Source organism: Bos javanicus, chromosome 4 (assembly GCF_032452875.1).
Source record: "Bos javanicus breed banteng chromosome 4, ARS-OSU_banteng_1.0, whole genome shotgun sequence".
Classification (NCBI taxonomy): Eukaryota; Metazoa; Chordata; class Mammalia; order Artiodactyla; family Bovidae; genus Bos; species Bos javanicus.
Window position 1 is genome coordinate 32,325,986 of NC_083871.1, and position 123,144 is coordinate 32,449,129.

Consider the following 123,144-nt stretch of genomic DNA (forward strand, 5'->3'; position numbering starts at 1 on the left):
TTGTACTGTGGTTAATATCCAGTATTTTAATCTCATGGATATAATAAGAGTGGTAGACTATGTTACTTGCTCACAAGTCTTCCTTTCCTCCCCCCCTTTGCTATGGTTCACTGAAGGCAGAGCATTCCTTGCCTTTTTGATGTTGGCCTTGGCCATGTGACTTGCTTTGGCAATGGAATGTGGGTAGACAAGAGAGCCTGTCAGTTTTGAGTCCAGGTAATTACCCATTTCTACTCTCTTCCCTTGTACTTCAGTCATCTGACTTGAAAAGATCCTTGAGTATTCACTGATCCCACAATAGAAACACATGGAACATACTTCATGCAGATTTGAAGGAGACTCACCAGTCCCCACCTACAGGCTGTGAACATGAAATAAGAGATCTGGGAGTTGTATTTTATACATCAGTATTATTATACCAGGAACCTGACTAATGCATTAAGCAATCAGCATTTCTTTAATTACTAAACAATAAACATTATCCAAAATATTCATACATTCAAATTCCCAATAAATCACAGATTTAACAAGTCAAAATTTCTCAGATACTCAAGCACTGATTACAAATTTATTTAAAATTATAGTGTCTAAATAATGGCTTAGGGACTTCACTGGAGGTCCAATGGTTAAGAAACCACGTTTCCAATGCAGGGGACCTGAGTTTGACTCCTGGTCAGGGAACTAAGCTCCCACAGGCCACATGGTCAAAAAATAAAAGTAAATAAATGATTTAAAATCATAAATTAACATATCAGATTCTTATAAATGCTTTAAAAACCTATAATGAGGACAAAACATACACATATATGCTGATTATTAGCACTGAAGGATTTGGATAGGCAAATTGTTGCTTCTCAATTGGATATGGAATTCAATTATACAGTTCTACTGCAAACCAGTGATCCTACCCCAAACCACAGGTTACTAAATTAAACCTCTATTATAGTCAAAACTCACTTTTACTTTTAATTAACTGCTTACTCCTTGGAAGAAAAGTTATGACGAACCTAGATAGCATATTGAAAAGCAGAGACATTACTTTGCCAACAAAGGTCCGTCTAGTCAAGGCTATGGTTTTTCCAGTAGTCATATATCAAGTGGTAACACAGGGCTGGTTCCTTCATTAATTACTGAGTCACATAGATTTTATATCTACATAAGAATGTCATATAGAAATAATGGCTGCTTTTAAAAATTATCCTTTAGCAAGACATAGAAATTGGAAAGGAAAAACTACCTGTTTTATTTACTATTTAATATCATTAATAAGTAAAAATTGAACAGATCTATTCATCTTCATCATTCTTTTGTCTTGTATCCATCTTTTTTCTTACATTTTATTTTAATCTTTTTCTTTTATCATTAGAAACTTAAAAAATAATAATTTGATTGTGAATTTTTCAAAATTTTGACAAGTTCTAGTTGCTCAATCATGTTTGATTTTTTGTGACCCCCCCTGGACTGTAGCCCACCAGTCTCCACTGTCCATGGAATTCTCTAGGCAAGAATACTGAAGTGGGTTGCCATGCTCTTCTCCAGGGGATCTTCCCGAACCAGGGATCTGATCCAGAAGAACACAAGAACACCTTTAATATGGTGCCTATGCCCTTTTAGCACTAACTCAAATGTATTTTTAAAGAATTCTTGTTTTCTGACAATAGAAGGATATTTTCTGACCCATTTCGATTTTTTTTCCTGTTTCTTATCTTGGAAACTGCTGCAGTCCAAGGAGTCCAGTCTCCTTTTTGGTGGAGAAAATATCAAAGACCCAAATACTGGCACTGTAAGTACACACGAGAGTTAGTGGTGAGTGAGTGCTACTGCTGCTGGGGCACTGGAGAAGTCAGTGTCAGAAAACACGTTTTTGAAGTCTTGAGTTCATACTCATTTCCCCATGTATTAAGTTGCTATGTCAGACTTTTCTTATAGGCTGGGGTTTTACTGACCCCTAAGACTCTCTACCATGTTTCTGCTAAAGAAAACATGCTAAACCCTAGAAAAACACATAAACTTAGCTTTCTAGATGCACAGAAGGTGGCTTGGTGGGAAGCTGCAAAACAAATATTTGTATGTTAATTCTAACTTATTTCCTTGTCCCAATCTTCTACATACAGTTATTCACATATGACCAGAGAATGGAAGAGAGTCGGAAATCACAAAAATTTGGGAAAATCACTCAGAGACAGAATAAGGACAAGATATGAATCAGGAACAAGAAATCAAAGATTCTGTCTTAAACAATCTCCATTCCTGAGTTCGAACTGGGTTCCAACATTGGATGAAGTGAAATATTCATTCTAACCTCTCCCTTGGTGGTGACAGAGAGTCAGTGTTCTCTGAGAACACTGTAACTGTGGCTTAGGCTCCCCTGGAGCTTTCTCTAAAGCAGGAAACACAGTTTTCTTTTTTACTGTAGGAGGTTTTTCGCTTTGGCTATGAGAACCAAGTACCGCTTGATTCTAAAGAGTTTTCCGCTTTTCAGCTCATTCCCCACTGAGCTTCCTTCCCTTAGTTGCACTTTCAGAACAAATTGCATCCTGCCTCACCCAGAGAACTGGAGCCATGACTAATGTCAGATCCTTGGATCTAAGCATTAAATACAGCTGCATCTGAGTTCAGAGTGAGGCATCCTCTTAGTCCCCATGTGAGGCAGCCCAGAGGGTGAAGGGAGCATAGCACCTTCCATGGATTGGTTGTGCCTTAACACAGAGCTCATGTGACTTGGAACCAATCTCTCTCTTAAAATCTAAATTATTTCTTGGACAATTGAATCAACATTTAAGTGCCCACCTCTTTCATACACATACACACGGACACAAACACGCACAAATACACGCACAAACACACCTCAAATAGTTAAATGCTTTTGTGCTATAATAAGATTCTTCCTAAAACTGTATCACAGATTACCAGGTAAAGAATGGACTTGAATGACTTCTATACACTTTGTGAGAATACTGTAGGGTCTATCAACCAATAATGATATTTCTGTCTTGAAAATGACTTCCTCTCTCCTTTTCTCTGTGAAGCAAGTCACAGTTAATGCCCAGTAGGTAGAAAGTACGAAGTGTTCTATTCATTTCCCATGGCTGAGAAATTAATATTACCCCCAAAGAGAAGTTGTCCTTTAAGAACCACAAATGAACCAAATCTGGGGACACATTTGATTACTATTTCTTTGAATGATTTGTGGAAGACAAAATTTAGAGGACTCAGCCTCACAAATGGAGGAAGATGAGGAAATGTATAGAAGATTTTCACTAATCAAAGACATGAAGGTGAGGATTACAGGATACCTTACTGCCTTCAGTTCAGTCACTCAGTCGTGTCCGACTCTTTGCGACCCCATGAATCGCAGCACGCCAGGCCTCCCTGTCCATCACCAACTCCCAGAGTTCACCCAGACTCATGTCCAGCGTGTCAGTGATGCCATCCAGCCATCTCATCCTCTATCATCCCCTTCTCCTCCTGCCCCCAATCCCTGCAAGCATCAGAGTCTTTTCCAATGAGTCAACTCTTCGCATGAGGTGGCCAAAGTATTGGAGTTTCAGCCTCAGCATCAGTCCTTCCAATGAACACCCAGGACTGATCTCATTTAGGATGGACTGGTTGGATCTCCTTGAAATTTGAACAGGCAATTCACACACTCTGTTTAGTGCTAGGTAAAGTTTATAGACAAGAAGCATTAATGTTTATAGTCTAGTTAAGCTTGTATATGCTCACTTCATTTTACTGAGTGTTTGCCATGTTAGGACTAAGGATACAAAGGTAAGAAGGAAAAACAAAGCCCTGCCACCAGAATTTCACTTGGTCCTGACTTTACAAGCAGTTCTTTGACTCATTTCTTTTAAAAATTTATTTATTTTTAATTGAAGAATAATTACAATATTGTTTTGGTTTCTGCCATACATCAACATGGATCAGCCATAGGTATACATATGTCCCCTCCCTCTTGGGCCCCTCCCACCTCCCTCCCCATCCCACCCCTCTAGGTTGTTACAGAGCTCGAGCTGGGTTTGAGTTCCTGGAGTCATACAGCAAATTCCCACTGGCTATTTATTTTATACGACTCTTGAATTTAAAAGCAGCAGCTTTGGTTGTGAAGGCAGCTAGAAGGGAATGATCATTTTGCCTAAAGAGCTCTCAATGGGGAATTACCTGGTGGATAATAGATGTTTCTGAGCAGCCAAAACCAATTTCACACGTTCCAAGTACTGAAAGTCACAGGATGAATCCCTAGGTGTGCCTCCTGGAGCCTTTACTCCTATTTTATATACAATTCTAGCCATGGTGGTATGTGAAAATACTGGCTCCCTTAAAAAGACACATTTTGAGAACTTTCAAAGTTAATACTGGAGGGAGATTCTTCAGTATAGAGATGGAGTGGAACCGTGCAGTCCTGGTTTACCCTCATCTGATTCTAGTAGCTTTGTTTTCAAGGTATATTTGACCAACACCCACAGCTGATAAAAGAGCAAATGGTGCCATAGCCCTAGAAAGTTGGAGGTTACCCTGAAGGATTTGATAAGGTGTTATGATTGTATAACCTTTAGAGACATTAACCCAGAAGATACTATGGTGTTATTACCCTGTAGAATGTTACCTGGGCTTGTATATCACTTAGCCACATTTCCTTTTGCTAACTGTATACACATTTGTGTGTGTGTGAAGCAAGGAAACCAACTCTGTTGTCTAATTGCTTAATTCCTGATTCCCTCACTAATAAAAATTAGATGCGTGAATGCTAAGTTGTTTTAGTCATGTCCAACTCTTTGCGACCCTATGGACTGTAGCCCTCCAAGATCCTCTGTCCATGGGATTCTCCAGGCAAGAATACTAGAGCAAGTTGCCATGCCCTGCTCCAGGGGATCTTCCCAACCCAGGGATCAAACCTGCATCCCTCATGTCTCCTGCATTGGCAGGCAGGTTCTTTACCACTAGCACCACCTGGGAAATCCAAAAATTAGATACATTCTAACAAATAACTTTGTTCAAGAATTTTGCTTTTAAAGTTCTGTATTCTTGTAGCTAAGTCGGTAAAGAATCTGCCTGCAGTGCAGGAGACCTGGGTTTGATCCCTGGGTCGGGAAGATCCTCTGGAGAAGGAAATGGCACCCCACTCCAGTATTCTTGTCTGGAGAATCTCATGGACAGAGGAGCCTGGCAAACTACCGTCCATGGAGTTGCAAGAGTCGGACATGACTTAGCAACTAAACCACTACCATTGGCTTTTAAAGCTCTGTCGCACGCATAATCTGAGATACTTAGCTGCTCTTCAAAGACTGAGAGAATTTCAAGGATATCTCATCTATGTTACGTCTTAGCTCCTACCCCATCTACAGAAGGAGGCAACCATCTCAACATTCATCCCAGAGTATGTTTTATTGGTAGTTTTGATGGCTTTGTGGTTGGGACCAGGAGAGATGCATTCTTAGCTCATGGCAGCTGCTCAGGCCTCTCCTTCCCAGCCTCTCATCAGTTGACTGGCTCTATGAAGGACCTGATCAGGACCTTTTAGATACTTCAGTGTAAGTATCTGAATGTAACAAAGTGCCAAAACTCTGTGCCAAGAGACGTGTATCCAGAAGCATTTCTTAAAGAACATTGTAATATTTGTAACTCCCATATATTTGCTGTTTCTATTAGGGCTTCCCTGGTAGCTCAGATGGTGAAGAATCTGCCTGCAACACAACAGACTGGGTTCAATCCTTATTTGTTTCCCTAAAACAAATGTTAAAACTTCAAATAAGAGCTTATGTTGAGGGATCATGAGAATAATTTTTCCTTTTTAATTTATGTTCTTCCTCTATAAATAAGCACTGTTAGCAGTTTGATTTATAGTTTGGTTTCCAGACAGTTTTTCTATGTATTTTCATTATGTTCTGCTATCTTTCCATATCATAGACTGTCTCTTTGAACCACTTCCTCACAGTGATGAAAGATTTTTGCAAAAGACTTTGAATGTTGGTACAACAGTGGGTGCTTGAAAATTGTGCTCAACCTATTTGGGGATTTAGAAAAGAATTGCTTGTAATTTTTCTGTTTTGTCTATTGTTGTAAAGATTTATGGAATATGGGGAAAGGCTGGTGAAAACATGGAGAAGACGATAGAAAAGAAACTTAGAGAAGCTGGCAAGAGTTACTTAGAAAGTCTGGTCTGTAAGTCTCCAGTGAGAAGGGGGTGTGGGAGCAGAATTCTCACTGACTTTTTAGGGTCGCTCCCATCTGTGTATTTGTCAGGGAGAGGAGAGGGCGGTGACAAATGGTGAGGACAGACAGAAGTGCAGGAGAACACAACTGTCCTTAAAAACATCAGAGTGAGTGCAGCTGAGAAACTGAGAAAAGAGTATCAGATGGCTATTCCAGGTGAGCTGGACGAAGATGCTTGTTACCAAACTCAGCTTTGGGTGTTCACTGCTCTAAAGCCAGTACTGGAGAGGAAAGCGTTGATTGGAAAAGGAAAGCTTGCCTTTATTTAGGAGGCCAGCAACCTGGGGAAAAGGCAGACTTGTATCCCAGTACCAACTCCAAAGATTCTGCTTGGCCATGAAAATTTTTCACTCAGAAGACCTGAGTGATGGTCTTTGATGGATTTCAGGCAAGTACCTGTGCGAATTATAAGCATTTGAAGGTGGTCAGGCCGAGTTATATTGGGTGCACATCCAGTTAGTGTTTATAGCAGAGAAAGTTTATTCATGAGGCAACCAAGCAAGGAGATGGGAGAACAAGTCTTAGATCTGCCCTCTGGAAGGCAAAGTATTTATGGGATATTAAAGCAGGGTGGGGCTTGCCTGGTGGCTCAGTGGTAAAGGATCCACCTGCCAATACAGGAGACATGGGTTCGAGCCCTGATTCCAGAAGATCCCACATGCTGCAGAGCAACTAAGCCCGTGAGCCACAACCACTGGCCTGTGTTCTAGAGCCCAGGAGCTGCAGCTATTGAAGCCTGAGCACCCCAGAGCCCATGCTCTGCAACAAGAGAAGCCACCACAATGAGAAGCCTGCAGGCAGAAACTCGGGAGTAGCCCCTGCTGGCCTCAACTAGAGAAAAGCCTGCTGAGTGAGCAAGGCCCAGCACAGCCAAAAATAAATAAATAAAATAATTTTTTTTAATAGCAGGGTGGTTTTAGGGGTGGGGAAAGGTGATTGGAGGTAGGGAATCATTCTGCAGAGGTGTTTCTGGGTTATGTGCTTCTTCATGGGATACATGTTCAAAAATGGTGCAGTTTTTAGCCTCCTGATGTCAAAAGGTCATTCACTGGACACCTGAGCAGGCCCAGTCTGGGGGCTGGTGGTCCGAACCACTCTTGACCAGTTTGAACTGGGTAAGAATCAACTCTAGGTTTCTAGAAAACAACTTAAATCCACTTGTCACCATAGTGACCCATACATTAGAGACATTATCTATAGGGGTGGTTAAGGAGCCCTATAATATATTATCTGGGTTACATGAAGCTTGGAGGGTAGACAATTAAGAAAAACAACAACAATAAAAAAGAAAAACAACTAAATTAGTTGTTTAAGAAAAACAACTCATTTACTAATTAGTGAAGGGAGGTTACAAACAGAGAGGGTTTTAATAAGCTATTCCCTTATCTACTGTTTTGTAAGACACACTTGGGGTTTAAGATGCCAGTTTTGGTTAACCCTATAGGGTACAGTTTCAATTTCACATGACAACAAATTGTGCATTTCTCCTTTGTACAAAGAGAACAGCCATCACCTGGGCTAGGGTCTGTGGCATAATTACAGCCACTCTGTTCGGTTGGCCTGGGTCAGTAGACAGCAATCCTGAGGTTCAGGGTCAGCAAGAGCAGTGACAGTGCTGATGGTCTCTGGGTAACAACAGCTTGGGCTGGTCAGGGCATGCCTTCGGTCTGCTCGGGTTTCAGAAGGCTGTGTACCAGGCATTTCAGTAAACAAAGCAACAACAGCACATTTTGGAGTGTTATAGTATCAGGGCCGTTCTGTGGAATCTCTGACCTCAAGGGGGCACACTGAGTTTTGGGTTTAAGAAGGAAGAATAATAGCTAGACAGACAAAATATTTGGACATGAATCAGAACGCCTGGGGCTTCTTGTATATACAGTTCTTGGGGAGTAAAACTCAAAAAAAACTGGACTTCCTGCAGTCATGCATGCCACACTAAATTGTATAATACAGGGAAGCATGACTGGCAAGGATCATATGAGGCCATGCTTATCCAGATCACTCTGAATACTTCATTTTTTGCTTCTGCTGAATTCTTTTCCTCCTCAGGGTCAAATCTGTATTTTCCCTAGTTGAGTATTCTTTTCTTGTTGGCCTTGTCCTGTGTCTTCAATGATTTACTGGATATTTTATGCATATATTATCTCACACTTAATTTGCCTAAAACTCACCTTAACAAACCATGCTGGTAGCTGAAATTCAGCTTCTGTAACCTAGTACCAAACTGAATCTCAGAGACAGAGCTTTGGGTGAAATAGAAAAGAATAGCTTTATTGCTTTGCAAGGCAAGGGAAAGCAGAGCAGACTAATGCCCTCAGAACTATGTGGTGGCTCCAGAGGAGGTAATGAGTTTTATAGTAACTGTTCAAAGAGGTGGGTGTGATCAGCTCATAGCCATTCTTCTGACTGGTTGGTGGTGAGGTAATTGGGAGTCAGCATTGTCAATCTTCTGGTCCAACCAATCTGGGATCTACATGCTTCTGGGATGCACACGGTTAACTTTTTCTGGTAGGGATTTCAGTATCTGCAAAATAGCTCAAAGATATTGCTGTGTATATTCATTGAGGGGGGAAACCAGGATCCTGCCACAAGGCTGTGCTATTGTTTCTTGATTGTTCTTTTCCTGTTTCTGCATTTCCTCCCTTCGTTGATTAGCAACTCTTTGAACCTGCCCCTAGATGATGCTGTGAAAGTGCTGCACTCAATATGCCAGCAAATTTGGAAAACTCAGCAGCGGCCACAGGACTGGAAAACGTCAGTTTTCATTCCGATCCCAAAGAAAGGCAATGCCAAAGAATGCTCAAACTACTGCACAATTTGCACTCATCTCACATGCTAGTAAAGTAATACTCAAAATTCTCCAAGCCAGGCTTCAGCAATATGTGAACCGTGAACTTCCTGATGTTCAAGCTGGTTTTAGAAAAGGCAGAGGAACCAGAGATCAAATTGCCAACATCTGCTGGATCATGGAAAAAGCAAGAGAGTTCCAGAAAAACATCTCTTTCTGCTTTATTGACTATGCCAAAACATCTCTTTCTGCTTTATTGACTATGCCAAAGCCTTTGACTGTGTGGATCACAATAAACTGTGGAAAATTCTGAAAGAGATGGGAATACCAGACCACCTGATCTGCCTCTTGAGAAACCTGTATGCAGGTCAGGAAGTAACAGTTAGAACTGGACATGGAATAACAGACTGGTCCCAAGAAAAGGAGTTCGCCAAGGCTGTATATTGTCACCCTGCTTATTTAACTTATATGCAGAGTACATTATGAGAAACGCTGGGCTGGAAGAAGCACAAGCTGGAATCAAGATTGCTGGAAGAAATATCAATAACCTCAGATATGCAGATGACACCACCCTTATGGCAGAAAGTGAAGAGGAACTCAAAAGCCTCTTGATGAAAGTGAAAGAGGAGAGTGAAAAAGTTGGCTTAAAGCTCAACATTCAGAAAACTAAGATCATGGCATCCAGTCCCATCACTTCATGGGAAATAGATGGGAAAACAGTGGAAACAGTGTCAGACTTTATTTTTTGGGCTCCAAAATCACTGCAGATGGTGACTGCAGCCATGAAATTAAAAGACGCTTACTCCTTGGAAGGAAAGTTATGACCAACCTAGATAGCATATTGAAAAGCAGAGACATTACTTTGCCAACAAAGGTCCGTCTAATCAAGGCTATGGTTTTTCCAGTGGTCATGTATGGATGCGAGAGTTGGACTGTGAAGAAAGCTGAGCACTGAAGAATTGAAGCTTTTGAACTGTGGTGTTGGAAAAGACTCTTGAGAGTCCCTTGGACTGCAAGGAGATCCAACCAGTCCATTCTGAAGGAGATCAGCCCTGGGTGTTCTTTGGAAGGAATGATGCTGAAGCTGAAACTCCAATACTTTGGCCACCTCATGCAAAGAGTTGACTCATTGGAAAAGACTCTGATGCTGGGAGGGATTGGGGGCAGGAGGAAAAGGGGATGACAGAGGATGAGATGACTGGATGGCATCACTGACTCAATAGACATGAGTTTGAGTGAATTCCGGGAGTTGGTGATGGACAGGGAGGCCTGGTGTGCTGCGATTCATGGGGTCGCAAAGAGTCGGACATGACTGAGCAACTGAACTGAACTGAACTGAACTGAACCTTCCCTTGGGAACTCAGGGAAGGTGATGGAAGCTGTATGAAAACTATTTCCTACAAACAAGAAATGCACAGAAAGACTTTTGTGCCCTGAAGACCCACAGGGTCCTGCTTGGTTTCATGCTTACAAATCAATAAGAAAAAAAATATCCAAAAGAAAAATGAACAGAGGACATAGACAATATAGAAAATGCATGAAAGAATAAATATAAATGACCAATAAACATGAAAAAATGTTCAATCTCATTAGGAATTTCTAAAACAACACACACACAAAAATCACTTTTTTGCCTGTCATACTGATAAAGGTTTCTAAAACCTAGAGTTCCACTGTCATAATGTTGCAGAGAAAAGGAAAAGAGGAATGAGGTTTTTTTTTTTTTCCCTTTCCTGAGAACAAAGAAGATAAAACAGTGAGCAGGCCTGAACATCCCTAGTTTTTTAACTTCTGCATGTCTTTAAGTTTGCTTTTCTGCCCCCTAAGTTTGCAGGAGTTACAACTCATATTTTCTTCTTTGATTCTATGCTAAATACACCCCCTATCCGGTGTTTACCCTTACAACCCTTCCGCTTGTAGTTACCACAGAGCCACTGAACTGCCAGACTCAGATACCCAGTTACTGACACCAGTTTATGACTATCTCTGAAACACTGCAAGAGGAAGAAATCAAGATCCTGGCACCTTTGTTCCTCATCACTGATCCTGAATGCGAGCCCTTGCCTTGTATAAGCCCCTAGACTCCTCGTGGAGGGGGAAGCACAGTTCTTGAGGCATGAGTCTACTGTGTTCCCTTCTCTGCAGGCTGAGAATAATAGCCATCTTTCTATTTATTCAAACTCTTGTCTCCGCATTTTTCATTTGGCCTCAGTGGGCAGAGAAGGCAAAGATTTTGGCTGGCAACAATGATCCAGATTTAAAGCTCTTTTTTGATTCCAACGTCTCCAAGCCTGAAGTCAGTTTTCTGGTTTGCCTGGGATTCTTCCCTCCAGGTGAATGATCCTTCCATTCTTTACAAAAGAAACTAAGGAGGTTTTCAGACATTTAGAAAAGCTAAGAAACTTCAAAATGACATCTACAATAGCAAATTATACCTAATCAAGTTTCAAGCAATAGGGATAAGTCTTCTCCAAACACTTAACATATAAGTATACTTGAGATTTTTCTCTGAGAAGGACACATTACTTATTTCCCAAAGTAGTATTGCCAGGGATCCTATTTCAGGAGAGAGCAGGGGGATGGTTTATAGAACTGGTTTCTGAGGAACACATTTTGGGAAATTCTGGATTAAATAACAATAGTTAATATTGTCAACTCAGTAAGTAATACTCTTTGCCTTGCTCTGGCACCAAGCTAAGTGTTACAAGAAGCACATTGACTAAAACCACCCACCCTGGCCAGGCACCATAGTAACTATTTGCATGAGTTATTTTACAACAGGAGGTCCTGGTAAGGAACATGGAAGTAATAAGCCACCACCAACCAGGAAAATGAAGTGAAAGCCACTCAGTCATGTCTAACTCTTTGTAACCCCATGGACTGTAGCCCGCCAGGCTTCTCTGTCCATAGAATTCTCCAGGCAAGAATACTGAAGTGGGTCTCCATTCCCTTCTCCAGGGGATCTTCCTGACCCAGGGGTCAAACCTGGGTCTCTTGCATTGCAGGCAGATTCTTTATCATCTGAGCCACCAGGGAAGCCATATGAGACACCAGGGAAGCCCCATCAACTGGAAAAGTTCGGGAAAGGTCAAAAGGATACGCCACTATGACCTCCCAGAATACTTCTCACTGACATCCATCTCGGCTGAGCAATGCACACACCATCAGGAAGGATTCTGAGTCAGAATGATTGGCCAAAGACAACCCGGAAACTAACCCCATCACCATAAAACCTGAGACTGCGAGCCACGTGGCACAGCAGTTCTCCTGGCTTCCCTTACCCTACTGCTCTCCCCCCGGGTACCCCAATAAAATCTCTTGCTTTGTCGGCACATGTGTCCCCTCAGACAATTCATTTCCAAGTGTTAGACAAGCGCCCCCTTTCGGGCCCAGGAAGGGGTTCCCCTTCTCACAAAGTAAGTATCTTTGCAAACCTTATAACAGTTCCATGGTAAGTTTTATTTTTACAGATAAGGAGACTTAAACACAAGAGAGGTTAAGCAACTTGTTCAAAGTTGGTAGTCTAGAGAGTGGCATACTTGACTTTGCATCCAGGCAAGCCTTCTGCCTAACCTCTGTGCTATGTAACTTTCATGGTCTCTTTAAGCTCTCAATCCTAAGGCTCTTCCATGACCTTTAGTGTTACGTATTCTGCAGAATATGAAAGGACTTTTTCCAACATCAAGTAGAGAGGATGCTATTCCTTGTTTCCTCTGCCTTATTACAGAACAGCATTCTACTTCATCGCCTACATTTCTGCCTTTGAATCCAGAATCCTTGGTGTCTTCCAAGGCCTTAGAGTAAGAAGACAGGTTTCCACTTACTTTCAATTACAAAAAATGTTTAAATATACTCATTCTTCACTATTCTAGGTCATTTAATAAAGTAAACAAAATTTTCCTCTAATTCCATTAGGGGATAAATGGTTTCTATTTTCAGGGTCCACTCTAAAGCCTCAAATTACAGTTGATTCTTTAACAACAGGGGTCTGAACTGAGTACTTACACAACAATTTTTATTTTAATAAGTATATGCAGTACTACGTGATCCACAATTGGTTGAATCACCTGTTGCAGAACCATGGATATGGAGGGTTCACTATGGGATTCTGAGCATTTGTGGATTTTGGTATCCCAACAGCTTCTGGAACCAACCCCCTGAAAATACTCAAGGATGACTGTCTTGACTAGTTAAAACAGAAGATCTGAGAACATTTAGATTTAAAAAAAATTACAAGGTACACAGAGGTATAAATGTCTTATTCTTTTCTAAGAATGCTTAGAATTTTTTTTTTTTTGGCTGCACCTTCATCCACCAGGGATCCAACCAGCACCCCAGGTGGAAGCAGTGGAAGCACAGTTATAACCATGGACCACTGGGAAAGTCCCTTTCTAAAGCATTTTTTTGCTTAGATTTTTGTTTGTTTTTGGAGGGCCTTATAAGCCACTTGCTCTTTCATTTGAGTTATACTATATTGCTTTCTCCTAATCAAGAGAAAGTATAATGCTTTGATAGAGTCAATTATTTTACTTAAAGCATGTTTCTATGTATTCCTATATGCATGCATGCATGCATGCTAAGTCGCTTCAGTAGTGTCTGACTCTGTGCGACCTTATGGACAGCAGCCCATCAGGCTCCTCCGTCCACGGGATTTTTCAGGGAAGAATACTGGAGTGGGTTGCCATTTCCTTCTTCCATATTCCTATATTGACCTAAGTAGAAAATTAAAGGGATATGTATAAGTTTTCAAAATGTAAATTTCAAATCTTATATTATAGATATTATATGCTAGAAATAATATGATTTATTGCTACAAAAAGCATCTCATGAGTTTTATGATTTCTTGAAGTGAAGTGAAGTGAACTCGCTCAGTCGTGTCCGACTCTTTGCGACCCCGTGGACTGTAGCCGGCCAGGCTCTTCTGTCCATGGGATTCTCCAGGCAAGAATTCGGGAGTGGGTTGCCATTTCCTTCTCCAGGGTATCTTCCCAACCCAGGGATCGAACCCTGGTCTCCCGCATGGCAGGCAGATGCTTTATCCTCTGAGCCACCAGGGAATTCCCTTATGATTACTTGGGGAAGCCTAATTGGAGATTTCTGGAGCTGACACCTGATCTTAGTTTCAAACACTGAGAAGTAAACCAGCCTAAGCAGGCAGGCATTCCACATCAAGGAAACACCGATGGGGACTCTGTATCCTTGCTTTATGACTCCCAAGCAAATAAACTTTATTCTCCATGCAATAAACCTTTAACTTGCAGTACGTGGTAGTCTCCTCCCATTTAATATTGAGCGCATACAGCATGTCATCTTCTGATACAGCAGTGAAGAGACACCAATGCTGGTCCTTACGGAGTTTACGCTAACGGGACGCTGTTTAATGCCTTCACACACTAGTAAAGTAATGCTCAAAATTCTCCAAGCCAGGCTTCAGCATATATGTGAACCGTGAACTTCCTGATGTTCAAGCTGGTTTTAGAAAAGGCAGAGGAACCAGAGATCAAATTGCCAACATCCGCTGGATCATGGAAAAAGCAAGAGAGTTCCAGAAAAACATCTCTTTCTGCTTTATTGACTATGCCAAAGCCTTTGTGTGGATCACAATAAACTGTGGAAAATTCTGAAAGAGATGGGAATACCAGACCACCTGATCTGCCTCTTGAGAAATCTGTATGCAGGTCAGGAAGCAACAGTTAGAACTGGACATGGAACAACAGACTGGTTCCAAATAGGAAAAGGAGTACATCAACGCTGTATATTGTCACCCTGCTTATTTAACTTATATGCAGAGTACATTATGAGAAACGCTGGACTGGAAGAAACACAAGCTGGAATCAAGATTGCCGGGAGAAATATCAATAACCTCAGATATGCAGATGACACCACCCTTATGGCAGAAAGTGAAGAGGAACTCAAAAGCCTCTTGATGAAAGTGAAAGTGGAGAGTGAAAAAGTTGGCTTAAAGCTCAACATTCAGAAAACTAAGATCATGGCATCCAGTCCCATCACTTCATGGGAAATAGATGAGGAAACAGTGGAAACAGTGTCAGACTTTATTTTTCTGGGCTCCAAAATCACTACAGATGGTGACTGCAGCCATGAAATTAAAAGACGCTTACTCCTTGGAAGGAAAGTTATGACCAACCTAGATAGCATATTGAAAAGCAGAGACATTACTTTGCCAACGAAGGTTCGTCTGGTCAAGGCTATGGTTTTTCCTGTGGTCATGTATTGAGAGTTGGACTATGAAGAAGGCTGAGCGCCAAAGAATTGATGCTTTTGAACTGTGGTGTTGGAGAAGACTCTTGAGAGTCCCCTGGACTGCAAGGAGATCCAACCAGTCCATTCTGAAGGAGATCAGCCCTGGGTGTTCTTTGGAAGGAATGATGCTAAAGCTGAAACTCCAGTACTTTTGCCACCTCATGCGAAGAGTTGACTCATTGGAAAAGACTCTGATGCTGGGAGGGATTGGGGGCAAGAGGAGAAGGGGACGACAGAGGATGAGATGGCTGGATGGCATCACTGACTAGATGGACGTGAGTCTGAGTGAACTCCGTGAGTTGGTCATGGACAGGGAGGCCTGGCGTGCTGCGATTCATGGGGTCGCAAAGAGTCGGACGCGACTGAGCGACTAATCTGATCTAATCACCCAGTTATCCCCAAAAGATAATCTCGCCACGTCAGCCAAATTTGTAAAACCTGTCTTGGGCAAAGGGAAAGGAACGCGCAACTGCGGACCAGCTAGAAACCGAACAGCCGGCGCACGGAAAGGACGTTCGGTACCGGCCTCCAGCGGCTCGGAGAGGCGCGCGGCTCTGACGCATAGACCCCGCCCCCAACTCCTTCATAGCGGCCCCGCCCCCTCGAGCTAAGTGCGCAGGCTCCTCCTCCGGGCTCCGGTTCTGCTGGAGACGCAGCCCAGCGTCTTACAGAGATCTTCTGAGCGGGTCGTCTGGCCTTGCCCTACTGCAAGGGCTGCGGTGTCCCCGCGCGTTCGCAGGCAAGGTGGAACAGCCAGCCACTCTCCCAGCCTCGGTGGTTTGGTGAACACAAGCCCCAGCGTGCCTGGAGAGTGCAACCCCTCTCCCGGCCCGGCGAGTCCCGGGCGTGAGCCGCGCTGACCGAAGGAGGATGGCAGCCTCTGGGGTAGAGAAGAGCAGCAAGAAGAAGACCGAGAAGAAACTTGCTGCTCGAGAGGAAGCCAAATTGTTGGCAGGTTTCATGGGCGTCATGAATAACATGCGGAAACAGGTACCGCCTCTGTGGGAGTGACCGTCGGCGTGGGGGAGGTGGTCCGGGGCTTGGGCCCCTGACGGACCCGGCTGAAACCCGCGCCCCGTGGATCGCGACCCTCTTCTTCCTCTGTCCTCGCCCTTCCTTGCATTTTCGCACGCCCGCGAAGCAGCTGCTGGTGGAGGGTCGCGTTAAACAGCTCTCCAGCAGAAGTGCCTCGTTGTCCGCCGATTCTGTGGCTCCCAGGTCAGACTCCTAGGGGACCTCTCGGGCTGGCGTCCGGCGTCGGGTATCGGTTGTATAACAGCTGTGCCCTAGTTATCTCTTTGTGAGCCGAGCATCCCTCCATTGGCCAGCCGTTTTTAGATGCCGTGAGATCTCGTGCGAAGAATCCCATTGGCACAGCCCAAACCGAAGCCCTCGAGGAAGGGAGAAGCATTGCTGGCCCTGACATCAGCTCCTCTTAAATAAGGATCCCCGCCTCCCTTCTGTGTTACCGGGGTGGAGCTAGGAGAAGACAGAGTCTCCTGTACGTGTTAATTTAGAGCAGAAACAGTCGTGGATAAATTCCGTGCCATCCATTAAGGGTCCCTTGCGCCTCTGTTATTTAAGAGGAGTCTTTGTTCTGTCTTTGATGTGTGGCGTTTTAGTGACAGTCGTCAGCACGTCGGCGAAAGGTGGGTTGTGAAAAGAACGGGTTTTAATGCCAAAGAATGTAGACCAGAGAATCTGTTTGTTTATAAATGCCTTTTAGACCAGAAAAGTCGCTTGGTCATTTTCTCATCCTGGAAGCTTTGTTTGTAGAAATGTGCGTCCAGGGAGATCTGTGGGAATGTTTCAGTTTTGTGTCTGTGGTCCTGTTTTTTTTCATGACAAAAGCAGGATGTGAGTGTAACTGCAAAACCTAGCTTGCTCATTTGGTGGTGCTGAAACTGCACAAACCAGATTGGGACTTGAACTTAATTGAGAGCATACAGCTGGTCTCCGGACTTTATTGAAGGTCGGTTTCTTTTTTCCTGCGGCTTTGTAGGACCTTAGTTCCTCAGGTAGGAATTGAACCAGCGCCCCCAGCAGTGAAAGCCAAGAGTCCCAACCTCTGGGCTTCCAGGGAATTCCCAGAGCTCAGTATCTTTGTCTTACGGTGGAAGGAATTCAGTGAAGTGATAGGTAAGAAGTGGATTTATTTAGAGATGCACAACCCATAGACAGAATGCAGTCTGTCTCAGTACCTGAGAATGCACCTTGAATATGGTTAGTTTTCCTGGGCTGGATAATTTCATAGGCTAATGAGTGGGAAGATTATCCCAACGGTTTCAGGGGAAGGGGCAGAGATTTCTGGGAACTGGGCCATCACCCACTTTTTAGCCTTTTATGGTTAACCTCAGAAGAGTCAGGGCACTGGTGGGTGTGCCATTTAGTTTGTGCTAATGCATTACCGTAAGTGTGTAATGAGGCTCAAGGTCCACTGGAAGTCGAATCTTCCACCATCTTGGACCAAGTTGGTTTTAACCAGTTTTTGTCATGTCGTGTGGCTGCACCACCCTTTTAAAGGTTGTGCTCTGCCTCCTTTCCTACCGTTTCTGTTCTGATGGGAATATGGACAATAATAGAGGAATTTGAAGATTCTTTTTTTAAGATAATAATTGCTGGTGTCTTTGAGCAGACTCTGCTGGCATCTTGTTTTTGTTCATTAGCTCCTGACATTGTGCACGAGTGCAATAGATGGTAGTGGGAGTGCATGTAAATCTTGCCTGGTCTTTGGGCTGAAGTAGCTGTGAATGCCTGAATTCAATATTTTATGTAACTTTCATGCATAAATTTACATGTATACATTCATGTTCCTTTCATGTGAACCTTTTTTATATTTACGACACCACTGACTTCACATTACTGGTGCATTTAACTAGTGTCTGCCTCTAAAAGGTAAATGAGCCCTAGTTGACTAGCTCCCAGATTTGTTTCCCACAATCCTCCCATTCCCCCAAGTGCGTGTTTTCATATGCAGACTATAGCATTGTGAAGCATTGCCTCATTCCATAGATATGGTGCAACTGGGGTGCAGCATCAAATGTCTGCTTGAGAGGGAGGGGATTGTCTGAGACTATGTTTAGCTTTGGGGGTTTAAAATTGATTCATAACCATTTCTTAGACTTAGCCTTAAGCAATATTAGTATCTGTTTATTTATTGTTACAATAGAAATACAGTTACTAAAGTACCAGGATTCTGTTACTGAGTGGGAAGGGGAAAATGGATGCTGGATGAGCCATCAGGAATTTCTTCCACAATGGCCTTAATCTGCCAGTTTCTGCTTTTTGTCGATGGCTTTGCTAACAGTTCTCCAGTAGCATTTTTACCAACTTCTTGGAATCCTGCATCTTTTGTAAGATGTGTAGTTTGACTTTTGCAGTTGATTTACATTGTACACGTATTGTTCTATTTGACATAACACAGAAGAGGCTCACCAAGAAGGACTGACAAGGGCAGTTGATGGGAAGTGGCAGAAGGAGAAGCTAGTGTAAGCTAGAGGAGGAATGTTGGAGTGAGGACCAGTTTTTAAATTGTCATTGTTCTCTGGTGAATACTTTTGTGTTATTACTATTTTTTGCTTTCCCTCATGTCATTACTTTGAAGATGGGATGACAAGGGTCCTTCTGTACACACCCAGAAACATCCCTACAAGAATTGAAGACTACTGTGAACTTAGAATTCCTGAATCCCAATTCCTGCTCTATCATTAAATAGTTCTGTGATCTTAGACAAGGATTAGGTCATTTCATCTCTCCGTGACACTGCAGTCAATCTATACGTAGTGGTGAAAGGGGATGCTGCTGAGCCAGCAGCCTCGGCTTCCTGTAAAGCCTTTTCTTCCATTATCCTTTCAGTCATTTCTGGCCTCCTGTTTTTAAGTAAACTTGACGATAAAGTGTAAGATTCACAAAAAGGGCCCAGATCATAAATGTGCAGCTCAAAGAATTATTGCAAAATGAACATACCCCCTCCAAGAAAAAGAACATGACTAATACACCAGAGGTCTCCCTCTTATGCCCTTCTCAGTTGCTGCCTCCTCAAAGGTAACCACTATTCTAATTTCTGCTGCCACAGACCTGTTTTTCCTGCTCTTGAACTTGCGTACGTGGAATCATAGAGTGTATATTTATGTGTCTTGGTTTCTTAAAGCTCACATCTTCTTTGTGAGATTTATATATATTGTCGTTTGCTGCTCTAGTCCATCTTCAATGTAGTTTGCATACATACAAACTTGCATGAACACACCACAATTTATCCCTTCTATCATGTTGGGTATTTGGGATTATTAAAACTAGTACTACTTTGAACATTTTTGTACATGTCTTTGGACTTCCCTGGTGGCTCAGATGGTAAAGCGTCTGCCTACAATGCGGGAGACCCGGGTTCAATCCCTGGCTCAGGCAGATCCCCTGGAGAAGGAAATGGCAATCCACTCCAGTATTCTTGCCTGGAAAATCCCATGGATGGAAGAGCCTGGTAGGCTGCAGTCCATGGGGTCGCAGAGAGTCAGACACGACTGAGCGACTTTCTTTCTTTCTTTTGATGTGTGTACGCGTGCCTTTGTTGGGAAATACCCAAAAATGGAGTTGCTGAGTCATAAGGCAGGCTACATTCAACTTTACTCCGTATAGGAGTACAATTTCTGAAGTTGTGCCAGTTCACACTTCAGCCAGTTCTGTATGACAGAGGCTTTTGCTCTGTCTTAGCCAACACTTGGTATTGTCAGTCTCTATGATGTTAGCCATTCTAGTGGCTGTATAGTAGCATCTTATTTTATTTGGTGGAGTGCCTTGTCATTTTTCCAACTTTTTTGTTTAGGTTCACATTACCTGTTACACTAGAAAGGGGTTCTTCAAAGCAGGGCAGGGTCATTAGTCACTATTGCACATATCCAGCGCTGATGCTGTTTGTTAATGCAGTCCAGAAGATCCTTATCAATTGAGAGATGTTTTGAGAACTTTGAGTACCACTAGAGTTCAGTTTCCTCAGGTTAAATGAATTAAAGAATAATTAGAATGTAAGAGCTTATGTTAAAGCCCCATTGAGAGTGAAGTGAGAGAACCGCAAAGCTAATTTTGAGGATTGGATGCTTGCTGAGCAGTCACCTCAGTGCTCTTACTATTACTAAAGTAACTCAGCCTCTGTAGGCTCACTTCTCCAAGACTGTCAGTTACTACACGTCGGTAATCCTTAGGGTCTCCTGCAGTGATCTAAGCCTTCTGCATCAAATCCTCAATAATAGAAACACTTCTCAAGCACTTACTTTGGATATAGCAGCCATTCTGCAAAGTGTTTTATAGGCTTTTCTCATTGAATTTTCTTAGCGCCCATTGACAACTCCCTATTATCCAGACCTCCCTATCCTTAACTCTTCTCAATTTTCTCTTTTTGTCTGTCCGGTTTAGGAGATATCTCTCTCTCTGCTCTCTTTTCAGTGTCCCAAGCTTTCTTGGCCCTCTGTCCTTTTTTTCACATCCTTTGGGCAAACAGCACTGATGACTGTTCACCTTTGTGCAAGGCTTCCAAGCACAGCTGAAGAATGTCCCATTACTGGGCAGCCCTCCACCGGGTGAGTCCTGACTTCACCTGGCCTGGCAGTGCTACTTACTGGTGAGCAATCCCACTTATCTATCTATTTTACTATTTTCCTCTAACCTGAATCCTGTATCCTCACTTTCAGTAGATCATCCCTCTTTTGACATCACAAATAAATATAAGTCATTAATCTGGAACTATCTAGCTTTCATCTTTCCACACCAAATCTGTAAACTTGTTTTGGCACTTTTTAAAAATTCTGCTACAGTGACTAAGGCCATTGAAAGCCAGTACTTCCATCTGGGCCTTGCCTTTCTCAGTACTAGTCTAATCAGAAAAGTTGCTGCACCATTGATTACTCTATCCTTGTTAGGCATCATTAACTTCTCCTCTGCTGGATTCTAGCTATCAGCATTTAGGCATGTTTTAACCTCTCTAGCTTGTAAACCAACTAAGAAACCAATCCCACTTATTCTTTGTCTCAGTAGTTCCCTGTAAATACCTCTCTCCCTCTTTGGCTCACTGGTTATCTATTCCCCTATTTCAGTTTGGCTTTTTAACTCATCCGTTCAGGTGAATATCTGTTGCGAATCCACTGTGTGAGACCTTCTTAACATAAAATGGCAGGTCCCAGAGACTGGTAAAAGGCCAGTGTGACTGGAGCACAGAACACAGTGGGAGGATGGTGAAAGATGAAAAGGGACAAGTTGTTAGAGATCTATCCAGGTATAGCCTCGTAAGCCAAGTTAGTGGGTTTTGCCTTTTTTCTGATACCCTTTCAAATATGTCTGTGAGAGGAGGAAAAGGTGTTATCAGCTTTTCTTTTGACAAAAATAATTGACTGCTCTGTGAATTAAGTGAATTAACTCAGTATTTGCTGACAGACCAAACAGAAGTTCCCAGTGAGATGGTCCTTTGGACAGAGGTGAGAGCAGCAACAGCAATATCAGTGAAGTTGTTCAGCCACTAAGTCTTGTCCAACTCTTTGCAACCCCATGGACTGCAGCACCAGGCTTCCTTGTCCTTCACTGTCTCCTAGAGTTTGCTCAAACTCATGTCCATTGATTGAGTCAGTGGTGCTGTCTAACCATCTCATCCTCTGCCGCCCCCTTCTCCTTTTGCTCTCAACCTTTCCCAGCATCAGGGTCTTTTCCAGTGAGTCGGCTCTTTGTATCAGGTGGCCAAAGTATTGGAGCTTCAGCAAAGGTGATACATTGAAGAGATTTAGGAGGTAAGATCAACAGGTTAGTGATAATAACCATCCTGTGTGGTTGTGATGACTAAATTAGATAATCAAGATAACTTAAAACAGGACCTGATAATGAGTGAGTTCTCAATAAAAGTTGGCTGCGTTTTTTGCTTTTGTGAAGGTGGTGATTGAATGCTGAGGATTTCTGTACAGGATGTCATTCATGATCCCCAGGGTTCTATCTAGAGTGCATAACTAAATGGATCATGACACTGTTTACTAAGAGAGGAGATACTAGAAATGGACCATGGCTTTTTTTTTTTTTTTTGGATTAAGGCTTTGAGGAAAAGGTAATTTGGATTTTAATTGATTCACAGTGCTGCTGAAACATTGAGGTATCTGAGTTGACAAGTCTGGAGAGTTGTGGGTTAAAAATATGAATTTATGAATTACCTGCAGATAGAAGATAACTTCACTGAAGCTGTGGAGAGTTAAGAGACTAGGATAAAGGCTGGATCGGGAATGAGCCTGTAAGGAAAACAAAAAAGGAATGGCCAGAAGAGTAGGAGGAAAGTGAGAGTTTTGAGACTCAGAGAAGAAATTGTTTCAGAAAGAAGATGGCAAATTTTGAAGCCTATGAGAAGTCAGTAAGATAAGATCTAAAAATGCTTGTAGGATGTAATAACAAAGAGGGGTTTATTGACTGTGAATGGAAGTCAGATTAGTGTGAGTAGGTTATCAGAAAACGGAGACAGTTCATTTGAGAAATTTGACCCTAACGGAGAGAGGGAGTCAAATGAAGGCTTTTGATGTTATTTGTTTAAATGGGAGATGTATGTGTGTTTGAAAACTAGTAGGAAGAATTCATTTGAGATGGAGAGGTTGAGTTCTTGTGAGACAGAATGGGTAGTTGATAGATAATTCCTGAGATGAAGTCCGAAGTAAAGGTGAGTAATCTCGTTTGGAAGGAGGATGGTCCCTCTTCCATAGGACTAGGAAGGAAAAGAGGGTTGGTAAGTGTGTAGGTGGGTATGTTTGGAATCAAGAGACTGAGGGAGTTTCTGTCTAGAGACTTCTGGGAGCTTTCTGCATTCACCGCAGGCTGGAAGCTGAGCAGGCCTGGCAAACGGGGAACAAGGGATTCTTTGGTAACTAGGCTGCAAAAACCCCAGAGCCAAGGTTACAATGCAGGGACAGTCTTGACGACTAGCTCGTGCCACTATAAAGACGTCTCCATCCCCAACACTCTGCCCTAGTGTTCCATCATTCACTCAGGTTTCAAAATCCTGAAAGTAGGTGTCTAATTGGCTGGCCTTTGATTGTTTGCCAGATTAGGTCTTTGCTACGGAGTGAATAGAAGAACTGTCTGACTTACGGGTTCCATAATGAGAGGCAGGCTCAGAGAATTGCCCTCTCTCCAGGATAGTTCATAATGAGGATTTTTTCCCCCAGAAATGAGAGTTTGGAGTTCTAATAGGAGGGGGAAATTGGAAGCTAGATTGCCAGAATCCACAAATACCCACCATGACCTCTGCCTTAGGCTGTCCAGTACAAACATGCATGCTCTTATTCTCATTCCTATAATTAAAAATATGTATCAGTTCAGTTATATATACCACCAAAATTTTTTTTCACTTATAGTGTCTAACTCCAGGATCACTTAGTGATATCCGTTCCTTCTAAGTCACTTGAAGATCCTAAGGGCTATATATGATAATTGATGGTTTATATGATCTTAGAGGGGAAGGGCAACTATTATGTAAATATTTTATAAAAAAGAAAAAAGTAGAAGCCACATTCATTGTTTGTCATGGTTTACTAATTGTTGTATTTGGGACTTCTCTCTTCACTGGCCATCCTATTCTTTGTCTTTAGCCAGCCCCTCAAGTTTCTTTATCTGATGGGGTGGTAACCTGATCTTTTCTTCCTAGGTATCTTGAACCTTCGGACTTCCCTGTATAGGATTACTTTAGTCTTATATTTACTGCTACATTTGGCAGCTTCAGTGTTACCTCTGGGATCTGATTTTATGTTACTTAAAAGCTGACTAAGTTAGCCTGTTACTGTTGGATGGATGCTGGCAGAAGACGTGAGACTCCTAGGCCAGGGGCCACAGACCTGGCTATTCGCCACACAGCGTCAGCAGCGTCAGTGTGTATGCACCAGTTCCCCTTGCCCCGGAAGTACTATGAGGGTGACGTGGTGGGGCCTGGATGGATATTACACACACAGTGGGTTTGTGCTGGAGCTAAGAAATGAGCACTGAGTTTAAGGAATCTGCCAACTTTATAGCAAACCATAGACAGGCTTGCTTTTTATCCTGGAAGGGAGACATTGTCTCACCGTCATGGTCACTTTCTGCCAGGAAAACCCTGAGAAATGGGGGCTTGGGTAAAAAGTGACAGAACCCTGCATTCTTAGCATGTCCAGGAACTCGAGAACCAAAGAGGATTGTTTCTCCCAACAACCAGAAGGAATCCAATGGGGGTCCCTTGAGTTCCAGTCATCTTTTGTCTCATGGAGAAGAGCAACAATTTTTTTTCTTGATGGCCAGGATCAGGCACCTACCCCACTGTAGTAACTTTTTACCCAGTGGCACGAGGAGGCCAAAATGGCCAGGTCACAGTTTTAACTTTGAATTCTATGGAAATGCTGTTTTATCACTTGATTAAATGATTCTTTTTCTGGGTCCCCAAATCTCTAAACTGCTACCGCAACCCACCTCCAGAAGGACTAATTGCTGAGATCAGAAACAAAAGTTTTGTAAATGAATCATTAAGCGTATTAGTGAGGGGAGCCTCTTCCATACCTTGGTTGCCAGGCTAGTTCTGGCCAGAAACCATTCTGTCTGTACAAATTAAATGAAATCAAATCACTTGAAAATGGATTCAGCTGCTTAAAGAAAAAGCTTTGAAAACCACTGATCAAAGGTTTTTCCCCGAAAAAAGAATAAACTGTGTGTGTCTGTCTCTCTGTGTCTACGTGGTATTGAGAACAGAATATTTCTGATCATCACTTCTCTCAAAGGAAAGGCACAAGGTATCTTGAGTTCACATCTGTCTTCCTAATTTTACCCAACAAGAGCGAAGTTGCTAGTAAAATTAAATTAGAACAAAAGACATTGCTGTTTTATTAATGATGAGATTCCTCACATACTTCTGCTTGAGTTCCCCATCTACTCAATAGGACAGGTAAGATGTGTCTTACGGTGGACTCTGTATGCTGGACTTGGGCCCAGCCGTCTTCCCCACTGCCCCTCTTGCAGGACACATGAGTATTCAGATTATAAAATTTAGATTATTGGAATTTACAAGGTGTTCTTCTCAAGCAAGGCCTCGTCTTCCAACTTTATTTCACTAGAGAAGCGCTGCCTATGGGGGATTACTAGGTAGCTGCTCGTCTGTCAGTAGGGTGTTGTATTATGTCTCATTTGGCTGTTGATCTTCAGATAAACTCTCTGAGTTGAGAATCTTAGAGAGCTGAACCAGGCACCAGCTCTCTAACAGACGTTAACTGGACACAGTACTGTGAGTTCGTATTCCCAGGTTTGCTTTGTCTTCTAGGTGTTCTGTTACTGGCACAGGGAGTGCTTTGTTCTCAGATGCTGACAGGGCATCCTCTACCAATTGACTGTTCCTTTGTGTAGCCTCTGAAGAACGGTGAATGGTGCAGGAAGTTATTTAATTTTTTACTCCAGAAAGCTGTGGAATGCAGAAAGGTGTGGAATGGGTAGATATCTGTTAACTCTAGACTTGGAAGGGCACTTCATTTCTCATCTCAAATTGTTCTCAGCCAAGATGTCATTCATAGCTCTCTAGATTGTCTGCAGTGAACAAATGACAGTACTCTAATTCCATACTAACAACAAAATCCCCCAAGTCTGTCTGTTATGAACCCCCTTATTGTTGAATTCCCACATCTGTAATCTCCCTGTCAGTTAAAGCAGTTGAAATGCAAAAGTCTGCTCTCCCTATTTTCTTATGCTGCTGAGTGTCAGCCATAAGGCATTCACTTAAGTGTTAAGGTCAAGTCAGGATAACTTCTCCAGCACCTTCAGTGTAGGCTGTCTTCCATCAGAATAGACTGTTAATTGAGCACTTCCAGAACTTCTCCAATTTCAAAGTAGTTTGTGTCACGTTTTCAGTATGGCAGAGGGTCTTCAGGACTCTTAAGATTAGCATAGTGTCACCCCCATCCCCACAAACTTGAAACTATACAAGCACATCTCCCATCTCTCAATAAATAGAAAAGATGTTGACACAATATAATACGGTCCTAACCCACTGTTATTGTTGCCAGCCAAAATCAGAGCAGAAACTTTGTTTCTGGTGAAACAGTTTTCAAAGAAAATCTTGGCTTTGATTTTGACAGACTGCTAGCCTTTGTCAGCTGTCTGTAATTGATAGACCCTAAGACTAAACTCAGCCTGGAGGAATCACTTTGATGAGGAGGCTAATGGGCACACTGTTTACTGGAGAAGGAATTTCATCTATGCATGATAATGCTTTGTTGGCATAGGATACATTGTTTTCCATGGAAATTTGCCAGCGGAGTTTCTCAGCTGCTGACTCTGCTAGAGTTTCTCTTTTCTCCTTGTGGTCCATCCTGCACGTTTAGGATTAATTTTCATTTATTTGAACCTTGTGTTCCTGGCAACTCGGTGCCAAAATAGTTGAGCTTTGTCTAGTGACAAAGTCTTCCCTCCTGTTTGGGAGGAGAGGGATTCGAATTCGTAATGGGCGGTTGTGCAGAGCAGTTTGTGGCCTTGAATCCTCGGCAGTTCTGATCCTCCTGGTTGTTCTGCACCTCTGTGTCATTACAATCCTCACCTGCTGTGAAATTCCTTATATATTCACATATATGTGTGTATAAAATACATTGAAGTATAGTTACTCTACGGTGTAGTTTCAAGCGTACAGCAGAGTGATCCAATCTCCTTCTATGTATTAATCTTAGTTCATGGAAGAGCCTTTTCTTTTTTTCCCCTCCATTTGTCTCAGCTGGATCGTGACCTTTAACAGACTCCTTTAAGGCCCGTGGCCCTTTACAACGTGCTCCTCGAAACCTTGCCTTTCTTCATCTTTTGTTTGCCAGGCCTGGAAAACTTGGTGGTAGCAGACGCATTCCTTTCTGTTTCCTATTTGTGTCGAAGTGGGCGGTGTCTTTGTGTCCATTTGTTCCTTCCAGACAACCCCAACTGAGTAGCTAACCTATTTAAGCTGAATATTTTCCTATCCTGTAGAGCTAACATTGCTGAGATCAAATGCCTCTTTTCCTTTTCATTTTGGCCCCAGATGTTTTGCTAACCTACTTCTAGTGCCTTTCAAAGTCTATAGACATCGCCATGGTAGAAAATATAAGAGGTCTGTGTTAGGTTTACTGCCAACCCTTAACCACCCTCAGTAAGGTAATTTTAATTACGGGGAAGCCCGGCATCTAACAGGTCTGAATTATTTGGCTCCCCTTAATGGGACCTAGTACTCTCCCATAGTCTTAATTTCCAGGATCTTCGCAGATATGTTTCACTAGAGCATTTACCATTCCTGTCTTCTGACCAGATCACCTTGCAGATTATTTAATAATGCATGCAGTATGTTATTGCTGATCTTCATTTCCCCTTTTCAAATCAATCTGAACTTACTGTAATCACCTACTACAACTGTCCCAGTCTTTCGAGGGCAGTCCTTTAATTATGTGTTTGATTTCTTACCTTTAGCTTTAAAAGAAATCTTATTAAAAATTCCTAGGTCAAACTTCTTTCTGAGAGAGATTGTTTAGTCTCCTGAATTCTTTCTTCCTTTGTTATATATCTCTTTGGTCCACATCACCTTCATTGAATAAATAACAACAAAAGTAACCTTTTTTCCCCTCTAATCTCCTCTTTTAAAGATCAGTTGCACCAAAATTTATCTGCTTTTCTTTTCAAAGCTGTTTGACTGAGCTTGTCATATATTTCCCTTAAGGAAGGAAATCTTCTCCTTTATTAATCTAGGTGTGTTCCTTTGTTTTTCTTTTGCTTTCCCACTTGCCTTATCCTGATTATACATGTATTTAAGCCCAGTGCTGTTTTTCTGAACAAAAAAGATTTCTAAAGTCATGTAAATTATTTTTTTCTCTTAACCTTTGGGTTTATTATTGCTTTGTTGAGGCTTTTCTGGGCTTCCCTGAGGCTTTTCTAGTAAATCTCAATCCAAAATGATGATTTATTCCTGTGTAATAAGGGTTCCATTTTCATTTATCCTTTCAGTGATTTAAATCCACCACCCAACTATAGTTGAATCTACAGTCTACTCAGGGATCTGTACCCAGGGTCAACTTGAATTCACGCTGGGAGGGACTGATTGCAGAACCTTGTTGACAAGCCACATAAATCCAAAGGTTAGTCATTCCTCAGTCCTCTCCTTGGGATACAGTGAAGAACAGAATTTGGGACTGCTGCTTGCATGCCTTCTCCTAACGCCAGCACATACCGCAGAAAGCTAGAACCTCATGCAATGCTGTGGAACTTACAGGAACCTAAAGTGCCTTTTTGCAGTCCTGTCTGGCAACTACCTAAAGAGAGCAAAAGGTCATTCCACAAACGCATGTCTAAAATGCCTGCCTTTAGGGGAGTTTTGAGGGGAGTCTTTTCAAGCCAAAGGACTTTCCCCACAAAAGTGCCTAATACTTGCAAACCCTAAAGCAGCCCCAGAGTTGCTGTTTGCCTTGGTTTGAGTGTCTATCCATAGTGGTTTGAGGGACCCTCTTCTTCTGGTTCTAAATATTTCAGAAATAGACACAGGAGACATAAATTAATGGCGAAAGACTAGTGAGCATGGCCTTGACTTGAGCATAAAGTGGGCTTCCTCCTCTTCTCCCCCTTAACTAAAAACTTTCCCACCCAATCTGAGGCAGAGCAGCTGAGGAATGGAAACAGTCCTCTCCTGCCACAGACGGAGGCAAGCCTGTCCCAGTGAATTCAGTTCTGTTGGGGGAGCAGATTCCTGGAAGAGTGAGCTGGGAAACCTGGCTCCGTGTGGTCAGTGACCTCTGCTATGCTCTTGCTCATCCTGCAGTCACTCTTCCACCAGCGACGGATGGAGAAAAGGACTGAGACTTCCTTCCCAGTACTTACCTTCACCAGAGGAAGAGAGAGCACTTTATGAGAGAGAAAACTATTATTTATTTTCTCATAAATTGGTAACAGCCACTCCAATACCATTTTGTCAGTTATCAAATCTCTCACCACCTTTTTTAAATTAAACTTAATTTTTTTTAGAGCAGTTTTAACAGAAAAATTCAGCGGAAAGTACTTTCCATTTACTCCTTTCATCCCCTTGCCCCAGTTTCCCCTCTTATTAACATCTTGTCTGAGTGTGAGGCATTTGTTAAACTGGATGAGGCCTTGTTAAATTATTAACTATAGTGTATCTTAGAGTTCGTTTTTTGTACATTCTGTGGTTTTGACAGATGTATAATGACATATATCCATTGTTAAGAGTATCAAGCAAAATAATTTCACTGCCTTAAACATTACCTGTGCCCCACCTCCTCACCACATACTTGAAATGGTATCTTTATCATATGCCAAATTCCCATTAATGTAGGTCCCTCACATTGTTTAGATTTATTTCTCGATATTTAATTATTTTCTTACTGCTGTGATTAGGATTTTTTTTTCTAATTTGTGTGGTTTTTTTAATGACATTACATCTAATTGCCTTTTCATATTTATCTTCTTTGTCTAGCTACTTTACTGACTTTCAGTATGAGTTCTAGTGTTAAATTGATTTATCTTTATTTCTGTACTGATATGGCTAAAAATTCCAGAAAAATGTGACAGGATGTGTGTATATGTGTATATATATATTTCAAACTTTAATGAGAATGCCTCTTCTGTTTCACTGTTAAATGTGATGTTTGCTGTTGATTCTGATGAATGACCTTAAGCATACAGACACATCATTTTCTTTATTAAAGAATCTTAGGAAATGAATTTTTAATATTATCACACACCCTTTTGCCATATATTAAAGCTTTTCTATGTGAAAAATTTCTCTTTTAACCCATCAGTATGATGAATTACATTAATAGATATATTGTTCTTGAACCCTTCTTGCATGCCTAGAACAATACCCTGCTGGACTCAGTTTGCAAATACTTGACAGACTCTATGTAAGTCCCTGAAAGAGGAAAAAAAGCAAAGAATATGTGACCAAAGTAACAACTGACAGTTAAAAAAAAAAAAATGAAGATAGCAAGGAAATAATAAATAGCATTTAAAAAGATAGCATATGTAAAATGAAATTAAGTTATTAGTGATAAACAGGATTATGTTAAACTCTATTAAAAATTATCTTTGTGGGACCCTCAGGCAAAGTTACACAAAAATTATGCTTTTATAAGAGACTTAAGATTCAAAAGCTGAAAATAATAAATACAAAGATCTAACAAATATGGGAGGACATAAACAGAAATTGCAAGGTTTTTTTGGTTTGTTTAATCCAGTGAAGATATGTTGTTCAAAAGGTAGTTTTGTTTAAGTTTCTGTTCTGTTCACTTCGGGCTTTCATTCTCCAGCTTCCTGAGTCTCTGTCTCTTCCCATTTCCTATTTGTGCATACCCCTCTTCCCCAAGGATAGATAGCAGGAGGGACCTCTCCCTTTAGGTCAGTCCCATTTCTTGTTGAATAGGAACTATTAATCTGTTGTAGTCCAGTCAAATAAATGGACCATTTGGATGTAAACGATTGCTCCCGTTTCACCTCCTCCCACTTGCTGTACACATTTATATCCAGCTAGAGATTAATCTTAGACTAAGACTAAATTGTACAAAGAGCCCTCTGATTTCCCTGACTTCTTCTGTGTCTGTTAATTCACTGCACTAACATTTCCCATCCCCAAGTATGCCTTGGGAAGGTTTTTTGCTGCTTTTCAGTTTAACCTGACATTTTCTGGAACTTCCCGTCAGCAGCCATAGGTCCCTCGCCTATCTAATTTGCTTGCTATTCTGTCAGTATTCTTTCTTCCTCTTTTTTTCTTTCCTTCCCTCCCTCACTTCTCCCTGTCTTTTTCTCTTTCTTCCTCTTAAGCAAACTTGATCAGCTTGTTTTTGATGGTAACCAAATAATTGGCTTGGTTTTGCAACCTAGTATTTTTTGGTGCAGCAAAATCACCTGCAAGCTATGCCTATTCTGTACCCCTTCCCCAATAAATGGAAATAAAAATGTAAGACATTATTGGAGTAACAGTGGCTTTAATTATGATCTGCATATAATGTCTAAGCAATAGTCTGTAGTTCCCAGTAGTGTTAGTTGCTCAGTCGTGTCTGACTCTTGGTGAACCCATGGACTGTGGCCCACCAGGCTCCTCCATCCATGTAATTCCCCCAGACAAGAATACTGGAGGGGATTGACATTTCCTTCTCCAGGGGATCTTCCCAAACCAGGGATCAAACTCTGGTCTCCCACATTTGCAGGCAGTTTCTTTACTGTCTGCACCACCAGGGAAGCTTAAAAAAAAAAAGTCCTTAAGTAAGCTGTAAGAATGAAATGTTCATTTCTTAGCCCACTAAGAACCCATTTTTAGGGTTCTAAAAAAATGGGACCCATTCTTTTCTCATTCTAAGTGCACTATCTTATTTGGGTTTTTATTCGTGGAATAGTAATGTAGGAAATAGTGATTTATCTATCAGAAACTATTATCAGTAGTTTTAGTAAAATACCTAAATTTGCAAAATTCCATATCTTCTGAGCTATTGGGCCATTATTGAGATTTGTGAGTACTATTACTCTGAAAATATTATTTGCCTCGTATTCCCAGTGCCTAAGAGAGTGCTTTACATATTTTTTTCTGAGCCAAATCTATACATTATATCTTTAACTTCATTAAGAAATTGAAATTTTATTTGATAAATAAGACATTTCTTTTTTCTTGAAACTCATCTTTAAGTAAGTAAAGTAAATCTTAAACTTTAATGTTCCCCATGTTTCTAACACTTTTAAGTATACAATCTAGATTTGCCTTCTTTCAGTAACCTACAGTGACACATTTGCCCTTGGTTAGATATCACAATTTAAAAGTGGCTGCTCTCCAGGTCTTATCAGAAGTGCATATTAGAGAAGTGTTATTTAAGGAAAGAGTGCTCAGTGGACACTTGGTTCATCTACTCTATGTTCTGAGTTGTTCCTGTTTCGGGTTAGGTCTGTGAAGGCAACTTTCTTGGAAAATGCAGTGTGTACTCTACATTTTATCAAGGACAGTTTTTTAAAAGTATATTGTTTTGTTTGAGAAACCACCAAGGACGTTGTCATTTAATGTCCCTGTAAAATCTCACTATGAGAAACATCTTAGAATTAGTGTCAGATTAAAAATAAAAAATTGGCTTCCCGCAAAGGTTCGTACTTTTTTTTTTTTCTGATTTTAAAGATCCTTTTTTTTTTTTTTTTCTGATTATTGGGAGCTTTAGTGCCAGATTTTGATACACCAAACTCATGACAGCAACTCTGTAAGTCCTTCGTAAATAGATTTTACATTATAAACAAGATCTGTGCTGGGGAAATACTGGATTTAAATGGAAAATAGAGATAAAGCATTTGGTCAGCACCTGTTTTTTCCTTTGCCTAGCCATTCCCATTGAGCACTTTTTAATTGTATTTATTTCTCTCTTGATTAGAAAACACTGTGTGATGTGATCCTTATGGTCCAGGAAAGAAAGATACCTGCTCATCGTGTTGTCCTTGCTGCAGCCAGTCATTTTTTTAACTTAATGTTCACAAGTAAGTATCTGAAGATGAAACATAATATTTTTTCTGAGATTTAGGTGAAGTCTAAATGGAAATATGCCATTTTCATATTTAATATGCCAGTTTTAAAAGCACTTAAGGCCATAGAACAGTGAAGAGATTGAAGAGTGGTCATGGTGATGATTGCTCGAAGGAGACCTGTCCTTTTGTTAGCCCTAAAGGCCCCTAAGTATTTATTAATGAATGTACACCTTCTAGTTGAATACTGGGTTTTTTTCTTAATCTCAGATGAAAAGGCAAAGGAGCAGATAAGTCTTATGGCATTTTATCTAGCAAGTTAAATGAAATAAAATGAAAAATGAAATATAACATACTAAAAAAAGCCCTATTTTGGAGTTGAGAATTGGGTCCGAGTCCTGGTTCTTCTACTTAGTACTGCTTATGAGCTTGATCAAGTTATATAATATATCTGCCTCAAGTTTTCTCTTTAATGCCCTGGCTACCTACTAGGGTTTTGGGGAAGAATGAGAGCCTTGCTGTTGAAAGCTGACTATGTATATTTAATTGTCATTGTTTTTATAGGTCTGTTCCAGCTGTATCAGAGGCATTTTTCCCATAGCAATTTAAGAGAATGCTACCAAATTAATGTAGGAGTTGGGGAAATACTGAATCTAGATTTATGTCTTTCTGTTTACTTAGCCTTTTTTTTTTAAGTACACTAATTGACTAATATCTTATTTTAAGGCACATCTCAAGTATGGAGAATTAATTTGCATTTATTATAGGGCAGTGGTGGGTGGGCTTTCTAGGGTGTTTTCTTTCAGAGAGGTGTCTGTCATGCTATTTTTCTCTAACATTTAACACAGCCTAGAATGATCTGGTTCTTCAGTTAGACTCATGGAAGTACTTATGCCACTTATGTTTCTTCTCTTTGTATTAGCTAACATGCTTGAATCAAAGTCCTTTGAAGTGGAGCTCAAAGATGCTGAACCTGACATTATTGAACAACTTGTGGAATTTGCTTATACAGCTAGGTAAGTTAAGGATCATTTCTGCTGTGGAGAAGTAAGGTCAGGATCTGCCATGGAAAAGTATTATTATAACAAGTTGGTGTGTTCCACATTCTTCAGAATGAAAAACTATAAGGGTGGTAGGGGTGGGGTTTGAGGATCCTATGCTATATAGTTCAAAGGCTGAAAAATCTTAATTTTTTTGTTTAATTTTAGGGGCCAGTAGGATACATTTTACCACAGCATTATTTAAACAATAAATTGTAGGAAATTAATATTCATTTCACCTTATTTACAGAATTTCTGTGAATAGCAACAATGTTCAGTCCTTATTAGATGCAGCAAATCAGTACCAGATTGAACCTGTGAAGAAAATGTGTGTTGATTTTTTGAAAGAACAAGTTGATGCTTCAAACTGTCTTGGTAAGAAATGAGATTCCTATTAAAAAAAAACACTTAAAAAAAAAAAAAACTTTAATTTGTATTTTAATAAAGAAAAAAGGCATGGTTTTAAGTATCCTTATTTAATCTTCTTTTTTCCTTATTTAATCTTGAGATGTTCACTAAAAAATTTTGCAGGAATATATTTTAAGAGGAGATTCAGTGGAGTAGACATGAGCAAAGCACACCCTCCCAAGTTGAAGAAATTTATGGACAAGAAGTTATCATTAAAATTAAATGGTGGCAGACATGTCCAAGGAATATTGTGGGGATTTGATCCCTTTATGAATCTTGTGATAGATGAATGTGTGGAGATGGCAACTAGTGGGCAACAGAACAATATTGGAATGGTGGTAATACGAGGAAATAGTATCATCATGTTAGAAGCCTTGGAACGAGTATGAACAATGGCTGTGTTCACCAGAGAAATCAACGCTTCCATGTGTCCCCTCTCCACATTTTACTACCAGAAAAATTGGGTTGTGTACATTTTCTTACTTTTTTGTTAAATAAACTTTTGTAATAGCCAAAAAAAAAAAAAAAGAGATTCAGTTCAGTTCAGTCACTCAGTCATGTCCAACTCTGCAACCCCATGAATCGCAGCACACCAGGCCTCCCTGTCCATCACGAACTCCCAGAGTTCACGCAGACTCACGTCCATCGAGTCAGTGATGCCATCCAGCCATCTCATCCTCTGTCGTCCCCTTCTCCTGCCCCCAATCCCTCCCAGCATCAGAGTCTTTTCCAATGAGTCAACTCTTCGCATGAGGTGGCCAAAGTACTGGAGTTTCAGCTTTAGCATCATTCCTTCCAAAGAACACCCAGGGCTGATCTCCTTCAGAATGGACTGGTTGGATCTCCTTGCAGTCCAAGGGACTTTCAAGAGTCTTCTCCAACACCACACTTCAAAAGCATCAATTCTTCGGTGCTCAACTTTCTTCACAGCCCAACTCTCACATCCATACATGACCACAGGAAAAACCTTGACTAGACGGACCTTTCTTGGCAAAGTAATGTCTCTGCTTTTAGGGAGAACCTATTAACCTCAGCAGAAACAAGCCATAAAATACTGTATCAGCATTTTCCAAAATAAAAAATAACCTCAGCAATGATTTTTTGTGTGTATAGGAAGAGGAGCAAGGATTTACTTTAGAAATGCCAGAATGATTCAGTGTTAAAAAAACAAACATAAAAATTTACTACGCTAACATGCATTTGAGAAGGAAATGGCAACCCACTCCAGTGTTCTTGCCTGGAAAATCCCAGGGACGGGGAGCCTGGTGGGCTGCCGTCTATGGGGTTGCACAGAGTTGGACCCGACTGAAGCGACTTAGCAGCAGCAGCAGCAACATGCTATACTTATATAAAAATACTTAAAGCCATAGCAACAGATGCTGAAGGCACTTTTGTATTTCAGTACTCATTCCTATATTTATGAAAACTCTTAAACTAGAAATAAAATAGTTAATCTATATGTATCTGAAACTGATAGCAAATATTCTTTGCATGGAAACATGCTAGTGTTCAATTTTGTGCTGAAGGTTTCCATCAGTGCAGTCAAGAAAAAATACGGTAACAATAGAAATTTCCGTATTTGGTGCTGAAGGTTTCCATCAGTGCAGTCAAGAAAAAATACGGTAACAATAGAAATTTCCTTATTTGGCATAATCAGAACAGTAGTTAGTTGGCTAATTTAAATTTCATTAATGTAGTAAGTGGTTAAAGAAGGTTTTTATCAATTGTAAAGATTGCATTTTCGTGTAATATAAATATAGCAATCTGCTACTGTTTCATGCTAAGCCCAACTCTATAAATACTGATTTTACCTAAATCTGTCTTATATAAGTCACACCAATAATATATCATCTATGATTTTTTATTCTTAATTTCCTTAAAACAAATTGATAACTCAGCAAGAAGTCTGATGACAGAATCCTTCTAGAATTTTGCAGTGTTTTCTTAGATTTTATCAGTTGTCTTGGTCATGCTTGATGTGAGCTATTTCAAGTCTGTCTTAACACCTTAGAATTAGTCTTCATAGAAACAACTACTTTTCACATTCATATTTTATTGATCCACATGATTATTTGGTTATATAATAACCACAAATTCAACTGCCAAAAATTAATTAATAAATAAATACTGGTTTTTGGTGATAGTATCATTTCCCTATTGGGAGCCTAAACATTCATATGTAGCCGACTGCTTACCATGAGTATATAGCATGCCATCTTATTGGTTAGTACATTCCCCTCCTTCTTTCTCTCCCCTACTCTCCCTTTTTTCACAACCCTTTAAAAATAGGAAAAATATTCTTAGCTGCTGATGCTACAGCTAGAGGTGAATAATTTGGCTCATGGACAGTATTTTGCAGATTCCTGATATATAACATTAATAATCAATTAATTACATTGAAGATCACTAAAAAAATCTAAGTGGAGATCTGTCAACTGTCCCTAAAGTAATCCAAATATTTAGCAACCCTAATTGAAGACATATTAGAATTTTTAAAAAGTAGAACATTATAAGCTTATTTTAAAATTTATTTGCAAGAGAAAATGTTTTACTTGTAGCCAAGAAAAGTTTGAAAAAACATTGAAGAGGGTCTGTCCTACCAAGTACCAAATTCAGCCACATATAAGATGATATCATGCTGGCATAACAATAGACAAATCAATGGAAAAGATTTATGAAATTTATTATCTCATTTTCCTAGAGTCAATTACTGTATCTTTAAGGTATTTTGGTTCATTTATTTTCTATCTTCAGGTATAAGTGTATTAGCAGAGTGTCTAGACTGTCCTGAATTGAAAGCAACTGCGGATGACTTTATTCATCAGCATTTTACTGAAGTTTATAAAACTGATGAATTTCTACAACTTGATGTCAAGCGAGTTACACATCTCCTCAACCAGGACACTCTGACTGTGAGAGCAGAGGATCAGGTAACTAAATTGCCTTCCCACATTATTCTTAGTAAAAATGTTCCTATGAATTTCTTACACTTCATTTTTGAATACATGACAAAGAAAAAAATCATATTAGGAGAGACAGTATTTACACTAGAGTATTCCAAATTCTGTTTCATGGCTGCTGGATGTTAGGAAAGTCAGGAAAATGGTTTCGCCTCTAGGCCTTCAGGCAGCCTTGCTGACACCTTGATTTTTGCCCAGGGTGTGACCCACTTTGGACTGTGATCTCCAGAACTGTCAGATAAACTGTCAGAGGTGTAAGCTGGGTGCAGCGCTGGGAGCTAGATGGGGTAATGCTTTAATATGCAGACATTTAATTTCTGTTTTCAGTTCCCCATCCTTCTCTGTAATTTAAGTCAAAAAGTTTGTGATAATGTATTATATAACATGGAAATCAGTGATACCATGTTGATAGCACATACCCTTAATATAATGAGACTGGCATGTCATCTCTGTCTTCCTCCCCAAAAAACTATAGCCCCAGCCTAATCATGAGATAACCTAGATTGAGAGACAGTCTATACTGATTAGAACTCACAACTATCAAAAATTGTCAAAAACCAGGAAGGTCTGAGAATCTGTCATAGTCTAGAAGAGCCTACAGAGAAGGCGATGGCACCCACTCCAGTACTCTTGCCTGGAAAACCCCGTGGACAGAGAGGCCTGGTTGGCTGCAGTCCATGGGGTCGTGAAGAGTCGGACAGGACTGAGTGACTTCACTTTCACTTTTCACTTTCATGCATTGGAGAAGGAAATGGCAGCCCACTCCAGTGTTCTTGCCTGGAAAATCCCAGGGATGGCGGAGCCTGGTGGGCTGCCATCTATGGGATCGCACAAAGTTGGACACGACTGAAGTGACTTAGCAGCAGCAGAAGAGCCTAAGGTGATATGATGACTAAATGTAATGTATCTTCTTTGGAATTGAGGAACAGAAAAAGAAAATTAGACAAACTAAAGGATTTTTTTAAAGTATGGACCTTAATGTATCAACATTTATTCATTATTTATGATGAGAGTTTTATACTAATGTACCAATTAACATCTAAGTGCAGGGTATATGGGAACTCTCTACACTATCTTTCCAATTTTTCTGTAAATCAAAAACTATCCCAATAAAGAACTTATTTAAAAATAAAAGACTAATTCCTATAAAAAAATTTAACTGACTCATGGGGAAATTAAACTTAGGCCTTATTAATATGACCTAAAAGTATGTGGTATATGAAATACTAGACTTTTTTCAGTGTGTTTAAACTAGTGATTTGTAGATCAAATTATGTTAATAAACTTGGCACTTTTTTGGTAGTTAAAGGAATTATTTATTTTAGAAAGCAATTCTTACATAAATACTCTAATTTCCTTCTATATGTATAGAATTTTTATATCATAAAGTTTGTGGAAAGCACATAGGTCTATCAGTTCATAATTCAGGAATATTAGATTGAAACAAAATCTTAGATGACCTTCATATCTCTTGGGGTAGAAGGCCTCTGAGGAAATAACACATTTTCCTGGTACCATATAAGCAAATATTGAAACTAGCATTGATCAATAGATTTTTTTCAGTGGGAAATGTATATCATATCTCCTTCCAAAACAGAAGTTATATTTTGTTTAAAAGCAATTTAAAAATATGTATTCAACATCCTCCTTATCGTTACATTATGCAGTAGTAGTAAGTTCTATAAAGCATATTACCTAGAAGAATCTCTAGAGCATTGTGTAAACTGTTCTGAAGTAAAGATGGGTATTTGGGGATGAAAACAAGTATCTGAATAAGATATTTGGGGTAAGCAGTTATGTCTTAATGAGATTCTTTCCCTTCACTGGGAGAGTAAACATAGGTAATTGGAAGTGCTGCTGCCATCTGAAAATTTTACCATGCTGTTTTTCTCCCCTTAGGTTTATGATGCTGCAGTCAGGTGGTTGAAATATGATGAACCTAATCGCCAGCCTTTTATGGTTGACATCCTTGCTAAAGTCAGGTTTCCTCTTATCTCAAAGAATTTCTTAAGTAAAACAGTACAAGCCGAACCACTTATTCAAGATAATCCCGAATGCCTTAAAATGGTGATAAGTAAGTTTCCTTAATATCCATTTATAACCTGATCATCTAGCCAGTTTCTCATGGACTTAAAACCCTTCAGATTGGATCAGATGGGGCAGCCAGGGAGAAACACTTGAGACTTAGCCCTTCTGTATAGTTAATCTATTGGGATTCTCAACTGTCTATCTGGAAGGAACTTAGCCCCATCCGTTATTTTATAGGAACACCTGGGATAGAAGGTAAAAAATTAGACTTTGTCTCCTTTCATGTATAGCAACTTTCATTTTATGTGTTTTATTTCCTTTTAAAATAATTGAGCTAAGTAGTGTACTGTGATCACATTTTCTTTTTTGAAGAAAAATGTTGGTTTGTTGCACCTGGAGCACATTTTTTGCCACATTCTTTTTTGATGCACTTAATTTTTCTTGACTTGCAGACTTGAGTTCCAACCCCTCTGTAAAATGCCACTTAATAAAATTGTACAATTAAACAATCTGTTGCTTTTCTTTCTTTGGCAACACTGTTGATAAGCCTGTTTCAGTATGAAGTGTTTGCATTGTAGGTGTAAACTTAAGACACAGTTCTCATCCTGGGACTTCTCTGCCATCCTGGGATGTTCTTTCACTCTTTTCCTAAGTTAGATTTCACTATTTTCCTCAAACGCACGTCTTCCCCTTCCTAAATTCTGTTTGATTGCACATATCCTTAAAAGCTTCCTGAGAAAGAGTATATGATCAGTAAATATTTGGAAATTTGACAAATCACATCTTTATTTTATCATAAAATGTTGAAGGATAGTTAAACTAGGTATAGAATTATGTTGAAAAATAATTTCCAGTTAGAATTTTAAGGCATTTTCCATTGTTTACTAGCTTCCAGTGTTACTTTTGAGAAATCTGATGCCAGTTTATTTAGTATGCCTCCTTGTAAGCATGTAACACTTTATTTTCTTTTAATCCCTGGTATTTTGAAGGGTCACAGTAATGTACCTTGGTTTTCATCTTTTTTTAGTTATCACACTGGCATTCTCTATCTATTCAGCCACAGATTTCTCAGTTCTTTATTGCTGATATTGTGATTTTTTAGGGATTGAGTCTGTGATCTTTTCTTGTCTCTCCTATCCATCTTTGCCTTTTCTATTTTCTTGGAAATAGCCTTTTCTTTTAGCACTTTTATTTCAGTTATTTTGTATTTCTGTGAGTTTTATTCTCTTATTTCATGGCTATAATATCTTATTCCAGAGTAGCATTATAATGCCTTTAATATTTTCTTATCTTGCCTGCATTTCCTGTATTGCCTTCCTTTTTTCTTTTTTTCTGTATTGCCTTTGGTTTTTTTTTTTCTTTTTGTTGTTGAAAACAAATATTTCATATCATCTGTGAATCATATTTATAAGAGTGTGTTATTATAAAATTGATAATACTATGTATGTGAGTGGTCTTCTCATTTATTGGACTAAACTGTAGGATAATCAGGATAGCCAGACAGTTTTTAAATTGGGGACCCCCAAAGGTCATTATCTGTAGTTATTTTCTCAGGTAGTTGGGTTGGAGGCATTTGGGAACTGAATGGGGGAGCATTTTGACTTGAAGGCTTTCACTTAATCCCTGTTTTCAGTTTACACCGCTTGCTGTGTGATTCCCTGAATCTGGACATCTCTGATTCAGAATCTCCAAAGACCAACCCTTCTGTCTCCTATAGTGGGAAAAGCATAGGTATCTGACTGCAGTAGGGAAAGGAGACCTGGCAATTCAGCGGTCATTTATTTTAGAATTTTAGAGTTCTCTTGATTTCATCCCCACTCCAGCTTTTGGGGTACTCTGTATCATTCCAGGGTTCTGCAGGATCATTTGGCTTGCTTCTCATTGGTGTCTCTTGCCATAACTATTCAGGTTTAACATTCTGTCTGCTAGCTGTCTTCATTAACTGTTTTGGGAGTTGCAAATCTTCTAGCACTATCAGAGGTAGAGTTTGTTTGCTTCTTCTTTCCTTGTTTTTGGAGAGTGGCTTTCAAGAGAGAGGAAAGAAAACGTCTTGAAATGGCAAGTGTAATCTCAAGTTGTTTTTGTATTGATAAATCTTAATCAGTCTTTTCCTTTATATCCAGCTTTAGAAATATGTTTGGAAGGGTCTTTCTTGGTCCCAGATGATTTTTTAAAATTTCCTAAATTTTCCTTTTGTGCATTTATGGATTTCTTTTTTTTTTTTCCTTAAGCAACTGAGATTGATTACATATGAAATGATCTCATGCCACCCAGAATAAATAAGAGCCTAGCTTTATTTTCCCTCCTAAATGTTTGGCAAGATTCTAACCCAGTATCATTGTTGAATGATTCATTTTTGCATTGCAGGCAGATATTTTACCATCTGAGCCACCAGGGAAGCCCTTAAATATTGTTGTACTTCATTTAAATTGTTGTGTGTCCCTAGAGAACTTGTAATTTTCTTACATTCTATATTCCTTGAAAAAAATTTTTCAGATATTTTTGTTGTTGCTATTGTGATTGTATTTTTTTTTTCTTTAGTCATTATTGATCATTTTTTTTTTTAAATTTCAGTGGACTTCTTTTTTCTAGGGAAATAATTCATGATCTGCAAATAATGATTTTAGTTTTCTCCCTTAATATTTATACTTTTTTCTTTTGTTATATTGCCTAATTGCATTGAATAAGTTTTTAATTGAATGGTGTTCAATTAACTATGGTGGTGATAAATATTAGTCTTGTCTTTCCCTTACGCTGATGGGAATACCTTTAGTTCTCACCTAGAGCCATGGACCTGGCTTTTGACATTAGTTGGATACATGTGTTGGAGTATATAGGTGGATATGAGTGGAGTAGGTAAGAGATGTCTATAATTAAGAAATTACTTTTGTTTTCCTGAATTTTAAACTTATTTCTAGTGGATACTGATAAAAGTTACTGCTTTTTTCCTGAGAGTTTGAGGATTTTGACATATATTGCTATAGTGCTATTTTAAAATTTAGTATGTGTATTTAAGCTGTACCTAAATCTATAAAGAAGAATGATGCAAACAGTAAATGTTTTTTGTTCTGTATTTTAGTGGTTTTTTTTTTAACTTCTCAAATGGGACTTAATTTTTTTTAATAGTATTTAAATTTATCCATATTTGTCCATCTCTTTGCACACCATTTCTTCTTTTATCTTAGACCTTCTCCCTATATTCCTGAAGAGCATCCTTTATAAAGTTCATACACTGACAGTCTATTGATTTTAAACTGTTTCAGTTACTGGTTATATAAAAATCTTTTTTTTCTTTTACTCTGTTCTTAAAGGTGAACTGGGCATGTAATTCTAAGTTGAATGTATTTTCTCTCAGTACTTTGAAGATATTCCACCCCACCTCCATCGTTACTATTGATGTCTCCTGTCAGTGTAGTTGTCATTCTTTGTAGACAATGTGCATTTTTTGCCTGTGGCTTTTTAAAAGGGTTTCTGTTGGTTTTGATGTTTAGCATCAAATATAGCTGGACATTTGTTTGTGTTTATCCTGCTCAGTGTTTGTTCATTTTCCCGAGTCTGAGGAATCCATGTTTTTCATCAAGTTTGGAAAACTCTCAGCCATTTTCTCTTCCAATAGTGTCAACTTCTTCGGGAATTTTAATTAAAAAGGTTGTCAGTTCTCCACTCCATAATTTCTAAGCTTTTCGTTGCACTTGGGGTGATTTCTTCAAATCTATATTCCAGTTCACTAGTTCTCCTTTCATGTGTTTCTTTTCTGGTTGGCTGAGCGGTGTCTTCATTGCTGTGGGCAGGCTTTCTGTAGGTGTGATGAACGAGGACTACCCTAGTTGTAGCACATGGGCTTCTCATTGTGGTGGCATCTCTTGTTGCAGAGCACAGGCTTTAGGCACCCACCTGATTATTAAATAGTATCACTTTCCCTTGATTTGGAAGTAAAGTAAAATTTCTGTTAGACTTATCCCATGGCTACTAGTTAATAATATTACGGTTTTAGGGTAAGTTGACCCAATACTGTCCCCTAGTTTGGGAAAGTATTATGATATATCCATACAGTGGAATGCTCTATATTTACTAAAAATATCTGAGATAAATATCTAATAATAAACATTTTTCGTGAGTGGCAATAGCATAAGATAGTGCATGGTATAATACCTTTTGGTTCTAGTTATGGTGTCGAGGGGAAAAAAGGGTATGAATCAAGAACATATCCCTTAAGGGGTGATGGGACAAGAACTGGAAAAGGAGAGTTCACCCAAGCTGCTGTCTTTGAAACCAAGGTGTAGGGAGTTTAAAGAAGTAGATCATAGGTAGTCCCTAGTTTCTTTAAATACAGGGAGGTGAAAGAAAATCAAGACCAAGAAGACACCTTTAGATTCGTGCTTTCATTATGTGGATTTCGTACATGTTAATATCGGATTTTTTGTTATACCCCTATTTGCATGCTGTGTCCTATTTCTGGTTTCACTGGGTGGAGACTTGCATCTGTTTATTCACACATGGAGTAAGCTGTTGAAGATAAACTAGCCAGTCTAAATAAAGTACAGTGCTTAGTTCTTATGTGGATTCTGAATTGACTTAGAATATTGGCATTATTCCAGAAATCCAGCCAAGTGTGGGGTTAGGCTCTTGAGCAGGAATCTTTGCTACATTTTCTTTTTTTCTTTGTTTTGTCTTGTTCTAATAAAGAACAGTTCTAAAATTCCTTGACTAGGCACATGCAGCTCTGAAGCCTGAATAAAGCTCAGTGGAGAGAAGGCCTCCCTTCCTCAGACTGTCAGTTACCTTCCTACCATCTGACCTAGAGGCTGCCTTCTGAGAGTAGAAGAAAAACAGAAAAGATGATAGGAATGTAGACTAAAACTAAACTGAGAGAATTTACAACTAAAGAAAATGAGTCCTAAAATGAAGATCATAGTCAAAGCCACCACAAAGGGTCAGACCAAGTTCTTACTCAGAATCTTCAAATGACAGTACCTGCCTCTCAAAGGACTAACTCCCAAAGGAATCAGCCTAAGGAGCAAGGGGCTTCTCAGGGAAAGGTCCCAGAGAACTTGTCCTCAGCCCTGTCCTGGGAGAGAAACAGCCCCTCGGTGAAGGAGCCACAGTCTGTGCTTCCTCCAGGGGTGGACACAGTTGGCCAGAGTTGGCAACTGTTGTACAGTCGCACCCATGGCCTGTTGTCTGGAACCTTCCCCTCCTGAATCTCTCCTTCCCTACTGCCTATGTTCTGTTGTTGGGAGAACTGTGTTCATAGATTCCGCAGGACACATCTGCCCTGTGTGAAGCCCTCCTAGAGCAGTGGCTCTCAAACCCCATAAAATCTGTTCTGGGGTAGCATTCAATAATTGGGATTTATAACAAGTTTCCAAGTGATGCTGCTAGTCAGGGAGCTACACTTTTAAGAACTACAGTCTTACAACTAGAGTGGGAGAGGAGGGGATGAGGAAAAGTGGTTTTTCACAGTTGTAAAGGATTGTGAAAAAACAAATAAAAAATATATGACAGAAACCAAATGTGACTTACAGAGCCCAGAATATTTGCTGTCTGGCCCTCTGGAGCAGGTTTGCGGACCCCTGACTGAGAGTAGGCATCTGAGTCTTGGCTGCTGAGTGTGCCAGCTGTTCTAATGCACAGTGCATCTACTAATGCTCTAAAGTGGAAAGAAATGCTAGAAATATTGATACTGATTTTCATTCATTCACAACCTGTTATCCAAAACTGTCTTCTCTCTATACTCCTCTTATAAAAGCCCAACACAGCATCATGAACAGAAGTGTTTTCTGGATGTATTGAAAATTGCTTACATTATTTTATTTTTGGACCAGTAATACTGTACATCATACACAGTTCAAGGGTAGATAGTGAAAAGTCTCACTGGAGGTAACCATTATTATCTAGTATATCCTTCTAAAAGAAGTCTTGAGTCTGTGCATACACAGTCATTTATTGACACATGCTTGTATAAATTATGTATAAATATATATAAATAAAGATATAAATTTTTAAAATAAAGTCACACTCTGTGTACTCTTCTATGTCTTTCTTTCTCCCTTGCCTGCCTTCCTGTCAGCTTGTGGGATCTTGGTTCCCCAACCAGGGAATTTTCCCATCTTGCTTTTTTTCATTCCACATTATTTCTTGGAATTCATCCTGTGTGTACATATTACCCTTCCTTGTTCATCTCAATAACCATATTTAGTGTTCTATTGTGTGGATAACCATAATTTTTAACCACTTCCCTGACAGTGAACTTTAGGTTGATAAAATCCTAAAGGGGGAAATTTCTGGCTAAAAGGTATGAAATAATAATTTCACAGATAATTTGCACTCATCAACGTCTCCACCAGGAGTGTAGGAGACTGCTGCTTCCTTTATCATACCGTGTTCTAGATAGTTTGATCTTGTGCAGTCTGATGTATGAGAAACTTTGATTTTAATTTGTATTTCTCTGACTAGAGCACATGAGCATCTTTTCATATGTTTCAGAGTTATTTGTAATTAGTTCTTTTTCTATGAACTTTGTTCAGATACATGATCTAATTTTCTGTTATTTGATCATCTGAATATTATTGAGTATCTTTTATATGTCTTTTATATGATTTATAAATTCTTTTCTAGTTTGTCATTGTCTCTTTCGTTTAACATTTACTTATTTTTTTGACTGCACTGGGTCTTATTTGCTGCATGTGGGATCTAGTTCCCAGATGAGGAATCAAACCTGGTCCCTCTGCATTGGGAGTACAGTCCTAGCCACTAGACCACCAGGGAAATCCTGTCATTGTCTTTTGATTTTTTATTTTTTCTTTTTGCCATAAAATAATTTAACTTAAAATTTTATGTAGTTCTAATTTTTTTTTTTTTAGGTTCTGTGTTATTTGTCTTTTCTTAGGCTTCCTTGGTAGCTCAGACGGTAAAGTGTCTGCCTGCAATGCAGGAGACCTGGGTTCATTCCCTGGGTTGGGAAGATCCCTTGGAGAAGGAAATGGCAACCCAGTCCAGTACTCTTGCCTGGAAAATCCCATGGACAGAAGAGCCTCGTAGGTTACAGTCCATGGGGTTGCAAAGAGTCGGACACGATTGAGTGGCTTCACTTTAACTTTCAGGCTTCCTCATTCTGGGCCTATATTTTTTTCAACTTTAACTGTTTTTCTTTAGTTCATTTATAAGGCTTTAAAACATTTAAAAATATTCTATTGATTTGGAATTTGCTTTAGAGTAAAATATGAAGTTAGGTATTTTCTTCATATCACTGTCTGTCATCATTTATTGAATAATCTACTTTTCCCACATTGATTTGAAATGACATCTTAAAAGTTTTTAATTGTTGAATGTCCCTTGACTTGGCAAAATTAAGTAATTGCTGAAAGATTTTAGATCACAATAGTTATGAATCCTCATTGCATTTTAGGATCATCTAAGCAGTAAGTACTTCTCCAAGTTTTATGTGCATCTGAGTTACTTTCGGATTTTGTTAAATATGCAGATTCTAATTCAGTAGCTCTGGGATTCGGATTTCTAACAAGTTCCCAGGTAATGAAGTTGCTGATCTTTTAACCACATATACGGAGAAGGCAATGGCACCCCACTCCAGTACTCCTGCCTGGAAAATCCCATGGATGGAGGAGCCTGGTAGGCTGCTGTCTATGGGGTCACACAGAGTCAGACACGACTGAAGTGACTTAGCAGCAAGGGGCAGTACCGGTGCTTCCACCCTTTCACCAGAGGTTTCGATTTAACTCTGCTGAGGTAGGCCCCAGCGATAGTTTCTGAGATTTTCTAGGTGACTCTGATGTACAGTGAAGATTGAGAACTGCTGGGTTAGGAGATCTGAATTTCAATAATTAATATTATGGCTGCTGTTGCTTGAAAAGCCAGATGATTCACTGATATTTACTAAGTGGGTAGGACAATCTTAGCATTAAGGTGATGATGGAGAATGATAAATTGATTAGCACTCAGATTATTATACATTTCTCCTGCCTCATTCCCCCTCACTCTTTCCATAAATGTTAGAGAGATGATAGGAAAAAAAAATGGTTACAGAAATAAGAGCACTGTTTTGTTTGTTTCCTTTTCAAAGTAAGTATTAAAGTGCCTGAAGTTCTTGAAGAGTTGTCATGTATTTTTCTATAGGTGGCATGAGGTATCATCTCCTTTCTCCAGAGGATCGAGAAGAACTGGTAGAAGGCACAAGGCCCAGAAGGAAGAAACATGACTACCGCATAGCCCTGTTTGGAGGCTCCCAACCACAGTCTTGTAGATATTTTAACCCAAAGGTAACTAACTTTTATCCTTGTTTTTGTTTCTAAAAGCACTGAGCAGATAGACTGGCACCTACCAGGGATAGTAATGACTCAGAGATGTTATAATTTATGGTGTTCTTTCATAGATCTTATAAGATACAGAGTTATATCTCATTTTACAAATAAGGAAACTGAGGCTTAGTCAGATTTCAAATGTCTCTGTGACTGCTCTGGAGTGCTACATAGTAACCATTATCAAAGAAAAGGGAAAGCAGTTCTTCTAATTTGTTGGGAACTCCTTGCATTCATCTCAACTCCTTGCTTTACTTATGTGCCATTTTCAATGAAAATCTGCTTCTGGAGCTATGGGTTTTTTTTTTCCCCTTTAGTAATTATGTTTGAATATAAAATAATACAGTCTTTCTAGAAAATGTGAAAAATGTAGACCATCATGAGGAAAAAGATAAAATTACCTTTCCCCAACCATCTAGATATTATTCCAATTTTAATGTGTTTTACATTATGCCATTTGGGCAGCAGAGTTTGAGTCATAGGTCTAGGAACACAATTTTTAAAAATAGATTATGAGAAAGTCCATTCATATTTCTACCTCTTGTTTCTTAGACCTGTGATTTTTGGCTATTGGAGAGAGAATACTATATTTTGCTATTGCTACATATACTGGCCAAGCAGAACACATAATACCATTATCCTAAAAAGATAGCACCTGACCTTGCAAGATGGTACCCATAACTGATGTTGAGTCTCAGCACTTAACGATCTCTTTCATCATCTTATAGGCCCATTTTTTTGTCGATGATAGATACCTGGATGAGTCCAGAGCATCCTTTTTACATCAGGATACTTCTGATACTACTTTCTCTGAGAAGTGGGTCCTTGGAGGCTTTCTATATAATACGATAGTGGTGATACACATAGGGTAGTGTTGTCAAGAGTGCAAAAGACAGCGTGGGCCAGTCCAAATCCAGAATAAATATCAATTCCAATGAGGACGGAGCTTTGTCCCTTCAATAATGGGACGGTTCCAGTGTAGTTAGCATGGCATTAGGTAACTAACTGGTTCCCTCAAGGTATGATAACAAATCAGCTCCTTAGAATTGGTCAGTATTGCCCACAAAGTGGGTGCTAGCCAGTAGTGGATAGCCACGTAGGCTTCAGGTAAGGAAGGGCCATTAGCTGTTTTTTTTGTTGTTTTTTTCCTAACTTTTTATTTTATATTGGAGTATAGCTGATTAACAATGTTGTGACATTTTCAGGTGAACAGCAAAGGGACTCAGCCATACATATACATGTATCCATTCTCATAAAGGCTCACTAACTTCTGTAGCCACTGACTTATGTAGATAATGCATGCATCTATCACTGCACTGTAGTCACTCAAGCCCACTGAGCAAGCATCACACTGGGGAGGAAAGATGCAGACACAGTCCTAACCACATGATTACTGAGACTTTGCTGCAGCTGTGGGCACTCCAGTAAGAATTCATGTGGGACTCAAATTTGTTTCCTTTTGGGAGAACGGGGTGGGGCGGGCTTCTACATTATCCTTTCTCAAATCTCCTTGTCAGCATTTTTTTCATTTTTGCTTATTTCAGGTGTAACCATCTGGGTAAACCATTAGTCACTGTCTGACATTTGATAAAAAACTGACCTGAGGCTTCCTCTACTGAATGACATAATGAACAATTAAAGGAACTGCTTGAAAATCTGCCATATCAGGATATGTCTTTTCTGTATTATGCCTCAGTACCATTCCTGAAGGGACTATAATGCTTAAGCTAGTACTTTTGGCTAGTACTGTCACAGATGAACCAAGCTCAGGTCTCTCAAATTTGTCAGCTGATGTGGAAAGACCACCTCCAAGAAGACATAACCCTGGGTGAGGGAGAAGCCTACTGAGGAAGGGTTGTGATTATCCCATTTGGATGTTCTGTGCCTTTGAGACCTCCAAAAGCCCAGTTCTGTGTCTAAATACTAGATCATGGATCGAAACCATGCTATTGGTGATGTGGTAGGTCAGGTAACACTATTCAAAATGGGTTAACGATATGCTCACCTGGTTTCCCTTGGTGTCAGACATTTGCTGTCTGTCAGACCCTAGTGGCCAGCCAGGAGCTATTTCCTGAAAAAATGGTACCTGCCTAAAGTAGGTTGGCCCTGCTCTAGAATCCCAGGGGTGTGCTCTGTGGTCATATTGGGACATGCCTCAAGTTATAAGCAGCAACTCAATGCCCTAGGGTCACAGGCTAGCCTGAGCAGCTGAGCTGTACTTTTTCACCTGTCCCACTTAGAAAGCTGCTCCAGGTTCTGCTCACAACTGGCAGCTTTTTGGTTTGCCCAGTTAGAGTGTAAATGTAGGACACCCAAACACAGGATATGTGTCATCTGTAAAGTGTTAGAAGATGCTTGGGGCAACAAGCTGTCCTTCATTTCCAAGAGGTTATACCAAAATGATATAGATCAGGGCTTGGCTAACTTTTTCTAAAAGAGATAATAAACACTTGAATTTTATAATCTACATATTCTTTGCTATAACTGCTCAACCTGATGCTGTAGCCAGAAAGCAGCCATAAATAATACATTAAAACATGGGTATGGCTGCATTCCAATCAAACTTTATTTACAGAAACAGTCAGTTGGTTGGATTTAGCCTGCAGTTTGCCAACCCTTGCTGCAGACCTGTGGACATCTAGGAACTCTGTTGCGAGCAACACCATACTTTAGGATAACTTTTGTTTTGAGAAACACTTGTCTTCCCAAGACATGTGGGATCCCTTCTATTTTCCGTTCATTTCTGTTTCCAGAACTGATCAGTGTTATAGGCATCCACATAGGAGACCTTTGGCAAGGTGAGATAGACCAGGGCTCCTGCAGCTGAGATCATAGCATAGAGTTAGTCTAGAGATCTTGAAGTCAGACTATGAAATAACTTTATCTTTTCTGTCAGTTGAAAAGAAATTCCATCTAATGATCTTGGGTAGATAGTAACAGAAATACACACTAGCCAGAGTGTAAGCTATAAACCAGGTTTTAGTGGTTGCTTCAGTCTGGTCCAGTGAGGAGACCGGAACCTGGCCCTGATGCAACAATCAAGAGTCACCAGTCAGTTCAGCTGCTCAGTCGTGTCTGACTCTTTGCGACCCCATGGACTGCAGCACGCCAGTCTTCCCCGTCCACCAACTACTGGAGTCTGCTCAAACTCATGTTCATTGAGTCGGTGATGCCATCTAACCATCTCATCCTCCGTCGTCCCCTTCTCCTCCCACCTTCAATCTTTCCCAGCATTAGGTTTTTTCCAATGAGTCAGTTCTTTGCATCAGGTGGCCAAAGTATTGGAGTTTCAGCTTCAGCATCAGTTCTTCCCATGAATACTCAGGACTGATTTCCTTTAGGATGGACTGGTTGGATCTCCTTGCAGTCCAAGGGACTCTCAAGAGTCTTCTCCAACACCACAGTTCAAAAGCATCAATTCTTCAGCGCTCAGCTTTCTTTATAGTCCAACTCTCAGATCCATACATGACTACTGGAAAAACCATAGCTTTGACTAGATAGATCTTTGTCAGCAAAGTAATGTCTCTACTTTTTAATATGCTGTCTAGGTTGGTCATAGCTTTTCTTCCAAGGAGCAAGCATCTTTTAATTTCATGGCTGCAGTCACCATCTGCAGTGATTCTGCCGCCCCCAAAAATAGTCTGCCACTGTTTCCATTGTTTCCCCATCTATTTGCCATGAAGTGATGGGACCGGATGCCATGATTTTGGTTTTTTGAATGTTGAATTTTAAACCAGCTTTTTCACTCTCCTCTTTCACTTTCATCAAGAGGCTCTTTAGTTCTTCTTCACTTTCTGCCATAACCCACAGAAGATATATGCTGCCAGATACCAAAAAGACCTCCAGGGAAGGAGTGGCAGGTTAGTTTGGTTAAATATCATTATATTTAGACTGCCCCTGTGACTGGCTTTTGGGTCATATATCTACAGTCAGAATATAGGCTGATTTTTTTTTTACCTGAAGACATTTAGTTTCCTTCCTTAGTAGAAGACTGAGTGAATGGCAGGTACCATAAAGCTTGATGGCCTGTGCAACACAGTGCAGTAAGCACAATGTCAGTGTGCTTAACAGGTTGATACACCTACACATCTATTTCATACAAGTAATGTTAAGACTGTTGACATTTCAGTGGCTATTTAATTTCATTGCTTTTTAATTTTTCAGGATCCTTCTGAGTCAGGAGCAGGAAACTTATCAGTTCTTTTTTTCCCCAAGAAAAATCTAAAGTCACAGGAGCTTAAATTATAATTCTATGAACCACAGCTTTCAGGTGTTGATGATAGTTACACCCTCCTAACTTTGGTGTCGATTTTGACAGTTAAAAACCCAATTAAAGTATATTTTGGTAAATACTTTATCTTTTAGTAGATGTCTGTTTTGATGTACAGAGGTACAAGGAGAATACTGATTTCACTTGGGAGACAGCATTGTTTTTAGAGTAAGGCAAATATGGAATGACTACTAGCACTTGTTTCTGGCCTGTAGTTGTAACAATTTCCTTGATTCTTTTTTTTTTTTTTTTATTGAACAGTTGAAAAAAGATGAGTGTGCTGCACAAGCCTGGAAATGAGACTGTAACTTCAGAAATCTCATTTGATGTCTTGCTTTGCTCTTATAAATGGCACATACTTGGTGCTCTTCTGTATACTCAATCACAAGTTCTTAGATTTATAGTGGAAATATTTAAATAATTGAGGATATAACTACCAATAAAAACATTCTTATTCCATCAATTATTACTCATTTCCTAATGTTAACACTGTTAGCACCCCCATTATAATATTTATTAAATATTTCTGTTGGAAGTTCCACCCTCTCCTTTCTTTTTACTAAAACTACATCTTAAAAATTTTCACCATTTACTCTTATTTAATATTTTGATATAAGTTGATTATTATTTCTAATATTAAAAGTCGGGAGGCTGATTTCTCTAAGTTATTATTTACCTTGAATCTCCAAAGTGAACATTATTTCATTTTCCATTTCAAGTAGACTGCTTAATAATAAATACTGTATAGGAATTGTTTTAAAATTCTTGAATTTAATATTTTCAGAGATGTTAAAATGGTTTTAACTATCCTTAATGGAACCCATTGATATGTGTCCTATACCTGTCCCAAATGATTATTTTCACTGAACTGATCTCCTTCAAAGAGACAATTTAAGCAGTACTACTTAATTGAATTATCTAGAATTAAGCAGTATCCCTATAAAGTGTTGTCTTTAGATATTCCTTGGATATCACTCATGAGAAGCAGCAAATATTTATATTAATTGCTGATTGAAAGATGATAAGAAAAAATATTTTTTTTCTAGTAGATAAGTAGATAAAGTAGTAGAAATCTTGGGTTGCTATATATTGAATTGAAATGATACTGTTCTTGTCATCCTTTGAGAATTCTGCTGAGTCTCCTCTTCCCCTTCCCCACTGTCCCTGTTGATATTTATCAAGTGTTTAATGATTATTGAAGAGTTATTTGTCTGAATCCAGTGCTCTGTTCTCAGAATTTGTGTTCTCAATTGTAGCATGGGAATGTTTTATAATACTGATGCCAAAATAAAAGTTGACTTAATTGACCAGATTATTTGGACTATTCCTGTCAGTGAAATGATAAGCTTTGAGGGCTTAAAACTTTGTAGGGGTCTTGGCTCACCACTTTCACATGGTGGAGACAGAGACTCTGCCTCAGAGAAAAAGGGATTCTGCATAATACCCTGCTAAAACCAGACAAGGAGTAAGAACAACACGGTGAGGACCAGGTCTGGTTGCAGAGGTAGAAAACCAATGGTGCCATGTTTTACAGAATCATCAGATTCAAAAGGTTTATGCTGTGTATCTTTTTCTTTTGGCTTTCACCGCACAGCTTGTGGGACTTTTAGTTCCCCTACCAGGACCCTCGGCAATGAGAGAATGGAGTCCTAACACTGGACCACCAGAGAATTGCCTCTAAGTACCTTTTCCTGCTCACAACTCTGAAGTAGACTCATCACTGAGCTTAGTGTCTGGCCCAATGCGTACGGAGACGGTCCTATACTATCATCAAGGTGGAACTTGGCGATTATATGTTGCATATGATTTTAAAAGACTTGTGCGTAAAAGAAGTATAAACCTTATACTACTACTACTACCAAGTCGCTTCAGTCGTGTCCGACTCAGTGCGACCCCATAGACGGCAGCCCACCAGGCTCCCCCATCCCTGGGATTCTCCAGGCAAGAATACTGGAGTGGGTTGCCATTGCCTTCTCCAATGCATGAAAGTGAAAAGTGAAAGGAAGTCGCTCAGTCGGAAAATGTTATTAAAAAATTAGAGAAGTTTTGTAAGAGTGCATCAGTGGTGTTTGTCACCAGCAGAGTGTTGTACAAGTAGTGTACTGAAGTCCAAGAGGGAGTGCTGCTGAAATGATCAGGAGCATCTGTCAGAACAGAATCTCCACAAAGGACAGCAGTAATCCCAGGTGGGTTGGACCCATAGCTGTATCCCCCAGGGACTGACATTGCTGGAAGACAAGTATGGGTCACCATGGGTGTCCTTTAAACGTTCTTAGTTGTCAGTATAATAGGTAACAGTGGTAAAACCAGTGTTCTTTGCAGCTTATGCACGTTAGGTATTTCTCACACCTGCTTGTTTGCAGGCAGTTTGGTGGTCCTCAAGTTCAGATAGAAGAGACTGGAACACATTCTGAGGTGAATTCTCAGTAGAGTGCCTTCCTAGAATGTTTTCCAAAATGGGAATATTGATAGCCTCTTTTTTTTTCCTTATAAGCATCTCCATAACATACTTTTGTAGTTTTGTTCTAAAGTCAGCCTCACAGCCCTTGTACCACACATAGGTGTGGTACCTGAAGTTTCCCGCTTCAGGGATCAGTTCCTTTTGTGTTTAATCACTGTGTCTGCAAGAAACCTTGGTGAAAATACGACTCACCATGGGAGGGATGACTTCAGAGTCACTCTCATAAGCCACAGTCAGCCATAATTATTACCAGTTAACAGAGGAGTCCCCTTAAAAGACTGAGAGAAGACAGAAACAAAGTTGTAGGCATTTGATTGAGGGCCCTAGGTGGGAAAGAAGGAGACTGGGGAAGATAAGTCTATGTGGTGTTTTGAAGGATTCTAGTCATCCTGGAATTAGCTACAGGGTAGTGGGTACATAAATGCAATGCTAGCGGGGCAAGAGTCAGGCTGAAGAAAGCCAACCAGGAGTGAAAGAAATTATCACTATTTTTACTATATCTTGTCACTTGGAAATTACTATTGGCTACCTTTGGTAATTGTTCATATGATGATCCCAAGGCACAGTAAGAACTATTATTCTAAAATTGTGCTCAGATAGGTTTCTTGTGATGATTTTCTTTGAAAATCGGTAATCAGTATAAGAGATAATTAACTTCAGTTGTTATAAATGACAACAGATTGTACGACAGTGTATTGTACAGTCAGCTGGTTGTAAAGTGCAGTTTAACCAGAATTTGAAATTTTGGGGTTGGGCAGCAGCGGGGATTGTGAAGGATATATATCAGTCCTGTCCCTCACACTCAAAGTGTATGAGGTGTACACAACCTTGAAGCAGTTAGAGAAGACGGAGGCTGAGGTCACTGAAGCAGCCACTGAATGTAACTACTTAAAAGTCGTGATACTGATAGCTTACCTTGAACCGTGTCAGATTCGTGATCTCTGAAGAAGAGAATTTAGCTTCTGGACCAGAGACGAGGCTTGATCATTCAGAGCTTTTGTGTAGCAGAGTTTTATTACAGTGAAAAAGGGATGGAGAAAGCTTCTGATATAGACATCAGAAGGAGGCAGAGTGTCCCACTCAGTCTTATCAAGACCTTATATACTTCTTCAACTGGTTGCTAACAATAGTCTTACCAGGCCCACTCCCACAACATAAGTCTTAAAATAACATGATTAGTCAGAAGGTTCCTAGTAAGAAGGAGAAATTGTCCTCGACAAGATACATTGTTGTTATATAATCATTCAGTTCAGTTCAGCTCAGTGTCCCACTCTTTGCAACCCCATGGACTGCAGCTCGACAGGCCTCCCTGTCCATTATCAACTCCCAGAGCTTACTCAAACTCATGTCCACTGAGTCGGTGATGCCATCCAACCATCTCATCCTCTGTCGTCCCCTTCCCCTCCTGCCTTCAATATTTCCCAGCATCAGGGTCTTTTCCAATGAGTCAGTTCTTTGTATCAGGTGGCCATAGTATTGGAATTTCAGCTTCAACATCAGTCCTTCCAATGAATATTCAGGACTGATTTCCTTTAGGATGGACTGGCTGGATCACCTTGCAGTCCAAGGGACTCTCAAGAGTCTTCTCCAACACCACAGTTCAAAAGCATCAATTCTTCGGCACTCAGCTTTCTTTACAGTCCAACTTTCGCATCTGTACATGACTACTGGAAAAACCATAGCCTTGACTAGACGGACCTTTGTTGGCAAAGTAATGTCTCTGCTTTTTAATATGCTGTCTAGGTTGGTCATAGCTTTCCTACCAGGGAACAAGCGTCTTAATTTCATGGCTGCAGGCACCATCTGCAGTGATTTTGCCGCCCCTCAAAATAAAGTCTGTCACTGTTTCCATTGTTTCCCCATCTATTTGCCATGAAGTAATGGGACCAGATGCCATGATCTTAGTTTTCTGAATGTTGAGTTTTAAGCCAACTTTTTCACTCTCCTTTTTCACTTTCATCAAGAGGCTCTTTAGCTCGTCTTTGCTTTCTGCCAAAAGGGTGGTGTCATCTGCATATCTGAGGTTATTGATATCTCTTCCAGCAGTCTTTTCCAGCTTGTGCTTCATCCAGCCCAGTGTTTCTCATCATGTACTCTGCATATAAGTTAAATAAACAGGGTGACAATATACAGCCTTGACGTACTCCTTTTCCTATTTGGAACCAGTCTGTTCCATGTCCAGTTCTAACTGTTGCTTCCTGACCTGCATACAGATTTCTCAAGAGGCAGGTCAGGTGGTCTGGTAGTCCCATCTCTTTCAGAATGTTCCATAGTTTGTTGTGATCCACACAGTCAAAGGCTTTGGCATAGTCAACAAAGCAGAAGTAGATGTTTTTCTGGAACTCTCTTGCTTTTTCGACGATCCAACGGATGTTGGCAATTGATCTCTGGTTCCTCTGCCTTTTCTAAATCCAGCTTGAACATCTGGAATTCACGTACTGTTGAAGCCTGGCTTGGAGGATCTTGAGCATTACTTTGCTAGCCTGTGAGATGAGTGCAATGGTGTGGTAGTTAGAGCATTCTTTGGCCTTGCCTTTCTTTGGGATTGGAATGAAAACTGACCTTTTCCAGTCCTGTGGCCACTGCTGAGTTTTCCAAATTTGCTGGCATATTGAGCGCAGCACTTTCACGGCATCAATTTTTAGGATTTGAAATAGCTCAACTGGAATTCCATCACCTCCACTTTGTTCACAGTGATGCTTCCTAAGGCCCACTTGACTTTGCATTCCAGGATGTCTGGCTGTAGGTGAGTGATCACAGCATCGTGATTATTTGAGTCATGAAGATCTTTTTAATATAGTTCTTCTGTGTATTCTTGCCACCTCTTCTTAATATCTTCTGCTTCTGTTCAGTTCAGTCGCTCAGTCGTGTCTGACTCTTTGCGACCCCATGAATCGCAGCACGCCAAGCCTCCCTGTCCATCACCAACTCCCGGAGTTCACTCAGACTCACGTCCATTGAGTCAGTGATGCCATCCAGCCATCTCATCCTCTGTTGTCCCCTTCTCCTTCTGCCCCCAATCCCTCCCAGCATCAGAGTCTTTTCCAATGAGTCAACTCTTGGCATGAGGTGGCCAAAGTACTGGAGTTTCAGCTTTAGCATCATTCCTTCCAAAGAAATCCCAGGGCTGATCTCCTTCAGAATGGACTGGTTGGATCTCCTTGCAGTCCAAGGCACTCTCAAGAGTCTTCTCCAACACCACAGTTCAAAAGCATCACTTCTTTGGCACTCAGCTTTCTTCACGTCCCACTCTCACATCCATACATGACCACGTACAATTTCTGTCCTTTATTGTGCCCATCTTTGCATGAAATATTCCTTTGGTATCTCTAATTTTCTTGAAGAGATCTCTAGTCTTTCCCATTCTATTGTTTTTTTTTATTTCTTTGCATTGATCACTGAGGAAGGCTTTCTTATCTCTCCTTTCTGTTCTTGATATAATTTGGCCTGGAGTACAAAATGAAGCAGGACAAAGGCTAATAGAGTTTGCAAGCACCCTCTTCCAGCAACATAAGAGAAGACTCTACACATGGACATCACCAGATGGTCAATACCCAAAGCAGATTGATTATATTCTTTGCAGCCAAAGATGAAGAAGCTCTATACAGTCAGCAAAAACAAAACTGGGAGTTTGACTGTGGCTCACATCATGAGGTCCTTATTGCCAAATTCAGACTTAAATTGAAGAAAGTAGGGAAAACCACTAGACCATTCAGGTATGACCTAAATCAAATCCCTTATGATTATACAGTGGAAGTGAGAAATAGACTCAAGGGATTAGATCTGATAGACGGAGTGCCTGAAGAACTATGGATGGACACTATACAGGAGGGGATTAAGACCATCCCCAAGAAAAAGAAATGCAAAAAGGCAAAATGTTTGTCTGAGGAGGCCTTACAAATAGCTGTGAAAAGAAGAGAAGTGAAAGGCAAAGGAGAAAAGGATAGACCCATTTGGATGCAGAGTTCCAAAGAATATAATCATTACAGAGCTTAAGGAAAAACATACCATTGAGCAAGGTGAGTTGTTTTGTTGTGTAATCATTAGTTCTGGGCTTGAATAAAGTTGGTCTTAGGTAAAATAGATTGTTGCCATAACAACTCAGATCTGAAGAAAAAAACCATCTTATGTGATAACGTGAAGGAATGTAGAAAAAGGAAAACATTTGTGTAAGGAGGGCCCCAGACTCCTTATCAATGCACCTCAGAATTAACTCTCTCAGTACAAAATAGATAATGACAGCAGTGGTGGTCTGAAAAGAAGAGATCCCTCTGGGATGGATTTGTCCAGCAAGCTTCATGGAACTTTGAGGGGAACTTACTGATAGAGTTTAGATAGATAGAAACAGAAAGAAAAGAATATATTTAATCCTAAGTATGAATATATCTTAATTGTTAAATTTTTTCATAAAAAGCAAAAGCATACAAAATATTAACTGAATGGATTCTAACTTTTTCCTTTAAAAAAGGAATTTAGATATAGGTGTACTTTTCATGAAACTATGTCTAGGAATGCTGTGGCATCTGGCATAAACCTTTCTCCCCTAGTTTTGCTTGATTTTCTCTCAAAATGATACAAAATAAAGTTCTCAAATCTTTATTTTTAAAAAGTTTTTTTCATACTGCATTTTGCATATCTTATTAAAATTTACATGTGTAGTGTTTCTGTTATTTGAGGATTCATGTGTTTTCAGAATGCAGATTATATAAAATCAAACTTTTCTTTTAAGGAAAATATCAGGCTGATATTTTTGCCTTAAGGCATTTGAAGAAAAATACTACATCCTATCAACTCAGGAAGCTTTTCACTTCCTGTAGCAGTGTCCTACAGCTGAAAAATCACAACATGTAATGAAGTGCTCTGTCGTCAACTCCAGACTTCAGTGTGGTAGGAATTCAGAAAAAGGTAATCAGAGAAGCTTGCAAAAAAAGTCTTGATCCTGAAAAAAGTCTAGAATGTGATGTATCACAGCAGAGGCAAGAAAGGTTGACTGGGACCAGGAAAGATAGGACTTTATACTTGGGTGTATCTCTATAGTATGTGGGGATGCATGCATAGGCGATTTTTCAAAACTTAAATCCTTCTGCTTGTGTTTTTTCCAGTTTTCTCATTTTCATATCTTCTCAGCATCTAAGCATAGAACCTTGCCTAGTTCAGTTCACTCAGTTGTGTCCAACTCTTTACAACCCCATGGACTGCAGCACACCAGGCTTCCCTGTCCATCACCAATTCCCGGAGCTTACTCAAACTCATGTCCATTGAGTCAATGATGCCATCCAACCATCTCATCCTCCGTCATCCCCTTCTCCTCCTGCCTTCAATCTTTCCCAGCATCAGGGTCTTTTCCAATGAGTCAGTTCTTGCCATCAGGTGGCCAAAGTTTTGGAGTTTCAGCTTCAGCATCAGTCCTTCCCATGAATATTTAGGACTGATCTCCTTTAGAATGGACTGGTTGGATCTCCTTGCAGTCCAAGGGACTCTCAAGAGTCTTCTCCAACACCACAGTTCAAAGGCATCAAATCTTCGGCGCTCAGCTTTCTTTATAGTCCAACTCTCACATCCATACATGACTGCTGGAAAACCATAGCTTTGACTAGATACATCTTTGTCATCAAATTAATGTCTCTGCTTTTGAATATGCTAAGTTGGTCATAACTTTCCTTCCAAGGAGCAAGCGTTTTTTAATTTCATGGCTGCAGTCACCATCTGCAGTGATTTTGCTGCCCCCAAAAATAAAGTCTGTCACTGTTTCCATTATTTCCCCATCTGTTTGCCATTAAGTGATGGGACCAGATGCCATGATTTTAGTGTTTTGAATGTTGAGTTTAAGCCAACTTTGCCTAGAATGGATAATAAAACTTAACTGAATTAAGTTATATTTTTAGGGTAACAATTTCCTGCTCACACATATACAGTGTGACTCTAGTGCTAGTCATCCATCTGTTGCTAACATGAAAGCTCCATGTGCTTTTACCTTGCCCATAGTCCATGTGTGCAGAGAGCCATAAGTAATTCTTCCTCCACCTACAGGATTGGGAGTGGTCCCGTCAGTGCAATAAGACCTGGCACTCATACCCACTAAGCTGACAGGCCTGACTTCCCATCTGTTGTTTTCCCCTCTCTGCTTGCTTCTTCAACTACGCACATCTCCTAGACAGTATATAACTTATATAGTATAAGTTATTAAAGGGCAGATGTTAAATCACATTCTCTACTTTGGATGAAGCGTAGATTGAAGGAATTGGGCATATTTCCAAGGGAGGTTGGCCCATATACACCCAGGAAAAAATACCATAAACTCCCCTGCATACAATCTAAGCCAGATGATACAGGTGCATTTAACACCTGACAGATACATATAACGAGCCAAAGTATAAAACATTACTGTTTATGTGAAATGAAGTCTTATTTTTCATTGTAGGTAGAAATTCTTGCAAAGAAAGATCATTTCACTTATCTGCCTAGAAGATGAACTATTAGGCAGAATATTATATATGGCTAATATTTATCAAGCATAGTGTTTAACATGTATAGTGGAAGAGTTAGAAAAGATTTAAGAACTTTGAAGACTTCTAGAGAAATCAGAGCCCAAATTGCAAGTAGATAGAAGCATGTGCCTATTCCTGTGCCTCACACACACCCTGCATACACACTAGCTAATCAGTTCCCTTGGACTTAAGAGTTCTGAGAGAGCAATTTATTTTAATTCTTGAGTATGAAGCATAACCTAGCCCTGTATGACTTAATGATCATCCATTCCCTACTCAGGTCCTTGAGTAGTACTGGAAGGTTAGAACTATTGTTACCAAGCTCTTTCAAATTACTTCACTCTTCTGAACCCCATGTCGTAGTATCTATGTAGTTCATTGAGCTAAAAGAAGTAGCATTTTTGTTTTCTTAGTTCGAGCATCTACATGGGTAGCTCTTTTTATTTTGAAGAGTACCAGATGTTAGACACCATTTCAAAGAATGTCTGACCAACTTTCTCATCCTGAAATTAAGGAAGAGCTTCGAAACATGTTCTTAAAGATATCTTTGGAATCGTTTGCATATTATTTTCTAATATCAAATAAATTGGGTATAAGAGTGGCAAGACTTGAGGTTCACTAAATATAACATCATTAATAAAATTGTATTTCTCTGCTATTCAACCTGGTCAGGTAGGAATTATGAGTAATTTGCATAATATGTAAGAGATTAACTTTGTTTGCTTTTGAGATATTGCTCCCTGTAGAATATTCTATTGCTTACTTTTTTTCATTCTGTACTATATAGTTTCCCTAAGGAAACAAATTTCTAAAATATTCTTCCTCAGTTTTTCAAATCCATTGAATAAAACTGACATTTCAGGATGACGTTTATCCTACAGTTTTGTGTGCCTACCAATAAACATACCACTGAGTAGCCCATGGGGACTCAGTAGACCCTACTTTGAGAATAAAAAAGGGATTAAGGTTCTGTTTCTCTAGTCACCTAAGAAGCAGAATGTTTATCATTACTGGGAGTCAAGATACTCTACATCAGGTGCTCTTTTTCCTGAAGAGATCATTTCTTATGTCCTATGATGCTTTGATGAGCTAGCATAATAGCTATCAGTCAGATTTTCCCAAAAGGAACTCAGCATTAATCAATCACACACAGTGCTTTGCTTGATAAGATTGGGAATTGTCTGGATTTCAGTCTGACCCTGATTATTTTCAGCCATTTTCAGAATGCAGCCAGAACACTGTAGCTTCCTTGCTTTAAAAGGGGGAGGATCCAACAAGCTGTAACTTTGGAAGCATTCCCCCACATATTTTCATAGAAGACAGGCACGGGCTTCAAACAAAAAGTGGTGGTGCTGTGAGCAGCCTTTTTTGTGAAGTGCTGAGAGGCGCTCATTTCTTCTCATTGAGAAGGAAAAGTCTGAGCTTCCAGATTACTCAGATTATCCAAGTATATCACAAATATCACAGCTTTAAGAGTCTGGCTGACTATACTGACTCAACTGAATCTTTACAAAAAATATCTCTCAGAAGTCTACAAAATGCCTTCTGTCTTTAGACATCAGTAAGCTAATGGCAGTTAAGCTTCAAATTATCCACTCTTTACATCACTATACATCTGGCAAAGACGGGATGCACATATTTCTTTTTTTTTAAGTCTTTAACAAAACTACTTATTTTAGAATTTTCTTGTGTTATTATCCTCAGTAACAGAAGGAATAGAAGACTGGGTGGTAGCAATGAATGCAAATGTATTATAGTTTATTTTAGAGCCAGAAAAGACCCAAAGCCATCTCTGTCTTCCTCTTGCCTTCTGCCACAATTAACCAACATTCTGAAGAAGAAATCACACAAAATTAGATAATAGTTTCAAGCCCAACATTCTTATATATACTGATAAACTAACATATTCTTATGTTTTGTATGTTCTCAACTGTATCTTTGCTTCCTCCTTTTCAGTTATATTTTTCCGTCATTGAAAGCTTCCTGTCCTTTCCTATTACAGGATTATAGCTGGACAGACATCCGCTGCCCCTTTGAAAAACGAAGAGATGCAGCATGCGTGTTTTGGGACAATGTAGTTTACATTTTGGGTGGCTCCCAGCTTTTCCCTATAAAGCGAATGGACTGTTATAATGTCGTTAAGGATAGCTGGTATTCCAAACTGGGCCCTCCAACACCTCGAGACAGCCTTGCTGCGTGTGCTGCAGAAGGCAAAATTTATACATCCGGAGGTTCCGAAGTTGGTAAGGACTTATTTAGTATTTGTATTTGTGCTTTAAAGCCAAGTGTATATATAGGCTTTTATATCTAAATAAAGAGTTGGTATTATTTGTCCAGATACTTTTTGACATAATTGAAATACATAGCTGTCATATGTTAGAGCACATTTCCTTAAGGTTTACCTTAGTCTATATAAACCGTTAAGAGAACTTCATCTTAAATTATGTTAATTATCCAATTTCTGTCATGATAAAGCTTTCGTTGACGTCATCTGGATTTGAACTTCATTGGTGCCATGTGGATTAGTTATTTTATATGCCTAATCTTGGAGAAGGGAATGGCAACCCGCTGCAGTATTCTTGCCTGGAGAATCCCATGGACAGAGGAGCCTGGTGGGCTGCGGTGCATAGGATCACAGAGTTGGCCGTGACTGAAGTGACTTAGCATGAATGTACACATGCATACATGTTGTTTGCTTTAAAGATTTCAGAGTTTGGCTTACTTGTAGACCCTTTAAGATCTCTTTATTACAGTCAAGCTTTTAAAATCTATTATCTTTGCTTTTTTTGTATCAGGAAAAGGTAAGACAAAACTTTTTCATTTGCTTCATGCTTTCACTTTTTAATATAATGACTGGTAATGGTATCTTGGGCTTTTTGATCAGAATGGGGTGTGTGTATGGGTATAAAAGCCATTCTCATTGATAATTTGCTAGTGTCTACTAGTGTTCCTTTTCTAAATGAAAAAAATTTCTAAATGAATATTCTACATGCAGACTAGATGCATATTAGCTTTTATATGCTTTCATCTTTTCAAATAATTTCTTTAGCTAAATAATGGGCTTATAAACAAAACTAGGAAGATCAAGTAACTATAAGATATGGAATTTAAATGTTAGTCTTTTTATTTTCTTTGATGATTTTTATATTAGCCCAAATAATGTTTTAGTTTTGGTCAGCATATTTATTTTTTACCCCCCACCCCCAAATGTTTGTAAAATGAATACAAGAAAGGTTATATTTTCTAAATGTGACTTTAGGAGGTGACCTTTCCCCTCTTTAAAAGCATTCTTCACACAATGTCTAATACAGCATATTTGAAATAACAATAAATCCTAAATATAGTAGGAAGTGTTTTATAGATATACTTTTTGTAGAAAATATAGTAGATAACTTCATTTCTTCATCATTTACTCTACTTAGTTTTTCACTTAAATAGTAACTTTTTTGGTATCTACTATATACTGTGTATTTCCCTTATGTCAACTGACTGAATCTACTAGATTGGAAGTGTTTAAAAAGTTAAAAAGAAGTTATTGTTAGTCATGATATTACTTCTTCCATTTGGTATTCTTTGATCTTTGCTCTTTGTAGGCTTTGGTTTTGATAGAGAATTACAAGGGTGCTGTTGTTTTTAAACATTAGAAAAGTCAAGAAAACTTGGAGATGAGCAATAATTTCATTAAGTTCTAACTTCTTTTTTTCTTGGGAAAGAAAAACACACTTGACCTTTAATAGTATCATTTCTTAAAAAAAAAAAAAAACTCTTTACTGAGCTCCTGTAATGTACAGAAGTTGTAAAACAGGATGAGTGTGTTTTACCATTAAAATGTATAATCAAAGAGCACCAGAAACATACAACAATGCTATGAGTGTATACTTAAAAAAGGACTGGCATGATTTCAGAGCCTACTTATACAACAATATTCTCTACACAGCTGATAACAGTGAGGGAGAAGTTTTGTTAATGATGCAGTGACTATTCTAGAACATTACATGACAATCCTTAGGATACTCTCAAATAGTAGTTTTATAATTTAAGGTATGGATTTGCCATCTGTAAACAGCTGTTTTTCTCCTTTATAGAAACATTTGAGGTTGAGTTAATTCCTATCATGCATAACTGGGCTGGAAGACATACATAACGTTTCTTACTTAATTTGAAAATCTTTTGAAATCAAACCAGTTTCTTTTCTCAAAGTTTAATTACCAATTAACCAATTATCAATTACCAAGGATCTCCGACAGATCCTTTTTTAAATATTTTCCAAGGTCTATACAAACAAGGATAGCTTTTTCTTAAACTATTTTTCTGTTTGGCTGCTGTTGTTGCTTGAGAATAGAAAAGACTCTACAACCCTCAAATCTTTCCTGTAGGAATTAATGATTCATCCTCAGTCAGCTCACTCCAAGCTCCCTCCACCACCACGCCCTCCCCCCCACACACATACACACTAAGCTAAGCTAATCAAGACGGGGTCCTTTTCTTTTACAGGAAACTCAGCTCTGTATTTATTTGAGTGCTACGATACGAGAACTGAGAGCTGGCACACGAAGCCCAGCATGCTGACTCAGCGCTGCAGCCATGGGATGGTGGAAGCCAATGGCCTGATCTATGTTTGTGGTGGAAGTTTAGGGAACAACGTTTCTGGGCGCGTCTTGAATTCGTGTGAAGTCTATGATCCTGCCACAGAAACGTATGTATCATCAATTTAAAAATCTTATTTCACTATTAACTGTATTCTTTAAGCTCCAAGGAAGAAAATCTTAAAAGGCAGAAGGAACCCAACAGAGGGATTTTGTTCTTATATTAAGAGTGTATTAATACATACACTTTAGAATGTGCTAGGTTCAGGGGCATGTGTATAGGCTGGACCCTTCCTCTACACCTTAAGAAATGGCTTGACCTTGTATCTTGTGGGAGCCCCTCTCTTTCTTTCCTGCTTGTGCAATAAATAAATGCCTGAGGATGAGCAAATATGACTGATTCATCAGATTCAAAATGCCTTTTTTTTTTTTAGATATCAGGAAGTGTAGAGAGGGGAAAACAATGTATAATCAGTGGTAAATTTGCCTTTAATTATAAATATTATATACTGGTTCATAGCTTTAATGAATGATAGTCCTAAGTATAATGTCTTTTTTTTTTTTTTGTAATTTGCTTACTAAGGTATGTTTGGATTCACATTTATTAAATAAAATTATTCTTCATCAACTGGGAAGTAAACTCCTTTTTAAAAAGCAAAATATAAAGAAATAAATGGTTAGCCAGTTTTTCTGATCTTGTTAATGACGGAACCCATCCAGTACAGCCAAAGGAAATGCGCTAGTTATTGAATAGTGGGAGTGGTGGTAAGTATAGTGTAATTGACTAATGAGAAAATGAACACAGGTGATGATACTCCAGTCAGACCTTCTATTAATAATCAGAAACATACATAGACCTTTAATAAGCAAATTCACTTGTTCATTTGAAAGGATTGTTCTTCCTTTACCAGAAAAAGTTATTGGGTAAATATGTTCAACTTAAATGTTATGCTAAAGAACTGCACCAAAACTCTTGTGCTCAAGGTTTGTATTTAGAAAATACTGCTGGGCTACAGAACATACAAGTCTTCTGCTCTAGCTATTGCTTTTTTTAAGTTAAGAGTAAGCATTTAATTATAAAATATGATTGTCATTTGCAGCTGTTTGTTTGTGCTTCCCTTCTACTTTTGAAGGATTTAAGGAAGCAAAACCATCAACTCTTTTCCCAGACAGAAGTGCAGCTGCAGTTGTTCTTTTCTCATTTCTTGCTCTACTAGTCTCCCATGTTAGGAACAGAATTGAAAGAAGCTTATCTTGAAACTGGGGGCTTCCTTAGTAGTTCAGACAGTAAAGAATCTGCCTGCAATGTTAGAGACCCGGGTTCGATCCCTGGGTTGGGAAGATCCCCTGGAGAAGGGAATGGCAACCCACTCCAGTGCCTGGGAAACCCCATGGACAGAGGAGCCTGGACGGCTACAGTCCAAGGGGTCACAAAGAATCGGACACGACTGAGCAACTAGCACTTCTATCTTAAAACTTATCTTTTGCTAAAGTGTTGAGACTAGGAAATCTCTTGAGATTATCAAACTTAATACTTCTCAATGTTTTTAAAAAATGTACCTTTATTCTGGCCAGGGCTCACTGAGGATACCCCTTATCCTAATCCTATCGTCCATCCAGCCAGTTAGCTATCCAGCCCCTCTTGTCCTAAACAGTAGGAGCAGGGTGTATACAGATGGTCCTCTCTCCTGTATCAGTCTCTACTTTGCCTCCCATAAATTCTATACTCAGAAAGCATACAGGTTGGAAAACTGTAATCTCATTCACTCTGCTGCCTAATTATTGTTTCGTTTCTTAGAAAGGTCTTAAAAGTAAAACCCATACCATATAAACGCCAGGCTTCTAAATTTTGAGATCTGTATTTAGGCAGTATCAGTGTAAATCAATATATTCTTGTTCATAGTAGTGGGGGAAAAGTATAAAGGAATCTACAACATTAATATTTTTTTAAAAAACTAGGTGAAATAATCAGTTTGGGGAATATTTTTAAATTTACACAACTTATATATTAAGCTTGTGTATTAAATTTGAATTCTGTATATTTTCTATTATATTTAAATTCCCTAAATTTTCCTAAGTGAAAAGCTAGTGTAAATTCTCTTGTATCATAAAGAAGAAAGGGGTATGTGTATTGAATTTTTCCCAGATACTGTTTTATGCGCTTTGACAGCTCACTGAGTGCAGAGCCTGTCAGAGGTTGAGTACAGGCTCTCCCACTTCTGAGTTGTACACTGACCTTTTCCCCTGGGGGGCCTGTGTGTTTATCCTGAAAAAATGGGAGGTCTTTAACCAAATGCTCGGAAAATGAGAGTAGTGACTGTCAGAACTATTTTTAAAATAAACCAGAAGTATGTAAATATAAGGCTACAAGAGTTGTTGATATTTCAGAGTTCTTCATTATGCTCTAAAAAGAAGAGTTACAAATAACCATATTAGAGAGTTCTACTTATGCCAGATTCCACCCCCCCCTTTTTTTTTGTGGTTGTCTGGAGCCTTTTGATTTATATCACCTGTTAAGAGCACCACCTGCACAATCCCAGGTGTCAGTTATGTGTCTGGGAGTTTAGGCAAAGAGATTGAATCTCATAGAAAAAGTAACAAAATGGTGTGTGTAAAGCTACCTGAGAATTATTCTCTGACATGTGTCCACATTATATTCTCAATCTCATTCTTTATAGTAGAGCCTGTGAACACAGCAGTGTGCTAATAAGTTATTAAATGTGACAGAATGATAGTAGTACTTTAGTTACTGCTGCTGCTAAGTTGCTTCAGGCGTGTCCAACTCTGTGCGACCCCATAGACGGCATCCCACCAGGCCCTGCTGTCCCTGGGATTCTCCAGGCAAGAACACTGGAGTGGGTTGCCATTTCCTCCTCCAGTGCATGAAAGTGAAAGTGAAGTTGCTCAGTCTTGTCCGACTCTTAGTGACCCCACGGACTGCAGCCTACCAGGCTCCTCCGTCCATGGGATTTTCTAGGCAAGAGTACTGGAGTGGGGTGCCATTGTCTTCTCTGACTTCAGTTACTAGAGCTGCCTAAAAGTTCTAAGTGTTTATTTAAAGATGGATGTGTGAATCCATAGGCTAATTTGCTGATTGCTAGAGGCCCATGATAAATTGTTTTACTTATGTAAATATTAATTAAAACCACATATGACAGTATTAATGCCTTATATTTCCTTTCACATCTTCCCTTTCTTGTTTGTTACTGTTTTACAAGTTATTGTGAACTATAGGAAGTGGATTTCTTCCAAAAACATGACAGAAGTCTCCAGATAGCCTCTACTTCCCATATTTTATTGGAGTTGAAAGAAGAAAATCTCTTTTTACCCCACCTGTAAATCACTCAAAACCAGTTAACTTTTGTTCTCTAGCTTTTCAGATGTGCATATTTGTGTGTGTATACACGTATGTGAGCTGTAACTGAGCACTTACTTGGGATAACAGACCTTTCCTGTAAATTCATATAAGTCCTTTTACTTCTTGTAAACAAGTATACTAAACACTTTCCTTAATTTTTTTCAGGTGGACTGAGCTGTGTCCCATGATTGAAGCCAGAAAGAATCATGGGCTGGTATTTGTAAAAGACAAGATATTTGCTGTGGGTGGTCAGAATGGCTTAGGTATGTGATGTTAATTCACTGTTCAACATTATCAGTGAATTTGCTGCTGTTTCCTTATCCTAAATTATAAAAATGTTTCTTGAGATTTTGATACAAGCATTAATTACATACATCATTACATTTATTTTTATAGTTTCTGGGCACTAACATTTTATGCAACGTCATAATACATTTAACATTCCTGTCCATGAATGTAGGTAGTAGCCAGCAGTCATTGTGACAGTCTCAGATGGCTTTTGTCTATTTCCAAATACCGTCTGGAGAATGGCATCACACTAGCTTAAGAACTGTTGAGTGACAGAAATATTTGAACTTTAATACAACGTTTAAAACTTTTAACTTTTAGGTCTTGTATCCAGGCTCTGAACAGCACTGTTTCCTAAACATTTTTAAACACTTCATGAACATATCAGTATTACTCTTCTAATTGATTAAATTTGATATTTTAATTTTTATAAATAATGTTGTACTAAAGAATCTTAAGTTATTGCTTTAAAAAAATAATTGTATTTATCTGTTTCTGGCTGTGCTTCACTGATGTGCCGCCTTTTCTCTAGTTGTGGCGAGTGGGAGCCAGTTTCTAGTTATGGTGTGCAGGCTTCTCTTGTTGCGGAGCACAGGCTCTAGAGCATGTGGGCTTCAGTAACTGTAGCTCCTGAGCTCTAGAGCTCTGGCTCGTAGTTGTGGCACACAGGCTTAGCTGCTCTGCAGCATGTGGGATCTTCCTGGATCAAGGATCAAATCCATGTCTCCTGCATTGACAGACAGCTTCTTTACCATTGAGTCACCAAGGAAGTCCAAGAAATTGCTTTTAATAATGTAGAATTTGGACTGAATCTACAGATAGATTCCACAAAGCCTATTTTAGTCAGTACCTTCAATCTTTAAGAATAACAAAGAAATAACTTCTTTTCCTTCTTCTCTTGCCATTGATATTTTTCATAAACTGCTGACAGATAAATGGTAGAAGGAAAAAGAACATTTGAATAACTGTAATCAAACTTAATCAGAAAGAAACTTCATTGAGTGGTTTCCTTTTTAATTTTTCCACAGCAGATAGCACATTTTTAGTTTTATAGAATAAATTTTAAGTATTTATGGTCTAAAATGATAAATAAAAAATTAAGTTAAATTCCTATTGTGTTAAAATCAGAATAAGAATTTAGGTAGTAGATATGTAAGGATTCATTATAAAATTGTTACAACTTTTCTGTATGTTTGAACTTTTTCATAAAAAATGTTTGGAAAAATATGAAGAATTATTACTTTAAGAGATTGTAGAATTTTTCACATAGTCGTTCATGTTTTATTCTTTTGAAGGTGGTCTGGACAATGTGGAATATTATGATATTAAGTTAAACGAATGGAAGATGGTCTCACCAATGCCATGGAAGGGAGTAACAGTGAAGTGTGCAGCAGTCGGCTCTATAGTTTATGTCTTGGCTGGTTTTCAAGGTGTGGGTCGACTAGGAAACATCCTTGAATATAATACTGAAACAGACAAATGGGTTGCCAACTCCAAAGTCCGAGCTTTTCCAGTAACAAGTTGTTTAATTTGTGTTGTTGATACTTGCGGAGCAAATGAAGAAACCCTTGAAACATGAGAAACTGAACCTCAAGATTCATTGGAGACTCAAAAATATGGCCACCCGTGCTTTGTTCCAAGAGTGCAGTCACAAAGTTTTAGTTTGGTGTTTTGTTTTTTTTTTTTCAAGGAGTTTTCAAGTAAAGTAAGATTCATGTAAAATAGATTTTCTTTTATATGGATTTCCTTCCTAATTGAAAGACTGTATTTCCACTGGCCATGTAACCAAGAACAAATCTAGCAAACTTGTAAAATGATAAGCACTTGGTGAAAACATGAATTCTTAAATGAATTTCACATTTGTAAGTATGATTATAGCAGAATGGGGGACTGACTCATGATTGAAGCAGTCTCATGTTAGCTCTAGATTCTATTTTCATACATCATAGAAGTGCTATGTAGTTATGTCTGTTTCTCTTCAGTCAAAAACTAAGAAATAGTATGAATTGTAAGTCAAAGATAGTTCTGATGGAGCAGCTTAGTCTCATGTAATTTTGCTTGTCTTCATTTGTTCCATTTAGTGCCAAATGTATTCCATTTTAAAAGCAAGCCAGAGTGAGTCAAACCATACACTTATATCTCATAAAAACATTTTGGGAGTTAAAATGTAATCAACTCCTCATGAACTATATTCAGTACAATTAAATAATTCCATCTTTTTAACACAAAACGTCAAGCTTAGCACCCATCATTAATTTACTTCACTTTTTTAACCCAGGGATTAAAAAAGGATTATACCTCTTCAGTGCTCACTCTGTTAATATTACCTAGCAAAAGAAAGCTACTTATAGCAAATTCTAGGTCACTAGAATATCACTGATAGTGATACACTGTCAATGTTGAATTTTAACTTCTTATAGATTAAAAAGGTACATAATTTCTTTTCCTTAGCGTAACATATCAGCAAATTTGACCCAGTTGTCTCTAAAAGCTTTGTAATTGAGTTACATATTTGTCATATTACTTATATGTGCTCAGTAAATCTTTTACAAACCCAACTGTTCATTTCTTTCCTAGTAATGTTTTGCCCTTTTACATTATGAAATGTATGGAATGAGCCATGTAAAGCTGTCACCATCAATGTTTTTAAACCTGATAATATTAAATATTTTTAAACTTCAAGCAGACTGCTAAGTTCATTCTTCACTTACATGTGTTAGGTAGTTTTTAACTTGTGAAGCAATGTTTCTTTTTAAATTTTTATTCTTTATATGAGGGTTATAATCTTAAGACCTAAAAATGTTTAAATGAAAAGGGAATTATAAAAGATAAAGGTAGATATATTTCCATTTATGTAAGGTTTTATGTACATTACAGTTCTATTAATTTATGAGTCATACAATTCACTTGTTTAAAGTGTACCACTCATTGATCTTAAATATGTACAGAGTTAATGCAACCATCACCCTAATTAGGGAACACGTTCTTCACCATAAAAAGAAACGCTATACTTATTAGCAGTTACTCCCCATTTTCCCTGTATTACTTCCTAATGGCTCCTATAACAAGTTACCGTAAACTTCATTGCTTAAACAACAGAAATTTACTCTTTCACAGTTTGGGAGGCCAGAAATCCTAAATCAAGATATTGAAAGGGTTGATTCCTTCTGGAGTTTCTGAGGGAAAAACTTCTCTTGCCTCTCCTGTATTTTCTGGTGGCTGCTGGCAAGCCAGGTATTTGTTGACTTTTAACTGCATCACTCCAGTCATTGCTTCTGTCTTCACATGGCCTTTTCCCTTGTGTGTGTTTGTCTGTCTTCTGGTACTGTTAAAAGTCATTGGATTTAGCTCACCCTCCTCATTGGTGGAGGGCATGGCAACCCATTCCAGTATTCTCTCCTGGAGAATCCCATAGACAGAGGAGCCTGGAGGGCTCACAAAGAGTCGGACATGACTGAAGCAACTTAGCATGCACGCATGCACCTCTTTGTATTTTTTCAATTAATTTATTTTTTAATTGAAGGATAATTGCTTTACAGAATTTTGTTGTTTTCTGTCAAACCTCAACATGAATCACACACCTCTTTATCTTAACCAATGACTGTCTCCAAAATAAGGTCTCATTTTAGAGTTTTAGGGAGACATTACTCAACCCAGTTCTATCTCCCAAAGGACTCCATCCCTAGGTAACCATTAATCTTTCTTTTTCTAGACTTTGTTATTCTGAACAATTTTATGTTGGGTTTTGACCTTTGCTCTCTGTTGGGAAAAATGTGTAATATTTTTGAGGGTAGAATATTGATTTGTCATATCTCAATTTGGTTATATATTATGTAGTTACTTAATATTACTTAAATAATTTCCCATATGGAATATACAACTGTTTAAGGTATTTTAAATAGATTACCCATTTCTTTAGGTTATATCTGCTGACTAGAACACACTGTGATAATGCAGATAGCTTTGATGTAGGTTATAACGACGGAGAAGGCAATGGCACCCCACTCCAGTACTCTTGCCTGGAAAATCCCATGGACGGAGAAGCCTGGTAGGCTGTAGTCCATGGGGTCTCGAAGAGTCGGACACGACTGCATGACTTCACTTTCACTTTTCACTTTCATGCTTTGGAGAAGGAAAGGGCAACCCACTCCAGTGTTCTTGCCTGGAGAATCCCAGGGACGGGGGAGCCTGGTGGGCTGCCGTCTATGGGGTCGCACAGAGTCGGACACAACTGAAGTGACTTAGCAGCAGCAGCAGCAGGTTATAATGAAATGTGTGTGTGTTTTTCCTTAGTAATCTTAGTAATTCTAATTATTGTCTGTTTTCTGTCCTGGAAGTAGTCTATGATATTGTTGATATCAGGATAATGAGTATAATATGTTGGTAAGTATATTTTCTATTGCTTTCCTACTCAAAATTCCTATCCTATTTAGTAAACATGTTAATATTGTATTTTTTGCAGTGATACTATTTAGATGACATGACAATTCAGTTTATACTTTTGAAAATCACAGTGTGAACATGAAATTTTAATGTCTTGAAAAAAGTTGTTGCTATCAAAAACATTTAGTCATGAAAAGGAGCCACTTTTAAAAACCAACAGTCTGTATTTCTGTTGAAATGTCACTCTTACTAACTAGAAAGCTTTTTTACTTTCCAGAGCTTTAGCCTCTTCTGATAACAAAGCTGTAAAATGGGATTCAAGGTCTGGTTTATTCAGTTCTTGTAGGGGATTTCCCCGTCTTCCAACCACCCACTGAATTTGTTAGCACTATCCATGTTTAATCTCCAAGAGCATTTTTCTTTTTATGATTGTCCTTTTCTACAGCATGTTGGTCTTGTTTCAGGTTGTCCTTAGGACATTTTAGTTTGCTTTTGTGTGTGTGTTTCACTCAGTTGTGTCTCTTTGCACACCCATGGACTACAGCCCGCCAGGCTCCTCTGTCCATGGAATTCTCCAGGCAAGAATACTGGAGTGGGTTGCCATGCCCTCCTCCAGATTCAGGGGATCTTCCCCACCCAGGGATCAAACCCAGGTCTCCTGAATTGCAGGCAAATTCTTTACCATCTGAGCCACCTTAACATTACTTTTGCTATTGGTGTGTTTCTCTTTCTTCTCACTTCTTTTTCAATTGCTTTGATCTTTCCTGTTGGAATCTGTCCTCAAACATCTGGTCCTTGACTGTGCATTTATATTTAAAATGAGATGTTAAAAAATTGTGACCTTTCATGTACAAGCGTGAGCTGAAGTGTCAGAGAACTTCATCATATGATAAGGAAATGGCTGCCTATTTTTGTTGGAGATTGGTAAAAGATCTCATAGATACTTTTCTGGGATGTCTGATTCTCCAGAAAATAAAACTTCCAAACTCCCACCTTTTGCAAGGGGGAGGGCAAACTAGGAAGAGACTGTCCTCCTGGCTGCAGGATTTCTGAGCTCAGGCAAAGCACCACTCAACAGGCATAGTTTGGTTCCTCTTTGTCAGTATCATAACTTGCCCCTCTATATTTATGTCCTGGACTCTGAAGCCTCTCTCCTTACATTTTTGTCAAGAAAAACACCTATCTCCCATCAGGTAGGTGTGAACGGTTCACCCTTTTCCAATGCCTGGTGGTTCTTAATTCTTGAGGCCTCTTAATTTTCAGCCTTCTTTGGGGACACCAGTTGTCCACCTTAAAGGCATATGACTCTTCCTCTAAGAAATTTACTATGTACTCTTATATGTACATTCAGTCTTCATAAATTGTGGCTTGAAATTATGGTTTTCTCCTAGTATAATCAAAGACAAAGTTTTTGCTTGTTTTCCCTCTTATTTTGAGATATTTTCAAGCGGAAAGGGAGGCAGAGGTATTTTTATTGTCACCTTGAAATTAGATGTTTTCTTCCTATGGCCCCACTCTCTTGATTTCCATCTACTCCTCCCCTATCACTAATGAGTTCTACATTCCTCAGTCCTTGACTCTCATCATCTCACACAGCACTTTATCTTCTCCACCCTCACCCTCATTTAAAGCTTCAGCCTAACTGGTATTATTTTAGGTCTTTGATGCCAGCAAAGTCCTTATACATGCTGGCATCTGCATGGATGAGAAGTCATTGGCCACAAAGAGAGAATGGTTACCACAAGGGGACTGCTCAAAATAGATATGTTAAGAATAATGGGAGCCAAGTTTCTCACTGTGAAAGAGGAAAAAAAACAGAAGGGAAATAAAATTAATTCTGTGATCTTGGATTGAAATTGGAGGTTATCAAAGTGTGAAGTCATACATATAGAAACCGAAATGTGCGTTGATGTAAATGTGTCTGTCTGTAGTATATGTTCTCTAGCAATGCCCATGAAAGGATTTGGGAACAAAGATATCACAAAAGCAATGAACAAACTTAAGAGCTCAGATCTTGGCTTCTAAGTACCACCAAAACAGACCCAGATCTCCTTGGAGAGCAGGGGAAGTGTCAGATGACCCTGGAGCATCTTTTAGGCCAGGAAGTGAAGTGCTCAAAGAAGCATGAGATGTTTCAATTGGGAATGATTTGCACATGAAAATAAATGATAGTAACAAAGAATAACCCAGTGAATAAAATTGGAAACTCTCAGTCTATACTGATAGGAATAAATAAATGAGTGAATTAAAAGTTTGGTGAGGAATGAGGTTTTACATACTTTCAAAGTCTCTCCCTTTTGTTATTAATAACAGAGGAAAAGAGTAATTTTACAGTGGAGCAGCTTGCCAGATAACACCTGAAGTGATCAAAGTGAACATTACAATTAATGGGACAAACTGACGTGCACAACTTGACAGGTGCATTGTGAAGACCATGGATGCCAAAGATGCATAATCTAAATCTAACGAAACACTTAGGTCTGCATTAAGGAAATTTTATAAAATAGCTGTAAGCCAAGGTAATGAAAGTCAAGGAGGGACTGAGAAAATATTCCAGAATGAAGAAGCCTGAAGAAATATGAGTAAGGCAATGATAATTTTGAACTGCATCCTTGTCACTTAAAGGACATTATTGGGACATTTTTAAGGCAAAATACGAATAGAACCTAAGGATTAGTAGTATGGAGCAATACTAATGTCCTAATTTTGGTTATTATATTGTGGTTAAGTAGAATGTCCTTGTTTGTAGGAAATAAAATAATTGGGTGGTGGGGCATCAAGTCTATAATAAAATCTCAAGTGGCTCAGGAAAACGTTCATGTAACTCTCCCACAGTTTTTTTTTTCCCCCAAAAGAAATGAAAGGAATTTTAAAAATATATATACTAGATTGCACCAGTTATTCTCAGCGCTCTGTAGATTCCACTGTGTTCAAAATCCAAAGTATATGAGCAAAAACAATGGCTAATCTTTTTATTTTAAACTACCAGGGACAAACCTGTAATCCAACAGATCTATCAACTCACTGCAACCAAGAAGACGGCACACTAGAGGAACTGTAGTGTGTTTCACCACACAATGGAAAAGGTAGTTGTAGGAATAGTAGGAAAGGTGGAGTTCAGGTAAAATCTAAATGAAACAGTTTTGATACTCCCAAAGCATAGCAGAGCAGTGTAATGATGCATCAACACCAGATCTGGAGTGAGAAGTGGATGTAGGGTCATGTTTCTTTGGAAACCACAAAGTTAAGACGATATGAACTTGTTTTTTTCCAGGAATCCCCCTATCCGCAGCTCTGCACCTGCTTAGAAACAGAAGCTGCTTCTCTGTGTCAGGTGTCTTAGATCCTCTAGGCAACGAGTGGAATGTTTCATTATTACTGATAAAAGTTCACATAGCAACGTTCACGTGGGTTTTCAAAGAACAAAGTTTCTCTGTTTAAGAATGTAGTACTCACCCAAAGATGCCGGTTGTTATGATACTTTTTAGTTGCACTTTGTCCTTAAATCTGTTTCCTGTAAACGTTACTACTGGCTTACATTGTTACCCATCCTAATGAACGGCTGGCCAGGTTTTAATTAAGCAGTTACAAATGAAAATACGACTATGCTTCTGAAATCACAGCTAATACTCCTCCCAGGGCTGAAGTCCTTAGTTTGCCTGACCAACTTTCTTTCCTCTCATTTGAGATCTCAAGCCTACATCGAACAAGACCCTGCATCAAGCTCTTAAGCGCCTTTCTCCGCAAAACGGTTCAAGCATCCCGCCCTCTCAACGTTGCGCTCAGGGCGTGCCGGGCGGGCCCACTCTTCTCAAATCTTATTGGGTAAAATCCTCGCCTCTCATCACACTATGGGCGGGACAATAGAGAAAAGGCCTTTACCAGGCGCAAGAAGATGACATCACAGTAGCGGAGCCGGGACCGCCGGTGGCTCTGGGCTCTGCTCGCTGAGGGTGCCAAATGAAGACCGCTCCGTTCGCGACACCGTCGCCATGACCATTTGTCAGTTCTTCCTTCAAGGCCGCTGCCGCTTCGGAGACCGGTGCTGGAACGAACATCCCGGCCCCAGGGGTGCCGGCGGAGGACGGCAGCAGCAGCCCTCAGGTAATGTTTTCCTCAATCCTTCGCAGCTAGCCGAGCAGGGGAAGGCCTGACGTGGGGCCGGGCGGGCGAGGATCCGGCGTCCCTCCTGGGGCCGGCCGCTGGGCACAGCGCCGCGGCGTACCAGTCAGGTGACGCGGACGTGCCCGCGCCGTCCCCTCGCCCGCCCCGCCCACTGACGTTTTCGCCCTTTGATTAGGAATTACGGCTGATTTTGTTAAGCGGGCGGCAGCTTATTCATGGTTACAGTGAAAAACAACGAATTTTTAAGTCGTAATTACGTATTAAAACTACCTAGTCTTTGCACGGCAGTGGTTCCAGAATTGGCGTAAGTCGACCTAGACGCCTCCTTGCTGTAACATTGTACTATTCCGGGTACTTGTTTTTCCCGTTGATGCTTTTAATGTAATTTTTTTTCTAAACTTATTTCTAGGGAGAGGCTAGTAAGTGGGGCCAGAGTCACGGCTCTTTGGGGAAGTCGAGAACTCCTTTGAAAATCTAATAAAAGCTGCTGCTGCTGCTGCTAAGTCGCTTCAGTCGTGTCCGACTCTGTGCAACCCCATAGACGGCAGCCCACCAGGCTCCCCCGTCCCTAGGATTCTCCAGGCAAGAACACTGGAGTGGGTTGCCATTTCCTTCTCCAATGCATGAAAGTGAAAAGTGAAAGTGAAGTCGCCCTGTCCTGTCCGACTCTTCGCGACCCCATGGACTGCAGCCTACCAGGCTCCTCCGTCCATGGGATTTTCCAGGCACGAGTACTGGAGTGGGTTGCCATTAGGCTACAGAGCCGTAAACCTCATATAAATGCACATGCTTATAAAATTGGAGGTAAAATCGGGAGAGTGGGCTGCTCAATTAAGAACTCTGAGCTCTAAGGTAAAGGTATGCAGGACTATGGTGACCTGCCTTCTGGGCCTAAGTCATTGTCGAAATTGGAGTATTTCACTAAATCAATTGTGGGTAATGCAACTGTCTTCAAGGAGAGGAGGGATCCGATGTGAATCTATAGTACAATGCAAGGTTTTAGAGGTCAGATGAATAGTTAGACTTTCTTAGAACTGAGACTTAGTTCTTAAAAAGTACCACAGGATACTGATCGCCTCTCCCTTCTCTTTCCTCCTGTACTGCAATTCATCTGACGTTTAAACCTTTTGTTGCATTGTGGTTTCACTTTTATAGCTCTTCCAGATGACAGTCTTTTTGAATTACCCACAATTAGTCTAGTGAAATACTCCAAACCAAAAATTAGGACTCGGGATCAGACAAATGTGAGTATTTCCAGGAACAACAAAATGTAATATTTAACATTCTGTGGAGACTTATTCTAAATATAGTACAGAATAAATGTTGAATGGATAGATTTATGGGTTTTAAAAGAGTAAATAAAACTAGTTAAATAAACAGTGTACCTAATGCCCAGAAATAAATAAATGCTTGCAGAATCAGGAAGTATGAAGGCCAAAAGCTATATCCAAATGATGGAATGAATTTCTTCAGTTGTGAAGGAAAAAAGATCAAACTCTAGAAAAATACAATATTGTTAACCCTTACTTGCAGGATCTGGTCTAGCAATGTTCCCCCTTTCCTCTTTGATTTTGTTAAGTAGTTTTAGAATTGGGAGATGAATTTTTTAAAGTAGTGTATCTCCCATCACTCCAGTTTTATTGTACATATTTAATAGCATATCTCCTAATTCAGTTAGAAACATGGTGAATTATCTTGGCCCTAACTGAGAAGTGATGAATAAATGATATAGTTGAAGTGATAAGATTTTTTTTTAAATATAGAGACAGAAAGGACAAAGTCCTGTTGGCTCATTTTGATAGTTATAAGAATACTAAAAATATGGTTATAATAGAGGAAGTCAATGCAGTTTATTCATATGTAAACTACCGCTACAATTCTCATATGGAAAATAGGAGGATAGGTTTTCTTTCTCAGAATACTGAGTCAAATAGATTTACCCTTCTATCAAGCACAGAAGGTAGAATCTAATTTTTTCAATAAACTTCTTAATACATTGGTCTTTTTTTTCAGATTTTACTACTATATAGGGCCCAATTGGGGAGCAAAGAATGATACAGATACAGCTTTTTATCATGAAGGAGCTTATGATATAGGTTACATGCCTCTGTCCACTCCATTATCAAACAATTGTTTAATAAACTTACATCATAATTTTTCTGTGGATTTACAGTCCTCCCAGTCTTGTTAAACTAGATCATTGTGTGATTTGTTGCTACTGTGTGTGTGTGTTTGTGCGCTCAGTTGCTCAGTCGTGTCCGACTCTTTTGCAACCCCACGGGCTGTAGTCCTCCAGGGTCCTCTGTCCATGGGATTTCCCAAGCGAGAATACTGGAGTAGGTTGCCATTTCCTTCTCCAGGGCATCTTCCCGACCCAGGGATCAAACCTGCATCTCCTGCACTGCAGGCAGATTCTTTACTACCAGCCAAGCCCCTTTGTTGATATTACACTTAATTCTATAAATTGAAAATGAAAAGTTTTGTAATTTAAAATGAGTGGGCATGTAGTGCCTGTCGAATCTTTACATAGTATCTGCATATAATAAGAAAAAATATAATGAAATTTTTAGAGATTGAAAACATGAGTTGCTAGTAAAATTATTTATTTTGTTGTTTATTTCAGGTAGTAACAGAAGAGGATGGAATACCACCAATCAGAGATATTCCAGTGTTATCCAGCCATCCAGTTTCTCCAAGCCTACACCATGGGGGGGCAGCAGAGATCAAGAAAAGCCATCTTTTGCTACTTTTGATTCTGGAGAGTCTGCTAGCAAGAACAGGGGATTTGGCTTATCTCAGAACCCATTTGCTTCACCTGGCTCTGATGACCAGAAAGATGATAAGAAGCTTCTGTAAGTGAAAACCTTCAGAAAAATTACCACCCATTTGCTTATTTTTTTCCAAAAGCACCTATAATATTTCCTTAAAAAAGAAGTGATCCTATTACTTTATTAAATTGTTATAAAATCAAAATAAGCAAAAGAAAAAGCATCCATGATCAGAGGTAATCTCTGTTTTGCAGGTGTCATGCTAGACTTTATTTCAACTTAAAATGTGATTCTTCTATATCAGTGCAGTGTCTTCTTGCGGATAATTACTCTTTTTCCACTTTTCTATCAATGATACTATACTGTGAATATCTTTCTAAGGTAATCCTGCTTATGTTAAATTATGAGTTCTTTACAAAGTATGAGGTGATTTAAAGCAGTTTTTGATTTTTGAGGTCACTTACAGCATCTTGTATTTTTCTTTCTATAATAAAACTTTTGCTTCAGTTACTTCATGCAAACATTTGACTTCATTGTTGTGGAGTACATTTCTTATCATTTATTAAGAACATTTGTAGTTCTCAAAATTCTACATTTGTAGAATTTATGACTGGTGCTGAAACAGTGCCTGGCTGTATATAAGTAAGTGTTCCCTCAGCTCCCAGCAACTAGGACAGTGCTTAAATATATTCATTAGTCTTTTATATCCCATAATTAAATTAGAACTAGTTGTAAATGTTTTGAGCCATGTATCATATACAATTGAGTAAGTAAAATAAGACAAATGAAACATTCCTTCCTATATTTGATGTTATTGTAAAAATCTGAAATTTTAGTATTATTTTATTATCAACTACCATTCTTACTTCATTAATTGTGCCATCCTGGGTAAGAGGGAAATATTTAATTTAGAGCTGAATATATCCATGACTCTGCTAACAAATTAACCATGGACATGAGTCTGTTCCGTTTTTGCAAAATGTGAGAATTAGACAAAATGATCTCTGAAGTCCTACCTACTTAAATATTTTATGATTCTTTATTACTTACTGGTTCTTTCTTTCTCAGTTAAATGATCATTGATGTTAATTATAATGAACAGAGAAAATTAAAGGTAATATTGTGTATTTTAAAATGTTAAGTTAGTATTGTGTATTTTATATTTCAGTTCTTTAAGATGTATATAGTACTATAGTGAGTTCTCAATAAATATATTGGTTAATGGTTCAGTGTACTGGAAAACCAAAATTATAAATGTCTTTGATATTATAATATTTATAATCATGAAGTGCAGCTCATATTTTTGCAAACTTCTGCTTTGAAGGACACTTCAGAAAATATAGTGGAAAATCTAAAATTATATATTTTCTATAACAGTCACTGAAAATTATCAATGATAAATTTTACCAAGCAGAAGAAAAAGATCTTTTGCCATTTTTATTTTTTTAGGGAAGGAATTGTTAAAGATATGGAGGTTTGGGAATCATCAGGGCAGTGGATGTTTTCTTCTTATTCTCCGGTGAAAAAGAAACCGAATATTTCAGGTAACTAGAAATTATGTGTTTTTAAAATGTGTTTTACCGCTATTATTTTCTAAAACCAAGACCAGATCAAAAAAAGAAATTAACGAAAAATTTAGCTACAGTTAGGGGAGTTTGGACATTGTTTAAAATACCTGAATATTCTACCAGAACTTTGTAATTCAGAGATTGAGGTTGGAAGATATAGTTCAAGATATATTGATCCCTTGGGAAAACCAGTAAAATGAGGACTTGCCACTTGCCACATTTCTAATTCTGTAAGCCTAAGAAGAGGCTCTACTTCCTTGGTTCCCGGTAAATGCTACTTCGGAACCTTTAGCTGCCTGCAGAGAATAGAAGAGTCATATTATACCTGCCATTGGGCTTTGACTCTGTTCTCTTTCTTTCCTCTTTTTTTCTAAGGTTAGTTATTTTTAATAAAGCATGTTGATACCTCTTCTAGAGGTAATGTTTGAAGTTAGGGAGCCTTAGAATGCTCCTTTTTTCCCCACTTTTTTTTGTCCAAAGCTCATTTGGGGCTGAAAGCTAGACCACCACAGTTTTCTAAGCCTGCTCTGAGTGGTCCTAGGCCCTATGAAGTTGAACAGGAAGTCATTGGAAAATGAGGGCCCTTTCAGTCTCTCAGAACTCTGGAATTTCTGTCTCTGCTCTACCTGCTCATTCTCTGTGAGTATTTGTGTCACACCACTCCTTAGTCATTTATTTACTAATCATTCAGCAAATACTTATTGAATTTCTTTTTTGCCAGGCCTCATTCTAGGTGGTAGGGATATAGCAGTGAGTAAGATAGCTAAGATCCATCCCTCATGAAATTTATGTTCTTGAGGGATGGAGGCAATAAGCAATACAAATAAATAATTTTAAATAATGATTTTTCTGTAAAAGTAATAAGTGTTAAGCCTTTTTTAAAAAGTTCAGAATTGGACATGATGCCTAATGTCCTAAAGCAGTGGTTCTCAATGTAAAATACAGATCCCTCAGCAGCATTGTTAGATAAAATATAGGACATCCAGTTAAATTTAAATTTCAGATAAGTAATGACATTTTTAGTATATGGATATCCCATGTACTATTTGGGACATACTTACACTTTTTTGTTTTTTGGCTTTGGCCTTACCATATGGCTTGTAGGGTGTTAACATTCCCTGACCAGGATTTGAACCCAGGCCCATGGCAGTGAAAGCATGAAGTCTTAACCCTGGACTGCTAGGATATACTATCTTTTGAAGTATTTGTTTGTCAGAAATTCCAATTTAATTGGGCATCCTTTTTTTTTTTTTTTTGCTAAATCTGGCAACCCTATTCCTGAGATCCTTTTTAGGGGCTATACAAGTTTAGAAATATTTTCATAATAATACTAAGACATTAATTGCCATTTTCACTGTGTTGACATTTATACTCTTGGTGTAAAGCTGTTGATGAGGTACAGGCAACAAACTACTAGTAGATTATAGTAGTCAATAAAAAAAATTTTTAATGACATCTTCACTTAAGAATGTCCCTGATGAAGAGGTAAAAGTTATTAATTTTATAAGCGTACACCTTTTAAGTATTCTGTGTGCAAATGGGGAGCACACATAAAGTAATGTTAACAAATACAAATTTTTTTTCTAGTAAGATGACGTGTGCTAACATTTGGAAATTCTGGATAACTCAGTGAACCAATATTTTCCAAATGACCAGTGTGTGAAGTTACATGGTTGAAAAATGCATTCTAAGTGAAGTGATGTGAAAGGCGCTCAGTTGTGTCCGACTCTTTGTGACCCCATGGACTATACAGTCCATGGAATTATCCAGGCCAGAATACTGGAGTGGGTAAACTAGTTAATAGTTTGGTTCATTAATATGATATCATTAATATGATTTGAGTCCACATTATAGCTAACCTTTAAGAAACTGTTGCCTGTCAAGTTTTGGTATTGTACCAAAGAAGAATATCCACAATTATCTAAAAAGACCATTAAAGTCATCCTTTCCCAGCTACGTATCTGTGTGAGAAGTTTTTCTTTATATACTTGAACCAGACAATGTACTGAAACAGATTGAAGCAGATTAAATAGCAGAAGCAGATATTATAATACAGCAGTCTTCCATTAAGCCATGCATTAAAGAGATTTGCAAACATAAAACAATGGCACTTATATCACTAAATTTTTATTTTTTGTTTTGGAAAATAGTTTTTTTATTCATGTTGACACATTGATTTCTTATTTTTAAATGAATTAATATTTTCTACACTTTTCAGTTTTCATTTCAAATATGGTGAATATTGATTTATGTAACCTATGTAAGCAAAAGGTCTGGAATCCTTAATTATTTTTAAGAATGTAAAAGGGTTCTGAAGTCAGAAAGTAGGAGAATCACTGTCTTTATAATGAATTAATTTTTCCTTTGCCACTAGAATGATACTGTATTTATACTTATCTTTGAAAGAATTGAGAAAATAGTCACCCACATCATTTTCTGTCTTTGTGGTTCACCATGAGTGACTGATGGAAGGAAGAGAAAGTAACCAGAGGGACAGTGTTTCTTTACTTAGAGTGGTTATCTCTTTTTAGGAAGCAGTATTGAAACTGAGTCCTGAATGAAGAGATGTCTCTTCTGGGAAGATTTGGGGGGGGATGTGCAGAGCCCCTTGTGCAAACCGGATTGGCATACTTGTAGATTAGTGAGGCCTGAATAGCTGGAGGAGAGTAAACAAGAGAAAGAGTAATATAACATTGGGCCAGAGAGAGGCAGCCAGGGGCCAGATCATGTTGGGCCTAATTGCACTAGGAAGCCACAGAGAGTTTTGAGCAGGAGGAGGGATGTGATCTGATTAGAAAGAGCTCACTTAGACTGTTAAGTGAAAAGAAATGGTTTGCTGGGAACAGGGGTTGGGAGCACAAAATAGAGGAAGGGAAATGAGTTAGGAGACAGCTGCTGTTGACTGAGAGTTACTTGCAGTGGAGACAGAATGGGTCAAATCCATGTTTTGGAGCTAGAACTGGCAAGAGGCTTATTAATTAGATATGGGCAACAAGAGAAATACAAGGTGATTCTTGGTTTTGTGGCCTGAGTAGTTTGTAAAGATGGTAAAGATAAGTTGTTAGAGAGCATCGAGGGATCTGATTTGAATGTTTTAGGTTTTTTTATTCGAAGGTAGGAGTCTTTGGAGTTAGTGGTATCTGGTTACCAGTAAGTCTCTGTAGAAAAAAATTCTGAACATTTTTCTTTCTTCTTTTTTTTTTTTTCCTCAAAAAGTTTTCCTATTATGAAAGTTATTATCTGTTGCCATAGAAAATTTGAAAAATACAGAAATATGTAAATAAAATAAAGATCAACTGATCTCAGAGATAACAGCTGTAACATTTTAGTGTATTTCTTTCAAAACATGTACGCACTTATTTCTTATTATATATATAATTAGCAGTCATAACCTAGTGTTGCAGAAGCCTTGTTGTTTTCAGTGTGTCTATTACTAGAAATACTAGAATGAACATCTTTTTTATGTAACACCCTTTGTTTACATGTTCAATCATTTCCCGAGGTCAGATTCTAGAAATTCTGTTAGAATCAGAAGGTATGAGCATTTGTAAGGCCTTTGACATTTATTGACAATTTTCCTCCCAGAAAAGTTTTACCATGATTTCCATAATGGCAACTTAGAAGAATGTCCATTTCACCACATCCTTAATAATGATTGTCCATTTTTAATTTTTGCCAATCTGATAAATAAAACATTGTGTCTATTTTAAGTTGTATTTTTATTAAAAAAATTTTTTTTTATCTACTTATTTTTGCCTGTGTTGGGTCTTCATTACTGCACAGGGGCTTTCTCTAATGCAGTGAGTGGGAGTTATCCTCTGGTTGCGGTGCATGGGCTTCTCATTGCAGTGGCTTCTCTTGTTGAAGAGCACATTTTCTGGAACATGCAGGCTTCAGTGGTTGTGGCGTGGAGGCTCAGCGGTTGTGGCGTGGGGGCTCAGCGGTTGTGGCGTGGGGGCTCAGCGGTTGTGGCGTGGGGGCTCAGCGGTTGTGGCCTGGGGTCTCAGCGGTTGTGGCGTGGAGGCTCAGCGGTTGTGGCGTGGGGGCTCAGCGGTTGCAGCTCAAGCGTTCTACATCTTGGACTCAGTTATTGTGGCACATCAGTTTAGTTGCCCTGTCTTCCCTGACCACCAGGGAAGTCCTAAGTTGTAATTTTAAATTGAACTTTTCAATTTCATTTATATACTGGCTACTTGAGTTATTTTGTGAATTGCTTGTTCATTATCTTTGCCCATGTTAGCTTATTTTTCTTACTGATTTGTAAGAGCTAATTATACATTCTCATTAACTCTTCTGTCATATATGTTGCAGTTATGGTATTCCTAGTTTACTGTTTGCCTTTTAATTTTGCTTGTTACAGTTTTTGACATACAGAATTTTTTTTATAAGTTCAAATGTATATGGAATCAACTCTCTTTTTCTTTTCTGTATTATTCCTTCCACTCCGTTTAGGAAATTTTGCCCCTTCAAATATTAATAATGAACTATATTTTATTCTAATTTTATACTTTATTAAGTAGAGTCTAGTTTTTTAATTCTTTCCTTATGATTATGAGATTTTTCTAATGATCAAGATTAGCATATTTTCCTATCTAGCACCTCTCATTTTACTATACTATCAAAAGTATTGGTATTTAAAGATTCCAATTGATTCCTCACTTCAGGTTTTACAGACATTTCACCAGAGGAGTTGAGACTTGAATACCATAACTTCTTAACCAGCAATAACTTACAGAGTTATGTAAGTTTGTTTCCTATTCATCTAACTAACAGATTAGCTGTTAATTATTGTCTTCTCTATAGTGGCTCACTTGTGTGTTGGCAAAGTGGATGAGGTCTATTTTTTTTTTTTCAGAAAACTATATTCTAAATTATTTTCTTTACAATTGGTTGGTTATCTAAAGTGATGAGAGTATACTTTGACTATAGTAACTACCAATGCTTTTATTTTTATTACCAATTATTCAGCAATCAGTCCCAGAAATCATACCCTTTCATCATTTGACAGACATTTATGGTGCATCTCGTACATGCAGACACCATGATGAATGCTAGAAAAACAAATAAATGCAGTGTTGGGTGCAGATTAGCCTTCTCATGTATCAAGTATCAAAAAATCGAGAAACTGGGTGAGAATAAGTTTAGTGCTTAAAGGAAATGACATAAACTCTGTATTTTCTATTGTCTACTGTCAGTATCATATCAACCAGTACACATGTTTGTCTCCCATCCAAATATAACTATTAATAACTCTGTGCTGCCAGGTACTTGGGATCTTAACTAGGTTATACAAGGAGCTGGAGAATAGGGAAAGGGAAAGGGGTCTACAGCAGGAGTGTCTGGCAAGTAGGGGTAGGTCAATGAAAATTTTACAAGTTATGGGCCATAAAAATGTTTTATAATTTTATTGTGACTTTGGAAATAAAGACATGAAGTTGTTGAAGAGCTTACCTTAAACACTCAATACTGACACGTTATTTTTCTGTCATCTTTCTTCAGCTAAATTCTGTCCAGCAGTTGATAAATCAGTGGAGGAACAGGGTGAATGAACTGAAAAGTCTAAATACATCAACTGTAATAGCTTTGGTGAGTGTATCTTATGTGTTGCCTTTTTGAAGAATTTCATTTTGGATTTGTGAAACAAAGCTAAAGAATTATGATACACATTCTCAAGAACCATAATATATTATCATTTAGAGTCAAGGTTCTGGAATTCCTTTCTCTCTGTTCCTTAGTCAGAAAAGCACAGATAATTATGCTTTTCTAAAACTATTCTTAGGATTAGGTTCTTAATTTTGGTAGTACTAGTTTTGAAAATTGGGAAATATTATATAATATAAATTCAAGTATTACAGGTTTCAGCATTTAAAAAGAAATTGCTTTGAAAAATTATATGAATGCATATTTATTTATTTATTTATTGACTTCATTGGGTCTTAGTTTTGGCACATGATATCTCCATTTCAGCACGTAGGCTCTCTGGTTGAGGCATGTAGGCTTATTTGCCTCATGGTGTGTGGGATCTTAGTTACCCAACCAAGGATCGAACCTGCATCCTCTGCATTGGAAGGCAGATTCTTAACCACTGGACCACCAGGGAAGTCACATATAGACTAGTACACACTTTGGTGACTGGAGGACACTTACCATATGTTCCTGTCTTATACAGAAATGCTGTTAGGAGGTATATACGCACTTGTCCCCAAAGATACATGATACTACTGCAGCATATTCATTATCTCTGTTGATAAAGTTTATTTTTCTGCCCCCAAAAAGTGTTCTTAAGAGCATTATTTTTAAATAAAATATTTACATTTGGAATTTAATATTTCCAGTTTCCTAGGTGATTTTTCTTTGTACTTTCTGAAAAAGCTATAAGAGTAGTAGCTGCCTGAACTTAGTGAATGACTGAAAGTCCTAATACCCTACTCCTTAAATATCTGCTTCTAAATGACTAGACTCTTGTGCAAGCTAGTTTCTTCTGCCTTTCAGTTGTTGTCATGCCATTTGAATTCAGTAGGACTTCGGAGAAGGCAATGGCACCCCACTCCAGCACTCTTACCTGGAAAATCCCATGGATGGAGCAGCCTGGTAGGCTGCAGTCCATGGGGTCACTAAGAGTTGGACACTACTGAGCGACTTCACTTTCACGCATTGGAGGAGGAAATGGCAACCCACTCCAGTGTTCTTGCCTGGAGAATCCCAGGGACAGGGGAGCCTGGTGGGCTGCCGTCTATGGGGTCACACAGAGTCGGACACAACTGAAGTGACTTAGCAGCAGCAGGACTTCTTGGAAGTATTTTTTCTCTAGATGAGAGGTGGCCCACTATCACCAATGCTAATGTGTAAGGGGTAACTGAGTTCAGAGAACTACGGAGCTTCCTTCAAGATTGGAAGTTCTGTGTTCTTTGACAGCTTCCAGGGGGCCCTTCTGTAATTGAGAATCTTGGATAGCCCACCTACAACTGGCTTACCATGCATCAATTCTTTATGTCCAATTATTCTTTTAATCCATTATATGGATATAATATGATTTGTTTATCCACGTTCCTTATATGATAATTTATCACACAAGCTGAGAGAGAGAAGCTAGCCCCTCCCCCCCCAAAAAAACAAAAACTGTATACTATATGATTCTATTTATATGAAACTCCAGAAAAGACAAACCTCATTTCTAGTAATAAAAAGTGGATGAGTGGTTCCCTGGGACCAGAGGTTGGAAGAGGGTTGCCTGGAAATGGACACACGAGAACTTTTATGGGTGATGGAAATATTCTAAATCTTGATTGTAGTGATGGTTATAAATTTATGAAAACCCATTGAAAAACAAATTTCTCAATGGATGCATCTTATTTTATGTAAACTATACCTCAATAAAGTTGAATTTTAGAAAATGCTAGGGACTTCCCTGGTGGTCCAGTGGCCAAGACTGCATTCCCAATGCAGGCGGCTGGGGTTCTATACCTGGTTGAGGAGCTAGATCCCACATGCCATAACTAAAGGATCCTGAGTGCCACAACTGAGACCCAGTGCAGCCAAATAAATAACTATTTTTTAAAAACAGTGCCAATAGGGTTTTCAAATGAGAGAAATAATATATGCTTGTATTAATGAGGAAGGACTTATTAGAGGTCAGGATTAAGTGAAAAGTTCATTGAAAAGGAGATTAAGATTTCAGTAAGCAGAGGTGAAAGATATTTCTACAGCAGAAAATAGCAAGAACATAAAATATTTTAAGGGAATAGGGAATGTTTAATAGAGTTTACTGGTAAGCTTTTAATAATGTAATTGTGAATTAACTTCAAGTCAGGCATTTGAGTAAGTCAACTGGGGTAGCCTCTAAAGGTCCCTTACCTAATATCTAGGTTTCTTGGTTAATGCAGATCAACTTGTAGACACTGAAATCTAGAATTAAAAAGTATTTATGATTTTAATATGTGTTTATTGAAGAAATTTAGAAAATGTTTTAAAAGCATAAATAAAATTAAAAACACTCACAATTCATCAGCCAGACCATCACTCTGAACTCCTTGAGAACTCAGGGCCCATTTTTTCTATGCATATTCACTTGTGGGCATTTTTCTATGTTAAGCAATTGAAGACATTTTAAAGTGCACATTTGAAAAATTAAATTTGGCTAAAAGTGTACAGAAAAAGTACTTGAGTTATTCACTTGCCTACCTCTTTTTTAATAGCTGTCCGATTTACAGGATGGAGTGAATCAAGCAACACCTTCATTTGGATTTGGCAATAGGCAAACAGTAACATTTGGGTCACCAGGTAAGTGAAAAGTCATGCAAGACTTGATTGATTTAGAAAAATGGGATTTTATGGGTTTCAAATACAAAGCCTGAAGGTGTCTCTAGTGCCATGTTAAGTCACCCTTGCAAATTTTACCACCTTCCATAATAGAGCTTCAAAGAATTTGGCTCATCTAGCATTGTGAAATGGTGTTCAGAATGGGCACGTTCTTTGAAAGACCCTATGGCTGAGGTTTTAGATGTGTATTTTAGGAATGGTGTTTCTAGAGTTTCATAGGACTACATAGCTATGGTAACAGTACCTATGAGGACTTTCTTGTTCCTGTACATAACAGCGTAGTTTTGTTTTCAAGTGACAGCTCCAACAAGAGTAGAGGACAAGCTGAAGTGAAAGTCCACTCCCTAATCCCTGAGATTTCTCAAGAGCTACCTTCTTAAGTGAAGGTAAATTAGAGTGCAGATGAGATCAGTGTAGCAGAAAGACAGGCCAACAGGGTTTAGTGAGTTTGTCCTAACTTCTCATTTTCACTTTTCTTCCTTCCAATAAGTTTCTCATCATCTAAACATGGCAGAAATAAGAAAAAGAAAAGGTGGGGGCAAGGTAGTAATATAGCTACATTTTTTGACTAATAGTTTTTTTTTTCTTTTTCTGGTTTTTGTAGGTTTTCCTGTGAATAACAGCAGCAGCAACAGTGCTCAGAATTTTAGTTTTAAACCAAGCCCTGGATTTGCTACAGCCCCTTCTGGAAGCCCTCCTGTGTTTGGGAATACTCCAGCGTTTGGAGCTGTACCCGCTGCCAGTTCTGCCATTGCTGCTGCTACTCCGACTTTTGGCCTTAGGAAACCCGAAATCACATCTGCTGCTTCGTTTTCATTTAAAACCCCTGCAGCTTCTGGTTTTGGATCATCTGGATTTTCAGGATTTTCACCTTCTATGGCAGCAAGCCCTGTTGGATCTCCAGTGGCCCCAGCCTTTGGAAGTGGCAGTTCTGTAGCTGGTTTTGGTAGTCCAGGCTCACAGCCTCACACTGCTTTCTCTAAGTCATCCAGTGACACCTTTGGAAACAGCAGCATACCTACTTCTCTCTCATTCTCACTTGGCAGCACCTCAACAGATAATGCATTATTCACACCCAAGGATCAACTAACAGCAGAAGAACTGGAACAGTTTCAATCCAAGAAATTTGCTCTGGGAAAAATTCCATTAAAGCCACCACCTGTGGAATTTCTAAATATTTAAAAGGGCAATTTTAAATACAGAAAAAAACCGGCTTTTAAAATTGTTTTGAGTGGTTCATATGAAAGAGGAAGTATATATATATATATATAAGTATATATATACACACACACATACACATGTATATGCATATATATTGCATATATATTTATAAGAATAAATTTTCAATAACATTAGGAGTTCTTAAATTTAACATTTTTCCTTGAGTCTAGCTATTTAAGTAAAACAACAAAAAATAGCAGCAGATTTTTTTCTTTTTGTTTACTGTAATGATGAATGGAACTGAAAAAACTGTTAGGGTGCACTGAATAAAGTATTTTTCTCATTCTGTATCACTTTATACTGTCTTACCATTTAAAATTTTACCTTTAAACTTTTTTTTTTTTTAAGGAAAGAGGTAATTTCTAGAACCAGAAGGGAAAAAATGCTCAAGTGTTTAGTCTACCTACTGAATAAACATCAGTAGCATGGTGACTTTCTTTCGTGTACAGAAGATTCTCTTAAAGAGAGAAATATAATTTTTAAAGGGTAAAAGCTTTTATTTTTAGTACCTAAGAAGCATTTTCGCCTCATAATTTTTCCTCCTCAGTTTTGGCCATCTCATGAACCATTTGAGTTTTTGTCAACAGTTTCATACTAGTTTTTATCTTGGCCTAATTTTTATGTAATTCTGTTTTCTCCTCACATTGTCTCATCAAGTGGATGGATTGTAAGAGGACTAGAAATTATGATCTCATGTAGATGAAGAGCATTTGTATATATATATATCCTTTGTAGATGCATAAGACATTTCTGGAAGAATAAGAAACTTGCTAATAATGACTACCTCTGGGAAAAGAATTGGTGTCCAAGTTAGGAGAAATATTTTATATACCATTTTGAACTGTTTGAATATTTTACCAGGTACATGTGGTACTTTGTTTTTTTAATTAAAAGAAGATCACAAAAAATTAGGAAGCTTTTTCCAACTAAACATTATTGACAAGTTTAATGATACTTATGATCAAGCTAGTTTTTCAAGATGCATTTTTGAAAAGCATTTTTTTTTAAACAAGTATTCAAGATGCATCTTTTCTAGGCTTTTTTCTTTTCAAGTAATGGAGAAGTAACTTTATAACTGGAAAAAGGTCATTGAAGAGCAAGTCTAGGCTTTCTTCCACCTCCATTTACGTTATTAAGGTATGCTCATTCCTTTTGGTGTATTTCTTAAAACCTTTTTATAAAATGTTTATTATAACAACTTTGGAAACTTACAACAAGGAAATGAAAATTATCAGTAATCTCTTCCTCCCCCAAGAATAGTGTATATAGAGGGATGAGGACTCACCAGCTGTTTCTAGAGTTTGTATTAGAATTTTCAGATATGTTTGGGTCTCCCTGTGCCCTCAGATTGAAGGAGTATCTTATATATATGGTTGATCCAAACAGCCAGAGACATCATTAGTTGAAGCATATGTGTCAAGAGTTCTGTGTTCCCTTTTCAGACCTCAGAAAATTGTATAACTAGCACTGTGAGAACAGTTTCTTTACACAGATCAGGTATTGAACTGATTTTTAAGTGAAAATCTTACCTATTAAAGATATTTGCTCCACATGATTTTAGCATATATGCAAAGGATTTGGTCCTCAGAGGATCCAGATTCTCTGTTACACTTTTTGAAGAACTTTATGACTCAAACTAAGTTTTGGAACCCCAGCATTCCAACTAAGAGGTGTATGTTTGAAACCATCCTTGGTATAGAGATGGTAAATAGACCCTAAGTTCCTGCTTTGATTTCAAGTTCTTTATAAGGACTTTGCAGTGTTTTTTTTTTTTCAACTTACAGTTGACTCCTAGAGTTCTCCTACCCTAATGGAATGAACCCTGTATAAAGGTAGATAAAGTTTCAAGACCCTAAAAAGGAGTGGAAGGGAAGAGGCAACCAAAAGGTGCAAGAGCAAGTACTACCATCTAGATGTATTCAATGAGGCAAGAACCAATTCTGACAGAGCTGGTCATATTAAAAGTATACTCCCGAATAAGCACAGACAACGCCATTTCACAGCTTCTACAACAGCCGCCTCTTTTCCCTAGAACTTAGAGGAAGGGACAGAATTGCATATAAGGTTGATATTACAAGTAAAATTATCTAACTAGCTTGATTATTTGATCACAGAAGGATAGAGGTATAACAGCTGAGAGCTAATTAGAAAGGGAGAGAGAAGCTGATATTAAAACTTTAAAAGGTATAATATGATTTAGCTACAGAGTATGTATTGTTCAAGTATTGTTCATAAAAGTAAAAGAATCCAATCTGTTGTCCAACAACAGGAAATTGGTTAATCTGGTAGATTCATATATTGGAGTACAGCTTTTTTAAATGACCTGGGTTTTCATTCTGTAGTCAATGGGCAAAAGCTCATTATTTATTTATTATTTTATTATTATTACTCTAATTGCACTGACTGGGACACTCAGTACTGTGTTGAATAGTAGTGGTGAGAGGGGGCATCTTTGCCTTGTTTATGATCTTAAAGGAAAAACTATCTTTCATGATTGAATATGGTATTAGCTGTGGCCTTTTCATGTATGGCTTTTATTATGTTGAGGTAGTTTCCTTATTTTCCCCAGTTTGTTGAGTGTTTTTATCATGAAAAAATTTTTACTTTGTCAAATGTGTTTTTATGCATCAGTTGAGATGATCATATGGGTTTTGTTCTCCATTTTGTTAATGTTGTATATTTATACTGATTGCTTTTGTATGGTGAACCATCTTTGCATTCCAGATACAAATCCCACTTAATCATGTGTGAATACTTTTAATGTGCTGTTGAATTCAGTTCACTAGTATTTTGTTGAGGATTTTTGTATCGTTACTCATCAGGAATATTTGTCTATAGTTTTCTTGTGTCTTTTTTTTCTGGTTTTGGTATCAGAACAATGCTGGCTTCATACAGTGAGTTTGGGGATGTTCCCTCCTCTTCAATTCTCTGGAAAGATTGGTATTAATTCCTTAATTGTTTGATAAAATCCTTCAGTGAAGTCATCTTGTCCTGGTTGGGCAGTGTTTGATTACTGCTTCAATCTCATTATAGGTCTGTTCAGATTCTTTACTACTTGATGATTTAGTTTTGGTAGTTTGTATGTTTCCAGGAATCAATCCGTTTCTTCTAGGTTATCTAATTTGTTGATATTTAATTGTTCACAGTAATCTTTTATAATCCGTTTTTATTTCTGTGACATCAGTCATAATATCCACTCTTTTGATTCTAATTTAGTTATTAGAATCTTTTAGCTCTTTTTCTTAGTTAATGTAGCTAAGGATTTGCCAATTTTTGTGGTCTTTTTAAAAGACCATGTCTTAGTCTGCTCATGCCACCATAATAAAACACCATAGACAGGGTGGCTTAAAAAACAGACATTTATTTCTCTCAGTTTTGGAGCGTTGAAGTCCATGTCAGGGTGCCAGCATGGTCAGTTCTGGTAAGAACCCTTTTCTTAGCTTGCAGTTGCCTTCTTGGGTACTGCTGCTGCTGCTAAGTCGCTTCAGTCGTGTCCGACTCTGTGCGACCCCACAGACGGCAGCCCACCAGGCTCCCCCGCCCCTGGGATTCTCCAGGCAAGAACACTGGAGTGGGTTGCCATTTCCTTCTCCTATGCATGAAAGTGAAAAGTGAAAGTGAAGTCGCTCAGTCGTGTCAGACTCCTAGCGACCCCATGGACTGCAGCCTACCAGGCTCCTCCGTCCATGGGAGTTTCCAGGCAAGAGTACTGAAGTGGGGTGCCATTGCCTTCTCCATTCTTGGGTACTGAGATGGCCTTTTCTTGGTATATGTGCATGAAGAAATAGATTTCTCTCTCTTCCTCTTCTTACAAGGCTACTAATCCCATCATGAGGTTGCCATCCTCATGACCTAATTTAAACTATCTCTCAAAAGACCCCCACCTCCAAATACCATCACTTTGGTGGTAGGGCATCAACATATGAATTTGGGTAAGGGACACAAACACTCAGTTGGTTTTATTAGTTACTGGTTTTTTTCCACTTTTTCTATTCTCTATTTCATTTACTCTCCTTTCATCTTTATTATTTCTTCTGCTAAATTTAGTTTTTTTTTTTCAAGGTATAAAATTAGATTATTGATTTGAGATCTTCTTTTTAATGCAAGCATTTATCTCTGTAAACTTCTCTCTTATCACTACTTTTGCCTAGGTTTTGATGTGTTGTATTTTGTTTTCATTTGTGTCTAAGTATTTTCTAAGTTCCCTTGTAGTTTATTCTTTGACCCATTGGTTGTTTAAGAGTGTGTTGTTTAGTTTTCACATATTTTGTATTTTTACCTTCTGCTGTTGACTTCTAGTTTCACTCCATTGTGGTCAGAGAAGATACTTGGTATGATTTCAGTCTTCTTAAATTTATTAAGACTTGCTTTGTGGCCTAATATGTGGACCGCCTTGCAGAACGACCATGTGTACTTGAGAAGAATTTGCATCCTGCTGTTCTTGGGTGAAGTGCTCAGTATAGGTTTGGTTCAATTATTCTGTAGTGTTAAGTCCTCTGTTTTTTTATGGATCTCTTTGTTCTATCCTTAACTGAAAGTGGAGTATTGAACTATCCTATTGTTACTATGTTTCTGTCTATTTCTCCCTTCAGTTCTGTCAATGTTTGCTTTATATATTTGGGAGTTCTAATGTTAGGTGCATGTACATTATAATTGTTATATCTTCCTGGTGAATTGACCCTGTTACCATTATATAATGTCCTTCTTTGTCTCATATGATAGTTTTGGTTTTAAAGTCTATTTTATCTTAGTATGGCCACTTCTACTCTCTTTGGATTCCTGTTTTCATGGAATATTTTTCCATCCTTTTAGCCTATGTGTATCTTAGATGTATAGCATGCCTCTTGTAGATAACCTATTAGTTGGTTCTTATTTTTTATCCATTCAGCCAATCTGTGTCTTTTAATTAGTATATTTAACCTATTACATATAAAGTAATTACTGACAGGAAAAGACTTAATATTGCCATTTTGTTCATTGTTTTCTGTATATAACTTTTTTGTTCTTTTATTCCTGCTGCCTTATTTTGTGCTTTGCTGAGTTTTTTATTTTTTTTATTTTTTTGTAGTGACACATTTTGATTCCCTTCTCATTTCCCTTTGTGTACATTCTATAATTTCTCTGTGGTTACTGATGTAATTACATCAAGTGTTTTAAAGTTATAGTATATTTTAAACGTAATATAACTTCAGTCACATAAAAACTATTTCAGTTCTGCCTCACCCACTTTATGTTTTTGAGACAGATTACCTATTTTAATATTGCATGTTTGTTAACATAGATATATAATTACTTTTTATGCTTCTTTTGTTTTTTAAATTCTGTACCAGATTTAAAAGTGATTTATGCACTTACATTCGAACACTACATAATTCTAAATTTATATTTTTACCTTTACAAAGGAGTTTTATGTTTTTGTCTTGTTTTTGTTGCTCTTTATCATCCTTCTGTTTTAACTTGAAGGACGCCCTTCAGCCTTTCTTTTTTTTTTCCAGCCAGTTTGTTTTCTGTTGATACCACAATGGTCAGATCTTGACCATGTACTTCCACGGTGGTCACAACCATTCCTTTCGTTGCTGCTGTGTGGTTTTCAAATTCTCCTCATACATGTTGAGCTGGCAATGCATAGCACATTTTTTCTTGGGCTGCAGTTCCAGGGGCTTGTGCTTTGTGCCCTTGTAGAATTTCCTGATTCTCTTTCTGAGTCTGGTTAATGGCAGTGAGAACAAAGGCAATAGATTTGCAAACAACTCGAGTCTTAGAGAGTTTGGATGCTGTGCTGCCTGGCAGTTCAGAGACATGCAGCTGGTACAGCTCCACCTTCAGGTCATCCATCTGTTTCAGCAACTTGTCTTTCTAGCCTGAAAGTCTCAAGACTTAATCTTGGCTATGGCTGTACAAGGTTGTTTTTAAAGTACAAAACAGAAGAAAGAAGACGTTTTCTTTACCCAGACATTAGTTTATGTTAAAAATTATTGCAGAAGAAACTCAGGAGGTCAGACTTCAATATTATTCATCAGATTAATATAATTTGATCAAATCAATAATACTCGGCAAATTAATATAACAAAATACCACTTCCTGTCCATTAAATTGGCAAAAATCAGTCTTGCAATGATGGTGTTAATGAAGATGTGGTATTTTGGAGACTGTTGTGAGCTGCTGACAGGAGTGTGGATGGGTGCAGGCACTTCAGAGGCAGTTGGACAATATCTAGTAACATTAAAGATGATCATCCACTACAACCTAGAAGTTTTTACTCCTCTGCAAGGCCCTTGCTCCTTGAAGTGTAGTCCTAGGACCAGCAGCATCAACATCATCTGGGAACTTAATACATATGTAGAATTTCAAGCCTCATCCCACTGCTATCAAATCAGAGTCTCCATTTTTGTGAGATTTATGGGAGGATGGTATGCACATGAATATATGAGAAACTACTACACGTGGGAAAAGGAGACTTATAAAACTAAATAGTAGTATTCACAGTAACAAAATATTCGAAACAACCAGAAGTTCATGCACAAGGTAGCAGATACACTTTGGTATACTGTGATACATCTGTGCAACTCGAGTTACACATATACACAGCCAAAAAGCACAGGTGGTTTAATACACCCCTGAAAGTACAGAGTGTAAAACAATGCTATATATTGTTTATAAACTTATAAACATAGTAAAGGAATAACAGCCTGAGAAAATGAGCACCAGATTTAGAATAGAGTTTGTCCAGGAAAGAGGGAAAAAAAGAATGAGATTTAGAAGGCATATATAGGGAGCATTATACCTGTGATTCTTTAAAAATTTAAACATTTTGACAATAGTAGAATTTTATAGAGTGGGTGATGAGTACATAGCTATCCATTATATTATTTTCTATGTTTTTCCACTTTAAATAAATTTACAAATTTTTAAAGATTTAATTTAGAAGAAAGTCTTCTTTCCCACCCTAAATTGTATTATAAAGTAGCTTTTAGATTTCTGAAGTAATCACTATGAATTGGAAAAGACTCTGATGCTGGGAGGGATTGGGGGCAGGAGGAGAAGGGGACGACAGAGGATGAGATGGCTGGATGGCATCACTGACTCGATGGACGTGAGTCTGAGTGAAGTCCGGGAGTTGGTGATGGACAGGGAGGCCTGGCGTGCTTCGATTCATGGGGTCGCAAAGAGTCGGACACGACTGAGCGACTGAACTCAACTGAACTGATGATACTTGTCATTCTAGTACTAAAGTACAAGGAGTACAACCGTTCTAAAGAGCAGCCAACTGTGGATGTAGACCATGTTATTTTTGCTGCTAATGAAATCCTGAAAGTAATTAAAATGTTTGTGGAGCAAAATGGAAATCATTTTTTATTTACTTGTTTGGGAAAGAGTATGTGTTTGTCTCTCTACTTATACCTGATGAGGAAGATAATCTAGAAATATGATAACCAGTTACCTTAAGGTTCTTTTCTCAACCACATGTTATCAACCACCTGGAAATCTATTCTTATTTACTTGGTCATGTATAATGTAAACAGCATTTAACCCTGTCAGGATTGAAACAGAGAAATAGAGGAATTATAATATTTGTGTGTGTGTGTGTGTATTTGTGTGTGTGTAAACACAGTAAGTATCAAGCTTTTTCATTTGGAAACCTTCTAGTGATTCTATATGACTCACACCTCCCCTACACTAAGAAAAAAAATCAAGAGAAGACATGACTTTACTGGAATTATTCAGAAGCTACTCAACTGAGGGACATTTATATACATAATTCAGTAGAGAAAACATAGAGTGCTGTGTAAGAAAAAGTTTGCTTGATTTACAGGAATTGATCATCAATATTAATGACCCACCAAATGCAAGTGTTACATTAAGGATTCAGTCCTAAAATCTATTGAGAAGGTTTAGAAACAGGCTATGAACGATTATCATAAGTTCTAAACAAAGTGTCAAGTTCCTCACCTGGAGCTCATCCTCAAAGATGAATGAGAATCAGTTCAGTTCAATCACTCAGTGGTGTCCTACTCTTTGTGACCCCATGGACTACATATGCCATCCAACCATTTCATCCTGTCATCCCCTTCTCCTCCCGCCTTCAGTCTTCCCCAGCATCAGGGTCTTTTCCAATGAGTCAGTGCTTCACATCAGGTGGCCAAAGTATTGGAGTTTCAGCTTTAGCATCAATCCTTCCTATGAATATTCAAGACTGATTTCCTTTAGGATTGACAGGTTGGATCTCCTTGCAGTCCAAGGGACTCTCAAGAGTCTTATCCAACACCACAGTTCAAAAGCATTAATTCTTTGGTGCTCAGCTTTCTTTATAGTCCAACTTTCACATCCATACATGACTACTGGAAAAACCGTAGCTTTGACTAGATGGACCTTTGTTGGTCAAGCAGTGTCTCTGCTTCTTAATATGCTGTCTAGTTTGGTCATAGCTTTTCTTCCAAGGAGCGAGTGTCTTTTAATTTCATGGCTGCAGTGACCATCTGCAGTGATTTTGGAGCTCCCAAATAAAGTCTCTCACTGTTTCCCCATCTATTTGCGATAAAGTGATGGGACCAGATACCATCTTAGTTTTCTGAATGTTGAACTTGAAGCCAACTTTTTCACTCTCCTGTTTCACTTTAATCAAGAGGCTCTTTAGTTCTTCACTTCCTACCATAAGGGTGGTGTCATCTGCATATCTGGAGTTATTGGTATTTCTCCCAGCAGTCTTGATTCCAGCTTGTGCTTCATCCAGCCCAGCATTTTGCATGTAAGTTAAAAAAGCGGTGACAATATACAGCCTTGGTGTACTCCTTTCCCAGTTTGGAACCAGTCTGTTCCATGTCCAGTTCTAACTGTTCCTTCTTGACCTGCATACAGATTTCTCAGGAGGTAGGTCAGGTGGTCTGGTATTCCCATCTTTTTCAGAATTTTCTACAATTTGTGATCCACACAGTCAACAGCTTTGGTGTAGTCAAAAAAGCAAAGGTAGATGTTTTTCTGGAACTCCTTTGCTCTTTTGATGATCTAACGGATGTTGGCAATTTGATCTCTGGTTCCTCTGCCTTTTCTAAAACCAGCTTGAACATCTGGAAGTTCACGGTTCACATACTGTTGAAACCTGGCTTGGAGAATTTTGAGCATTACTTTACTAGCTAGTGAGATGAGTGCAATTGTGCAGTAGTTTGAGCATTCTTTGGCATTGCCTTTCTTTGGGATTGGAATGAAAACACTTTTTCCAATCCTGTGGCTACTGCTGAGTTTTCCAAATTTGCTGGCATATTGAGTGCAGCACTTTCACGGCGTCATCTTTTAGGATTTGAAATAGCTCAACTGGAATTCTGTCACGTCCACTAGCTTTGTTCGTAGTGATGCTTCCTAAGGCCCACTTGACTTCACACTCCAGGATGTCTGGCTCTAGGTGAGTGATCACACCATCATGGTTGTCCGGGTCATGAAGATCTTTTTTGTATAGTTCTTCTGTGTATTCTGTGAATGAGAATAGAACCATGCAAATTCAAATGGTAGAAAATGAAAGTGAAAGTTGCTCAGTCATGTCCGACTCTTTGCAACCCCATTGACTATATAGTCCATGGAATTCTCCAGGCCAGAATACTGGAATTGGTAGCTTTTCCATTCTCCAGGGGATCTTCCCAACCCAGGATTGAACCCAGGTCTCCCGCCTTGCAGGCAGATTCTTTACCAGCTCAAATGGTAACATATATGCAAAAGCACAGTGGTGAGTACATCAAAATGCTACAGAGAAGTTAATGAGCCAGGAGTCTGTGGTAACTTCCCAGAGGAAATGAATTTTAATAGTTGTGAGAGGAAAGTGAAATCACAATGGGAGGGAGAAATAGCCAGAGGAGCCAGCTTCTAAAAAAAGAGAAGCTGAGCCTGGCAAGACTATATTAACTTTATGACACAGTTTGAAAAGATTATCTCTTTAAATAAAGAATCTAAACTTTAACTTGGACAGGTTAACTTTCCTAATCATCTTATCTATAGAATAGGTAATATACACCACCTACTCATTGTGTGACCAATAATTAATGTAACATGCTTAGAGAAATTATGTTCAAAAATTCCATTAGTCACTAAAATTATGCTTGTTCACTATAGAGAATTCAGACCACATAGAAATACATAGAATGAAAAGTATACTCCACATTCCCGATAACATTGTCTTTAACACTTTTGTGTACATTTCTTCAATCTTTATTCCTTATACATAGTCTAATATTAACTATTGTTATCAATGCTATAATACTGTTTTGCATCTTTACACTGAACAGAATGTTGCGAAGAAACTTCCGTGTCAGTACATATAGGCTTACCTCACTGGTTTTTTTTTTTTAGATAAGAAGTAGGTTTATCAATATAGGATACTTGTGAAGGATAGAAGCAGGCAGGCAAGAGAGCTCCTCCCCAAGAACTAAGTGGGCTACATTTTTATAACAAAAGGAAAAGTGGGGAGGGAGAGAAAACCACCTTCTTCTGCTTCCTTTGTAAAGCTATTGCAGGAAAATTGGTCCCAAGGGGATGGTCATGTCCCAGGTCTCTGACAAGTTCCTGGGATGGGCCCCCAAGTGAGAATCCTTGGCTTTACACAGGAAATAATTCAAGAGCAAGCCATAGAAAACAAAGCAGAGATGCACATTCCATGGGCAGCATGTGGGCCATCTTAGAAGGCAGGAGCAGCTTACTTCACTGTTTTTAAAGGCTATATAGTGTTCCATTGTGTGTCCATTCCTTAATTTACCTAACCAGGCCCCTATATATGAGCCAACAGTCTTTTACTAGGACATTCTAGAACATACATTTTTGCACTGTGAGAGTATTTTGTAAGAAATAGAAATGCCGAGTTGAAAGTGTGAAAAGTTTTCATTTTAATAGAGTTTGCTAAATTATTCTTTGAAATTTCTTATTGATTTATCCTTCCCCACTTTCCTTCCCACAATATAGGCCCAGAAAACAGAAGACAACCTATTCACATTTCAAAGCATAGTAGATGATGTATTTGTTATCATTGAAAATGCACATTGATAAGAGCCATGAAGACTGGGAGCTTGATCAGCAGTGTTTCCGTAAGTCCCTTCCAGTGAACCCCTGGACCAGTCCAGTATGGACATTGCTTCAGGTCTTACATGCTTTTTTTCATTGAAACAAGAGCTCCATATATATATATATATATGTGTGTGTGTGTGTGTGTGTGTGTGTGTAATATACATGCATAAGCATACATTATCAGATACATTATTGGTATTATTATTTTGAACACACTGATATCTGTTAGATCAATTAACAATAAGAAAAATAATTATTTTACTTCCAAAAACAAAAAAACTGGGAACTTCCTGGATGGTCCAGTAGCTAAGATTCCATGTTCCCTATACAGGTGGCCTGGGTTCCATCCCTGGTCAGGGAACTAGGCCCCACATGCTTCAGCTAAGACCCAGAGCAGACAAATAAATAAATGAATAATATTAAGACATACAGACAAAGAAACAATCCAGAGACCCAGAGAGACAGGATTCCCAACTATTATGAAGATGCCATCTGCCCTGTATACTATTTTTTGTGCTTGACCACAGAAGCTAAATCTCATCAAAATGAAAAAAAAAACAAAAACAAAAACACTTATTGGCAGAAAGTACCACCTTAAGCAGCTCACTGGTGAGGGCAGAAGTGGACAGAGGTGGCTTTAAGAAACAATTCCAGCTTTCTAACTGACTAAGCAGCTTCTAACTAGCCCAACCTGAGACAGAAATGAGTAAAGGCTGTCAAAGGGTGAGAAAATGAAATTGTCAGGGAGGAGAGAGCTATCCCCAAGTGACTGAGGCACCTTCTGGCCTCATGTACTTCCTTGTCTAGCTTAGATCCCAGGGCCCATCAGTCAGTCACTTTTTCTTTATTTTTTTAACATTTTTATTTATTTATTTGACTGTGCCGAGTCTTAGTTGCAGCATGTGGGATCTAGTTCCCTGAACAGGGATCGAACGCTGGCCCCCTGCACTGGGAACTCGGAGTCTTAGCCACTGGACCATCACGGAAGTCCCCAGGCAGTCACTCAAAGATATGTACCTCTTCTGTATCCCCTTCCTCCAGGTGCTTTCGAGGTCAACCTGAACCCCTGGGAGCCTGCCTTCTGTGACCGTCACACCAGCAGACAGCTGCACTGTGAGTCCCGACCTGCGATCTCAGTGACACTGCCCAGGAACCCACACAGTTCCTCTTGGGTGTTGGGCACCTGTTCCCACCTAAGCTGTTCTCCACTGTCCCTTTATCTATCTTCTCTCTGAAGGAGGGATCCCTCCTCATGCTTCACAGAGAGTTTGAAGCCATCCAAGAGGACATCGGTCATTTTCTTCTGCACTCCAAATTCAGTGCTTCACACATGCTATGTGACACCACAGTTATCCACTCCCTTGCTTTCTGAAGTCTCCCAGAAACGTCCCACATGCTGTAGCATCGCCTTGCTTGAGATGGTGGGGAACAGATGCAAATGCTCTCCATCTTCTCGTCACCACTCCAGCTCTCTACTCCCTGTAACAGCCATGCTTCTCTGAATGTTCGATTCACTTGATCGCTCCCCTCCCCCACCCAGTCTCGCCTCACTCTTCAACCCAGTCTGATTTGCCTCCCACCCACCATTCCTCTGAAACTGATCTTGCTAAGGTCTTAACTACCAGTTAGGCTTCTTCTCAGACTACCTTTACATTTAACAGCATTCCTGCCACAGCTCCCAGACTCTACCTCTTCTTTGAGAGTCAGTGAAGAAAAATGATCCCCAGGATTCCCAACAAAATTCTCACAGCCTCTGATCCTGGATCAGTCACGGAACACACAGGCTCTTCTGATATCCTGGCCAGAGAGTTTCATATGTACATATATGTAACTTTTTAACAGTTACCTAGTATTCCGTTGCATGAATGTGTCATAATGTATTCAACTTCTCCTTTGATGATGGGCATTTAGGTTTTTCTAGCAATTTGCTAACATAAATAATGCCAGGATGCACTTTCTTGTACCTTGACCACCCACATACACTCTCATACTCAAACTATTCTTTCTTCACCAAACTCATCAAGCTCATAACTGCTGAATTGTGATTTTTGTGTTTTTAAGGAACTTTCCATCACACCACCACCGTGTCACATTGTATGTTCCTGTGACCACTTTGAGGAAGGGAAGGGGGGAGGGGACACCGGGGTCTGCAATATCTAGACTTTGTCTTCATTCTCTTCCGTTCACCAAATATAGTCCAGTTGTAAAAAGACATGAGCTCTATGAAGTTTACCCTAAAATTAGAAGAAAGAAAATGTTCGATTTTCTATAGAAGCCCCACTTGCCTTCTCATCTCCCTGGGCCACCTGGGAGTGCAGGAGGGGTACCTTTCTCCTAATCTGTTCTTCCTCATAGCCTCTGCTTCTAGCCTGTCAATTCACAAGAACTGTTAAAAACCTTGACATTTCCAATTTCCCTTCTTTTTCCATTGTCTAAGAGCTGCTATGCCCCAAGCCACAGAAAGTTCCTATCACAACCCTCCAGCCTCAAAGAGGTAACATTGCCCCCAGACCAATGCCTGACTTCTTAGCCCTTGTCTTGGTCTTCTGCTGAATGGTCCTGGCCTTCCCCACCCATACTGCCTCTGTCCTGCGAATCCATCACCCTGAAGCTGTAAGTCAGCACCTCTGGCTAATTAAATGCGGCATCTCTCAGAGGAATGTCTGAGAGATGTGTTCTTTCTGCTTCTGATGCCTGATATTTTAAAAATAATGTCATTTATAAAAATAATGTCTTTACAAACCTCTCTGGGCTAACTTTGTTTAGAAGTCCTAGAACTCGGCTCTAACACCCTCCAGATCTCCAGGTACTACCTGGTTACACTTTCTGTCCTTCTTTCATTGCTGATAAATAAGCTTTCTCTTCTTTAACTTGCAGAACATTTTTTCCCCATTTTTTTCTCCTGAGCTTCCACATTCTCAGTTCCATGACAACACACCACCAACGCCTTTTCCAGTCCTTAGAACAGAAGTCCTCTTCCTCCTCCTGCCCGCCATGCCCAGCAGGGAGTGAAAACACAGACTGAAACTGTCCCCTCTCCCACCCCTGCTTTTCTCCATCAGCATTCTCAACTCCACAGGAGCGCCCAGGAAAACTCCCAGCCCACTTTGAAATATAGTCTTCCTTCAGGTCACAACATTTGCTGATATTTTATAAATAAAACTTTCTCTTACTGGTACTTGGTAAACTGAATGAACAAGTTGTTGTTTAGTTGCTAAGTTGTGACTGACTCTTTTGTGACCCCCTGGACTGTAGCCGGCCAGGCTCCTCTGTCCATGGGATTCTCTAGACAAGAATACTGGAGTAGACTTCCATTTCCTTCTCCAGGGGAATTTCCTGACCCAGGAATCGAACCTGTGTCTCCTACATTGCCAGGTGGATTCTTTACAACTGAGCCACCAAGGAAGCCCGAATGAAATAAAATATACTCATAAAATATAGAGGGAACTTGTAACTGCCAGCATTCAGTAAACAGTCTGCCTGCAGTGCCGGAGACCCTGGTTTGATTCTTGGGTTGGGAAGATCCCCTGGAGGAGGAAATGGCAACCCACTCCAGTATTCTTCCCTGGAGAATTCCATAGACAGGGGAGCCTGGTAGGCTACCATCGTTGGGGTTGCAAAGAGTCAGACACAGCTGAGCGACTAACCCTTTCTCTTCTCACGTTGTTCTAAAGGGTTTACGAATGCTGCACTATTGGCATTAGTAGATACATCTGTTTTAAAGACTCAGTTTTATCACAAGCTTCAAAATAGAGTCAGGAATGGTGTACAAGTTATGGTCCCTACCTCATGATTTTTTTTGGTTTTCCAAAGCCTAATTTTTTTTTTTTCCCTAGATCTGGGTACATGAGTGATTCTTTATCCTGTGAAGGTAGCATTTTATCTCTGCGTGGGTCCCTAATTCCTATTTATTCACGAAATTTAGAAAAAAGGAGCTCAAGAAGAATGTTATTCAACTTGAAACAAAATTTTTACTGAGAAAATAAGGCTTGAAGCAGAAGAAATCCCAGCTGGCCTATTTCCATTATCTAATTAAGAAGGTAAATCAAGGGAGTTACCATGCTTCCTGAGCTACTAGGGAAGCCCTCCAGTGCAGGGAGCATGGGTCTGATGTCTGGTTGGGGAACTAAGATTCCACATACTGCATAATATGGCCAAAAAAAGGGGGGAGGAGTGGATCAGTATATGATTGTTTGCTGATTTGATTAATTTGGAAAGTGAAAGCGAAGTTGCTCAGTTGTGTCTGATTCTTTGAGACCCCATGGACTGTAGCCTACTAGGCTCCTCCATCCATGGAATTTTCCAGGCAAGAGTACTGGAGTGGGTTGCCATTTCCTTCTCCAGGGTATCTTCCTGACCCAGGGATCGAACCCAGGTCTCTCGCATTGCAGGCAGACGCTTTACCTTCTGAGCTACCAGGGAAGCCCCAGATTAATTTGGGGAGTGATCAGTTACATTTATGGTATTCAATGTCTCAGTCTATAATAATGCATGTATGTATATATGGCTCTTTTATTTATTTATTTATTTTATATGGCTCTTTTAAAAGACAGAATCTCTAGTGTCCCCAGTTCTACTGGAACCAACACTTCTGTGCTGTCCTATGAGACCCAGGATAGTTTCTCCTTTAGGGGTCCCAGAGTGTGGCATGTCTACCGCTAGAGGTGCCTGAGATGACTTTGGGAGGTATGAGAAGACCCTGCTGTCTTGTGCTTCCTGAAACACTATGAGTTCAGAAATGTGACACCTGACCCTCATCCATCCTTCTTCTTGCAATATTCCAAACAGCCAAGGTAAGTTAATTTAGTGGCTGGCTCTCTGTGTTCCCCGTTTCCTGCATAGATGGTGCAGCAAAGCAGAATCCACAGACCGAACTAATTGTGCTGCATTTAGGTATCAGAGACGACACCAGGGATTTATATGTTTGGTGGCCATTGATTTCACTTGGGTTTATTTTACTTTTGAGAAAGATGAAGAAGGAGGTAGTAATCTCTTCCCCAGGAGCCCCAAACAGCTGATTCGGGGTCACAGGACTTGCTGGCCTGGAGGCATTTCAATACCACGCTCAGGCCCTCGCAGAGCAAATCCCATGACTCCACGGGACTGCCCACACTCACTGTTGTGCCAGAATGCCCCTGTGAATGATATGCTGGAGTGAGTAGGTCCTGCAAAACTCTTCATATTTTATAGGAATTTTATGGGAAAAAGGTGCTTGATTTTGGTGGATTTAGTTTAGTTTAACAATTGTCATTTATTTATTGAAGTAAAACCTTTTCCAGACTTACAAAAATACACATAATAAGATTAAAACTTTATAAACAAGTAAGTGAGGAAACCAAAGCAAAAGGAAAGTGAGAAAGTGAGAGCAGGAAAAAAAAAATGGAGCCAAGAGTGAGATCTGTCACCAAAATGTATTGAGAACAGGCTCTGCAGTTGCTAACGGTGGTGGTGGAGTGGCCTCTTGGCTTCCTCACAGCAAGACAGTGAATCAGTAACGAGTGATGAGCCCATGGTGACCCTGATTTTTTTTCCTAAAAGGAGAACACAAACAAGCAGCTGCTCAGGTCAAGGCTAAGCATACCATGTGCTGAGATCAGCGGAGTTTCTAGTGGACACGTGATGCCTTCCATAAAATCCCCAGTAACGCCCCTAGGATGCACCACAGTGGCTTCACAGGGCCATTTACTACCAGGTTCTTAAGCAGAGGTGGCCAGTTGATTTTTGATAAATATCTGAAGGCAGTTCAGTAGAGATAGGACAGTCTTTGAACAAATGGTGTTAAAACAATTAGATATTTACATGCAAATGATGAACTTTGATCATCATATAAAAACTATCACATCACATCATATAAAAACTAACTCAAATAGATCACATTTTCATTTTAATTTGATAGCTTTATTGAGGCATAATAAATAGTATATTGCTCATACTTACGTGTGCAGTTACATAACTTTGACACACACACACACACACACCCCCTAGGAAAAATGGAACAGCTGCTGAGGGAAGGCAGACTATCATCAAAGGTTCAGTTGCAGAGAACAAAGTCCACTCTAACAGAAAAATCCACTCTAGTTTACACAGAAAAACATATTTCAAGGTATTAAAATGACATATGGGATCGTTACAAGGGCAAACAATATAGGCTCTATACTGAGCTTCTAGGAACAGCTCTCAGTCTCATGACCATAGTTGCCACAGTCAGCAAGCTGCCTCTGACTAAACTAGGAAGCCACCCAAACTTCTGCTGGCCTCAGAGCTGTGCCTCTTCTGCTGGGCTTCTCATTAGTAAATAGATGGCATGTGTCCTGCCTCTCCTCACATCAGTTCCAAATTCAAGTCTTGCATCTGATTGTAGAAACCTAACTGACATCTCGAAATTTAGCTTCAAGAAAGTCTGGGAAATGCAGTTTTTAGCTTTCTAGCTTCTGCAGTATGGGAAGGCACTTTAGAAGGAGCTTGGGATAGACATTGAACAAGCAAATCCACAATATCCATCATGCTGTGAAAGCAGTTGGTTTGAGGGGGAAAATAAGGAGTTCAGTTTTGTACATGATAACTTTAAAGTATCTTTTAGATATACTAGTAGAGATGTATAGTAGGAAGTGGAAGAAAATGCAGCATGAGGTAGTGGTACAAGCACAGATTCTGGATTTGGGTTCAGTCTGGGTCTTGAACCCAGTCTGCTTGGGTTCATATCATACCTCTACCATTTGTTGAGCTTCCCTCATGTAAAGAATCCACCTGCAATGCAGGAGACCCTGGTTAGGCTCCTGAGTCGGGAAGATTCCCTGGAGAAGGGATAGGCTCTCACTCCAGTCTTCTTGGGCTTCCCTGGTGGCTTAGACGGTAAAGAATTTGCCTGCAACATGGGAGACCTGGGTTCGATCCCTGGCTTGGGAAGATCCCTTGGAGAAGGGAAAGGCTACCCGCTCCAGTATTCTTGCCTGAATAATTCCACGGACAAAGGAGCCTGGCGGGCCACAGTCCTTGGGGTCGCAAAGAGTTGGACACAACTGAGCGACTTTTGCTTACTTATATTAGCTGTGTGACATTGGAAAAATTACTTGACCTCCTGTGCCTCAGTTTTATCACCTACAAAGTGGGAGTAGTAGTAGCATTTGCCTAAGTAAGGTTGTTATGACAGCCTAAATGAGTTAAGGTTTGTAAAGTATTGTTTAAAACAGTACCTGTCACAGAAAGTGTATGTGTTTGCTAAAGTACTAACTACCATTGTTTTAATTAATAATACATTTGGCCCTCCATATCCATGAATTCTGGGAGATAATGAATTTGTGCTGTTTTAAGCCACTAAGTTGGAGTTGTTATACAGCAGCAGATAACTACAGTGGGCTAAGTATGAAGTGATATTAAGGAATTAATAAGTTAGAACTGTTACAATTTGGAGTTACAAAAAACATTCTTTTTACCCTGGGGTGCTACCTGCCTGCCTCTCCCAGGGAGCCTTAGCCCCGTGTTGGGCCCAATGACGCCACCTGGGTGGTCTGTGCTGACCGAGGCAGCCTAGTCTGTTGCCAAACGTACCTGTTCTGTCCAGCCCCAGGTCCTGGTGGCTTCTACCCTTGCCTGCAAACTCTTAGTTTTGTATGTTCCACTAACCCAGGTAGGGGTGATGGGGGCGGGGCAGGTGGAGGGCAGAGGTGTCAGGCTTCAGCTGCCTCTTAGGGCAGAACACTAACCCAGCTGTGGCAGGCTTACAGTGCTGGCCCCAATAAAAGCAATTTCAACCTTGAAAAAAAGTATTATTTTTAATAACACATTTGGAAATAAGCAGGAAGTATCTGGGATTTATTTTAAAATAACGGTAAAGAAATAAATAGTTCAAAATACATGAAGAAAATACACTGAAATGTTAGCAATCAGTAGATCCAGGTGATGGATGTACAGTGAGTCTTTCTGCTTTTAGGTATGTCTGAAAATTTCCATATTAAAATGTAAATTTATATACATATAGATAGGTGTGTATAAAGAAAGAATTCCATCTTAAAGCCCCTTTCCCTCCTCTTCCTCCTGCCTCTCCTGCTCCTCTTCCTTGTTCGTGTTGATGTTCCTAATTGTTCCTTTCATTTGTCTCACAAAGGTATCCCTTTAGGGCCAGCTGTATTTCTGAAAGATGTACCTAGCACAGCATGTTTTTATAATCTCCTCTTAAAAGTTGGATTAAGCCTTCAAAGCCCAGCTCTGTGCGTCCTAGACTCCAGTGTGAGCCACCCAGGGGGACCTCCTCTCAGCAGGTCTGGTTGAGCCCTGGGGGGCTGAAATGTCGTTGAATAATGGCCCTTATTCGCTGCCTTTCAGGGGGCCTGGTATGCCCTCCTGGTGCCAACCCCAGCTGTCTTTTTCACCATTCTGAGCTCTCCTCCACCACCTCAGCCGAGCCTTAATTCTTTCTCAGAAACCCAGTTCCTTAGGCAGAAGCCACGTTTTCCGCTCAGGCCCCATCTGACAGCTGTGGCCCCCAGCCTGGCCCCACAGACATTCAGTGTTCCTTTCACAGGCCGTGGCGTGTTCCTGCCAGAAAAGTCCACTTCCTTTACGCGTCTCTTTTTCATGGTGTCGCTCTTTGTGGCCTTGAGTGTCATGCCAATTCCTTGCACACTTGATGAAAGGATTTGGGGGCAGAAAACTTGAATCAATGGGGTCTTTTTATTTCTGAACATCAGTAAACAGCACGAATCAGTTCAATGAGTTCAGACTCAGTTATTTCCATGCTTGCTGCAGTCTCTCTACCCAGCATTAAGTCCCACTGAAAATGCCTCTTGTTATCTCCGGCTAATGAAGAATGTCACTCTTTTTTCTTGGTTTGAACACACTCCAAAACATTGGCCTGAAAGATCAGTTTAACACTGGACAGCTCTGAATACAAAAATCTTTAACTTTCCCTTTTCTTCAGCTCACTGACATTATTCTAATCGTTTTCTTTTCTCTTCATTATATTCTGCTCACTGACAGTATTTTCATCTGTTTGGTTATACAAAATGCAATCATTTGTTTTTGAGACTAATGAAGGCATGCCAAGATCCTTTCCACTGATTAAGTTACAAATAATATAATTAGAGATGAAAAGGTTTGTTAACCAATTAATTTGTCATAGTTGTACCTCCATCAAAACCACTCCTCACCTATGTCATTCTCAACATCCAAATTCAGGAATAACACTTCACAGTATATTTAGTGGCACCAGCCAAGAATATGGCTCTCAATATTTTTTATTTAAAAATAAGTGGTGGCATATGAGTTTACTGAGAAATAAAACCACAGAAATAAATACTCCTGAAAGATTTTAAGGCAAAAAAAATCTATATATTGCTCCCTGTAATACTGAATACCCCCATATTTTGAAAATATTCAACCTTTTATAGTTAAACTAGTAATACCACTCAAGCAGAAATTGAGTGGTACCAATGATATAGCTTTATCAGGTACTTTCAATATCTAGTGAAGACTTCAGCCCTGTAAGAGGGTTCAGTGGCCGAGTCCAGAATCAGACTGCAGATGTCCAACTCTCAGTTCCAGTACTTACTGTGTGACCTTGGGCAAATTACCTCACCTCTCTGTGCCTCAGTGCCTTCATCTGAAAAATCAGAACAATGAGAGTATTCTCTTACCACCTCATCTTGGCAGGTTATTGTGAAGAAAGTAAAACTGTATTGTCCAATATACAGAAAATAATAATTGTCATTGCCATTGTCATCATTCTGGATGGAGGCCAATTAACTCTCTAATCTAGCCTCACAATTCTGCCGAAATGGTCTTCCTACAGCCCTGCTCTCATCCTTTCTCACACTTGCCCACGCTTGACAAAACCTCTGGCATTTTTTCACTCATCAAGTAATCTGCCACTCCCCCTCAGAGGAATTTTCCTTTCTGTGGCAGGATAAGTCTGCAGGCTCTCCCTCAGAAGGCAGGAATGATCAGGAAACCCCAGGTCACAACATGAAACAGATCTGGTTTTTCACGATCCTCATTAACTTAAGCTAGATGAAGAGTTGAGCTAATTTTATTCCTCTGTTTGAAGCACATTCTCATTAGTCTACACAGAAGTCTATTCCCTTGTTTTATATTTTACTTACTCTCCTACTCACTCTCCTCCCTCCCATTACACTGCCCACCCCCAACCCCAGCGTTCTGGGTTGAAGGTGACTCTCTGTTTCTGTTTCGGGCTTTGTGAAAAGGCTGTGTGACAGTGGTGAATGCACATGTTATATGTGTGTTACATGTCACGTTGCCCCTTCAATCTTCAGGTCCACGCTGCTGTGAGGACTTCTAGGCTTCTCTTCTCCCTACTGCCTGGTATCCTAGAACACCCATCTATATATACATCTGACTCTCCTAGTCCCCAGGTGGCAGACACAAGTTGCCTCCAGCAAACCAGGTTAAAGAGGGCTTCTCAGAAGATGGTCCTAGGAGTCATGCTACTACATGAATGAAAGTAAAATTGGATCCCCACCTACCACTACGTCCCAGGTAAACTCTAGATTGATTAAAGACTAGTATCTGAAAGCTGAAACAATGGGATTAATAGAAGTAAGTGTGGGTGAATATCTCAGTGACCTGGGGGAGTAGAGAACTTCTTAAACTAAACCTCAAAAGCATGAAGGTCCTTGAATACTTTTTCCTTACCTTGGTTTTCCAGTCCTCCCCGACTCTTAATCTGCCTTTCTCAATTGCCAAGAGATCATCTTTTGTTTAAAAGTAAAAGTAGTACAATAAAACTTTCAACTCTCCCTTCCTGTGAATAGTCTTTTTTTCAAGGCTTTTCCTTTGTCCAGAACAGGGGTCAGTAACTGTGGGCCCATGAACCAAGTCTGGCCTATCTCACAGTTGGTACAGCATGCTAAACAAGATTTTTAATTTTTAAATGGTTGAGGGGAAAAACAGAAGAAGAATATTTTGTGACACTTGAACAACCTATGAAATGTCAGTGTCCATAAATAAAGTCCTGTTGGAACCCAGTCAAACTTGCCCCTTTCCATCTCATCTACACCTGCTTTTTCACTAGCTGCAGAGCTCAGTAGTTGTGACGGAGACTATACAACTCACAAAGCCTGAAGTATTGACTCTCTGGCTCTTCATCTGCCAACTAGATTGCAGGCCCCTTAAGGATAGAAGTCATATCCAATAGATCTTTTATTTCCCTGATGTCTTAGCACAGAGCCTTGAGGTAACCAGTGCTATTTAACACCTAGTGCTATTTATAACACCGAGGGCTATTTTTGACTTCAAGTAACAGAATATCCTATTGATAGGGTTTTTTATTCTAATGTAACAAGGGAGCCAGAGATAAGACTGGCATCGATTCAACAGATCAAGCTCTCTTGCCCTGTCCTCTCAGGGTTGCAAGAGAATAGAGACAGCTCCTCAGAGAGTTTCTTCACGTGACCGTGTTCAAAGGCAGAAAACTGGCAGCAATGTGGGTAAAGAAATGACCCAGTATACCCTCCTCTTTTAAGAGAAGAAAATATTCTCTGAGATGCCCCATCCCTGAGACTTGTGCCTTTGGTATTAGCCAGAAGTGGATCATGTGACCACTTAGGCCAGGGGCTGGACCCCTGCCCCCTTCAGAGCTAGAGCTCTCCACCCAAAACTCAAGTGGCATCAGAAAATGAGGAATAAGTGACAATGACTACTGGCTGCCTAGCAGTTAACTAATGATGAGGCTGATCTTTGAACTTGGAAAGGCAGCCCAGAAATTTGAACTATTTTTGTCTGAGTGGAACCAAGCAGTAGCTTGATTCCAACCCTCCCTACCATTGATAACTCATTTTAAAAGAAAATAACTTTTCTAAGTTGTATCAAATGGTTTTTAAACTGTAGAAGCACTTAAGTTAGCTGAGTCGCTTTTACAAGTTCTGCATGGTCCTTTCTATTGAAATTTAGTGGTCCACAGTCAGGACCCTTCTATAACTGCACAGAGTCACATGGAGTGAGGTCATAAACCGAATGGCATCCCACAGCTTGCCCTCTTCTAATCAGAACTCTTACATGCATAACAGCTGGTCCACCAGGATCACAGGGGTGCTGTTTTGCAATGGTTAAACAGAAGGATAGTAGTGGCTTTCAACCAAAGCATGCTGTTGCATGTAGGAAAGAAGGGCCAGGATGTGAACACACAGGTTCCAAGGAGACACAAAGGCGGTGCTCAGCATGTGATCCAGGCCCCCGGAGTCAGAACCGCTGGCTCTGGGAGCGTGCCCCAACAGGTGGCCCCTTTGATTCTCTAGCCTCACAGGTTTCACGTTCTGTTTATGAACCTCTGCACACTCAATTGAGCGAATGAAGGCACACTCAAACGAGGACAAGCAATAACAAGCAAAGTAATATAACTTTTAAACCTGGAAATCTTGAAATGCCAACTCTGTAAAGAGAATGTTATGATGTGGTGGGTTTTATGTATTAAAAAAAAATTTTTTTTGGCTGCTCTGCTTGCTGCATATCAATGTTTCCAACTTTTTTTCCAGTCTGACTTTGTGGGATCTGTCCCCCTACTCTTGTCCCATCCTATTCCAACAGTCACACCTGCCTGTAAGACCCAGTCATGAACATAAATGAGCCAATTTACTCAGTCGTCCCCCACAGAAACTTGGGGGGGCGGGGGGCAGTGGTGAGAAATTACAAATTTGTACATAGCAAAAAAACATTGTTTCACAAAGGCAACTTGGCCAGTTCAACGCATAGCCTTGACTCTGTAGATAAATGTTTCCAATGTCAGAAATTGGCCAAAAGAAAAACAGCAAAACATATTTAAAAATTTCAACTCTAAAGCACTGAATCCTGCCACGAACCACAGTCTATCCAAACTTCTCCAAGAAATTCAAATATGGCTATGGAGTTGCTTTCTCTGCTTCAAGTCAAACATTACACTTTTTATGACCTGTTATTATTGGCCCCCAACACACATACACACATTCATATTGGCCCCCAACACACATACACACACTCAAAAACTGTAATAGAAGTTTTGCTCTGGTAAGTGAATGAAAAGAAAGGGGATTCTTCAGAGTTGATATCATTCCAGGTGTATCCCTTACCCTGGGTCCCTGGGAAAAGCAGGGGATGAGGCCCATGGTGCTGGGACCTAAAGCTGAGTCTGCTCATAGATGTCAGCTCAGGAGCAGAGCGTGCAGCTTGGCACACTCTTCACTGAACTGGGTTTCTTTTGCATTTCTGTGTTTAGTTCAAGGTATTGAGCAAAACCTTTGTATCATTTTCAGTCATTTCATGTAAAGGATTAGTGAATATATACCATTTAGCTCTAAAGCTACATAAGCTTTAGAATTGACATTATTAATAAAAGAAAGGTAAGTAAATGTGCGAGAAAGTTATTGTCCAAACCCACTGAACTAAGAAAATGCTGAAGGTAAAGAGAGCAAGTTGGTCAGATGGTACAGCACCCAGTTCTATAACGCTGTGATCTGTGTTTGGAAGGAAATTCTGAACAGAAGATGCATGATAAGTCATGTCATAGTTTTACATTATTCTCTGCCCTTTCCTGATGCTAATTCACACACCACTGAATTTGATAATTCAGTGTCCCTGTTGTCCCAGGAAAGATGGATATGAGTGAACCACACCTAATGAAGTCAACCCTTCATCTGTCTGATTTCTTTGCAGAGACCATCACCAAAAGAGAGAGAGAGCAAGTTGGAATGTAGCCTCCTTATAAGAACTGATTTGTTCTTACAAGAGAAAGTGCGTGAGATGAGGTTTGTTTCATTCCATTTATGTAAATGTCTTCAATGGAACCACATTCTAAACATTTTCAGAATTTTCCCATATATACTTAAATCAGAAGCTTGCCACTTTTTATGTGAAGGAAGCTTCAGTTTGTTTTATAAATTTCATGTGAGAACTGGTAATAGCCCTCTTTTACTGGCATAAAGTCTCCAAACCTAAATCAACAAGAGTGGTCCAGAGCCTGCTCTGTGCCTTGTCCTTTGCTAAGTGTTTGTACACTTACTTTTCAGTAATAGCCTTTTCAATTTAATGAATAGAAAGTTCAAAAGTTATTGGAAGATGTGATACAATAAAAAGGAAGTAATGTTACTTACACATTACTCAAAATGTAGAGTACTTAACGGAGTATGGCAAGGCTGTATATTGTCACTCTGTTTATTTCACTTATATGCAAAATACTGGGCTGGATTAATCACAAGCTGGAATCTAGATTGCCAGGAGAAATATCAACAACCTCAGATATGCAGATGATACCACTCTCTGGCTTTGAAACACCATTCTCTGGTGTTGAAAAGCAAAGACGAACTAAAGAGCCTCTTTAGGCTCTAAAGGCTCTTTATCCTCTTTATGAGGATAAAAGAGGCGAGTGAAAAAGCTGGCTTAAAACTCAACATTCAAAAAACTAAGATCATGGCATCCAGTCCCATCACTTCATGGCAAGTAAAAGGGGAAAAAGTGGAAGCAGTGACAGATTTCCTTTTCTTGGGCTCCAAAATCACTGCAGATGGTGATTGTAGCCATGAAATTAGAAGACGCTTGCTCCTTGAAAGGAAGGAGCAAACCTAGACAGCATATTAAGAAGCAAAGACATCACTTTGCCAACAAAGGTCTGTGTAGTCAAAACTATGGTCTTTCTGGTAGTCACGTACGGATGTGAGAGTTGGACCATGATGAAGACTGAGCGCTGAAGAACTGATGCTTTTGAACTGTGCTGGAGATTACTCTTGAGAGTCCTTTGACAGCAAGGAGATCAAACCCGTCAATCCTATGGGATTGGCCACCTGATGCAAAGAACTGACTCATTGGAAAAACCCTGATGCTGGGGAAGATTGAAAGCAAAACGAGAAGAGGGTGGCAGAAGATGAGAAGGTTGGATGGCATCACCAATTCAATGGACATGAACTTGGGTGACCTCTGGGAGATGGTGAGGGATAGGGAGGCCTGGTGTGCTGCAGTCCAAGGGGTCAGAAAGAGTTAGACACGACTGAATGACTGGACAACAACAACAACTCAAAATGCAGAGCCTGAATCTAAGCAGGAGGAAGCATGAGATAACTCCCAAAATGAGGGGCATTCTATAGAACACTGGCCAATATTCAAAAATATTAATGTCTTGAAAGATAAAATACTAAAGAGGCACAAGAACTAAACACAATGCAGCCATGATCTTGGACTGTATCCAAAGTCAGGAGGAGGGGGCAGGGGTTGCTGTTGGGATAGGAAGAAAAATTTGAAAATAAACTAGGGATTAGATAGTAGTAGTACACTGATGTTAAACTTCCTGATTTTAACAACTTCATTGTACTTATGTTAACAGAATGCCTTATCCTTAGGAAGTATCAGTTGAAGAAAATAAGAATGAAGGAGCGTGGTGTCTGCAAGTTTGGTTCATAGAAAATAATAGGTATGTATGTATATATACACAAATAGATGTAAACTAGATAGTGTGCAAAGTTGGCAAAATGTGAAAAATGGTAAATATGGATAAAGATTATACAGGAGTTCTCATACTGTTCTTGTAACTCTCCTATGTGTTTGAATTATTTCAAAATAACCTTGAAGTTGAGAAGGTTATGGGAACATACCTTACACTTCTGAAATCAGGTGCCTTGAGAGAGTTCCCTGAACTTCACCTTTACCTTTAGCAAGGCACTGATGACTAAGTTGAGATGAAAAAGTTTCACAACCAAGTTTTGCAAGACTTACTTCCACTTTGAAAAACAATGATGGAGATGTGCAGTCGGGTGTGGGAAGTGGTCATTAAATCAATTATGTGTAATGGGATAATCGACCTCTGTTTCCTCTTCTTTATCTCCATTCCTGGGAAATCAGAGAAAAACATATCAGATGTGCATTAAAACATCCTCCCTATTACACTCCCTTTGCATCAAAATCAGGCTCCGCCCTCTGCCCTGGCTACAGGGTTAGCACATTGCCCTCACAGCTTGCAGACCTCAGCTGCCATCAGGCCGTGACCCCCACCTGCAACTTGATCTGCCTGGAGCAGCATAAGCCCCAGGTCACTCTGCCCCGCCACCGTGGAAGCTCTTCCTGTCCCTCTGAAGCTGCTCTGGGTGACACAGCAGCCGCTGGCACGTGTGGCCAGTGGGCACTTGCAATGTGCCGGTCTAAACTGACACATGCTGTGAGTATAAAATACACACTGGACTTCAAAGACTTCACGTGAAAAAATACATGCCAATCATATATACAATGTCTCAGTAATAGTTTTACACGTTGATTACATGCTTGAGTGATGTTTTAGAGAGATTGAGTCAAATGAAGCATAGCATTAAAAGAATTTCAGTTGTTTCACTTTATGTTTTTTAACGTGGCTGCCAGGAAAATTTAACGTTACATACTTGACTCATATTTGTCCAGGTCAGTGCTACCCAGATGGAACTGAGCAGCCCCTTTCTTCATGTCCTTCCTGTGCACCTCGACACATTTCTGCTGTAGCATCTGTACGTGCTCCTTCACCTGGCTGCTGCCTCCAGCAGGACTGCAAGCCCCCAGAATGGTGCCCTTTTATCCTTGGTTTGTCACTTTGTGCCTGGAACACCTCACAAAGAGTGTTAATGATTTATGTTCATTTATTCTTTTTTGTAATCGGAATGAAAGTCTCATAATATTAACCATTCTAAAGTGAACAATTTACTTCTAGGACATTCACAATGTTGCGCAACCACCATCTCGATCTAGTTCCCAGACTTTTTTTCCACCAAAATATAACCCATACTCATTAAGCAGTTACTCCCCATTCTTACCTCCCTATACCCCTGGCAATCATCTGTGTTCTTTCTATGTGTTTGCCTATTCTGGGTATTTCATCTAATAGAATCATACAATATGTGATCGTTTTGTCTGGTTTATTTCACTTAGCATATTGTTTTCCAGGTTTATCTACATTATAGCATGCATCTGTACTTCATTCCTTTTTTTTTTTTGGTCTCACCTTGTGGCTGGCAGGATCTTAGTTCCCTGACAAGAGATCAAATTTGTGCTCCCTGCATTGGGAGTGCGGAGTCTTAGCCCTGGACTGCCAGGGAAATCCCCATTCCTTTTTTTTTTTTTTTAATGTTCCTTCTTCTATTCATATTTTTCTCTCCCACCTCCCTGTGCCTCCTCTGTGCTTATCCAACGTAATTCATCACTCAAGAACTAAATCAAGTCGTATGTTTTTCATAAAGATTTCTACATCCTTCATCTTCCCTGAACCCCTTTAGCTCTATCTACATTACTTAATGTAAATGCCACACACAAGTGATGTGTAGGATTGGTTTTTAAATAATCCAGCAGGTATCAGGGTGGAGAGAGGGATGAATGAGACCAGGTTGGCCATATATTGATGATCACTGGAGCAAGGGATGGGTACATGGAGGCTGATAATGTCTTTCTCTCTATATTGTGTATGTTTGAAAGTTTCCAGAATAAAAAATTTTAAATGGTGTTTCATACTCATGAGATCTTCTGCTCCTTTGTGGCCAGAGATTGTCGTTCATGCCTTGGTTGATGATGGATGCCAGAGAAAAGCAGACCTCCACTGGTACTTGCCGAAATAAATTTTGTCTGAGGTGTTAAAAAGTTTCATTGAGAAAAAGCCGAATTCTGACATGAGAATATAGATCTAAGAGGCTATTCCAACTTCCGTTTCCTGGCCTTTCTTCTACAGTTAAAATCCCTTTTGATTTTTGCTCTAACTTCTTTCTTGGGCTTATAATGGATTTCCAGTGAACGAGCACAATGCACTTGCTCCAGTGTTCTGAGACATTTCTGGATAATCCATAATAATCAAAAACCTGGAAGCCAGGTTTCCATTCAGATTTATGTTTTGTGCCCTGTTTCCCTCTGCATAAGCAGTTCTAGTTCTAGTTCTAGTTCTAGTTCTCCCTTCTGTCCCAGAGATCTACCAGCACCAAAGGTGGGGAAGAAAGGTGCCCATCCATCATTGCTTCCACATCCACACGTTAAACTGTCATGTCTTACTCTCCTTCTACACTAATAATTCGGAGAAAGTACTTTGATAACAGAACTAAGACTCAGTATGATAACCCACAGTTTTCTACACCTACCACTCTTTGTAATTTCAAATGGGCAACTCTATAAGAAGAGCCGTGTCAACAAATGTTTGTAGCCAGCGCCCCAAGAAGAAACTGCTTTATCAGAATCTAGTGTCTAGTTCCTTCAGATAGAAAAAAGAGGCTGAAAATACAACAGCCATTGCAGCTTTATGATGGCAGAGGTGGCCAGAGAATGATGCACTGACCTTTTCTCCCCTTTCCCTGAAAAGTGAGGGAAAATATTTTTGTGGAAGAGTAATTTTAAAGCTTAGCAAACCTAGAAACAAGGGGGTTTAATTACTTATTCATGGAGGGAGCACCCAGACAGGAGAGGCCAAGGAACTGGACACGAAACAGAAGCCTGTGACTCATTTGTTAATGCTTAAATCTGAAAACTGTGACTCTGATTATGCAAGCATGCATGCTCAGTTGATTCAGTTGTGTCCGACTCTTTGTGACCTTGTGGACCGTAGCCGTCCAGGCTCCTCGGTCGATGAGATTTTCTCGGCAAGAATACTGGAGTGGGGTTCCATACCCTCCTCCAAAGGATCTTCTCAACCCAGGGATAGAACCCATGTCTCCTACATCACCTGTATTGCAGGTGTATTTTTTACTGCTGAGCCACTGGGGAAGCCTGCGACTCTGATTATAAAACAGGTTAAAAAGCCCACATTAGGACAAAGTAGTCACATGAACTTTCTCTCCCTCTGAACTGATTCCTTTATCTTCATTTTATTCTTGCCTTTGTGCTCTGCCAAATAACAAAGACTTTGTTTCAACAAATCTCCTAATATTTGAGAGTTACTTCCCATCACTGTTCTTATCACATGCTCTTCTTATGAATAGAATTTTTGCTAAATCACGTGCTGGATAACTGTGATAGGCAGAATAATGCCCACTCACCCCTCTACCCAAGATATCCACAGAGCTTCCCTGGTAGCTCAGTGGTAAAGAATCTGCCTGCCAATGCAGGAGATGCAGGTTCAATCCCTGGGTCAGGAAGATCACCTGGAGAAGGAAATGACAACCCACTCCAGTACTCTTGCCTGGAAAATTTCATGGACAGAGGAGCCTGGCAGGCTGCAGCCCATGGGGGTCACAAAAGAGTCAGACATGGGACTTAGAGACTAAACAAGAACAAATGATACCCATACCCTAATCTGGGAATCTGTTAAGTTGTTCTGTGGCAAGAGAGAATTAAAGGCAGCAGATGGAATTAAGGCTGCTGATTGCTTCAAGTCAACTGACTTTAAGACAAAGAAAGTAATCTGGATTATCCAGGGGAGCCCAATGTAATTACAAGTGAGAGAGGGAGGAAGGAGAATCAGTGTTGGAGTGATTGGGTGTGAGAAAGACTTGCCCAACCATGGCTGGCTTTGAAGATGAAAGTGGACCAGAGCCACCAGATACAGGGAGGCCTCTAGAAGCTGGAAAAGGCAAGGAATCAGAGGATTCACGGGAGCTTCCCTGCTGCTGTTTGGACCTAGTGAGACCCATTTCAGACTGCTGACCTCCAGAACGTAAGGTAATAAATTTGTGTAGTTTCAAGCTTCCGAGTTTCTGTGGGTTTTGCAAACAGAGGCAATAGGGAACTAATCCAACCTCTAGCTGTTTATGAGAGCTGGGGAGAAAGGGGCTTTCTTTTTCATTTTCTTGCTCAAAAACACTAGTTTGAACTAAAAATTCCTAAAATCAAAGGGAACTCCCCTACTGCCTGCTGTGACCGATGCCTGGGTGTGGTTGCTGCCCGCCACTCCCAACGGCCCCCTTTGGGTGACTGCCCCATCATCCCCACTCAGGGGCTGCTCCTCAGGTCAGGACTGCGGGCCACCTGAGGGGTGTCAGGGGCCAGGCTGCTGAGGCATTTTGGATGTGCTCGAAAGTTGACTATTACTTTTCTCTACAGCCTTACCTGAAGGATAATCATGTCAGTAATACTGAGTAATTGAGATGCTGCCCTCTTTGAAATAACTATTTCAAATCTTTTCCACAGTTTAATTTTATTTTTCAAGGAAAAAAAAAAAACAGGCTTGAAGATACTTCTTATCCAAAAACGTCCAGTATCTGAGTCCTACAAAGTAAACTATATGCTTTCACCTGTTGATCATCAAGGCACTGACCATCCACTGTGTAGTGCTTTGAAATTAAGCACTTCTGTGCCTTGGCCTCCGTCCCGCTGCCTGTCTGTTGCCCTGGTTGTTGCCATTGCTGTTGATAGGATAGGGAAGGAGGGAAGACGTAAAAGAGGACTTGATCGCTGTGTCTGTCACCCTAAATGAGATTTGGTTACAGAACAGTCGGACAGTTTTCTTAGAGACAGTAAGAGCTAATCTGACCAAAAATAGAAGCCAGAACTAATTGTAAGCAACAGAAGGAAATCATACTTTTCAAAAATCAATAGTAAGTTTCCCCTAAACTGAAAAGCTTTTTATAATTATAAAAGTCACTCATGTTTTCTGTAAAAAGCAAACAGAACTATGTAGATTATTCACATTACTTTAAACTAACAGCCATTTCCATCATTCACTTATTCATCAGTATTTGAAATCGGTTTTCTTTCAGTTGTGCATATGTTCCCTTCCCTGTTTTTCCACTTCACAGTTGGTTCAGAGGCTGTAAAATCAGCTCTGAAGAGCTGTGTGTGGCCTAAGGGTAGGGAGTTTCACAGACTATTTTTTTTTTTTTTTTAGTGGTTTATTTTTTGGCCGTGGTGGGTCTTCATTGCTGCATGTGGACTTTCTCTAGTTGC

The 123,144-nt window shown here is 39.3% G+C and overlaps 3 protein-coding genes and 1 long non-coding RNA gene across 8 annotated transcripts; all 4 read left to right on the plus strand.

Moving 5' to 3' along the window:
* The first annotated feature begins 15,865 nt into the window (after positions 1–15,865).
* Positions 15,866–71,609, plus strand: KLHL7 (kelch like family member 7). Of its 4 annotated transcripts, XM_061413698.1 has the most exons (12): positions 16,159–16,249; positions 28,232–28,362; positions 32,638–32,740; positions 33,648–33,741; positions 34,016–34,140; positions 36,928–37,103; positions 39,033–39,207; positions 47,295–47,437; positions 62,698–62,938; positions 65,190–65,391; positions 68,805–68,902; positions 70,223–71,609. In XM_061413698.1, the coding sequence occupies exons 3-12, from the start codon at positions 32,662–32,664 to the stop codon at positions 70,504–70,506; spliced, it is 1,617 nt and encodes a 538-aa protein (XP_061269682.1). In that variant the 5' UTR covers positions 16,159–16,249; positions 28,232–28,362; positions 32,638–32,661; the 3' UTR covers positions 70,507–71,609. The 4 variants fall into 4 exon arrangements, with proteins under 4 accessions (XP_061269681.1, XP_061269682.1, XP_061269684.1 ...); XM_061413697.1 differs by lacking the exon at positions 28,232–28,362 and having other exon boundaries at positions 15,866–16,249; XM_061413700.1 differs by lacking the exons at positions 16,159–16,249; positions 28,232–28,362 and adding an exon at positions 16,256–16,477.
* Positions 34,306–34,701, plus strand: LOC133245943 (small nuclear ribonucleoprotein G-like). Its single transcript, XM_061413703.1, has one exon. The coding sequence runs from the start codon at positions 34,332–34,334 to the stop codon at positions 34,560–34,562; it is 231 nt and encodes a 76-aa protein (XP_061269687.1). The 5' UTR covers positions 34,306–34,331; the 3' UTR covers positions 34,563–34,701.
* A 4,639-nt stretch (positions 71,610–76,248) lies between the features above and the next one.
* NUP42 (nucleoporin 42) lies at positions 76,249–94,148 on the plus strand. Of its 2 annotated transcripts, none has more exons than XM_061413702.1 (7): positions 76,249–77,414; positions 80,059–80,287; positions 81,653–81,747; positions 86,436–86,512; positions 87,271–87,357; positions 89,982–90,051; positions 90,695–91,601. In XM_061413702.1, exons 1-7 carry the CDS (start codon positions 77,303–77,305, stop codon positions 91,270–91,272), a joined length of 1,248 nt encoding a protein of 415 aa, XP_061269686.1. In that variant the 5' UTR covers positions 76,249–77,302; the 3' UTR covers positions 91,273–91,601. The 2 variants fall into 2 exon arrangements, with proteins under 2 accessions (XP_061269686.1, XP_061269685.1); XM_061413701.1 differs by having other exon boundaries at positions 76,254–77,414; positions 89,967–90,051; positions 90,695–94,148.
* A 22,472-nt stretch (positions 94,149–116,620) lies between these two features.
* LOC133245944 (uncharacterized) lies at positions 116,621–119,785 on the plus strand. The gene is made up of 2 exons (XR_009735824.1): positions 116,621–117,739; positions 118,722–119,785. It is a non-coding gene; the product is annotated as an uncharacterized LOC133245944 (long non-coding RNA).
* Positions 119,786–123,144: the final 3,359 nt, after the last annotated feature.

Bases quoted from the DNA above. Each gene is read 5' to 3' on its own strand.
- KLHL7 (XM_061413697.1), top strand. From the start codon at position 16,130: ATGGCAGCCTCTGGGGTAGAGAAGAGCAGCAAGAAGAAGACCGAGAAG. The intron at 32,741-33,647 runs GTAAGTATCTGA...TCTTTGTATTAG, and splicing joins TTTTAACTTAATGTTCACAA to CTAACATGCTTGAATCAAAG. The intron at 39,208-47,294 runs GTAAGTTTCCTT...ATTTTTCTATAG, and splicing joins ATGCCTTAAAATGGTGATAA to GTGGCATGAGGTATCATCTC.
- NUP42 (XM_061413701.1), top strand. From the start codon at position 77,303: ATGACCATTTGTCAGTTCTTCCTTCAAGGCCGCTGCCGCTTCGGAGAC. The intron at 81,748-86,435 runs GTAACTAGAAAT...TCCTCACTTCAG, and splicing joins AAAGAAACCGAATATTTCAG to GTTTTACAGACATTTCACCA. The intron at 86,513-87,270 runs GTAAGTTTGTTT...ATCTTTCTTCAG, and splicing joins GCAATAACTTACAGAGTTAT to CTAAATTCTGTCCAGCAGTT.
- LOC133245943 (XM_061413703.1), top strand. From the start codon at position 34,332: ATGAGCAAAGCACACCCTCCCAAGTTGAAGAAATTTATGGACAAGAAG.